Here is a 144179-nt window from a genome sequence, read left to right as displayed (position 1 = left end):
CCGTGTGCCTGGGCTCTTTGCAGGTTCCCAAGAGTTCAGTGACAGAAGGGGCCACACGTTCTCAGTGCCGCTGGCTGAAACTGTCATTACGCCTCAGATTTCAAGAGTGGAACCACAGAATCTGTGCCTGGGAAGAAGAATGGGGTCGGATACCTGTAGAGTCCAGCACAGACTTATTACGGGACTCGGAGTGGGGAAAAGCCTGACAGGTAAAACTGCTCACAATGATTAAAAGTGGGGAAGTGAGGACAGCTGTCTGGGAAGATAAAGAACGCCACTCAGAGATGGAAGTCGGGTTGCAGGGGGCAAGAGACGGTGAGCAGAGACGGTGAGCAGACAGGAAGACCAGACGAGCACCAGCGCTAGTAAGTGGAGCATGGGCCGATCAGCTGCTTCCAGCCGTGACCACGTCCGGACAGGAATTCTAGAGAACCAAGGAGCTGGGCTCAGCAGTGAGGTTTGGAAGAGGTAAGTTACGGAGACTCATAGCCCCAAAGAGCAGCCTCCAGATGATTCTATTTTTCAGATTTTTTTCAAAGCTCTCTTTTTCCTACCAAATCTTACTCACTTAGAAACCAGCAAGAAATGTGGTATCACATTTATTTACAAACCTAAAGGTAACAATTCCTACATACTTTCCCTTTCATGACATATTACATTCAACAGGATGAGCCTTAAAAAAAGAAAAAAAACTACAGGGTGCATCTTAGGGGGATGAAGATCTGTTTGTCAAGAAAACTATCGCTTTAAATTAATCGTTCTCAAACTTTAGCTAACGTCAGAATCACCTGGAGGGCTTGTTAAAGCACCGAGTGCTAGGCCATACCCCCAGTTTCTGATTCATTAGGTCTGGGGTGAGGCCAGAGAATTTACATCCCTAACAAGTTCATAGGTGATGTCAAGGCTGCAGGTCCAAAGACCATACTTTGAGAGCTATGGCCCCAGCTAACTGGGGATCTTTGACAGGGAGAGAAATAAAAACACAAAGCATCTCTACTGGCAAATGCATTCCCTCATCATTATTTGCCTTCCAATCTTTAAGTTGAAGTTCAGAAATGTCAACCCCCGCAAGCACATCACTTGGCTAACTAGTTACTCGCTTTGTAGAAATAGTCATAGAAACTCTAAGCGTCATCTGAAAATAGAATCATAGTGGTTCACTGAACTAGAACCACAGCGTGAGGTGGAGGTCACTTGAATGCTCTTAGGGGCTGGTGACATTAAGATCTATCCCCTGTGAGGACAGGTCTGTCAAGGGCAAGGAACACAGAACGCCCTCGCTTGGACGATACTTCCTGGTATGTTACCAAAACCTTGCTCTCTCAACCCCATGTTAGAGAATTCATCATTCAGGAAACAATCCCTCTCAGTACTATATAGAATCTCCTTCCTGAGGAGACAGACTCTAAGATTTGGGACATTCCAGATCCTTGCTCCCAATCGAAAAATAACGCAAGCCACGTATATAACTTTAAATTTTAAAAGTAAAACTAAGCAGATGAAGGTAATTTTAATAATATATTTAATCTAATACACAAATATCACCTCAACATGTAGGCCCTGTTAAAAAAAAAGAGATATTTTTACATTCTTTTCTTATACTATTTTAGAAGTCCAGGGTGTATATTATAGCACATCTCAATTTGGATTAACCGCATCTCAAATGTTCAATAGTCACATATGGCTAGTGGCTACCTCGTTGGACAGAGCAGTTCCAGATGATATTTTCTTGATGAATTGGATTTGCCTTTGATCTTAGTAGCACCAACTACTTTTAATAATTATTTTCCCTTGCACCATCAAGCTCCAACAGACTCCCAAGACTGTCCCCGCTCTGGCTGCCCCTGAGAGTGGCTCTCTGTCCAGAGAATAACTGGTACCATGTCCATTCCCCCACACTTCCATAGAGATGGCAGGTTTAGCTGGACATGTGGCTACCCAGAATAAACACTGCATTTTCCCTTGCAGCTAGGTGAAGCCGTGAAACTACTTTTTAGTCAATGAAATGTAAACATAAATTCATGCAGCACCTTCCAGGAACCTTCTTTTTTTTTTTAATATATATTTATTTATTTATTCAGTTGTGCTGAGTCTTAGTTGCAGCAGGTGGGCTCCTTAGTTGCAGCTTGCTGGCTCCTTAGTTGCGGCATGTGAACTCTTAGTTGTGGTGTGCATGTGGGATCTAGTTCCCTTACCAGGGATCAAACCCGGGCCTCCTGCATTGGGAGCATGGAGTCTTATCCACTGCGCCACCAGGGAAGTCCCCAGAAACCTTCTTGAAGAAAGAGCTGGCATCACCCTTTTCCCATCTCAACCTCCTTCTTCCTAGCGGCTGGAATGAAAACCAGATGTCTGGTATTACTGCCACGACCTCATACCATGAGGTAACCTTGGAAATGGAGGCTACACCATAGTCTAGGAGCCCATTTCCTGGGGATTTCGTAGAGCAGAGCCTATGTTCTGACTTTAAAGTGAGAGAGAAATGAACTTCTACCACGTTTAAGACAATATTGTTTATCCAGTTTTTACAGCTGAACTTAACTCGTCATACCTAACTCACGTGCCCACCCATTCATCCCTGGCTTGTAAACATGTCCCAGGTGGAGATCCCTGGGAAAGAGGAACTCACAGATGCAGTGTGCATTTTTAGCACAAAATAAAACTAATAAACTGAGTGCTTACTTTAACAGACCTTATGTTTTTATTCCTTTTAATGCTTACTACAATCCCCATGTATAAATAAGGAAATCTAAAAGATGTTAAGTGACTTGTCCAGGATCACACTGCTAGGAAATGGTGAAGCCAGGATCTGAATCCAGGTCTGGATGGCTTCATAAACCATGTTCTTTGCTAGATGTATCCTCATTGGTAGAGTCTGAGCCACAAAACAGGAGAGAGAATGGGACATAAGTCCAGTTTTTCAAAATAACAGAAGTACTAAATTCAAACTTGAATTCATACTCTTATCCCAGCAAGATTCAATCAGTAAAAATGTGAGTCAGCTGTTCTTAGCACTTTGTAAAGCACTTCAGGTGAAAGAGGAACATCCATTTAAGCCGATTTCCCCCAAAATTCAACTCCCTTTGGGGTTCTCGCACCTGTCCAGCTGTTCTTTTCGTCATCACTTTAGCACTCTAAGGATTAAAAAATGGTTCTACCTAGAGTAAAACGTCTGATTTACTGCATTTCTAACAAGTCCATGTTAAATAAACATTTTTAAGAATGGTGGGTTTGGGAATGCCTTTGGGTGGCAGGGAGTGGAAGGAGACTTTTGGAAAAACAACCTTGAGCCGGAAGTCAGAAGAATTTTCTTTTTATCAACCTCAACTCTTTTTCAGACGATGGAGAACGCAAAAGGCAAGGAGTGAAACTCCATAGAGAAGTTGGGGGAAGAATACGTGACTCTCAAATTCAAACCTGTTGTCAGCAAAAGCTGGAGAGAAACACCTAGCTTCAAGCAAGCCAGTGCCTCAGGTTCACCAAGCACCTCCTCCCTCCTCGAAGGGGACCAAATGAGAATCATCTGTGAAGGATGACAAGGCTGCTGTGCACAATAGAATGCTACATGCAACGAGAGCCTAAAACCTCCGAAGAAGATACCTCGTCCTCCATTACCCTCTAAACTGCCACCAGTCAGCCTGCTTCCCCGACACCTGGTGTGGGCCTGGCATCAGTGACAGCTGAGCAGAGGTCGGACGCATTATAAGCAACTCTCTGAATGCGCTTCCCCAAATCAAAAGAATATTCCTATCACAGCAAAGGAGGCCAAGATCCAGACATTCATAAAGAAGATCAAAGGTGGACTAAGGGGAAACGTATCTAGAAAGATCTAAGAAAAAGATGTGCTCTGAGGGGACTGATCCTCTGGCCTGAGGAGGGGAGCCTGCACTAGAAGAATCTCCTGCTCTCACTGAGGGAGCTAACACCGTTGTAGTAACAACTTCAGCCCCAAGGCTATGCTGGCCTCCTGGACCAGAACTGCAGCCAAGGCCAGGATGATGGAGGCAACAGAATCGCCACAAGAGACTTAGGGTGTCCGGTGGGGTGTGGTCCACGGGAGAAGTCTCCCTGCAGACACAGATGACAGGGTACACTTGTAATTTCATGCTGGATAAGCCTGGGTTCCTGAGAAACCAGGGAGAGTGAGCGCCTCCTTCTTGCCCCCTGCCTGCAGTTTTCCAGTACGTTGTGCCCCATGTGTTCAGAGGGATGATGTGTTAATGAAAAGCCTCGAGTGAGACTAGGATACCAGGAAAAAGGGCACATCGGTGATTGTAGTCGTGGTGGAAAGGTTACTCTACACCCTCCACCCTTCCTGCTTCCAGGGCTCTGGACTGGTGGGTTGCAGATGATACACAAACATGTCTGCTTTGGGTTGGGATACAGAGACACTTACGTATAAAAAGGGGAAAACATTTCATTAGTTACCATTCATTCCAGTTAAGAAGATGAAAACATCTTTCGTATTACCAAATGTTTGCCCTTCTGAAGTGATAGAAGCGGCCTCAACAGCTTCTAATGGGAGTGTCTTCAGCTGAGCATTGTGAAGATGTCTGGTGAGGAATCAGCGATAATTTGTTTCCAGGCTGGATTTCCCTCTTCGGATACAGACCACCTTAGGAGCTGCTCTCTTCTAATTGTAAGTGTGATGACTTTGAACGGTTGAGCATTTTAAGCCAAAGCTGTTATTCCCTTCTTCCCTCCTGAAAACACATAATTCTTAACTTGGAAACTGTTGTTTTGTATTTTTCTAAGTAACCTGAGACTTCTGTGGTTCAGTTCTGGGCTAAAAATGCAGGGCCCTTTGCAATAGTATTTCCACTTGTAACTGTTGTGTATATTTCAGCTGCTTAAAAAAATGTTTAAGACTGCTTCCCAATCATAACTAAATAATACGTTGTATTTAAAATGTGTGTATAAAATAATTCATCAGCTATTGTGTTTAGGGGACTATATTCATTGCATGCAAATTGTTAGTTAACTTTCTGAACTCCAAGTAGGTTAAAGTCAGAAAGCATGATTTTCTTCTTCTGCATGATTCACTTTCAATTTTTTTCTTTACTACCTAAATTTATAAGAAGCACATTTCTGGGAATTTGGCCTGAAGGCAGCTGGGCGGCATTCTGGCTCCTGCAATAGACTTATTTCTCCACGAGAAGCACTCCCTCTACAGCAGTCTCTGAGGACAAGAGAATATTGCTGTGTCAGCGCTCACCGCAATGTTTAAAACGTTTACAGTAAGTGGTGGCACAGGGATGCTTGCAGCTAATGTCTGAAATTATGCATAGCTCTGGAAGTTTATCAATTCTAAAAAGCAGCAAATCTGAAGAGGCACTGATAGAGCAAACAGCTAGCCGAAATAATAGATTTCTTTTTTCCTAACATTTATTGAATATTTACTTTGTGCTGGGCCAGGGTTCATCACACGAGAGCTTCACAAAAGCCCTATGATAATATTAATTTTAATTTACAGATAATATTATTTTTTAATTTATTTATTTATTTTATCTGTTTATTTTTGGCTGTGTTGGGTCTTCATTGCTGCACGTGGGCTTTCTCTAGTTGCAGCGAGCGAGGGCTACTCTTCATTGCGGTGCGTGGGCTTCTCATTGCGGTGGCTTCTCTTGTTGTGGAGCACGGGCTCTAGGCGCGCGGGCTTCAGTAGTTGTGGCTCTCAGGCTCAGTTGCTTCGTGGCATGTGGGATCTTCCTGGAGCAGCACTCAAACTCGTGTGCCCTGCACTGGCAGGCGGATTCTTAGCCACTGTGCCACCAGGGACGTCCGATAATATTATTTTTAATTTACATATTTTTAATTTAATATTATTTTTAATTTAATCTCTGTAAATTAAAAATAATATTGGGTTTAGAAGGTATTAATTACCCATGGTTTCACTGCTAGGAGTTGGAAGATGCCAGCCAACTTCCAGGCCTCTTTTATATGAGAGAGGAATAAATAAATACCTCTAGGGCAGTTTAAGGAATAAATATCTGTGTAAGGTGCCTTCTGTTATATGTAGCTGAAATCAATTATAGCTGTTACATTTACCCAATTACAAGGGATTTCTGATACTACTTGTGGTTCTTCAAGCCCGAATCCAAACACCCTAGCAGACATTCTAAACAGCTGTAATCATAATGTACTCTTCCCAGTGTGCATTAAAAAAAAAAAATCAATAGCTATCTGACAATACAAAAGCTATATCACAGGGAAAAAAAATCCCAGTGTTCCAAGGACTTTTATAGGTATAATGACTGTATTTTTACCTGACCCAAAAACTGACCCCTACGAAATGATAAACATGAATGTGCTTAGAGATTTTCAATAGGACCGTAGGGAAAAGTTATTTCATTCATTTATTCATTTAAAAGCCATTTATTAAGTTCAGGGAAGCTATACAGATAAAAAGGTGGGCCCTACCCTCTAGGAGGCCCGGGTCTACCGAGAGAGGCATACAAGGAAACGGCCCAGGTGGGCCAGTGTGGGAGTGCTGTAGCCCAGCGGAGCCCAAGGCATACAATCCAGTGTTGAGCGAGAGTGGGAGGCTTCCTGGGGGAGGTGACGCCCAAGTGAGTCCTAAAAGCTGAGAGGTATCCATGGGTAAATCTGGGTAGGGGTTGGCAGAGGGTGCAGGGAGAGAGGCCAGGGCATGCTGGGAGAACTTGAAGCAGCACACTGTGGTGGAAACACAGGGAGGAGACAAGGCCACTGCAGCATATGGGAGCCACATCACGAAGGCCTGGCACCACGATGTGCGGATCACCTGGAAAGCTCCGCAAAGTGTGGAAGTGTTTTAGATGGGGAATACCATGTGAATGGTTGTAGTTTAGAAAGATCTCTAAAATGCCGTTCCCTGGGTGAGCTCTCTGACCCTTCCTGCTCTAACACTATGCTTCAAATAACTGGTGTGATTTTTTTTTTTAAATCGCAATAACTTGTCTGAATCTAGACTGATAGGAACCTGCAAGTAACACGTGCCCTTATTTGGGAAGCTAACTTGGCTCACTGAACATGCGTGCCTGATTCTGTCCTCTTGGGACGTGCCTGGTGGACATTCTTAAGTTGGGAAAAGAGATGCAGGCGAATCCTTTGGGGGTACCGATTCAAGCAGGCGCGAGGACTGGAGCTGAGAAGAGATGAAGTCTCAGGACTGGGGATTAGGGCTCAGTGATAGCATGTTATCAGCTAGATGGCTGCAGGGACCGAGAACCCAGCAAGTGCTACACTCACCGCATCAGATTCCTAAGAGGGAACTCTCTTCATAGTTGAACATTATCTGCAGAGTTCAGGGGGTTTCCAGGGCATGGAAACGGGGTTGGACCCCCAGTGGCTCCTGGGCTAACAAACCCTAACCTGGGTGAGGGAAGGTGAGGGCACCTTCCCTCACCACTTCCACATGCATTGGCCAAAGGTGGTGGGTCCCTCCTCAGGAATCCCATGCCTCCTTTTACTGAGTAAAGAGCAGGAAGCCAGGTGCCAGGCAGGGACTGAACCTGCTTTGTTCACAACTGTATCCTCAGCACCTAGTATAGCACTCACTCAGCACATTGTAGGTTCTCAAGAAATACGTGTGAAATAAACAAATGTCAGTTAATTGTGCTTTTGCATATATAATAATAGCAAACCTATTGTTAACCATGTGTTCTAAGCATTTACGAGTATTTTATCTTTGAAACATTATAAGGGATATACTATTACCCCCTTTTTACAGATGAGAAAAATTAGGCATGGGGAGGTTAAGTGACTTGGCTAAGATCACACAGCTGTAAGTATAGAGTCTGTAGCAATAGAAAGAAAATAGTATTTGTTATATGAATTAGTATTTCTGGTTCCTTTGAGACCCCATTCATTTTTTCAGTTTGGGGCACTCGTAGGTGTGGGTTGTTGTTAAGGTAGCATTATTAACAGATAAACCTGCTCATCTTCTGGTTATGAATTGCAATTCAAACACTGGAAGAAGCGAAAAAGACTCAAGTGGGAGAAAACCTTAAAATCCTCCACCACAATCCCATGACTCTTAAAATAAGACCCAAATGCCCAGCCCTGACCTCTCTGATCAGGCCCCAAATCTGGTTTCCCTGGTCACTGAGGTCTCTGTCACGTGGGCCAGCTTTCCGCCCTCCTCACGGACGAAGCATCTGCTATTCTCACTGCCGCACATACTCTCCCCTAGGTTTTCTCCTGGCTGAGTAGCTTCTGGCATCCAGGTCACTCCTTGTTGAGGCCTTTCTGGAGCTCCCAGTCTAAAGAACTACCGCCAGCCCCCACCCCCCCTCCATCTGTCCAGTCATTCTCTCTCTATCCCATGAACCTTTATTTTCCCATGAGCTTTGTTTTCTTCATAACACTTATCACTAGCAGAAATAATCATTTGTTTGCTTGTGTCCTACTGTCATCTTACCACTTGAGACTAAAATCCATGAGATAGATGAGGGACACTGTCCACACAGCAGAGTGCAATTCGTACTTATCGAATGACAAGTGATTCCACAAATTACAAATCTTTGCCAAGCACTGACCAATACAAATCATATGAGAAAAGGAACCTCAGATTTCTGTGCGCTCATATCTATGCACCTGAATCATGTAGGATGAAATACCCAGGCCCTGAGGCTTCCACATCAAAGGCTCACTGACAATACCCAGTTGTCCCTAAAGACTCCTAAAGCACCCCCCTTGCAAATATAAGAGGTCAAATTGGGAACTTTGAGCGTGAGGCAGATGACTGTAAAATCAAACCAAGAGGTTTAGTAGCACCAAGGATGCTGGAAATCTGTGGGGCTGCTCCCAAGGTTCCTGGCGAAAAAAGAGTTGGTACCACCTCTAGGTATCAGCAGGGAGGGTTGTTGTTCCAGTTTTATATACTGAGTGTAGCATAAGATTTCACATGAAAGAAAAAAATTCCTTTGATTTAAAACAAAGCATAGTTTAGAACCATTTTTTTAAGTATAGTTGGTTTACAGTATTATATTAGTTTCAAGTACACAACATAGTGATTCAATATTTTTATAGATTATACTCCATTTAAAGTTATTACAAAATAATGGCTATACTTCCCTGTGCTGTTCAGTATATCCTTGTTGCTTATTATTGTGTACATAGTGTTTGTATCTCTTAATCCAGGGTTCCCCAACCCCTGGACCACAGACCAGCAGCGGTCCGTGGCCTGTTAGGAACTGGGCCGCACAGCAGGAGGTGAGTGGCGGGTGAGCGAGCGAAGCGTCATCTGTATTTACAGCCGCTCCCCATCGCTCACATTACTGCCTGAACTCCGCCTCCTGTCAGATCAGCGGCCGCATTAGATTCTCATAGGAGCACGAACCCTACTGTGAACTGCACATGTGAGGGATCTAGGTTGTACACTCCTTATAAGAATTCGGGCTTCCCTGGTGGCGCAGTGGTTGAGAGTCCACCTGCCGATGCAGGGGACACGGGTTCATGCCCCGGTCCGGGAGGATCCCACATGCTGCGGAGCGGCTGGGCCCGTGAGCCATGGCCACTGAGCCTGCGCGTCCGGAGCCTGTTGCTCCGCAACGGGAGAGGCCACAACAGTGAGAGGCCCGCGTACCGCAAAAAAAAAAAAAAAAAGAATCTAATGCCTGATGATCTGAGGTTGAGCTGAGGCAGTGATGCTAGCCCTGGGCAGTGGCTGCAAATACAGATTATCATTAGCAGAGAGATTTGACTGCACAGAGACCATAATAAATCAGTTGCTTGCAGACATATCAAAACCCTATCTGTGAGTGGCAAGTGACCATTAAGCCGTATCTTACGGAGCAGACTGGACATAAGCAACACACTTCAGGTGTCATTGTCTCCCATCACCCCCAGATGGGACCATCTAGTTGCAGGAAAACAAGCTCAGGGCTCCCACTGATTCTGCATGGCGGAGAGTTGTATAATTATTTCATTATATATTACAGTGTAATAATAATAGAAATAAAGTGCACAATAAACGTAATGCCCATGAATCATCCCAAAACCATCCCCCCTCAACCATCCGTGGAAAAATTTTCTTCCATGAAACCAGTCCCTGGTGCCAAAAAGATCGAGGACCACTGTCTTAATCCCATACCCCTATCTTGCCCCTCCCCACTTCCCTCTCCCCACTGGTAACCACTAGTTCTCTGTATCTGTGAATCGGTTTCTATTTCTTTTGGAAACTGTTTCTTTAGAGAATTTCTCTTCATTGGAGACAGAGTGAAAGTGCTAGAGGAAAAAAATATTCTTTTTTTTTACTGAAGTCTTTCTCAATATTCAGAATAAATATTTTAAATGTTGTACTTCAGAGGTAGGAATTTTAAAATTTCAAGGCCAAGCACCCCTCCTGCAGGCCCAGGGAGTTGAATGCATTCACCCCTCCGTCCACCCTTCACTCCTCCCCAGGTGGTGGCTAGTGCCCAGTGCCGGCTCCAGGCAAAGCACATTAGAAATACAGGGCCTGCAAACGTGCTACTGATGTGGGTAATTTTTCCTGCGGGAAGAGAAACCAGGAAAATAATTGCCCTAGAAATAACTCAGTCCATGGGCATCCCTCGCCCAAACCCCACCAGGTGCCCACTCCTCCTAGCAGCTAATGCTGCAAGCCAGCATCCCAGAAGGCTTTGGTAAAAAGTCTGCTCACAGCCATCAGAATGATTTGGAATGTTTAGCTGAAGATAAACTCCTTCCCCTCATTTGCACTTCGTGCCTTCAGGCTCCCAAGGTGCCACTTCCCCTGCTGCTGCGGGGAGAGTGGCAGGGATTCTGTAGTCACTCTCCCTGGCAGCACCGGCCTGGGAGCACAGAGCAGCCGCCCCTCACCTCTGCGTGGTGACTGCCACCTCACTACTGCTAGGCAAGAGATCATTGGTGGTGCTGAAACATGGCCAGGATTCAGAAGGATGCAGAGCAGGCATCTAAACACAGGGCTTTGGTGCCAGCATTTGAGCCCTGACAGTGGTGGGTTAGGGGCCAAGGTCACCACATAGCTCAGTGTGACCTCAGAGGTCAGGGCACCCTGCCTGTGTCCAGGCCCCCACTCACTCAGCTTCCATGCTTCGTGGATGCCACTCCTCCTACATACCAGCCTCTTGCTAGGGTAGCAGCAAGAAGGTGTTAGGTGACATTCAATCCTATATGGCATGCAGGTAGTGACTGCACATCACCCGCAAGTTGGATCGTGACAGTGGCAGCTATAATTAGGGAAGGGGATCAGCACAGCCTTCCGTGGGTACTGCCAGTACTGGCACCGGGGCTCTCTGCGTTGTGCCAGCCAGCTTATTGGTAGTGTAGAACTTGTTCCGTGCCAACTGGGAAAACGATCACTTTAACTTGAGCCAGGGAGAGAACAGCATCTGCTGTTTGAAGAACCACACCCTTGTGGTCTGACACTCAATTGATTAATTGAATCCGAAGACCTATGCGTCTGTGTCTTTTTTTGGAAGTTGCTCCACCACCCCACCCTCTGTCACTGTATTGTCATCGCGGAAGCCCAGCGACAGCCCTAGTCCTGAGACTGGGTGTGTGCCACTGGGGACGGGGAGGGAAGGTTTTAAGTGGGGTACCACTCTCAGAAGTAGGGGCAGGCATCCCATTTCACAAGGGGCATCAAGAGACCAGCTAGCCCAGGCCTGTGTTCACAAAGGTCCTCAAACTTAGAATTTTGAAATGACCTGCAAGAGAAATTATATATACAGTCAGTGAGATCCCCTGACAAGAGTGAAAGAAAATAATATTCAAGATGAAACTTTAAATTAGCATCCTCTTACTAGATGACACTGCATGGAGTGCAATAAGGTAATAATAATAATAATAATAATGACTGACATGTATAGAAAGCATACAAAGAGTCTAGGTATTTGTATAAAACTTACATTTAATCCTCACAAAAACCCGAAAAGGAGTTAATACTACGTCCCTTTTATAGACTAGAAACTGAGGTATAGGAAGACCAAATAACATGCCCAAAGTCACACAGCTGATGAGGTAACCTGGCTAATAAGTGCCAGGATTTGAACTCAGGCTATCTGAGCTCCAGGGTCCCTATGCTTCACTACTATACTATGATGTAATTGTTTTTATTTTTTTAATATTTATTTAATTTTATTTATTGCTGTGTTGGGTCTTCCCTGCTGCACGCGGGCTCTCTCTAGTTGCGGCAAGCGGGGGCCACTCCTGGTTGTGGTGGGCGGGCTTCTCATTGTGGTGGCTTCTCTTGTTGTGGAGCACAGGCTCTAGGCGCATGGGCTTCAGTAGTTGTGGTACGTGGGCTCAGTAGTTGTGGCTCGCGGGCTTAGTTGCTCCGCGGCATGTGGGATCCTCCCGGACCAGGGCTCGAACTCGTGTCCCCGGCATTGGCAGGCGGATTCCTAACCACTGCGCCACCAGGGAAGCCCAATGTAATTGTTTTTAAAAATAAATCCTTGGTAGTAGCACAATCACATTGCCATTCTGTGGGTTAAAAGCACCCACCTCTTAGCATGGAAACACTTGGCATTTCACCATTTTTTAATATCCCAAGAGTCTCTAAAAATGGAAGCACCCCAGACTCTCTAAAAGGCCTCAGGTCAGGCCAGCAACAGCCTGTCTTCTTCATGAGGATTGCTCGTACTTGAGAGAAAAGTGACACAAGTTCTGGATGAGGATGTTGAAGGCCCTGTGAGTGGGCCTTTCTCTATGCTACAGAATCGCATTTATGTGGTCATGTCAGTTCTTCAACTCAACGCTCTCAAATTAGGGATCAGGAGAGCTTCTCTGTACCTAATAACTGGTGATGCCAAGGCCCCTGAGAGCTCCAGTTCTGTTCCAGTCTCCCCGATGGAGTGGCAGCATCAGGGGGCCGTGCCAGGCACCCAGCCAAGGTGCTGGGAGGCATTGCCCAATGTGAGCTCTAACTGACCTACAAAATGAAAAGGTGGCAGTTGAATTGGGAAATCTCTCAGCAACAGAGTCCCGAGTCTGCTGGAGGGGACCACTGTGTACAATTAGTATTTGATGAATGGACATTAGGATTTATTCACTCAAACCCATTACTAGCCCTCCCTGGGAGGGCCCTGTGCTGGGCACTGTAGGAATGGAGATGAATGAGACACGAGAGCCTGGAACGGGGGCCATGAACACACAAACAAATCGCTACTACAGTGTGGTTCATGAAGCAGACCACGGCGTGTACTCATGCTGGGCAAACCCAGAAGAGGGCAGTTTTCATTCTGCAGAGGAAATCTGTGGAAGGCTCCATTACAGGAGCTGACATTCTCAGGCAGCCTCTAAGGATGACCAGGTGTTGACTTAGCCAAGCAGAGAAAGCTAAGTGAAGGACGAAGGGAGGCAGCGGGGACACAGGAGTAAAGGCAGGGCCCCTAAGTGCCATCCAACCCGTTATCACCTTCCTGCCTTTGAGCAAACTTCCTGTTAATTAGTCGATTTAATGAATATTTGCTGAGCTCCTGCAGTGGGACTCCTAATGCTTGAAAATTTGGGGGCACTACCTGGAATTCTTAATCAATGTTTGAAAAAGAACTAGGTGTTTCTGAACTAACTCTGATGCATGTTTATCTTCAGAAACTAAAGTCAGCAGGAACCATAGAACAAGTGCAGAATTGCACAAGTGCACATGCATACACACACACACACACACACACACACCACACACACAGCTTCTTGTGAGGATGGAGACTGTGGAGGGGTTTAGAGCATTTTCACCTTCACGCTTGATTCCCTTCTTACTCTGACTTCTTAGATTATATCTGATGGGTTGACATCCTTTCTCGGGGACTGTTAGTAACAGATCATACTCCCAGCAGGGCCTTGAGACATGCCTGTCCCCCATCAGGGTGGCTGTAATCAGAAACAGAGGTCTGCATGAACAAGCACAGTGAGGCTGTCATGCCTTCTGTAGGGATTTCTGGGGCTGAGCTGACTCTTAGTTCTCTATCCCTTTATTCCCTCAATTACTGTAGAAAAAAATCTGCTTCCAAGAAGAAGCCAACCGTGCCCTACCCCACACTAAGCTTCCAGGCCTGGCACAGGCTAGAGCTGCCAGAAAGAACTTTGAATGAAATTTAGAGTTTTAACTAACACCTTTGGCTGGATACTTTTATTCTTTTTTTATAGTTATTTTATTAAGTATAGTTGATTTATAATATTGTGTTAATTTCAGCTGTACAGCAAACTGATTCATTTATGTGTATATATACATTCTTTTTCATATTCTTTTCCATTATGGTTTATCACAGGATATTGAATATGGTTCCCTGTGCTATACAGTAGGACATTGTTGTTTATCCATTCCATATATAATAGTTTGCATCTGCTCATCCCAAACTCCCAATCCATCCCTCCCCCTTGGCAACCACAAGTCTGTTTTCTATGTCTGTGAGTCTGTTTCTGTTTCATAGGTAAGTTCACTTGTGTCATATTTTAGATTCCACATGTAAGTGATATCATATGGTATTTGTCTTTCTGACTCCCTTCACTTAATATGATAATCTCTAGGTCCATCCATGTTGCTGCGAATGGCACTATTTCATTCTTTTTTATGGCTGAGTAGTATTCCATTGTATATATGTACCACGTCTTCTTTATCCGTTCATCTGTCGATGGACATTTAAGTCTCCATGTCTTGGCTACTGCGAATAGTGCTGCTATGAACATAGGGGTACATGTATCTTTTTGAATTAGAGTTTTGTCTGGACATAATCCCAGGAGTGGGATTGCTGGATCATATGGCAACTCTATTTTTATGGAAACTTTTATTCTTGAAGTGTTATCACATTTGTGACAACAAGTAACTGGAAAACCTTTCATTATCTACAGATGACCAGAAAAGTCAGGGGACCTGCCGTACACATACCCAAGAGCAGAAGGGAACTAGCTCCACTGAACAGGTTCAAGCAAGTGGTGGGAAAGAATTAAGTTGGTTTCTCTCTGTACTCTCCAAAGTTCTGTTCTTAAAATGTGATGTTTACCTACTTTCACCAGGAATTCTCAATATTCTGCTAGCCCAGCAGGTTGAAAGTTGTCATCAACACAATGGCTGGCTGGGTTCAAATCCCATTTCTACACTTACAGGTTTGCATAAAATTAGGCAGGATCGGGCTTCCCTGGTGGCGCAGTGGTTAAGAATCTGCCTGCCAGTGCAGGGGACACTGGTTCAAGCCCTGGTTCAGGAAGATCCCACATGTAGTGGAGCAACTAAGCCCAGATGCCACAGCTACTGAGCCTGCGCTGTAGAGCCCGTGTGCCACAACTACTGAAGCCTGCACACCTAGAGCCCATGCTCTGCAACAAGAGAAGCCATCGCAATGAGAGGCCCATGCACCGCAACGAAGCGTAGCCCCCACTCTCTGCAACTAGAGAAAGCCCGTGCGCGGCAACAAGGACGCAACACAACCAAAAATAAATTAATTAAGAAAAAAAAATTAGGCAGGATGTTTATTCTCTCAATAGCCGCATAGAGCTTAGAACAGAGTCTGGTACATAGCAAATGTTCAGTCAATGAGGGCCAATGTCATCAACTTACTCATCAGAGACCTTGAAATTAATCAAAGTTTTGCTCATTAACCTCTAAAGAGAAAGAGGTTAGTAAACATTTGGAATCTTGCTCCAGCCAGAACAAGGCTGTTGCCACTAGGGGTGCGTCCCTTACAGGACAGCAACACCCTTGTTTCCAGATTTCTGCCTCTAGGACCCACCCAGTTCAGTCCCTGTTCATAGTCATTGCCAAGAAAGGCTTGTTGAGCAAGTGAGTGAAGGAATGCATGCATGCATGCATGCGTGCCTACTCTGCCTATGCTCTGGCCACCACGATCTGGTTGTTCTGGGGCCAGTTGAGTGGTTAGGATCTCTCGTCTTTCCTTACCTTGAATCTACTGGGGTCTTCAGAAGCTCTTCCCAGCATGAGTGCCTCACTCCAGCCTCTGATGACTGAAAGGCGATTGTCCTAAGCAGCTGCATATCAAGTTGTAGCGTGTATCAGAATCACTTGGAGTGCTTTGCTGGGCCCACCCCAGAATTTCTGCTTCAGTAGGTCTGGTTAGAAATTTGCATTTCTAACAGTTTAGTGGTTTCTAGGTTGACATTTGCATTTCTAACAACTTCTAAGTGATGCTGATGTGCTGGTCCTGGGACCACACCTTAAGAAACATTATTCTAAACCGTGGATTTGATGGCATCACCCACTGCTTTAAAAAATCTCAGAGAGTTCCCTTTAAAAGTCCACAAACTAAAGCTACTAAATAAGGTCCACACTCTCCAGGCTTGGGCCCTTCCAGCTTAACCCCAGTCCAACTTTCTGGCCTTGTTTCCTGCCACTCCCCTCATTCTCTAGCCTCACTGAGCTACACTCTATTTTGTGAACATTCCATGGCGCTCGCTGCCTTTGCACGGTTCCCTCTGCCTGGAATGCCTTTCTCAGTTTTGCTAACAAACTCCTGCTCATCCTTGAAGACCTGATTCAATTGTCAGCCTCTGTGTCACTTTCTGTGAGCTCCTGTGGATATATGGTGTGGCTTCAGCACACTGTACATGGCCCTACTATCGCCCTTGCACATTGTCTTTTAGGTGCCTGTTATGTTACTTGACTGCCCCTCCAGCCATGACCACGTGTTATTCCTATTTGATGCTCAAAGCCCAGCACAACACTTGCTAAAAGGAGCAGTTTAGTGCCTATGTGATAAATAAGTGAGTTCCAGGCTACAATTGCCCTAGCTGATATCTAGCCTGCTCCACAGATGTTTACTGTATTAATCAGCTATCTGTGTAATAATGCTGCATAACAGACACATACACACAGTCTCCAACAACAGCTGTTTTTCTCACACAGCTAGGGCAGCTCTGCTTCAGGCAGAGATTTGGCTGAGCTGGGCCACAGGCTGCAAGTTGGGTTCAGGCTTGCTGTACACATTTTCTCATTCTGGGACCCAGAGCCCTGCAAGACATGCTCTTCTCATGGTGGATCACATAAGCGCAAGAGGTCTAGAAAAAACATGCAAGCATGCTTACAGACTCTGCTCACATCACATCTGCTAATATTCTGTTGGCCAAAACAAGTCATAGGGCCAAAACCAACATTAACAGAGTGCCATGGTGCCACTCTGTCTGCCATGGTACCAAGAAAACCACATGGCAAAGTGTATGGAGGTATAATTCTATAAGAAGCCAATTGGGAACTGCGAAGGAAGTATTGGAAGAAGAACAATCCAACCTATCAAATATATTTTCCCATCTTAGGGGCCTCAATCATCTTTGTTTTTTCTGTTCAGATGACACAATAGAAACCCAGACACCCAGCGAATCTCCATTGCTAACCCTGGACATTAGCTGGGCTATCTCTGGACTTCAACGGCTGCATCCATAAAATGGACAGAGCCAAGCAAAGGCCCAGAAAACCTTGGCGGTATCCAGCCTTTTGATAAGAAATAGAAAAGTTGCCCCTCAGATATTTCCATATTTCTATTCCCTCTCTTAAGAAAAGCATTGCCACTGGTTACACTAGTTTTTCTTTTTCGTCTTTGTTTTTTTTTTTGATTTGTGTCTCTACTACATCATATTTACGATGTAGCTAGTTCCTTCAAAATCTCACTTGAACTTCGGCCGTGCTTGCAGTTGTTCAAGTATTGATACTTAGAAATTCATCTAAAATAATAGATTATCCTCAAAAATGTGCCATGTTGTGGTTTAAGGACTGTGCTCTGGGTGGTCTGGTGGTTTACAGACGGCTGTGTAGGCAAGCCCAGCTGGAAGGGTGCTTTAAGATGGCAGAGAACTAAGAGATCAAAAGCTTCAGACAAACGGGTGTTCTTCCCAGAGCCAGGTGGGAAGACACTCTCCTGTTACTGTACTATATATAGTGCTTGTGCTCTGAAAATAAGAATATTTTTTTTATAGAGCTCTGGAGATTTAATTTGGGACAGAGGTCATTGTGACCTGCTCTCTGCTGGTAAGTCAGGACAGACCTACTGACTTCCCAGGGTGGTAACTGGAGCCAGTCAACTGATTCTTGCCTCACTGCTTCAGCCTCGAACGTCTGTCAACCATAGGGCTGGTCCGGAAACCCCAGAAGGGCTGGACTGACCCGCTGCATTTTTTTTAGTTACCATATACAAAGTCATTATAGCCATTAGTGGAAACCGCCATTGTTAGAGAACTACCACACTAGCCTGCTTGTGTTGAAAGCACAATTTCCATTCTTCTTTTGCAAAATGTCATGGGTTTGAAATTTCTCCTTTTCGATCTAATTCTTCTTTTCATAATAGTACTTTCCTTGAGCTGAGGCCTCACTCACTATGATTTTACCTAATACTTAATCCAAAGGCTGACAAGCAGCCCTGCCTAAACCAGCAGAAGGGAACCAGTGGAAGGAGGCCGTAAGGCAGTTCCCATGGAGATGGGAGAAAAGACAGCAAGCCCCTACCCCACCCTCTACACACCCACACTCGTGTTCCTGAGAGCTTATTAGGGAGTGAATGTTTGTATCTCCCCTCCCAAAATTCCTGTGTTGAAATCCTGACCCACCCTCCATGTGATGGTATTAGGAAGTGGGGCCTTTGAGAGGTAATTAGGTCATGAAGGTGGAGTCCTCTGTGAATGAGATTAGTGCCCTGAGAAGAAGAGACCCGAGAATCTGCTCCTCCCTCTGCTCTTCACCATGTGAGGACATAAGAAGGTGGCCATCTGCAAACCAGGAAGAGGACCACCTTGCCAGCACCTTGATCTTGGACCTCCCAGCCTCCAGAGCTGTGAGAAATAAATGTCTGTTGTTTAAGCCACCCAGTCAGTGGTATAGCAGCCCAAACCGACTAAGACAGGGCTGCTCAGGGCTCTAGTGGGAGCAGCACTGGTGTGAGAACCAATGAGGAAGTACAGACAGTGGCCAACCTCCTTTCCCAACCAAAGCCCCAGGGCCCAGGCCAGCTCATCCCAGAGAGGCTCCGCCAGGCCTTTATGGAACCAAGCAAGGAGCAGCCTTGCTCCAGGCCAAGTCATAGGCCATGGGCCAGGCCCAGCTTCCATGAAGCAGTCGGATCAGGGAGAGGCCCTGCCCCAGTCTGTACCTCCTCCTACACTCTTTGCCAAGGACAGGCTTTCAGGGGGACATGTGGGCCAGGAGCCCATCACAGCTTTCACATGTGTGGCTCCCTGTAGGACTGAACAATTGGCAGCCTCTTGGCTCTGTTGATGAGAGCACTAAGAAGGTTTGCTTCCAGTCTCCCCAGGACAATGGTGACCCAAAGGCCTTCAACATTGCTAGCTCTTGCTGGGATCTAGACACACTGGGCTGGGGACTGTATGGGTGGTGAAGGCTGTGCTCTTGGCTGTGGCTATGCTGTGGGAAGGGCAGCACATGATACAGGACAAGGGTCAGTTCTCCTCGAAGCCCCCCACTGCCCTATCAAGTGTCATCTGTCCTCAAGACAACTCCTTCTTCAGGCAAAGAGGAGGGACTGACTGCTCATTCTCCTCTCCTAGATACTTTGGAACCCCTGGGCCCAATCACCTCAAGGCCAGAGAGAAGGCAGCACGTCAAGACCTGGGCACGGGGCTGAAACCAGTAGGGCTGCCCAAGGAGAAAATTTGCAAATGGCCAGGCCTGAGAAATAAGATGACTAAAAAAGGAATCCAAGGAGACAGGCCATCAACTTAGAGATTTACCTGGAGCAGACAGAGGCAGGCTCGCCCAAGTGGGTAGTGTGGATGGTTCAAGGCGAACCTTACAGAGCCCAGATTCCAGCCCTGACATCTCTGTGTGAAATTCTAGAACACTTCCATTGGCTCAGACCAAGGTCCTAAAAGAGCAGCTCCTCTGGAGAAGAATGAACCCATCAGTCAGTCTTGGGAAAATGGCATTCAATTTACAACACTGATGAAGCACCAGTACATGCTGGGACCTGCACCAGGCACTGGGGTACAGTGGGAATGAGATGACCTATTCCTGTCCTCACAGAGGACATAGCAGGAATTAGAGACAGTGCACTAGTGGTTACAGATGCACTGAGCATTGCACAGAAGTCCACTTAGCAAGAAAAAACGTTTTTCATCGCTTCTCTACTCAGTTCTTTAAAGAAGAGAATTGAAAATAGATATCAGATAGAAAACAAAATTATGGTTATGAAAGGGGATAGCACAGGGGCTGGAGACAAATTAGGAGTTTGGGATTAACATATACACACTATTATATATAAAATAGATAAGCAACAAGGACCTACTGTATAGCACAGGGAACTATATTCAATATCTTGTAATAACCTATAGTGGAAAAGAATCTGATAAAAGCAACTGAATCGCTTTGCTGTATACCTGAAACTAACACAACATTGTAAATTAACTATACTTCAATTTTTTTTAATGGTTAAAAAATTTAAATTTAAAAAAATAGATGTTAGGGCTGCCCTGGTGGTGCAGTGGTTGAGAGTCCGCCTGCCGATGCAGGGAACACGGGTTCGTGCCCCGGTCCGGGAAGATCCCACATGCCGCGGAGCGGCTTGGCCCGTGAGCCATGGCCGCTGAGCCTGCGCGTCCGGAGCCTGTGCTCCGCAACGGGAGGGGCCACGGCAGTGAGAGGCCCGCGTACCACAAAACAAAACAAAACAAAACAAAAAGCATATTTCTCCAATGTTCTATACTTGTCTGTTTAGTGTCTATTACATGCAAAGCTCTTTACTAAGTACCTTTTCACAGTAGGTTATATTTATTTTATGCTACTGACCCTATACTTTATCTGTGATTCTACCATATTGCTGAGAATTACGGTGAGAATAACTTACTAGCCCATAATTCCTATGGTAACCTCTGGAACTTCCTAATAGATGTGTTATGTCACCAATCCACCAGCTAGCTGGTAACCTTTAGTAATGTTAAGGTTTATATTTTAGCCAATGGTCCCACAGTTTTACCTCGAGAAACACCTGGGTGGATGCCGTATGCTCAAGTGATTTATTTACATCTGAATTATCATTTTGTTCTAGAACATTTTGTGCGTGCATCGTCATTTCACATGCACCATCTGGCTTGGCTCGGCAGCTACCGGAATTAAGTGTCCAGCATCCTGTCCGAGATGCCATTGCTGGAGTGCCTCAGAGACACTAGACAAAATCACGTGTGGAAAAAAATGCCACCAAAGGGAATGGAAGTCAAATTTAAGGTTAAAAAAATTAGTAATCATAATACAGAACCTTCCTAAAATCCAATACTGTCTTCATTTACTAATCTGGAATCAATGGATTTAATTCAGTAATAGGAAAGTCTCTTCAATGCTTAGAGCATATATTAATCAGACTTCTCTCAGGAGAATGGAGCTTCTGCCAGATGGTTCAATAGAGATAAGTTAATACAGGGAACCAGTTATAAAGGTATTGGAAAAATTGAGCAGCTAAACAAAGGACAATGAGATAACCCAGCAATTCACAACAGCAGGGAGTTGTTATACCATATTATCAAAACCCAGAAGCCAGAGCTACAAAGCAGAAACTGGAAACTCAAGACACCCCCTGATGAAATACCCTGGCTTCTCCTTTTCTTTTTTTCTACAGTCTCCCTCCTGGACTCTCCATCTGTGAAATGCAGACAGAAACCAATTGGCAAGGAAGCTTGGGGAAATGCAATCTACAAGGGCAGCCCTGCTGGGATTTAGAGCAGAGCAGAGGAAATAGATATGAGATCTCAGATCAAATAAGCAGTGAGTGGCCCAGGGCACCAGCAATGAGCTAGTATTTTGCCATGAAGAGGTTACTTCTCTGCTCATGAAAGACTGCCCAGCCTCAGTCTCTCCAGATATTCACATTTATTGCTCTTTCAACTCTAGCTTCCCCATGAATAGGTCCCCCACACCAGCCCCAGACCCACTTGTACTTCCCACTCTTAATCTCTGTTTGCACCTTGACCGATGTCACATTTCATCATCTTTGTCCATAGAGGTTGATCTAGACCCTGACCAGCTTTGAACTCCGTGTGCCTCTGCAAAGGCTGTGGACTTTGAGCCAATATCCGGACTCGTGACCTTTGTCCAATCCCATGGATCTGTCTGCACTTCCCAATTCCAGTTGTTCTTTCCCAAAATCAATGGAGCCATAAATAGAGGTCCAAGTATATTAAAATCATAATGGTAACTAATGTCATGAGTAAAAAATCATCTGTATCTATCAAATATTGGAGGAGCAAGGAAGGAATATGGGACAGGGTGAGCTAAATCTTCATCTGATGCAGGAGGTTAATATGTAACATTTAAAGGTGATAAATGGAGATGGAATTATATGAGCATATAAATTAGACAGCTGGAAGTAACCAACATAATTTAAAACACAAACAACTAAAAAAGAAATAGGATGGTCGACTTTGGGCAGTGGGACTGTAGAGGAAGGTGTAAAACAAGGGTTTTGCTTTTCATTATAAATACTTCTGTATTCTTTGATTTTTTTTTAACCATAATAGTTTCTGTACTCAGATTTTGCACTTGCTGGAATACTCTTCCCCCAGATATCCACATGGTTGGCTCCCTCAGTTCCTTCGGGCTTTCCCTGAGCACACTATTGAAAATAGTGACGTCCATCTCCCCATTCTGTGTTTTCTTTCCATACCACTTATCACCATTGAACATTCTATATAATTTTCTTATTCATTTTGCTTCTTTTCTGTCTGCCCCAATTACAATGTAATCTTCCTAAGAGCAGGGGCCTTGTTTTGTTCACTGATAAATACCATCACCTAGAACAGTGGCTGGTACTGTTGATTGACTATATGAACAAATAGTGTGTGTGTGTGTGTGTGTCTGCATGTGTGTGACTACATGAAAAAAAAGTTAATGACCAATAAGTCTTTTAGAAAAATCCTCACTTTTTTTTTTTTGCCTGTTTGTTTTTACTTTGTTATGTTTCACATTGAGATAGTTCTTGGAGGATTAACTATGCCTGAAATTTTCCAAGTGGGTTACTCTTTTGTACGCTTGTCCTTCAAAAGTTCCTCTGAGTTCAACCTAATGAAGCAACAGGGTGGTCCAAGAACAGGGAACTGACATCATTGGGAAAAGTAAAGGAGATTCGCTGGCAGAACACTTCCTTACCCATGAGGATGAAGATTCCCCAGGGTGCTACCCAAGAAAAGAACCTTTGAAATGAGGGCAAACTCCATTAAGAAAGAATATAACCAAAAGAACATGCTGTCTTAATGGGTGGTGGGTTTCGTTTGTTTTCTAAAATTTTTCAGTTATTTAAATCTAGGTCTTCCCTGGTGGCGCAGGGGTTAATAATCCACCTGCCAATGCAGGGAATGCGGGTTTGAACCCTGGTCCGGGAAGATCTCACATGCCGCAGAGCAACTAAGCCCACACGCCACAACTACTGAAGCCTAGAGCCTATTCTCCGCAGCAAGAGAAGCCACCGCAATGGGAAGTCCCCGTGTAGCAATGAAGACCCAACGCAGCCAAAAATAAATGAATAAAAATAAATTTTTTAAATAAATAAATAAATCTAAAAAGCTAAAGAATGAAAGGTTAGACAATCTTGTTAAAGTACAGGTCTTTTAGAGAGTCTAAAAACTATACATTTTGAGGACGTTAAATTCACTGCAACCAGTGTACTCTTACCCAGTTTCTTCTGAAAAGACAAGTAGTTCCTCACAAAGGAATCCACAGGTATTAACAGCACAAACACCCACTCTCTTCAGTCCCTCGAAGGACTTCACCTGCAAGTTTGCCGCTGAGTCCTCGCACTGATTCGACTGAATCACTGGCACAGTCGAGTAGATAAGATTCAGAATGCAGAGTTCGAGACCCCGGTCTGGGTTCAAGACCAAGCTCACCACTTACTGTGGTGTAACCGTGGAAAGATCTCCCTGCTCTGAGGACTGGCCGCAAGCTCCTCATCTCTGTGGCAGGTGTAATGGAACCTACTTCACAGGGTTGTAAGGGTTAGATGGGGTAAGGGGCGTAAAATGCTTGCTACAGTGCGTACAGCATAGTAAGTGTCAATAAGAAGCAGGTATTTTTATGATTGTTATCATTTTTGGGGTAGCTACAGTCATTTGTGAAGTTAGGACATGTCTCTCAAAAAACAAATAGGGCTTCCTTGGTGGCGCAGTGGTTGAGAGTCCGCCTGCCGATGCAGGGGACACGGGTTCGTGCGCCGGTCAGGGAAGATCCCACATGCCGCGGAGCGGCTGCGCGCGTGAGCCATGGCCGCTGAGCCTGCGCGTCCGGAGCCTGTGCTCCGCAACGGGAGAGGCCACGACAGTGAGAGGCCCGCGTACCACAAAAAAATAAAATAAAATAAAATGTTGGATTCTAAATTCGATTTCATACCCATCACCTTACCAATACATTCCTCACAATTGCCAGTCCTTATAACCCTTTAAATACACATGTTTAAGCTTTAATTATATGACTCTTCCAGAAGAGAAGATATACCCTTACCTTTGACACACACACAAAAATTTTGCCCTGTAGTGGTAGGCTTGTGTTTTGTTGGAAAAACATGTGTTACAGTCCCATATGCTTTGCTGCTAGTTCTCATGCTGTGCTCACTAAAATTTTATACTTTAGGATGATTAACACATCTCTATCTATTGACTAGTATTCTCTGGGTAGTGGTTAGATTTTAAAGTGACCAACATCTAGGTTTGGATTTCATCAGGCTGGCCGAACATTACTCAGAAGTTTGACGTGACCAGAAATTTCTAAAAGGAAAAGACTGCTACCTCTTGCTTTCTCTTTCCAGGGGAAATGTGAACAGTTCAGTTTACCAACCAAGTCACTGACTAGACAAAGGCCCAGGTGCCCTAGAATTAGAGTTTCCAGATAAAATAAGAATGCCCAATTAAATCTGAATTTCAGATAAACAATCTTCAGTACAAGTATGTCCCAAATATTACATCACTATCTGAAACTCAAATTTAATAGGCATCCTATATTTTTATTTGCCAAATCTGGCAACCTACCCAGAGCACAGAGATAACCACTGACCTCACACCCCTCCATCATGGAGTTAACTTCCCTACTAAATTTTGAGTTGCTTGAAGTGGGCCCTGCGTGCTTTGGTCCTTGTGCCTAGCACAGCGTAGTTGTTTAATGAGTGTGTCAGGAAGGAAGGAAGGTAGGAGGGAAGGGAGGGACGATGGATCTAGTCTTTGAGGACTGAGCAAGGGTCAGACTGTCAGATGGCAACACCAGTGCTGCTGCCCTGAGCCCAGCAGCTGCTTGACCCCAGCTTCTAATCATGTAACTTGTCCTGATTCCCAGCATCCCTATAGACAAGACAAATAAAGGCAGGTGATCTGAACTGTACAACCCACACACTTCAAGGGTGATAATAAACAGCACTGATACTGGTCCACAGTGCTAAACACTCAATAGGGAATAGAAGGGTCCAGATAGAACTGGAGAAGGGGCCAATGCTGCTTAGTTCCAGGTCATTGTTGCCAACCAAAAGTACCCATTCTCAGCATGGTCAGATCGTCCAGCTTTTCAAATGAAGCCGGAGATCCATACGTTTATGTGAAATCTCCCAGTTTTTAATTAAAGACAAATAATTCAAAAATTGTTTTATTAATATTTTATGGCCAAATAAAACACACTTGCAGGCTGAATTTGGCCCCCAGCCCTTGGTTCACATCTCTGGACTTTGTAACTCAAATTTTCTGCAGAGTTGCCAATAAGTTCATAAACTATTTTGATTGAAGTTGCTGCTGTACTAAATAAGTAACTTGAAGGCATCACACCACTTTTGTGACTATTTAGTTCAATTGGTTTTAAAATAGTGTTGAAGAGATTAAGGACAAAAGAGCAACCATCCTATTTTTATAATAACACATTTCACTCTCAGTCTTGACCAGTCCTTCCACCTACTCATGGCATTGGTTACATCAAGCCAAGAAAGGGGGAAAAAAATATATACACACACACACACACACACACAGCTGGTGCAACATAAATCCATCCTAATTCCTGGAGAGCCAACCCAGAGTATGATCTTTGATTATCCTGAAGTCACCTAAGTTGTTACCCTAAAGATCATAAAGTTTTAAAATATTTAAACAGCTCCAATGAACCATTTTCAGATCTAAAAAATTTTTTTCATATTGTCCTATGCTTTCATTATGGTTTTAATTCCTCTATTGCCTATTTTATAATTTTAAACATACTTTTTATAGTATCTTTCAGCTTGTCGATCTCAAATATAACACCAATTCTCTCGTTTGGTCTGTCGACTCTCCCTCATGGAGTATTTCTTCCTTGTGTGTTTGTGTTTTCTCCTGTGAGCACATTTTCAGCAGGGATTTTTTTGCGGGGGTGGAGAGATGCCTATGGAAATCCCATGTATCCTGTTACAGAAGTGTTGCTACAGGGAAATTTGGTATTTTCTTCTACAAATTACACTGAGTTACCTTTCCGTTGCGGAGCACAAGCTCTGGACGCGCAGGCTCAGCGGCCATGGCTCTCGGGTCCAGCCGCTCCGCGGCATGTGGGATCTTCCTGAACCAGGGCTGGAACCCGTGTCCCCTGCATCGGCAGGCGGACTCTCAACCACTGCGCCACCAGGGAAGCCCTGAGTTACCTTTTTAATGTTCTCTCTTGGATCGAAGGTTCTGGGACTACTTGGGTAAATATAAATTTGAACGCCACCTACACAACTCACATGCCTGGGTCTCTGATTTCTCAAAGGCATAGAAATGCTTTAGATCACTTCCCTAAGTGAGCAAACTGTTTCTAGTCCTATTTTACTAAAGGTGCAGCCCTGGAAGCGTTCTGTCTCTAAGGAGAGCTCTCAGATTTAGTTTCATCTCTTACGAAAGCCCAAGGCCACACCTCTGTCCTCAAATGAACATAAATATTAAGCCCCCAGTGACAAGTCCCTTTGGTCTATTTCCAGACTAATATCTTTCTGAGCCGTTGTAGCACCAGATCTCAAAGTCACACATCTGGCTTCACATTTCCTCATTGGTTTTGGCTCCCAGGGAATTCTCCTTCTTCATTTTGAGCTCGGGTATTGCATTTAAATTTTTTGTTTCAATATTTTGTCCTGCATTTACACATGCTTGGAATGAGGAAAGAAGATAATATGGGCTATCTCAGTAAGCCATATCCCCAGAACCCAGAAAATGTATTTTTATGAAGTTTTCTATTAAATGGAAAGCATACATTATCTTGGCAAAATTCTTATCAGAAAATGTTGTTTCCATTTCCCAAATAACTTTGGTTCATTTCCCCAGCTGAAATTTCTTTTTTGAAAGTAAGTAGTGGAGCCAAAATTGGCCATATGTTGTATATAAAATTTTATAAACTGCCTTCTTGATGTATTGTTTTTATCTTAAAACATTAGATAATTACCATTTCCTGTATCATTAAAAATTCATTCAAAAAACCCTGGTTTTTAGGACCTGTGAATTATTTCACTGCATATCATAATTTGTTTAACAATTACTCTATATTGAACTTGGACATATTTTCCAATGTTTTATATAAATGATACTATGATGATTATCATCATATTTAAATATTTGTTCACATGTTTGTATTATTTCCTTAAGATATATTCACAGAAATGTCTTTACTGGGGAGTTGCATTAACTCATTCAAGCCTGTGTACTACATGGGAAATGATTGTTTAAATTGTATCACTGCCAAGAACCGAACTGGCTAATGTGCCAGCAGGAAGAGAATGATTAGCAACTACCCTCCAGTAAACCGCAATTTCATAAGATTATTGTTTGTTTTACGAAAAGTTGTCTCTTGGTTGCAAGTCGTTAGGAACCAATGATAAAGAAAACCCTAGATGGGTTTCACAAGTGTGTTTAAATTTCACAAGCTTTGCCTATACCACCAGAAAGCCAAATGCAGTTTGCTGCTTTCATGCAATCTCCCAACTTGCTTTTCAAAGACAGCCCTTCATTTCCCGCTCCACGTATCCAAATGTCATCCGTCTATAAGGATCCAAATGGAATGCCATTTCCTTCAGGATCCCACCTTATCAGGAGAAAAAGATGCCTAATGTCACCCTCCTCTGCTCTCCCCCAGCACTTACTATATTCTCACAACATCAAACACTGTCCACTCTGTCTTACAGTCGTTGTGCCCATCTCCCATACTCAGCTATATATACCTTAAGAACAGGATCTGTTTTTCCCCGTTTTATTGAAAAAAAAAATTGACATATATCAGTGTATAAGTTTAAGGTATACAGCATGATAATATGATTTACATGTATTGTGAAATGATTGCCACAAAAGGTTTAGTTAATATCCATCATCCCATAGAGATACAATAAAAAGAAAGGAAAAAAAATTCTCCTTGTAATGAGAACCCTTAGGATCTACTCTTTTAACAACTTTCCTATATATCATACAGCAGTGTAAACTATAGTCATCATGTTGTACATGACATCACAAGGACTTATTTATCTTGTAACTGTAAGTTTGTACTTTTTGACCACCCTCCTCCAATCCCCCCTCTCCCCCACCCCACCTCTGATAATCACAAATCTGACCTCGTTTTCTATGAGTTTGGTAACTTTTGTTTAGTTTAGTTTTGTTTTGTTTAGATTTCACATGTAAGTGAGATCATACAGTATTTGTCTTTCTCTGTCTGACTTATTTCACTTAGTATAATGCCTTCAGGGTCCATCCATGTTGTTGCAAATGGTAGGATTTCCTTGTTTTTTATGGATAAATAATATTCCACTATTCCACTCACAACTTCTTTATCCACTCTACCAATCAATGGACACGAAATGTTTCCATGTCTTGGCTATTTTAAATAATGCTGCTATGAGCATGGGGGTGCAGTTGTCTTTTTGAGTTAGTGTTTTCGTTGAGGACAGAATCTTTTTTATAATTTATTTTATTGAAGTATAGTTGATTTACAATATTGTGTTAATTTCTACTGTACAGCAAAGTGATTCAGTTATATGTATATATATTTGGTGGGCCAAAATGTTCGTTCGGTTTTTTCCGTAAGATGGCTCTAGTAGCACTTAGTTGTCTCTGACTTCATTCAAAACAATTTTGTTAGATTGTATGTGACAGCTGTCATATCAGCGTGCATTTTAAAAAAGACATCAAAATTGGTGAATTTTTGTGTAGCCATTTTAATATTGACGATGGAATAAAAAAGCAACATTTTTGACATATTATGTTTTATTATTTCAAGAAAGGTAAAAACACAACTGAAACACACAAAAAGATTTGTGCAGTGTATGGAAAATGTTGCTGTGACTGATCAAACATGTCAAAAGTGGTTTGCCAAGCTTCGTGCTGGAGATTTCTCACAGGACGATGCTCTACTGTTGGGTAGACCAGTTGAGGTTGATAGCGATCAAATTAAAACAATAATTGAGAACAATCAATGTTATACCACTTGGGAGATAGCTGACATACTCAAAATATCCAAATCAAGCACTGAAAATCATTTGCACCAGCTTGGTTATGTGAATTGCTTTGATGTTTGGGTTCCACATAAGTTAAGTGATTAAAAACCTTCTTGACCATATTTCTGTTTGTGATTCTCAACTTAAATGTAACAAAAACTTTCCATTTTTAAAACAAATTTTGACAGGCGATGAAAAGGGGATACTGTACAACAATATTGAACAGAAGAGATCATGGGGCAAGTGAAATGAACCACCACCAACCACACCAAAGGCCGGTCTTCACCAAAGAAGTTGATGTTGTGTATATGGTGGGATTGGAAGGAAGTCCTCTATTATGAGCTCCTTCCGGAAAAGCAAACAATTAATTCCAACAAGTACTGCTCCCAATTAGAGCAACTGAAAGCGGCACTCGACGAAAAGCATCCAGAATTAGTCAACAGAAAACGCATAATCTTCCATCGGGATAACACAAGACCGCATGTTTCTTTGATGACCAGGCAAAACTGTTACAGCTTGGCTGGGAAGTTCTGATTCATCCGCCATATTCACCAGACACTGCACCTTCAGAATTCCGTTTATTTCAGTCTTTACAAAATTCTCCCAATAGAAAAAATGTCAAGTCTCTGGAAGACTGTAAAAGGTACCTAGATTTGTTCTTTGCTCAAAAAGATAAAAAGTTTTGGGAAGATGGAATTATGAAATTGCCTGAAAAATGGCAGAAGGTAGTGGAACAAAAGGGTGAATATGTTTTTCAATAAAGTTCTTGGTGAAAATGAAAAATGTGTCTTTTATTTTTACTTAAAAAACTGAAGGCACTTTTTGGCCCACCCAATACATTCTTTTTCATATTCTTTTCCATTATGTTTATCAGGATATTGAGTATAGTTCTCTGTGCTATACAGTAGGACCTTGTTGTTTATCCATCCTATATATAATAGTTTGCATTTGCTAATCCCAAACTCCCAATCCACCCCCCACCCTCCTCCTCCTTGGCAACTACAAGTCTGTTCTCTAAGTCTGTGAGTCTGTTTCTGTTTCATAGATATGTTCATTTGTGTCATATTTTAGATTCCACATATAAGTGATATCATATGGTATTTGGAGGACAGAATCTTTGATTAATCTTCACATCCCCCAAAGTACCTAGAACTCTAACTCTGTCTAAGGCATAGGAAAAAGTCAATAAATAATGCTTGTAGATTTTAATGCACAAATGGTAATAATCCTAACTATACACAATTTCATTAACAACTTAGCAACAATATATAGTTCTACTATTAAAGAGTGAAAAATTAGTTTTTACTCAACTATTTTGAGGAAGTTTTCCTCTCAGAATATAAATACCACCTTGATAAAAACTACCTAGTAATTGTTTTGGAGACATCAAAACTTAAATAAATCAGTATGATTCAAGCAAAAATAATGTAACATTCAAAAATTCAGTTAATATGATTTTTTGCATCTAACATTGTAACTAATTTTAGCTACATGATGGCTGAGAATAAGCCTAATTATAATACAAATAGCAAAGTTAAGTGATTTTTTTTCCTTTTTGAATACTTTTTTCTTTTGAAATTTTAGTAATCATCTTTAACTATTTGAGAAATGAACCTGACCACCAAATGACCATTTCGTACTTTTTTTTCCTGTTAACAATAAGCTTATAGTGGATGGATAAATAGATGGATGTATGGATAGATAGATAGATGATACGCAAATAGAGCAACATGTTAACAACTATCTTATTTAAATCAGAGCTTGATAAACTTTTTCTGTAAAGGGTCAGATAGTATTTAGGCTTTGCAATCCCCATTGCAACGACTCAACTCTGCTGTTATAATACAAAAGCAGCCAGAAACAACACATGAACTAATAGGCATAGCTGTGTTCTGATAAAACTTTATTTACAAAAACAGGCAAGCAACTGGATTTGACCCATGGACTGTAGTTTGCCAACCCCTGATCAAAATGATGCATATATGGATATTCACCATATAATTCTTTCAACTTTTCTGTATCTTTTAAAGATTTTATAATAAAATGTTGGGGGGAAAATATGTCTATGAATTATCCAAAGGTTTTAACTACTATGCAAATGTTTAAATATTGAAAGCTTATATATTGTCCCCATGTTTTTGTTTTTATATATGTTCTTTGATACAGCCTTCAGATGGTAAACAATTTAATATCAAATTTTCTGAAATATCCTTAGATTTGGGCATTAAAATCATCCTGAACAGGAATGATTGATCCAAAATGATTGGTCCTTGGTAATAATAAGAAGAAAAATTGCCTCCCTGCTTTTCTCCCCCCCAGTGACTTTCTGTGTAGCAATGACTTTCCACTTAATTGTGACCTTTCCTTTCCTGTCAGGGAAGGGGAGGTGGACGTTTTTGTGGCACTATTATTTTGTATACAGTGTACATGCCTTTTTCCAACCTTTTAAAGACGTTCTATTATTTAAAGTTGGCATTATCTAAAGTTGACAGCAGTGACTTTTCACATTATATTATTTCCCTTTGAATATTTCCATCTACATGGTACTTAATATAATCTGACATATTTTCATTTTCTTCACAATGTGGATTTTTTAAACTACTTTTCCTGGCAGTTGTGACACTGGTTAGTTAAAACATTAAATGGAGTCTAAATTTGAGGTGTTTATAGTATTAGCTCTGCTAGACAGAACAAGATGACAATCAGGCCATAAGACACCATTTAGGATCTGTGTAACCTTTTTTTAAAATTTTATTTATTTATTTTGGGCTGCGTTGGGTCTTTGTTGCTGTGGGTGGGTTTTTCTCTAGTTGCGGTGAGCGGGTGCTACTCTTTGTTGCGGTGCGTGGGCTTCTCATTGCAGTGGCTTCTCTTGTTACGGAGCACGGGCTCTAGGCATGCGGGCTTCAGTAGTTGTGGTGTGTGGGCTCAGTAGTTCTGGCGCATGGGCTTAGTTGTTCTGTAGCATGTGGGATCTTCCCAGACCAGGGCTCGAACCCGTGTCCCCTGCATTGGCAGGCGGATTCTTTTGTTTTAATTATTTATTTATTATTTATTTTTGGCTGTGTTGGGTCTTCGTTTCTATGCGAGGGCTTTCTCTAGTTGTGGCAAGCGGGGGCCACTCTTCATCGCGATGCGCGGGCCTCTCACTATCGCGGCCTCTTTTGTTGCAGAGCACAGGCTCCAGACGCACAGGCTCAGTAGTTGTGGCTCACGAGCCTAGTTGCTCCGCGGCATGTGGGATCTTCCCAGACCAGGGCTCGAACCCGTGTCCCCTGCATTGGCAGGCGGATTCTTAACCACTGTGCCACCAGGGAAGTTCCCTGTGTAGCCTTCTTGAATTGAAGCAGAAAAAATTCTGCGTCATAGTCACTGGCTTAATTCATAATCCAAACCAGCGTTAGGAGGCAATCATAGTGTCTTTTTCCCTGACAGAATTTTTCTTTAGGCCTATAAAGCAATTCTGGCCTTAGAGACAACCATTCTCCATAGAAGACAAAAAATGGGAGCAGGGAGGAAACAGTCTCTGTCATAGGATCATTTCAGCCACCACAATCCCAAGAGCTTCTGAGGAGCCCAGACCTCCTGGGTGCACACACTGCCTGCCTCCCAAAACTGAGGCTCCCCCCCCAGCCTTCTCGCCACTTGGCTCTTTTATGGAGACCCCTGGTGTAAGACCCAGTGGATTCCCCCAGAGGACCTGGCCCTCTCCTGTGCTGCAGTCACCTGCACTAAGCGCCCACAGTCACCCACCTTGTTCTAGAGAGTCACCATTTTAAATGAAGAAACTGACTCTGAGAGAAGTTAGATGCCTACCTACACCCTTCCCTCCTACTGGGATGAATCCCCAGTTCTGAACTCTTCTGTTTCTGTCCCATCACCACCATTTCCTGACAAGGCAGCTATCTTGCAAATGCCTCCTTTTTGAAATAGTGCAGAGTATAAACTCTGAAGTCAAGTATATCAGAGTTCAGCTCTCATAACTGCCACTTACTAGGTATGGATTTTGATCAGGTTACTTAACCCTGCTGTGCTGGGCTGAAAATGGCTCCTAAGATATGTCTGCATCCTGATACCTGGAACCTGTGAATGTTACCTTATATGGTCAAGTTTTTGCAGGTGTGATTAACTAAGGATCTTGAAATGAGGAGATTACCCTGACTATCCAAGTAGGCCCCAAATGCCATCACAAGTGTCCTTAAAGAGAAAGATAGAGGGAGAGTAGATGCCACACACAGACAAAAAAATGATGTGAAGGGGGCGGTGGAGATTGGAGTGATGTGGCCACAAGCCAAAGGATACAATGGCAGTTAGAAGCTGGAAGAGACAAGGAACAGATGCTCCCCTGGAGCTTCCAAAAGGAACCAGCCCTGCTAACATCTTGACTGCAGGCCTCTAGCCTCCAGAACTGTGAGAGAATAAATCTCTGTTGTTTCAAGCAACGTACTTTGTGGTAATTTGTTACAGCAGCCGTGAAAAACTAATATACCCGCTAAGCCTCAGTTTCTTCATCTATTAAACAGAAATAATATATACCTTGCTAGGCTGTTTTGATAACAAAAATTAACAAATGCAAAATACTACCTCAATCTCTGGCATACAGTAGGTATACAGTACATAGCAGCTATTGTTTCTATTATAATTATCTTCATTATTTTTTAATATGAGTAAAAGAGTATAGGCAGCTTATCCTAAACCCGACACTGCTGTTTTAAAAATTAGTCAAACCCAGGAATAAAGACACAGACCTACTAGAGAATGGACTTGAGGATATGGGGAGGGGGAAGGGTAAGCTGTGACAAAGCGAGAGAGTGGCATGGACATATATACACTACCAAACGTAAAATAGATAGCTAGTGAGAAGCAGCCGCATAGCACAGGGAGATCAGCTCGGTGCTTTGTGACCGCCTGGAGGGGTGGGATAGGGAGGGTGGGAGGGATGGAGACACAAGAGGGAAGAGATATGGGAACATATGTATATGTATAGCTGATTCACTTTGTTATAAAGCAGAAACTAACACACCATTGTAAAGCAATTATACTCCAATAAAGATGTAAAAAAAAAAATTAGTCAAACCAAATACTCAGTATATCATCTTTGTATGGGAAGAGCCGTATATTTATTTATAGTTTTTATCAAAATACTGCCTTTCATCCAAACGCTGTCTTCTATACTGTTGCTATATTATTATGAAGTACCAGATCTATTCATGCCAATAATTAAATAAGCCATGTTGCATTTTTCCAAGCATTTAATTGTGAATTTTACCATAAATTACATGTTTAAAATGGAAAATAAACAGTTCCAGCTGTTTTGAGGACAGCAAATCTAAATTCAAACTGCTGAATTCTGGAAGAACTACAGATCTTTTAAGTAAGCTATAATTTTTAAAAACCGATGTCAACTCTTTCTTATTCAAAACTTTAACATTCACTGATATGTAAGTAGGGGAAAGTGGGAGTTTTACATTATTAAAGACTGCTTCCCCGCAGACAGAATTGTAGTATGTAGGGAAGTAATCATTCATTTAACTAATGATTGTTAAGGAACTGTGCTAAGCATTGGAGGATAGAAAGGTGAAAAAGACAGAGCCTCTACCTTGGAGGGGCTCACAGGACAGTGAAGGACATAGAAATTTAAGCAGCTAGATTAAAGTTCAGAGTAATAGTGAAGCTAACATTTACCAGGTGTCTCCTATGTGCCAAACACTGTATAACTCTTTACATGAGTTATTTAATTCTCACAACAACTCTAGGCAGTGAGGTTTTAGCAAGATTAACTCCCTAAAGGTCATATGGCTAGTTTAAAAAGAGTCTAATTCCTGAGAACTCTGTCCTAACCACTACTACAGAGGCATAAACTACATACTATGAGAACACAGAAAAGAAGAAACTTACTGTGTCTGAAGGAAGTGAGGAGGCTTCATCCCAGAAATACATTTAAGCTGGATCAAAACTGAATGAGAGGGCTTCCCTGGTGGCGCAGTGGTTGCGAGTCCGCCTGCCGATGCAGGGGTCGCGGGTTCGTGCCCCGGTCCGGGAAGATCCCACATGCCGTGGAGCGGCTAGGCACGTGAGCCATGACCGCTGAGCCTGCGCGTCCGGAGCCTGTGCTCTGCAATGGGAGAGGCCGCAACAGTGGGAGGCTCGCGTACCGCAAAAAAAAAAAAAAAAAAAAAACTGAATGAGAGTTAGGAGGACCTTTTTAAGGTGAAGAAAAAGTCAAAAGGCACTCCAGAGGGAGAGAAGAACCTGTGCAAAAGTGAAGCATCAAAAAAGGGCTATTTTTTTATGATGGCTGGAGTGCCAATGAGGTTTGGTGGTCAGGAGTAGTATACTGTACACAAATAAGGACATCAAATGATTAAAGTCTTTGGGGAGAACCAGAATCAGATTTGCATTTTAGAAAGATGCCTGAGGATCCACGTGGAGGATGGAGTGTACAAAAAGAAGTCAAACCTGGAGGCAGAGCCTTCAAGTTCAAGGTGGTAATCAGAACACCACTCACTTACCAATTTCCATTGGAATAATGAAGCAAGTACCAAAGAAAATACTTTGTATTACTGTTGGAAATCAGAGAAGGATGCCATCCACATATCAGAAGGCATTGTGGCAGAAGAGATGCTTGATCTCACTGACTGGTAGACTCATCTAAAAATGTCTGAAACAGGGGCTTCCCCAGTGGCACAGTGGTTAAGAATCCGCCTGCCAGTGCATGGGACATGGGTTCGAGCCCTGGTATGGGAAGATCCCACATGCCGCAGAGCAACTAAGCCTGTGCGCCACAACTAATGAGCCTGTGCTCTAGAGCCCATGAGCCACAACTACTAAGCTGGCGTGCTGTATCTACTGAAGCCCACGCACCTAGAGCCCATGCTCCACAATAAGAGAAGCCACCACAATGAGAATCCCGCACACCGCAACGAAGAGTAGCCCCCCACTCACCGCAGCTAGAGAAAGCCGGTGCACAGCAATTAAGACCCAACACAGCCAAAAATAAATAAATGAATGAATTTATTGTTTTTAGATGTCTGAAACAAATTTGAAGCTCAGTGTGTGTGCACACACACTAAATTTAGACAAAATAGAATTCAATGGAAAGTATTTTTTTAAAACAGGAAAAGGGGTAATGTTAGATGTATAAAAGGGAAAATTCAACCAGGAATACAGTCATGAATGATTATGCACCAAATAAGATAGCATCAAAATAGATAAAACCAAAGCTGCTAGAAGCACAAGGAGAAGTCCAAAGTTGTAACCATAATAGGAGACTTTAACATACTCTCTCTTCTTAATAGATCTAATTAAAAGCGAACACAGTTAATGTATAAAAATATAATGGAAGCTTGAGTTAATAATATATATCATACTTTGTATCCCATAAGTTTTAAATTGTTTCACATCCTAGCCAACAAGAAAATCTCCATACATTCCAAAAACTAAAAAGTTGTACAGGCTACATTTCCTAACCACAATGCAATTAATAAAAGGGAAAACAAAAAAAAAGGAGACCATTGGGAATTATTAAACACTATATTAAATAGTTTGGGCCACAAAAGAATATTAAATTGCAATTACAGACTTTTTAGAAAAGTCTAAAGGACTAAAGTCTAGTGTTTTTAGAAAACACTACATATCTAAACTTGAGATATGTAGAGAAAAGTACTCAGAGGAAAACATGAAGCCTCAAGCATTTATATTAAACAAAAAAAAAAATCAAAATAACTTAAATATAGCTCAGTCAAGAAGCTGTAAAAAGCACCAAAAAATAAATTTAAGGAAAATATGAGGAAAGACAGAATGCAGCAGCTCACAGCATAATCAGTTCAAAGTATCAATTATTTTTAAGAAATGGTTCACTTTTACAGACTAAGAAAACTTAGCTCTGGCAATCATTATCAAGGTTAAGGAGAAAAAACACCAATGTACAACATAAGGAATGAGAAAGGAGGCACAAACCCAAATAAATTTATTTAATCTCTATTTTCTGAATACATATTATGTATATATATGACAAAATCTTTGATGAAAAGGTGATAAACCTAGTAGGATAATAACCAAAGGGGAAGACTTTTCAACATGTCTAAAAATATCCCCCCAAAAGATACCAGGTTATAGTCCCATGTGGTTTCACAGATTAGTTCTTACAAATCACAAAGAGGAATCCATAATTTATATGCTAAAGAATATAGAAAAAAAAAAGGAATGTTTCCCATTTCATTTTACCAGATGATATAACCTTGATATTTAAACCTGAAAAATATGCAAAAAAATAGTTATCTAACATATAGAGATTTAAAATCCTAAATAAAATACTGAAAATTATAATCCAGAAGTATATTTTTAGAATATCTTAATTTATAATTCAGTTAATGTAGTTCACCTGTTAACAAACTAAAAATGTAAAAGCTAGGGCTTCTCTGGTGGCACAGTGGTTGAGAGTCCGCCTGCCGATGCAGGGGACATGGGTTCGTGCCCCAGTCCGGGAAGATCCTACATGCCGCGGAGCGGCTGGGCCCGTGAGCCATGGCCACTGAGCCTGCGCGTCCGGAGCCTGTGCTCCGCAACGGGAGAGGCCACTACAGTGAGAGGCCCGCGTACGGCAAAAAATAAAAAAAATAAAAATGTAAAAGCTGTGTGATCATCTCAACACACACAAAAAAAGCATTTGACATCTAAATCTCAGCAAACTAGGAATAGAAGGAAATTTTCTCAACATAATAAAAAATATCTATGAAAAATCTGCAAATAATATCAAACTCAGTGGTGAAAGTCTAAATGTTTGCCACCTAAGATCAGGAACAAAATGAGAATATCCGCTCTCACCACTTCTAGTCACCATTGTTCTGGAGATTCTAGCCAGTGCAATAGCCAAGAAAAAGAAATGAAAAGCATCCAGATTGGAAAGGAAGAAGTAAAACTGTATTATTCAGAGATGGCATGTTTGTCTATGTAAAAATATGATGAAATCTGCAAAAAATAAAGCTGTTAGAAATAATAAATAAGCCTAGCAATATTGCAGACTTAAGATTAATACATAAAAAGCAATTGTATTTTTATACATACTAGCAATGAACAATTAAAACTGAAAGTTCAAAAATAATGAGAAAAAAAATTAACAAAGAACTAAATACATGGAGAGATTGGTCTATAGATTCAATGCAATCCCAATCAAAATCTCAGCAGTTTTTTAAGAACTTTACAAGCTAATTCTAAAATTCACATGGAAATGCAAAGGACCTAGAAAGGCAAAACAACTCTGAAAAAGAAAAAAGTTGAAGGACTAACACTAACTGACTTTACGTTTATTAAAGCACTACTTTATTATTGTGGTACAGTGTGGACAGCATGGTATTAGCTTAAAAAGAGATAAATTGATCTATGGAACAGAACAGAGAATCCAGGGAAAAATAAATACATGAACAACCTGTTTTTGCCAAAGTTACAAAGGGATGAAAAAAAATTCTTCAAAGAATTGTCTTTTCAACAAATGGTGCTGGAAAACTTGAATACCTATATGTAAAAAACAACGAAAACAACTGATCCATACCTTGTACCATATACAAAGATTAATTCAAAATGAATCATAGACCTAAATGTAAAACCTAAAAGTATAAATCTTTTAGAAGAAAACATAGGAGAATATCTTTGTGACCTTAGTTTGGGCAAAGATTTCTTAAATATGCCATAAAAGCACAATACACAAAAGAAAAAAATTAATAAATTGGACTTCATCAAAATTAAAAACTTTTATTCTTCAAAATACACTGTTAAGAAATGAAAAAGACAAGCCAAGACAGGGAGAAAATATTTGTAAAGCATGTACCTGATAAAAGATTTATATCCAGAATATAAAAAGAACTCTCAAAATTCAAGAGTACAAAAACAAAGAACCCAATTTTTTTTTAATGGGCAAAAATATTTAAACAGATATATCACCAAAAAAGATACATGGATGGCAAATAAACACATAAAAAGATGCTCAATATCACTAGTCATTATGGAAATGTAAATTAAAACCACTATATACCTGTTAGAATAACTAAAATTTTAAAGTCTGACTGTACCAAGTGTTGGCAAGGATGTGAAGGAACTGGAACTCTCATATAACGCTGAAGGAAATGTTAAGTGGCACCACCATTTTGGAAAATTGTTTGGCTGCTTCTTGAAAAAAAAAAAATTCAATTCTCAGTTTTTCCACCATGGATTGCTTTGTCTGTCCTTGAACTTCATCTAAATGGAATCACACAGTATTTACCATTTTGTGTAAATCTTCTTTCACTCATCACAATGCCTTTGAAATTTATCTGTATTATTGTATATATGAGTAGTCTTTTCCTTTTTATAGCTGAGCAGTACTCAGTTGTATGAATAAACCATAGTTTGTTTATCCAGCCTCTTACGGATGAGCACCTGAGCTGTTTCTAGCTTGGGGCTATTATGAGTAAAGCTATGAATGCTCTCATACAAGTCTTTCTGTGAACCACGCTTTCATTTCTCTTGGGTAAATACCTAGGAATTCAATAGCTGTCTCATAAAGTAGGCATATGTTTCCTTTCATAAGGTATGGCCAGAAATTTTCCCAAAGTGGTTGTACTATTTTAGATTCTCACCAGCATTGTATAAACGTTCTAGTTGTATAGACACGACTATGCACAGTCGTGAGCAACTTTCTGGGGTGCTAGAAACGTTCTATATCTTTACATGGGTTTGGGTTCCACACATGCATTTATTTGTCAAAAACTCAGCAAAGGAACAATTTTGTATACATTTCATTGTATGTAAACTTCATATCATAAGAAAAAGCTGTAAACAAGTATTGAATACTAATGATTTGAATAGCTAATGAATGCTTACTGAAATATTTAGGGTAAATTGTTCTGATGTCTGCAATTTACTTTGTGATGCATCAAAACAAAGGTAGATTGATGGGTGGACAGAGAATTCATTGCATTGATAGATATCTGATAAAGCAAGAGCATAAAATGTTAATGATACAATTTTATAGTGTGTATAAAGGTGGTCACTTAAAAGTCTTTTCAACTTCACTGTGTGTTTAAAATATTTCAAACCAAAATGCTAAAACTGAGCAAAAGATAAAACATAAATCTACTATAGGAACCAGCTATCCTACTCCACTCCTAGGTATCAACCCAAGAGAAATGAAAGTATGTGTCCACACAAAGACCCACACGCAAATATTCAAAGCAACTTTATTTGTAATGACAAAAATCTGGAAACAACGCAAATGTCCACTAAGGTAAATGGATAAACAAAAGGTGGTATATCCACACAATAGACTACTATTAAGCAGTAAAAAGGAATACACTATCAACATGTGCAACTCAACCCCTGCCGATAAAATTCCTACTGTATGATTTAATTTATGTAAAATTCTAGAGGATGGAAATAATCTATGGTGACAGAAAGCAGAACAGAATTGCCTGGGGATAGGGTGTGGGGAGGAGTGTGGAAAGGGGTGGGGATGGGGAGAGAGGGGAGGATCACACATGGGAATGAGGAAACTTCGGGTCTTGATTGTGATGATAGTTTCACAGTCGTGTGCATATGTCAAAACCTATCAGATTTTAAACTTTAAATAGGTGCAGTTTAGTATATTTCAATTGTACCTTTAAAAAGCTGTTTTTAAAATCCTAAAGAAAATATTGAAAATTTTAACCCAGCAGTATATTTTAGAATATTTTAATCATGTAAGCTTCATGCAATGAAGGCAAAGATTACATAATATTGAAAAAGTATTAATATGATAAATTATATTAATTAGTTAAAATTTAAATTTTCAGCTAACATTTTTAAAGCCTGATATTTTTCATTCTAAGAGAATTTCATAAATATTTCATAAAATGATTTTTAAAAAGTCTCTCAAGCTGATATCCAAAATGCTATTAATGATAAAATACTAGATGGGTTCCCATAAAGCCAAGAATGCCCACTATTACTACCTTCATTGTTTCTTCAATTAATCTGACATTTCTAGCTAGTAGAATTAAATAAGTAAAATGAATAAGAAATATAAATATTGAAAAGGAGGTGACAGAAATGTCATTATTTGTAGATGAACTGGTTTTCCAACAGAATTTACAAAAATAAATCAAATGAAAGACTAGTGGAAGAAATTCCAGTAAGTTGGTGGTTGGTTGTAAAACATACCAAAATAATGGTTTTTATATATTGTAATAACAACAATACAAAGTATTTCAAAATACATTTAAAATAAATATGCAAATCGAATGTAAAGAAAACTACAAGTCTTTACTGAGGGGCGTAAAGTAGTCTTGGAAAGCTGTAAGAGGTGTTTCTGGACTAGGAAGGCTCAGTGGTAAGATGTCAATTCTGTAGAAATTAATCCAAGGCAACACAATGAAAATAAAAATGCCAACAGGATTTTCCTCCAATTTGACATGATTCAAAATTTCATCTGCAAGAATAAGCATACAAGAAAAAAACACAGAACAATATAGAAAGAATATCAGTGCAGGGAAACCCGTCCAACAAGCTAACAAAATGTGCTAAGAAGCCACAATAACATAAATGTTAGGCTGAAATTTGGGCAATCATAGACAGGTCAGTGGAACAGAATATAAAATGCCAAAAAGACCCAAATATAGCAGTAACGTCTCAAATCAAATCAAATGGTATTCTAAGCACAAATCAAAAGAAGTCAAAATATAAAAACTGGCAAAAACCCCACACAACCTTAAATTTCTTTCTAACAAGAAAAAACAACACAAACAAAAAAGAAAAGGCAAATTGTGGGGAGAAAAATGTAATATATCATGACAGAGAAAGAGTTGCTCAAATATAAAAGAATCTCTAACAAACTAACGTTTCATTAGAAATACATGCAAAATCATAAACGGTGCATTTTTTATTGAAAGAGTTGATTTACAATGTTGTGTTAGTTTTAGGTGTACAGCGAAGTGATTCCATTATACATACATATATTCTTTTTTTAATTTTTATTTTATATTGGAGTATAGTTGATTTATAATGTTATGTTAGTTTCAGGTGTACAGTTAAGTGATTCAGTTATGCATATACATATATCCATTCTTTTTCAGATTCTTTTCCCATATAGGTTATTACAGAACATTGAGTAGAGTTCCCTGTGCTGTACAGCAGGTTCTTATTAGTTATCCTGATGACATCATTGACCCAGTGAATAAGCCTGGAACTGCCCACTTCTGATGCTCTTATTAAGTAAACAATAGATATTCTTATGGTTTAGGCTATTGTTAGTTAGGTTTTCCTTTATTAAAAGCCAAATGAAATCATAGCTCTTTCAATTATTTTATTTATGAATGTGTTTGTGATGACAAATATGTTTTTATTTTATGTAGAAGAACATTCTGGATAAGAAAAGAGAAGGAAAGAGGGAGAGAAGGAAGGGAGAAACAAACTCAGCTAACTTATGGATGAAATAATCCTGGAAGTGGAGTAAATTACAGGAAGGATAAAGAAGCAAATATACTTTTTTTCCAATATCTTACCTAGTCTCAACTTCCTCCAATCTATCTTTATCTGAGTCTTCCACTAGTACATAAAGATCATAAAGTAAGCCACTTCTTTGATAAATCTGTTACAGTGATTTCATAGCATCACACTCTAAAACTTTTAATGACTTCTCATAATCTACCAGGTAATGTTCATCTAGTTAGCATTCAAAGATTCTAAAATCCAGTCACACCAATCCATTGAATTTATCTCCTACTCTTTCCTAATCTAAATCTTCCCACTCAAATAAAAACAAATAAATAAGAACAAACCGTCCTTACTGTTCTCTTATTCTTTATTATATCTAAGCCTTGATCTCCCCATTCCAAGTTGCTGGATAATCTAATAGAGAAAGTAAGTAGGTATTTAAAATACTAGCAAAGCAGAGGGCAGAGAGAGATTCAACTAAAATGCATTTATCCAGAATTTTGCAACCAGAAAACTAAAATAAACTGTTTAATTTCATCATGCATGCATGTTTTGTGCTTACAGTTTTAGAATTGTTTTATTTTGAATTGCATATGGTATACACACATCATAAATTTTCTTCTAAAAGTTAAATCAGGCCCTGACCATTTAGAACACATCTTCTCTCCTCCCATCTAAATCTGGCTCCATCCCTTGAAACCAAGTCAAAATCTAACCTTCTCCAAGTAACCTTTCCAGACCACACAGTTGGCTCCTTTTTTTTGATGAATTTTTGCAGTATTTAGTTCCAAGTTTTCTCTTAAATATATATTTGTTTATACTGCAAACTGATCTAAGTTATAGCTTACCTCTCTTATTATACTCAGAGTTTCCTACTCACAAGTAAATCCTTAGAATACACTGTACTTTTTTTCAGTCTCCCACATCACAGCTAGAACAGCAAGAATGCAATGAACACTTGTTGAATGGGAAGAGTACAGACCCTTGACCTACCAGTTTATGTGACCGAGGTGCAGATGACTGTTTGAATATAAATTCTTTATGTTTCAAGAGTTATCAGCAATTTATTGGGTCAAAGATAAATCCTGGGTTAAACTAGAAAGTAGGATACTATAATCAGCATCAATAAATGAAGACCCAAATCCTCCTTTGAGAAGTTCTGCAGGACTCTATCAATTTTAACCATACGCTCCTTGCAAAGTCATTCCTAACAGGCAAGGGAAGATAACACAAGAACTCCTTCCTAACACGAGAACTTACTAGGTCAGACATTAACCATCACCACCCAGTCCCACTCCTCCTCTTTCACCCAGCATCACTGCTATCCCCATCGCCAAATCAAAAATGCATATGCTTTAAATCAGAATACAGAACGGCAACAAATAGCACTTATGCCAAAATTAATTGCCATCACGTGCCTACCTCCCTGCTGCCTATGACAGTCTGCTACCTGCCTCAGTGACAAAAATTGGCAGCCAGCATGCTTCTTCCTCCACTTCAGTGTCAGTGAGCTCTCCTGCTTCCTCCCTGTTTGGAAATCATGGCCAGCCGCCTCCAAAATGTCAAAGGGAAGGGAGTAGGAACCTTGGCACCCTACTTTTAAAAGGGTGCCAGTCCACGTTACCCCAAAGCAATTAAATCAGAACTATTTTAGGGTGATGGGATCACACACACACACAGATACACACACACACACACACACACACACACATACAGATACACACAGACACACTCACATGCACACTCTCCCTTACTCACTTTCTTAAATCTTCCCAGATAATTTAAGTGAGCAGTCAGGGTTACAACCAACTGACTAAGGACTTCCGGCTCTGCCTTAGATCACCTGACAGTGAGATCCAACTCCCTGTCACTTCATTGGTAGATCGTATTTTCTAGCCTCTGCTCTTTAAACTTCCGGCTCTGCCTTAGATCACCTGACAGTGAGATCCAACTCCCTGTCACTTCATTGGTAGATCGTATTTTCTAGCCTCTGCTCTTTAAATAATGAAAATAAAAGGTCCTTTGAAGAGTCATACTTCCCCAAATTTCATCATTCATCAGTAGCTGATCTAAGTACAGAGTAAAGAGGCTCTCAGACCAGGCTCCTAACTTGTCAACTATGAGTCTTGCATGTTTTATACAAGAATACGACTCTCCCTTCAAAGAACCAACACAAAAGATTTGCTTTTTAAGTTCATGCCAGAGAATGTACTTCTCTGATATCTAAATGCACCTTCTCTTATATCAGAAGCCTGGCTAAAAGTGATGCCATCCAGATGGCAACATAATCATTCCCAACTTCAGTCCTTCTCACAAAACACCATCAGCAACCATCCATAGACATGGCACCACTGTGAAAATCCCAGAAACGGGGGTTGAGGCTAAAGCATACTCCTGGACCACAGAGACTGAGAAGGACCCCTTTCGAAGTGTCAGGGGGCACTCTGACCATGTCACCCCTCCCCTAGGCCAGCATAGCACTGCACCAAGAGGACTCCCCTAGGACTACAATTTTTCCAGTGGGAAAAGAGAGCCCAAGGTGGATATCCAGCTCCCCCAGCACTGCAGGATTCTTCCCAGGAGGTTCACTCAGTTCTCATCTCGCAGGGACCACTGGGGGGATCTTCAGGGCTCAACCACTGGGGATCAGATAGAGATGGAGAAGGGGAGCAGGGCTTCCAGCAACCAGTCTCCAATCTTGGCAGACCGTGTTCCTGCTTGCAGCAGTGCCAGAGCAGTTCTGCCCATCTGCAGAGCCGAGCCAGTGGCTGATCCCAATCTAAAATAATTCTGATTTAATGGATGTGGGTCATCCATTAACATAATAAAAGCCATATATGACAAGCCCACAGCTAACATCATACTCAGTGGTGACAGATTGAAAGCTTCTCCTCTAAGATCAGGAACAAGACAAGGGTGCCCACTCACCAGTCTCACCACTCATGTTCAACATAGTACTGGAAGTCCTACTCAGAGTAATCAGGCAAGAAAAAGAAATAAAAGGAATCCAAATTAGAAAGGAAGGAGTGGGAATTCCCTGGCAGTCCAGTGGTTAGGACTCCACGTTTCCACTACAGGTGGCAGGGGTTCGATCCCTGGTGGGAGAACTAAGATCCCACATGTGGCTCAGCAGGGCCCAAAAATAAAATAAATAAATAAATAAATAAATAAAAGGGTGCCAGTCCATGATGTAAAGGGAAGACTATATTCTCTTCCAAATGTGGACCCTGCCTATTTCCTTTATTGTAGTCATTAGCTGATGTCGTTGGCAGTGAACATACCAAGTAAGCTTTTCCAGGATGAGCCTGTAGACTTGGAAATAAATCTTCCAAAACAAAAAGTCCAACTTCTAATCGTTTCTGTTTGTACCCACACATCCACCAACACACTTCATTTTTTCAAATATTTTTTTAACCAAGCAAGTCAAATTCATACTCCCTTCTGTCCCGTTACCAATAGCAAGTCATTTAGATTTCTACTTCTCCTTTTGGCCTATTTTCTTTCTCTTCTCAATTTACAAAAACAAAACAAAACAAAAACAACTTTTTTTGTCACCAGTCATTACTACATTGCCCACTTTCCCTTTTCTGTCCTCTGGCTCGTTTTTCCTGTCCTCTTCCCGAACAACAGAAATTTTAAAAAGTGAACTGTGGGTAATCTATAATTGAAGTTTTAAGGTCAGTATATTAAAACTGGATACCAATAGATCCAATAGATCATTTATTTCTCTATAAATCTGAATACAGATGTATTTAGTATTCATTATAAAGTGTTTTAAGGAGAAATGTAAAATTTTTTCTCAGGAAACTTATTTTGGAAGGCTGCATACTCGTTTTATGCCAATATCACATTATGATATGACAATAGATATGAACTACTTTAAACTCTTTTCTACTGGATTCATTGACATGAGTCTAACAGGAAATCCAGAGCTCCGACTTCAATCAATTCCAGTATCAAATGTCTGATTATCATGTGCTCTACTTCATGAGTAACTAGCTAGAGGGTAAGATGTCAGCTTGATGCAGCATGATATGCACAAACCAGACCACTGCATCTTCTACGTTTAACATAGTTAAAGAGTAACAAATATGTTTTTAAAGTCCATGGAAAAATACCACATGGCTAGGAGAATTGAAAAACTAAACGCTTCTAATTACAGGTTAAGTTACTCTCAAGGGTCTGGGCCTGATTTTTCCTTAGGATCTCTCTACCAGTTATCTATCTATCTATATCTATCTATATAGATAGATATAGATAGTTTTTTGTTTTGTTTTGTTTTGTTTTTGCGGTACGCTGGCCTCTCACTGTTGTGGCCTCTCCCATTGCGGAGCACAGGCTCCGGACGCGCAGGCTCAGCGGCCATGGCTCACGGGCCGAGCCGCTCCGCGGCATGTGGGATCTTCCTGGACCGGGGCACGAACCCGTGTCCCCTGCATCGGCAGGCGGACTCTCAACCACTGCGCCACCAGGGAAGCCCAGTATCTATATCATTTAAGCCATGATTGTCTAGTGTGAGGACAAAACCAAACAGATTCAAGCATATCCATGATTTTTATTATGCTCTTCCTCAGAATTAATCAAGATTTGAGTCCCAGTTCTACCACTCAAGAGCTACATGATATTTAGAATGCTTTTCAGTCTCAGTTTTCCTATTTCCTATAAAATAGAGATAATAACCTACTTCACAGGGCTGTTGTAGGAATTAAATGAGAGAATCTATATGAAATATCTATTTCAGTGCCTAGAATCTAGTGAATATCCTTCGAACCTCTCCCCATCTCTAAACATTCTTACTATTGCAAGCCAGTAGGGGTGTATATGGGAGCATCCCTTCCATTCCTTAACAGCAATGAGTTGAATGAGTATCTTTCTGTTTATAAGTGTTCTTGCAAAATATATTGTTTTGTGTGAAGGTAATTTTCATTTCTATAAATAGTATTATATATCTCATTCTAGTTTTATTCTATTTCCATTTTGGCTTCGGCTTGGAGGAGCTCTTTAATTCTTGTTATTGTGGTTTGGGAAAAGCATAAAATCTGTTAAATATTAGTCCTTCACAGCTCCTTTTCAAAGGCAAATTCAAAAGCAAGATTTTCTAAGTCAGGTATGCCCAAACTTGCTTGGAACAACTTTATCTGAAGAGATGAGATATACATGCAAGACAAAGACATGATTGTAAGGGTGCAGACTTTTTTAATCATAGGTCTTTTTTGGGTTTTTTTGTGGAGGTGGGAAGGTGGGGTGGATGCCCCAGGTGCACAGGGTTGATTTAATCATATTCTCCACTTCATGGCCCATTATCATCATTGGTCTGTGCACGGCCTCGCCCTTATTTTATTTATTTCCTTTCACCCCTATTCCTCATGCCTTTCTTCTTCATCCCTCATAGGCAACCATGCCAATGAGTTGAATAGATATCTTTTTGGCTGTTAAGTGTGCGTAAAGATAATTATAATTTACTTAAATAGTATTTTGCTATATATTTTATTTCTTTTTTCACTCTACACTATGCTTTTAAGTTCATCTATACTGCCATGTGTAAATCTGCTTAGCTATTTCTGATTATTGCCTTGTTCTGTGGTGTGGAACCACCACACCTAGCCCCTGTCCCAGTAATGGACACTCAAGGGAACATCCCACCACCTACCACTACAAATAATGCTGAAATTAAAATTCTTAAATGAGTTCCCACATTTACCTATGTGAAATTTCCTTGGCACACATATCTGGGAGCAGAGTTATATATTAATGTATATAATATATAATTTTATATATCATACTTGATAAAACTTTAATTTTATCAAGTACTGCTAGATTACACCTGTCTACTGGTACCAGCTGTCCCTGAGAGTTCCTGTAACTCCAAATTTGGCATGATATAGCTTTCTAAGAAATAGAAACTGATATCTCATCGTTTTAATTTGAATTTCTCTGATTATTGATGCATTTAAGCATTTCTTAATTTGCTTATTGGAGTTCCCTCCATTGTAAGTTAGGCAAATTCATGTTCATATCCTTTGCACATTTTCTTATTAGAATTGTTGTCCTAGTCTCCAGAGCATTATCTGTTATGGAAACTTGTCAAACGGTTCATGCCATGGAAACATAAGGGTCATTTTTAATTAAAATACCATGATCCCTCTAGTAAGCCAAATATGCACAAAATAATGCTTCCCAGCTTTAAATTGAGGAATTTGGGTTGCTAAAGGCAAAAAAGAGGACAAAATTAAAGAAACATCATTCAAAATTTCATTCCTCATAGTAAAAACAGCTATAAGTGATGGTATTAATACGATGATTGTACTAAGAGCCATATCAGTAAAATTGATACTTTCCTCTTAGAAAGCATTTAGCAAAATTTATTTATCAAATAACACTATTGAATTCTGAATATCTGGAATATAGCTGTGGAAGGCAATTACTATCACATACCCAGTTTAGAAGCCACTTCACTCTACAGTTGCTTAAAAGCACTGAAATTATGAGTCACCTCGTAACTCTATATATTTTATACAGGCAGTAGATACGCACATGATGGCTTTATGTATTTAACACTGAAACCTCATGCTACAGGGGGAGAGTTTATGATTGACAATTATTTTGTGAACCTGTGATGTGAAATGGAAAAGGTGTGGTGGATTTAGTAATGATGGAGTACCAGCTATATTAGAGCAAGGGATGTGCTGCTATGCAAATAAAAGAACCAGTGTCTAAACACAGATCCATAGCTCAGCGGGTAATCTACATATACCTCTGGGTCTTCACTCAGCATTGAAGAAAATAGTGAATTGTGTCAATGATTAAGGACAGCTAATAAATACTTTAAGTTTGCAATGAGAAGAAATATTTCATTTATTTATTTTTAACATCTTTATTGGAATATAATTGCTTTACAATGGTGTGTTAATTTCTGCTTTATAACAAAGTGAATCAACTATACATATACATATATCCCCATATCTCTTCCGTCTTGCGTCTCCCTCCCTCCCACCCTCCCTGCCCCAGCCCTCTAGGTGGTCACAAAGCACCGAGCTGTTTTCCCTGTGCTATGTGGCTGCTTCCCACTAGCTATCGATTTTACATTTGGTAGTGTATATATGTCAATGCCACTCTCTCACTTTGTCCCAGCTTACCCTTCCCCTTCCCCGTATCCTCAAGTCCACTCTCTAGTAAGTCTGCATCTTTATTCCCGTCCTGCCCCTAGGTTTCTCATGACCTTTTTTTTTTTTTTTTTTGGCTGCGTTGGGTCTTCGTTGGTTACTCTTCATTGTGGTGTGCGGGCGTCTCATTGCAGTGGCTTCTCTTGTTGCGAAGCACAGGCTCTAGGTGCACAGGCTTCAGTAGTTGTGGCACGAGGACTCAGTAGCTGTGGCTCGCGGGCTCTAGAGCACGGGCTCAGTAGTCAGTTCAAGTTATCCATGATCAAACCGGTCAGAGATTATTATTAATAATTTTAATATGCTTTATTTTTTAAATTAATTTATTGTATTTATTTATTTTTGGTTGCGCTGGGCCTTCATTGCTGCATGCTGGCTTTCTCTAGTTGGCGGCGAGCGGGGGCTACTCTTGCGGTGCGCGGGCTTCTCATTGCTGTGGGTTCTCTTGCTGTGGAGCGTGGGCTCTAAGCACGTGGGCTTCAGTAGTTGTGGCTAGCGGGTTCTAGAGCGCAGGCTCAGTAGTTGTGGTACACGGGCTTAGTTGCTCCATGGCATGTGGGATCTTCCCGGACCAGGGAGCAAACCCGTGTCTCCTCCATTGGCAGGCGGATTCTTAACCACTGCACCACCAGGGAAGTCCCTATGCTTTATTTTTTAATGCTAATAGATTTTAAGGCTAAATTTGGTGATTTGCATATGCTCTAAAAATCCATTAAATGGTCTGTGGACATCAAAAGTTAGAAAAACACAGTTTCATGGTAAGCTATGATGAGAGAGTGTTTTACCCTGTGCCTCTGGGTAGCACTGATTTACAACTAGCATCCAAGGTTTCAGACAGGAATCAAAAGGAGAGACTCTTTCTCTCCCTAGGTATGAGTCATGGAAATGGGTATTATTACTATACTGTACTGTCTATTTTTTTAAACAAGAAAACTGTAATTTGGGTAAGTAAAATGAGCAGAGTCATATAGATTGTACACACGAGAAGCAGACCTAACTCAGGTTTCCTCACCCCTAATTCAGACTCTGCTTTACACCATTCCTTCTCAGAATTGGAGCCTTTAGGGTGCATTTGGTATAGTACAATGCTTTCGTTATTTAAACCATCAACTTAAAGGAATACTCACCTGGAGCTCTAATTGGGTTGATGACTACTAACTAACCGAACTTCTGACATCACAACTAGGTGCTAGTTGTTCAGCTTTCATTACGAAACTTCCTGCTATCCTGCAAAATTTTCTTCTTCCTACTTCCTTGAAAGAGCATTCGATGCAGCTCAAAGCAGTGCATGTTTGAGTCCAGAGCTCTCTCTACTCTAATGGCACACTATTCCCCAGACTATGTGCAAAGCACCAATTTCTCTCCCTACCCCACAACTTGCCTCCCCTCCCCCACTTCACTTTCAGACCTGGACATAAGGAAGCAACTGAACGCTTTTTTTATATTTCTTTTTAAGCCTTAAACCAACATTGCACTTTGTAGTTGGGCTGAAGGTTCATATTCATGCTATTTGCCCGTCTCTAAAAATGAGTAAAGCCATTTCCACTAGATGGCTGTCTTTACCAAGAACTGTAAGAGCTATGCCAGCTTGTAGCAATTTGCAAATTTTAAAGCCTACCTTTTACAGAGAAGTATATATATATGCAGCCATTTAGTAGACTTACTAATACAAAGCTTTTATCTATGATTCCATTTTTTTTAGGCACCACTTTGAAAAAAGTCAATAAATGTTAAAAACGTAATGTGCTTTTAAAAAATAGAGAAATTATTTTTGTTTCTGGTTAAATTTTTTCTCCTTTTAATTGAACTCATAGTATTGTATAAATTTAAGCTGTACAACATGTTAATTTGTTGTATTTATATATTGTAATATGATTGGCATTGTAGCAATAATTAACACCTCTATCACATTACATAATTATCATTTCTTTTTCGTGGTTGGATCAATTAAGTTCTAGTCTCTTATCAAGTTTGTCGATTATAATACAATATTGTTGTCTATATTCACTAGACTATGCTAATGCACAAATTTCTAGGACTTATTTACTACTCATTGCAAGTTTGTAGCCTTAAACAACATCTGAAAATTTTCTTAAAGAAATAAGGAATTTTACCCAAAAGAAAGACTGAAAGACATATATAAAAATTATCTCTTTGTAATTGTTGTTCATATTCTCAGATCAAAAAGTACTTGTTGGGAGGGTGGGAGGGAGGGAGACGCAAGAGGGAAGAGATATGGGAACATATATATACGTATAACTGATTCACTTTGTTATAAAGCAGAAGCTAACACACCATTGTAAAGCAATTATACTCCAATAAAGATGTAAAAATAAATAAAAGTACTTGTTGATTATAAAAATTAAGTGTTTGATATTTGGGAGAAAAGATTGGCTACTGACATTTATAGTTGACATTAGTGTTGCATTTTTCCCCAGGTGATAAAGATACTTTTAAGTTAAAACATAATCCATTGAGTAGAATTTATCATATGCTGCAATTTCTACTCTGATCATCAATGAGATTGTTTCTTCCCCCTCACATGCTTTGTTATTTATTAGTATTTGATAATTTGTTATTTGATTAGTAGAAAAATTGAGCACCTTGAAAACTTCTTATTGAAGTATAACATAACTAAAGAAAAGTGCACAAATTGTAAGCGTACAGCTTGATAAATTTTCACAAAGTGAAATGAATATAAATGTTTTTGTGCGATTGTAGATTTTATCCTTTTAGATTCTATTTTCTATTTGTTTGGTTACACCCAAGTAATCAGCGCCTAGATCAAGACTTAGAGTACTAAGAGTACTACAGCCACCCAGAAGCCCATTATTCTCCCCCCTGGTTACTTGCCCAAGATGGTGACCATAACCCTGGCTTCTAATGCTGTTAGACTTTTGCCTGTTTTTGAAACTTATATGAATCTTCTCAGTTCTTTTGCTTTCCATTGTGTTTGTGGGTCTCATCCCTGTTGTTTTCACTGCTGTGGAATACAACTTTTTATTCATTCTATTATTAATGGACACATGTGTTTTCTAGTTTGGAACTATCATGAATAGTGCTTCTATGAAGTTCTGGAACCGAAATGCGTATGCATTTCTTGGGGTGGGGATATACCTAGAAGTGAGATTGCTGGGTCATGGGATTTGCATATGTTCAGCTTTGGTAGACATTGCCAGTTTTCTGAAATGGTTGTAACCATCTACACTCTCACCAGCAGGGTATAAGAGTTCCAGTGCTCTAGTTCTTCCCCAGCATTTGGTGGTGAGTCCTTTTATATTGTAGCCATTCTGATAAGTAAGCGTGATATCTCATTGTGGATTTAAATTGCATTTCCTACTGAAATTGTTTATATGCTTACAGGTTAAGAACATTATAATCTTTTGTTCATTTTTCTATAGTTTTTTATATCCTTTTTAAAATTAATGTGTAGGAGTTGTTTATATATCTGAGGTTTGTCAAATCGGTGGTCAGATATAAATATATTGTAACCATCTCTTCCCACTCTGGGGCTTGACTTTTTACTCTATAGTGGTATCTTTGATGAACAAAATCCAATTTATCATTTTTTTAAAGATTTATATATTTATTTATTTATTTATTTATCTTTGGCTGCTTTGGGTCTTTGTTGTGACGTGCGGGCTTCTCATTGTGGTGGCTTCCCTTGTTGCAGAGCACGGGCTCTAGGCACATGGGCTTCAGTAGTTGCAGCACGCAGTCTCAGTAGTTGTGGCTCGCGGGCTCTAGAGCACAGGCTTAGTAGTTGTGGCGCACAGGCTTTGTTGCTCAGCAGCATGTGGGATCTTCCCGGACCAGGGATTGAACCCGTGTCCCCTGCATTGGCAGGCGGATTCTTAACCACTGTGCCACCAGGGAAGTCCCTATCATTTTTTTTCTTTATGGTTAGCACACTCTTTGAGTCCTTTTTTTTTTTTTTTTTTTGCAGTACGCGGGCCTCTCACTGTTGTGGCCTCTCCCTTTGCGCGGAGCACAGACTCCGGATGCGCAGGCTCAGCTGCCATGGCTCACGGGCCCAGCCGCTCTGCGGCATGTGGGATCTTCCTGGACCGGGGCACGAACCCTTGTCCCCTGCATCGGCAGGCGGACTTTCAACCACTGCGCCACCAGGGAAGCCCGAGTCCTGTTTTTAAAACTCTTTGCCAGTTCCAAATGCATAAATATATTACTCTATGATTTCTTCTTGGAGATTTATTATTTAACCCTTTATATTTAGATATAATCCACCTGCAATTGCTTTTTGTGTATGGTGTGAGGCAAGGACAAAAACTCATTTTTTCATACAGATATCAAGTTGTCCCAGCACTATTTATTTAGATGACATCATTTCACTACTGTACTATAGTTTCATCTTTGTCACAAATGAGGTAAATATGTATATAAATATATATAAATATATATATATATACATATATAGGTTTGTTTCTGGACTTTCTATTCTCTTTCCTTTTTCTATTTTTCTCTCCTTGGGCCCATTATGTTCATTACTGTAACAATATAACAATATATATATTGTTATATATAACAATATAACAAGATATCTGGTAGTGTAAGTCCCTAAGCCTTGTTCTTCAAGGTTCTATTAACTGCTCTTGGTCTTTTGCGTTTCCAGATAAATCTTAGAATCAACTTGTCTATTTCTACAGGGAGAATAAAAACAACAGCTGGGATTGTTATTGGAATTGGATTAAGTCAGTTTGGCGGAAAATTGATGTCTGTGGTGGCTTTATAATGTGTAAATTTAGGTAAGCAAAACTACATGCCCCAGAATTCCCTTCCCTGATTGCTTTTTGGTTAGAGTGAGCATGGGAGATTTTTTTTTGCCTGAGATTTGGAGGACAGAAGTGAAGCAGCAGTCATGATTTTCATGTTCAGAATTCCAGAGCAGGCATCGTTAGAGCTCATGAACAGTGCCACTTATCTTTTGGCTCACTTTGCTGGTATAGGAACAGCAGTCAGGCCTATAATTGCTCCAGCTTCCTCTGAATCCTCTTACAGCTTCTCTGACTCCTTGCTAGTGGGCACCAGTAGCTCCTGCAGGACACCCACATCACCAAGATTGGAGGCAGTGAGAGCTGAGCTCACTCATGTGTTCTCATGTGTTCCAGCTTTTCTTTGCTCTACCCACTTTATATCCATCCTCCTTTCTCAGCTGCCTGCCATACAGATTTCAAGCTCCAGCATGAGACACAAAGACAACAGCTTTACAGAGACTCTTTGACCAACTCCCACACTGTGTAAGGTCAAATTCTTATCACAAATCTCATATATATATATTATACATATATATACAGGTATGTATATATATTATATGTATATATAATATGTGTGCATTTATTTATGTATCCTGTCTTAGTGATTCTGCTTTTCTGGTTGATCCCTGATTGATACAGCATTTTTACAGATTGGGTCTTCCAATTCATGAACATGATATAGACTTCTATTAATTTGATCATTTTAAATTTCTTTCAGTAATGATTTGTAGTTTTTTGATATGGTGGTCTTGCCCATATTTCATCATATTTATTGCCAGATATCTGATGTGTTTTTTTATGCAATTATAGATTTTATCTTTTAAAATTTTATTTGCTGTAGTTTGTGACTGGTATATAAAAACACAAACTGACTTTTACATTTTGATCATGCATCCTGCAACCTTGCTTAAATTCAGTTATTTGTTTTAATAGTTCATGAACTCTTTTGGATTTTCTACACACATAATCATATCATCGGAGATTAATGTGTTTCCTTCTTCCTTTTCTTGACTCTTTTGGACTGGCTCAGACCTCCAGTACAATGTTGAGTGATAAAAGGTAAGCTTGTCTCATTGCCCATATCAAGGGGGTGTTTTCAAATACTCACTCTTAAGGATTATGTTTTCTCTAGGTATTTTTGTAGATATTCTTTTTTTTCTTTTAATATTTGCTTATTTGGCTGTGCTGTGTCTTAGTTGCAGCACGCAGGATCTTCATTGCTGCATGTGGGATCTTTAGTTGTGGCATGTGGGATCTTGTTCCCTGTCCAGGGATCAAACCCAAGCTCCCTGTATTGGGAGCGTGGAGTTTTAACCACTGGACCACCAGGGAAGCCCCTTAGATATTCTTTATCAGATAAAATAAATTTCTTCTATTCTATTTGCTAAGAGTTTTTTTTTAACTTTTTATTTTATATTGGAGTATAGCTGATTAACAATGTTGTGATAGTTTCAGGTGCAGAGCAAAGAAACTATTTGCTAAGAGTTTTTAATCACGAATGATTATTGCATGATCAAATGCTTTTTCTGTATCTACTGACACCATCATGTGAGTTTCCTCTTTTTTCTGTTAATATGGTGACTTACACTGATTAATTTTCATTCAAAGCCAATTTGGTCATGATATATCATCCTTTTTATATATCGATGGGTTCAATGTGCTAGTATTTTGTTTAGGATATTTATATATCTGTTCTTGAAAGAGATTGGACTCTAATTTTCATTTCTTAAATGTCCTTTTCAAGCTTCAGTACCAAAAGTTATGCTAGCCTCTTAACATAAGTTAGAAGTGTTCCATCTTTTTCCCTTCTCTGGAGGGGATGTATAAAATTAATATTTCTTCCTTAAATATTTGGAAGAATCCCATAAGGCCATGTGGGCCTGAAGATTTCTTTATTGGAAACTTTTTAAATTACAGAATCAACCTATTTAGATACGAGACTATACAACATGGGTTGTATATATCAGTTATTATATTTTTAATGTCTGTAAGATCTGTAGGAGTTTCTTTTTATTCCTGATATTGGAATTTTGTGCTTTCTCTCTTTTTTCCTTGACTTATCTTGATAAGTCTGCCAAATTTATTAGTCTGTTCAAAGATGTAATTTTTTGTTCTGTTTGTTTTCTCTATTGTGCATTTGTTATATATTTAATTATTTCTGCTCTTATCTTTATTTACTTTCTACTTTTGTAGATTTATCGATATTTTGCTGCTGTTTTCTAATTTATCAAGGTAAATATTTAGATTCTTTATTTTCAGTCTTCCTTCTTTTCTGATTATGCATTTAAAGCTATATATTTCCCTATAAACACAGCATTAGTAGCAGCTATGGGTATTAATATGTTATATTTTCATTATCAGTCAATTCAAAATACTTTCTAGTTTCCATCATGATTTTTTGAGCCATGACTTATTTAAAATTATATTGCTTAATTTCTTTAAAGTTGAGGGTTTTCTAGTTACCAGTTTTTGATTTCTAACTGAATTCACTATGGTCAAAGAACACTTTCTGTATTATTGCAAACCTTTGAAATTTTTATGACACATGCTTTATGATCCAGCATATGGTCAATTTTGATAAATGTTCCACATGCATTTGAAATGAATGTGTATTATGTTGTTGTGTGTAGTGTTCTATGTAGGTCAGTTGTTTTGTTAATCATGTTGTTCAAATCTTTATACTTACTCATATTTTGTCTGCTTGTTCTAACAGGTGTTGAGAGATCCACGTTAAAGTGTTTCACTGTGACTGTGGATTTCCCTATTTCGTCTTTTAGTTCTGTCAAATTTTTGCTTCATGTACTTTGAAGCTGTCTTATTGAGTGTATATAAATCTAAAATTGTTACATCTTCCTGAAGGATTCATGTCTTTAAAATTATTAAATGTTTCTCTTTACTCCTAGTAATATTTCTTGCTGTAACATGTTCTTGTCTAATATTGATATAGCTACATCCGTTTTTATTTCATTAATTCTTTTAGATTCACATTTTCTGTGTTCTTATATCAAGGTATGTTTCTTGTAAGCAGCATATAATAGGATTCTGTTTTCTAACCAATATGACAATCTTTTCATTGAAATATTTAGTTCATTTACATTTAATGTAACTAAATGTACACTTAATGTAATGTAATGATTAATGCATAATATTATAATATGTTTACTATCTTATTACTTGTTTTACATCTCACCCAGATGGTTTTTATCTTTCATTTCTTATCTTCTTTTGGTTTAGTTAAATACTGCTACATTATTATTATTAAATAATGCTATATTTTCCATCTATTGTTTATTTATACTTTTTAAGCTATTCTTTTAGTGGTTAGCCTAAATACTATAATTTATTACCACATGTACTAATTTCCTAAGGCTGCCATAACTAAGTACTACAAGCTAGATGGCTTAAAACAACAGAAATGTATTCTGTCATAGTTCTGGAGGCTAGAAGTCCAAAACTCAAGGTGAGAAGCGTTGGTTCTTTCTGAGGGCTCTGAGAGAGAACTATTCCATGCCTCTCTTCTAGATTCTGGTGATAGCCAGCAATCTTTGGCATTCTTTGGTTTGTAGATGCATCGTTCCAATCTCTGCCTACATCTTCGTATGACATTCTTCCTATGTCTCTGTGTCGTCACGTGGCTGTTTTCTTATAAGAACACCATACTGGAGTATGACCTTATCTCTACTTCACTAATAATTCTCCAGTGACCCTATTTTCAAATAAGATCATTCTGAGTATCTGGGGTCAGCATTTCACATATTTTTTTGGAGGAACACAATTTAACCCACCACACAGTCTAAAATTAATTATTACTTTTATTACTTCCCTGACAATGCTAAGACTTTAGAACAGTTTAATTCCATTTACCATTTCCTGCCTGCTGTGTTATTGTTATCGTGGATTTAATTCCACATATTTTAAAATTACAAAGAACATTACTGTTGTTTTATACACTCAGAATCCATTCATGTTTATCTATATATTTATTCATATATTTAGCTTTTTCACTACCCTTCACTTTTTTTCCACATTTTCTTTTTCTATCTTGGAGCATTTGCTTTCTCTTTTTCTCCTAGTCTGCTGGGACTCCAGTTACGTATATGTTAGACCTGTTTGCTATGTCCTATCTGTCACTGGTGAAATTCTCTTTTTCTTAATCTAGTTCTTCCTTCTTTTTCTCTATTTTCTTAATCTAGTTCTTTCTTCTTTTTCCTCTATTTTCTCTATTTTCTTTATTTACCATGATTATATTAAAAATTTTATGGATATCTATAATTCTGAATCACCTGTCTGGTTTTTCCCTCATGTTTTTTGTTATTGTGTCCTATTTCTTGGCATGCCTAGTACTCTTTAGTTGACAGTCAGATATTGTGTTGAAAAGTTGTAGAAATTCTGGATGAGGAGGGAATCTCTAGAGAGGATTCACCATTTCATCTGCTAGGCAGGTAGAGTTAGGGCTGGTCACCTTAATCCAATCACAGACTGAGCTAAGTCAAGGTTATGCTGCAGTTTTACTAAAGCTTTTTCTACCTCTTCATCACTCCCACCCTAGAGCATAGCCTGCAAAGTTCCAACTAAAAGCCTGACTAGTTCCCCAGGGCCTTTCTCCCATGGCTTGTCTTGAACTCTAATCCTTGACTGGTAAGTAGCCTGGGACAGCCAGAAACCCCACTCTGCTTTTCAGAAACTTTCTGCCTCCTATATTATACAGCTTCAGAGTTCAGCAAAATGCTTTTAAAAAAAAAAAACCTGACCAGTTGAGTTCATTTTTCTACCCCTCCAGGCTCTAATTTGTGTTGCTTTAGACCCACAGGATTACCAGATGCTCTGATGGTTTTTCTGCCTTCCAGCAGCTGTCCTTTGCCCAAGACTTTTATTGCATGTTCAGCCACATTCCTTGAGCCCAGAATTGTGAAATACCCTTTGGAAAAACGTCTGCAGAATGTTAGTTCAGCTCTCCGTCGTTTTCTCCTCTCCAGAATCTTGACCTCTCAAGTTCTAAGTTGTTTATCAGCTTTCCAATACCCATAAAGAAATTTTATTTGTTTTTGTTGTTGTTTTATCCAACTTCTCTCTAGTTATTCTGAAAGGATGCATTTTTCTGACATAAGTTACTCTACCATGCTAAAAGTAGAAGTCCCAACCACAGAGTTTTAGAGCTTCCCCTTCAGTGAAGCTATTGATTTTGCTTAAGGAAGTTAGATTGCTGAATAAGAGAATTTCTCTCTCTTTTTTTTAATCAAGTATATTATGATCTCTAAATACTAACTGTATAGTAATTAGTGTGCCTTTTGACAAAATGTGAATTTAAATTAATTAAGAGAACTTGCCATTTGACTATTTTGTCAAGAAACAAATGAGAAAAATAAATATACACAATAAAAACAAACATGCAATTAATAAAGGACATTGAAAATAAATTTTGTTCAGGATTGAAGCAAAAAGAGAATGTGGTAAGGTTTTCATAGGAATAGAAATGCTCTTATTAAGTAAATATATGCTGCACTAACCTAATAAAGTAATTTGCAATTTTAAAAAATAGAAGCAAAATGTTAATTTTATTTCATTTATTTCATATTGGTATAGATAAACTAAAATATTTACAAAATAAAAATAGAATCCTTTCAAAAAGTGTTATACCTTAGTAAACTATTAGCAGAGCCTTCTTTTTTACCTCAGGTGTATAGAATTGAATTGATAATATTAATTTCATGGCAAGCTATCATTATCCATTCAAGTTAAGACCCATTAACATTTTTAAAAATGTAGCATTTATTGTCTTTTTTCTTTATTTCTGTCCCCAGTCTCCAATTCCATGTTCTTTCTACATCCCATCATAAGGTCTCTTTATTATGTATTATATAATGTATGTCCTTCCAATCTACCTTTCAATACATGTATTTGTCCTTGAAAATATGTGGTATTATTTTGTGTATTTCTTAATTTACATACATGAAACTATTCTATCAATTGCATTCTTTTTCAATTTTTGTACAATCTTGTTTATGAGGTCTTATTTATGTTGCTGTATGAAAATCCAGTTCATTTCTTCTGATCATTGCATCATATTCAATCATATGCTTATATATTTTCCTTATCCATTCCTTTATTAAGGACATGTAAGTTGTCTCCAACTCTTGACTACCATAAGCAACTGCAATGAACATCCTGTGCATGTCTACTTGTGCATCAGGTAAAAACTCTTGAGAGGAATTGCTACATCATAGCATGTACACATAAATTTTATTAAACATTGAGAGACTGCTCTCCAGAATGGCAGCACTATATCATTCAACCATAAATGGTTTCCCAGTTTCCCCACCCTCTCCTAATATTATCTAATGATCTAATGAGTATAAGGTAGTCTCTCATCTTAATTCACATTGGAAATATGTCAGTCTTTCCCCCAATTAATCAATAAAAGCAATTCTAATTAGAATTCCATAATTTTTGAGGTACTCAAATTTTTTCTAATATTTATGTAGAAAAATAAATTCCACAAATAGAAAAGTCAATTTTATAAAAGAAGAGCAAAGAGGAGGAAAGCTAACCTACAAGATATGAAAGTATATTACAGAGTTATAATAATAAAAACATATGCTTCTATTGCAGGAACAGGCAAATAGACCATTGAAACAGAATTGAAATTCAAAAACAGAACATGGATATATGGGAATTTTTTAAATAATAAGAACAGCAACAATAATAATGTGGAAGACAATATTGTCACAATTCTTCCTTTCTTTCTGGCCCCTGCCCTAATTTCACTATGGACAGATATCCTTACCCCACTGTTTTGGGGCTTGGCCATAGGACTTGCTTTGGTCAATGGAATGTGAATGAATGTGACATGAGCAGAGGCTTTACATGTGTTTCGTGGCTTGTCTTCTCTTGCATATCTGCCACCTGCCATGAAACACACACACACACACACACACACACACACACGATACACATATCACAGAAAGAGGTAATACAAGTAGCAATAGCCAATACTTACTGTAGACTTTTTATCCCAGGTACTATCCTAAGTACTTTAATTGTAATAACACAATTAATCTGCCCAGTCACCTCATGGGGTAAGTAATGTAATTATCATCATTTTACAGATGAGGCAACTGAAACATAGAACTTGCACAAGATTATAGAATGAAATAGGAATTCTAGGTAATACCATAATGCAGTGGGGAAAATGGATTATTTAATGGATGCTGTAAGGAAAATAGTTTATCCTACTAATTTTGATAATAATTTCACATCATTTTTGGGGGGTGTTTTTTGGCGGCATTGGGTCTTCGTTGCTGCGTGCAGGCTTTCTCTAGTTGCAACGAGTGGGGGCTACTCTTCATTGCGGTGCACAGACCTCTCATTGCGGTGGCTTCTCTTGTTGTGGAGCATGGGCTCTAGGCACGTGGGCTTCTCATTGTGGTGGCTTCTCTTGTTGCGGCACGCAGGCTCCAGGACGTGCGGGCTTCAGTAGTTGTGGCCTGCGGGCTCAGTAGCTGTGGCTTGTGGGCTCTAGAGCACAGGCTCAGTAGTTGTGGTGGACGGGTTTAGTTGCTCCGTGGCATGTGGGATCTTCCCGGACCAGAGCTCGAACCCATGTCTCCTGCATTGGCAGGCGGACTCTTAACCACTGTGCCACCAGGGAAACCCCCACGTCAATTTAAAAAGGTAAATTTGATATGGATCAAAGGCCTAAGTGTGAAATGCTAAGAGAATGAAGGCGTATATCTCTATGATCTTTAAGAATGGAAAAACTTGTTTAAAAAGACCCAAAAAGCACAAATCTTAAGGTAAAAATTAAAGGATCTGACTACGTTAAATTAAAGGATTTTTTTTTCAACAAAGAAAACCATAGAGAAAGTTAAACAGCCAGGGATTGCATTTGCAGAAGATATTTGTAATGTTGACAACAGGTTTTAATCAACTAGGCCAGTGGTCAGCAAGCCTTTCCTGTGAAAATCCAGATACTCAATATTTTAGGCTTTGGGAACCAGACTGTCTGTTGCAACTACTCAATTCTGCTGTTATAGCACAAAAGCAACCATGGACAAGACGTAAATGAGTGGGCATGACGGTGCCCCAGTAAAAACTGAATAAGTTCCATATGTTATCAACAGTGCAAGAGGGTTCTGATTTCTCCATATCATCCCCACATCTGACTTCCTATTTTTGTCATTCTGATGGATATAAAGTGATAAGTCTTCGTTGTTTTAAATTTTCTAGTAACCACATTTAAAAAGTTAAAAGGAACAAGGGGAATTAATCTTAATAATACATGTTATTTAACCTAATATATCCAAAATATTTTCATTTTAACACGTAATACTAATGAGATATATTTATGTATGTGTATTTTAGGCTCATGGCACAGAACTAGCTAGGGCAACCTTAGAAGAAACTCATTGGAAAGTCAGAACTTCTGTTCCCCTGGATCCCTGAATGACCATGTGGAAAAAAACCTTCCCTCCCCACAGCCCAATCACATAGACTTTATGGTGTAAGAAATAAATTTCTATTGTATTAAGCCACCGAAACTTTGGTAGTTTTGTATTACCTTAATTAATACAGAAATTAGAACCTTGAAGTTGAGTGCTGTAAAAGAAAATCTAAATCGTGTGGCATTGGCTTAATGGTGGATAGGCAGTGAGGAAAATATTATGATTTGGGGGGATAGTGTTGGAAATGGATATAGAGACCCATATATGCAATGGCAAAATATATGGTAAACTGTTATCAGAGATAACTTGAAAGACAGACCAGGTATTTACCAGGTCCATAGCTTAGGGGAAGACATTGGGAAAACAAAAAGTTAACTGTGTGTTATGGTTGTTACTGATTGTATTTAGCAAGATATTAGAAAACAAGATAATCTCAGGTAAGAATTAGCTAATTTCAAGCAGAAATGAAAGGGAATAAAGAGAATCCAGAATGTGGGGCCTAGGAGGGTCACAAAAGCTAAACAGAAGGAAATAGCATTGAGAAAACTCTTGTGCAATCAAGGACCATTAAGACTTAGCCAGGTAGCAAAGAATAAATTAAGAGGTTGGCCCTCCTTCTCAAGCCTTATGGACTTAATGTAGCTATCATTATAGTAAGAGAAAGAAGCGTGGCATCAAGGAAGCAAAAATTAAATTAGGATTGAGGATTGTGTCTGTGAGAGAATTTAACTGTGGTTACAGGCACCAGGAATTGACTAGATGCAAACTGATCAGAAACCTAATAAGTTTTTGAAGGAATTATCTGGCCAAAACCAAAAACAGAGTCTACTAAAGAAGCATTGACTCTTCTGGTCTTCCAAATTCAGGTCTTCAAATCTGCATGGCTGCAAGCAGACTGAGAAAACTCTGCAGTCCCCAAGAAGGGTTTACTCCTCAACTACCTCTTCAGCTGTGGCCAGGAAGGAAAATGGACAAGAAAGAATATCCAGGAGGGTTAACTCAAGGACCATGAGAAACAATGGACAAGGGAACTCCTCAACAGGAACAGGATCAGTATCTAATCAAAAATTACCCCACACCCGAGGGTAGGAAGTATTCACAATGCAAGTCCCAGAGGATTTCATAATTACTATGAACCCCTGACTGCTGTCTCCCATCTTTTCCTTTTCCAAATAAGAATTTTTAATTGTAGCTATTCTAGCCCCATCCCATTAATATATTGGGTGTGTGGGAGTAGGGATGAGAAGAGGTACAAATAACTTATCTCTTTAGTTCATAGGTGGCTTGACCACCTATGATGGAAAGAATTGCATATCACCAGGAAATTCTGGAACTTGAGTTGCATGCAGTGACTGAATGAGAGTTTGGGTAGTCTCTCTTAAGATGGGGTGTAAACTATGTGGGAAGAAGCATGAAGCAGATATCGGTTGCCAGAAGAGTGAACTATGGCAGAGACTGGCCACCCACTCAACAAACCTAATTCCTTTTTCTCCTGGACCCTCAACTACACCATATTTTCCAGCCTCCCTTTTGGTTGGGAACAACTGTGCGACTTTAGCCTGTGGAATGTGAGTAGAGTGATATATGCCATTTCCAGGCTTGGCCTGTAAAAATCTCCCATGCAGTCCTCTACTCTCTCTTTTTCTTTCCGCATATGTTGGTTGGCTATCAACATTTAGAACCACGGCGAAAGATGGCAGAGCCTCCACCAGTCTAGGCGTTGAATGATTCTGTGGGGCATGCCCCACCACCAGCTGGACTTCATATGTGTGAGAAAAGCCACTGAGATTTTCAAGCTTATCTATTACAGCAGTTAGCTTTATTTTAATTGATATATGAATCCACCTTAACCCATAAATACCTTTTTTAAAAAATTTTTTACCTAAAGGGAATACGTACAAAAATTGCTTATGGTAGTGAGAGTTGGAATTAACTTGGGTTTTCATCACTAAAAAAGATGGGGAGGTAAAATGAAGCATCTGGAAGCAATGTACTAGATGAACATACAGTAAGATATATAAATCTGAAGAACATAATATTGGGAAAAACAGCAAGGAGCACAACTATAGACGGCAATAGCACAGTATCATCAATGTAACTGATGGAAAACTGAAAAGAACTACAGCTTAGTACCACGGAAATAAATTTAAAACACATAAATACACAAAACAGTATTATATATTTTTCAATAATAGTTCATAATCAAGGAATATACACCAAACATATCAGGGTAGAAGAATGGATCTAGGGATCAGTTGAAAGGGAAAAAAATAAAATAAAAGAGATGGCTGCCAAAACAGATGGTGAGAACGTGCCACCATCTTAGTCAGCCTGGACCTACTGTAACACCATAGAAGGTGTGGCTTTAACAGCAAACTTTTATTTCTCACAGTTCTGGAGAACCTGCTGCTGTATCCTCACGTGGTAGAGAGAGAGATCATCTCTCTTATGTCTCTTCTAAGGGCACTAATCCCATCATGAGGACTCCACTCTCAAGAACTAATTACCTCCCAAAGGCCCCCACATCCAAAAATCCAACAGACTGGAGATTAGGGTTTCAACCTGCGAATTTAGGGGGGACACGAACATTCAGTCCATAGCAGCCATGAATTACAGAATATGATTAACTCAGTTTTCTATACCTATATGTGGCAGATGCTGCAATGTGCCACCCAGAAATGGGTGGACTCATTCCCCCAGCCACTGGAAGTACTTCAGGAAGACAGCCCTCTGTTCTCAGCCCTCTTTGGGGATTACTTTGCCTAAATAAAACTGGCCCAAGATCATACCTCCCTGGAAGGGTAGTTCCTATTCAATGACTGATCAACGTAGGAGGTGTAAGTGTCTGTTCCTCATGCCCAAATTTGGGACAATTTTAAGGGCCATCTGAGATCCAGAGTTTGTCATCAGGTTAGTTGATTGGACCTGTATCTCAGTTCAACTTCTCCCTCTACCCAATCCTGCTTCCTTCTCCTCCCTTCCACAAGTATTGATCCCAAGACCATTCCTTAATAAACATCCTGCACACTAGTCTCCATCTCAGAGTCAGCTTCCCAAAGAACGCAAGCTGTGACACGAACGTTAATGTGTGTGTGTGTGTGTGTGTGTGTTGACTTTTGTGAGCATATTTTTCCTTTTGCTGACTTCTATTTTTCAAACTTTCAACAACAAACATTTTGTGAAAAGAAAAAACAAGTAAATTTTTTTTAAAAAAATAAGAATGCATTTCTGTCAGCTTTAGTCATAACAAAACATGCCAAATTTTCTGTCGTGAACATAAAATAGCTGAAAGTACCATAGAAACTGAACAGCCAAAATACTTTCACTATTTATCTAGGGAAATTCAAAGGCTATGAAAGATGAAGAGTAAATAGGCATATAATCTGTTTCCATTAGGCAGCAAGTTAAACACCAAGGCAAAGCTTTTCCACTAAATCATTTTGCAGTTTCTGTCTCCTCCCCAAGCTCCTACAACATAACACTTGAGCAGAGGTCAGTTGGTAACCCTTTTCATTCCCTCACAAGTTGTACATTTAGTCCATTTGCCCACTTTGCCATGCTCTTGTGAGCTTTCAGTTCTTTGAGCACTTATATTTGACAAGCATTTCTCACAAGTATCAGTGGCCCTGTGTATTCATTTCCTACGGCTGCTGAACTGAGTACTGCAAACTGAGTGGCCTATAATAACAGAAATTTATTCCCTCAAAATTTGCAAGCTGAAAGTCTGAAATCAAGGTGCTGGCAGGGCCATGCTTTCTCTGAAACACTCTATGGAGGATACTTCTTGCCTCCTCTAGCTACTAGTGGTTGCCGGTAATCCTCAAATTACCTTTTTCCATATGTTTCTGTGTCTGTGTGTCTTTGTCTTTTCTCGTAAGGACTCCAGTGATTGTATTTAGAGCTCATCCTAATCCAATACGACCTCAACTTAATTACATTAGAAAAGACCCTATTTCCAAATAAGGTCACATTCTGAGGTTCAAACTGGACATGATTTTAGAGGGGACACTATCAACTCAGTACAGTCTGCCATCCGCCTCCCCCAAAAGTCGCATCCATCCCATGTGCAAAATACATTCACCCCATCCCAAAGTCCCCTGAAGTCTTAACCCGTTGCAGCATTAAATCTAATTCCAAAGTACTGTCAACTTAAAAAAAATTCCAAATCTTGTCATCTAAATCAGGTATGGGTTAAACTCTGGGTATGGTTCATCATGGGGCAAAATTCTTCTCTGTCCACAGACCTGTGAAATTAGAAAACAAACTGTCTGCTTCCAAAATACAATGATGGGACAGCCATGGGATAGACATTGCCATTCCTAAACTGGAAAAAAAAAAAAAAAAGGAGTAAAGAGATTATCTTTCTAAAACAGTTCACCACCCAGAAAGACAAATTCTATTAGGCTTCAAGGCTTAAGAGTCATCCTTTGTGGCTGGATGCTCCATCCTCTCAGCCCTCCTAGGTGGAAGCCCCACCCTCTCTGGCCTCTGCCTTCATGGCTCTGCCCTCAAGCATATTCATTTCATCCTGTCTCTGTCCCCTTCCATCCGGGCTGGCAGTGTTTCTGTCGGTGTAAAATTCTCCAAAACCTTGTCAATCTTCTGTGGATGTCAAGAGAAACCACACCGTCAGACACAAGTGTTCCTGGGTAAACTTGTCTATTGCTGGCTGCTGCTGAGATGGTGGATTGGAGCCATAAATGACACACACCTGATCTCTATAGCAAAGAGTTGTCCACTCATACCCTTGGCCCTGTTTCCAGAGTATGCTATCTGGGTAGGCTAAGAATTTTCCAATTCATCATTTGCAGGTTCCATTTTCCTTAACCGTTTATTTCTTAATTTATCTCTTCTCTTATTTTACTGTAAGTGACAAGGAGAAACCAGTCTGCACCTTCCACATGTTGCTTGGAAATCCATCCAAATTCATCTCTTATAAATTCTATTTTCACCCAACAGTAGAACATAATTCAGCCAAGTTTGCTGCTGCTTTGTAACAAGGATTACCTTTCCTATAGGGTTCATTAATACGTTCCTCATTTCTATCTGGCACCTCATCAGAAGCATTTTATCATTCATATTTCTGGTAACATTCTGTTAGTGATATTTGTATGCCCTCAGACTACAGAAGCTTTCTCTACAGATTTCTCTTCCTTCTAGACCCTCACCAGAATTATGTTTAACTTCTTTTTCTACCAACCATCTCTTCAAGGCAATCTAGGCTTTTTTCTATTATGCACTTAAAAATTCTTCCAGCCTCTACCCACTATCCAATTCCAAAGCCACTTCCATATTTTTAGGTATTTGTCACAGCAGCACCCCACTTTATAGCATCATAATCTGTTATTAGTTCCCTAGGACTATGATAACAAAGTACCGCAAACTGGGTGTCTTGTAATAATAGAAATTTATTCTCTCACAATTCTGGAGGCTAGCTGTCTGAAATTAAGGAATTAGCAGGGCTGTGCTGTCTCTGAAGGCTCTCTAGGGTAAGATCCTTGCCTTTTCTAGCTTCTGATGGTTACCTGCAATCCCTGGCATTCCTTGGCTTGTGTATGCATCAAACCAATCTCCGCCTCCATCCTCACATGGTCACTTTCTGAGATTCTGGGTGGATATGAATTTGGGGGGGGACACAATTCAACCTGGTATAGTCTTTTTCTGTACCTCCTTATTTCTGTTTTAACTCACTATCTCTAAGTCCAAGCTGTTCACTTCCCTTTTTTTAATTAACTTAGTTATTTATTTATTTTTGGCTGCGTTGGGTCTTTGCTGCTGCATGAGGGCTTTCTCTAGTTGCGGTGAGCGGGGGCTACTCTTCGTTGTGGTGCGTGGGCTTCTGGTTGCGGTGGCTTCTCTTGTTGTGGAGCACCGGCTCTAGGCGCACAGGCTTCAGTAGTTGTGGCATGTGGTCTCAGTAGTTGTGGCTTGCGGGCTCTAGAGCGGAGGCTCAGTAGTCATGGCACACGGGCTTAGTTGCTCTGTGGCATGTGGGATCTTCCCAGACCAGGGATCGAACCCGTGTTCCCTGCACTGGCAGGCAGATTCTTAACCACTGCGCCACCAGGGAAGTCCATCACTTCCCTTTTAATGAAGGGAAAAATAAAGATAGGTAAGGGAAAGTATCTTGTTTCCAATTAAGAAAATGACTGTCAGATTCAGTCCCACAGTTGCTTTAGTTATACATATAAACACCTCTGGAGTTATTTTTTGTGTGTTGTATTTGTTTTGAGTATTTTTTTTTCAAGCACCAGCTGGTTCTACATCACCTTTTTGGATTCTGTTAGCTTATCGTCTATTTAGAAGTTTTATATCTATGTTCATGATTGAAAGTGGTCTGTAATTTTCCTTTCTTGTCCTTACCTGCTTTGGTTTCAAGGTTATAACAGTGTCATAGAATGAGTTAGTGAGTATTTTGTCTTCCTCTAGTATCTGGAAAGAGTTTGAACAAGACTGGAATTATTCTGTGAAAGTTCGGTAGAATTTGCCTAAACAACTCTCTGGACTTGATGTTTACTTTGTGGGAAAATTTTAAATTATTGATTGGTTTGACATTAGAAAATCCATAAATAAGATTAACTACATGGACAGATAAAAGAAGAAAATATACCTCAATAGGTGTAGGAAAAAAATCATTTGATAAAATTCAACATCCAATTATGATAAAAACTTAACAAAAAAGGAAGCATTTTATAAAGATTCAACATCCATTCATGACAACAATCATTAGCAAAGTGCAAACAGAAGGAAACCTCTTTCACCTGAAAAAAGTGTAACTACCAAAACACTATGGAAAACATCTTAAAAAACATCATTCTTTTTTTTTTAATCGAAGTATAGTTGATTTACAATATTAGTTTCGGGTGTACAGCAGTGATTCAGATATCTATAACTCTTTTCCATTATAGGTTATTACAAGATATTGAATATAGTTCCTTGTACTACAGTAAATCCTTTTTGTTTATCTGTTTTATATATAGTAGTTTGTATCTGCTAATCACAAACTCCTTACTTGTCACCCCCTCTCCTTTCCCTTTTGGTAACCATAATTTTGTTTTCTATGTCTGTGAGTCTGTTTCTGTTTTGTAAATAAGTTCATTTTTATTATTTTTTAGATTCAATATATATAAGTGATATCATATAATATTTGTCTTTGTCTGGCTTACTTCACTTAGTATGATAATCTCTAGGTCCATCCATGTTGCTGCAAATGGCAAAATTTCAGTCTTTTTATGGCTAAGTAATATTCCATTTTGTGTGTGTGTGTGTGTGTGTGTATGTGTGTGTGTGTGTATATATATATATATATATATATATATATGCCACATTCTCTTTATCCATTCATCTGTAGAGGGATACGTAGGTTGCTTCCATGTCTTGGCTGTTGTAAATAGTGCTGCTATGAATATTGAGGTGCATGTATCTTTTCAAATTAGAGTTTTCATCTTTTCCAGATATATGCCCAGAAGTGGGACTGCAGGATCATATTGTAACTCTATTTTCATTTTTTGAGGAACCTCCGTACTATTTTCCATAGTAGCTCCACCAATTTCTATTCCCACCAACAGTGTGGGAGGGTTCCCTTTTCTCCACATCCTCTCCAACATTTATTATTTATAGACCTTTTTTTTTTTTTTTTTTTTTTGCGGTATGCGGGCCTCTCGCTGTTGTGGCCTCTCCCGTTGAGGAGCACAGGCTCTGGACGCGCAGGCTCAGCGGCCATGGCTCACGGGCCCAGCCACTCTGCGGCATGTGGGATCTTCCCGGATCGGGGCACGAACCCGTGTCCCCTGCATCGGCAGGCGGACTCTCAACCACCGCGCCACCAGGGAAGCCCTTATAGACTTTTTGATGATGGCCATTCTGACCAGTGTGAGATGACACCTCATTGTAGTTTTGATTTGCATTTTTCTAATAATTAGCAAAGTTGAGCATCTTTTCATGTGCCTGTTGGCCATCTGTATGTCTTCTTTGGAGAAATGTCTATTTAGTTCTGCCCATTTTTTGATTGGGTTGTTTTTTTGATATTGAATTGTCTGAGCTGTTTGTATATTTTGGAAATTAAGCCCTTTTCAGTCGTATCATTCACAATTATTTTCTCCCAGTCTGTAGGTTGTCTTTTCATTTTGTTTATTGTTTCCTTTGCTATGCAAAAGCTTATAACTTTGATTAGATTCCATTTGTTTATTTTTGCTTTTATTTCCTTTGCCTTGGGAGACTAAGAAAATATTGCTACGGTTTATGTCAGAGAATGTCTTGCCTATGCTCTCTTCTAGGTGAAAAAAATTTTTTTTTTTTTTTAGTGGTGGCTTTTTTATTATTATTTTTTGGCTGCATCAGGTCTTAGTTGCAGCACGTGGGTTCTTTGTTGAGGTGTGCAGGATCTTTTGTTGCAGCACGCAGGCTTCTCTCTAGTTGTGGCGTGTGGGTTTTCTCTCTCTAGTTGCAGCACGCGGACTCCAGGGCGTGTGGGCTCTGTAGTTGTGGTGCACAGGGTCCAGAGCGCATGGGTTCTGTAGTTTGCGGCACACAGGCTCTTTCGTTGAGGCGCGAGAACTCAGTACTTGTGGTGCGTGGGCTTAGTTGCCCAACGGCATGTGGGATCTTAGTTCCCCAACCAGGAATCAAACCAGCGTCCCCTGCATTGGAAGGCGGATTCTTACCACTGGGCTACCAGGGAAATCCCCCAAACATCATTCTTAACAGTAAAAGGTTAGATGTCCTTTTAAAAATCAGAACAAGGCAAGCATATCCAATATTAATACTTTTACTCAATATTACATTAGCGGTCTTAGCCAACCCAGTAAGGCCTAAGGCCTAGGATGGGAAAAGGAGAAACTTTTTCCAACATTCACATTCACAGATGATTAGACTGTCTAGAGTGACTTCCCTTGCAGTCCAGTGGTTAAGACTTCACCTTCCAGGGCTTCCCTGGTGGCGCAGTGGTTAAGAATCCACCTGCCAATGCAGGCGACACTGGTTCGAGCCCTGATCCGAGAAGATCCCACATGCCGTGGAGCAACTAAGACCGTGTGCCACGACTACTGAGCCTGCACTCTAGAGCCCGCAAGCACAACTACTGAAGCCCAGGCGCCTGAAGCCCATGCTCCACAAGGAGAAGGCTGCACACTGCAATGAAGAGTAGCTCCCGCTCTCTGCAACTAGAGAAAGCCCGGGCGAAACAACAAAGACCCAACTCAGCCAAAAATAAATACATAAATAAATTAATTAATTAAAAAAAAAAGACTTCACCTTCCAATGCAGGGGGTGTGGGTTCGATCCCAGGTTGGGGAGCTAAGATCCCACATGCCTTCTGGCCAAAAAATCCCCAAAACATAAAACAGAAGCAATATTGTAACAAGTTCAATAAAAGACTTTAAAAATGGTCCACACCAAAAAAATCTTTATTTAAAGAAACCCAGCTGATCACTACCTTAAGCGTGAGAATTATGTGCTTTTCTTGTTTTCATAGCAAAAAAATAAATAAATCGCAACTCATTGAACTTTGTCACCAGTATATCCACACCTCAGCCAAAGCAGCATAATATGGAGTTACAAGTGGTCACTCATTTAGTCCTAAACTAATAACTATGGACACACTAATTAATCTAAGCCATGCCTCTCAATTATTAATTTAGAATTGGAACAAACTTTCATTGCTTTCCTAATTTTCTTCAAATGACCTTGGGGCAGCTCATCCAAACTTCCCATCAAGCAACTCATTCATTTCCGAGAAGTGGCCCACAAGAAACAGCAAATTAGCAGTTGCGGGGGAAGGGAAGAGACAGTGGGGATGGGGGAGGGGGTGTACAAACAAACAAGCGAAACAGAAAAGAAACCCCCAGGAAAAAGGGATTGTGGAAGCTGAAAAAATGGAAATTTTCCACAGAAGAAGCCCAAAATAATATGCAAGATCGGGGAAAAACTTTCAAGAGTTCTTTTCAGTGTAATAATGAAATTCAGATCACGAAATCCATTCTTTAAAAAAGACGATAAGCAGAGTCGCTCGACTTCAGCAAAACCCACCACAAAGCTGGCGGTGGGACGAAGCCCCCCCTCCTCCCAAAGCCGGAGGCTCTCGCCTCACATTTCCCACAAACCCCTCCGCACCGCCCAGCTCGCCGAAACCTGCCCGGCCGTCTACGACCAGTGCGCACGCGCAGCGCGACGTCACGTGCGCTCCCAGGGCTCTGAGGAGCTGGCAGGAGGGGCCTTGCCAGCTTCCGCCTCCGCGTCGCTTCGGAGGTCGAACGGCGGGTTCGCGGTGCCTCTGCCGCCGCCGCGGGGCAGCCGGGGTCGCGAGGCCGAGCGAGGGGCGCGCGGCGGCGCGGCCATGGGACTGCGCCGAGCCCGGTGACAGCAGGGATCCGAGCGGCCCGGGCCCTGAGCGCGTCTCCTCCGGGGGGCCTCGCCCTCCTGCTCGCGGGGCCGGGGCTCCTGCTGCCGTTGCTGGCGCTGCTGCTGGCGGCGGCGGCGGCCAGGATCATGTCGGGCCGCCGCTGCGCTGGCGGGGGCGCGGCCTGCGCGGGCGCGGCGGCCGAGGCCGTGGAACCGGCCGCCCGGGAGCTGTTCGAGGCGTGCCGCAACGGGGACGTGGAGCGAGTCAAGAGGCTGGTGACGCCAGAGAAGGTGAACAGCCGCGACACGGCGGGGAGGAAGTCCACCCCGCTCCACTTCGCCGCAGGTAACCGGGGCCAGCGCCGCCTCGCCTCGCCCCCAGACTCCACCTGCGCACCCCGGCTCGCAGGCCCGAAACCAGACACAGTGCACCTCTGCCCCCGCCCTCCCCCCCTGGGGCTCCGGTCCTGGTCATCTCGATGTCGTGGAGTGGGGACTAGGGGGCGAGTGTGCCGCACTCACTGGAAGCTGTGGGTTTTTTTGTTCGTTTGTTTGTTTGGGCTTTTTTGCTTTGTTTTGTGTCGACAATACCTGTACCAACTTCCGGTCTTACTACCCTAAAAGGCCTCTACATACTAGAAAGAGTTGGGACGTAGTAGACCTTGTGATTTAAAGGCCAGTTATCTCCAAAATCTATCGTTCTTGCACGTTCCACTATAACTCTTAAAAAGCCTTTGGGTTACGTTCTTAATGCTTTTGTAAAATGCAGGGATGTGATTTAGGGGCAGCAGCTTAATTGATCATTGACACATTAGCGTTAATAGGTTTACCTCGGTAGCCGTCATTAGCAAGTTTCTGGAGACTAGAACTGGAAAGAGTCAAGTTTGGGAGAATTGATATCTGACTTAGGTTGTGTGCGGGCGGGTAATCTTTGCCAGACACGTACAAGTTGGGGTGGAAAGTAGTAGAATGCGAGGAAAGATGGTGCAGGTACTCTAGCTTGGATCTACAATTTAAATTGGGACTAATCTCGCCTCATTCTGAGATTTAGATCGTTTGAATTACGTTTTTTTAAAATTTACATCTTATTTCTATAAAGCATTTATACTTTTCACTTTGAGGAAGGATCGTGATTACCTGTATCCTCAAGTGAGCCATGCACAGTTGAAAGTGGGAATAGAGTCTCATACTTCCGATAATGCTGGTTTTTCACTTGGTGCGTTACATGATTGTTTAAAATAATTTTTTGAAAAAGCAGAAGGGTATGTTTTAAAGCACTCTGTTTTTTTTGGAGTAGGAATGATGAGCAGAGGAGCATAAGAAAGATTTCCTTGTTCACAGGCATTGCTTTTACACTTTCTACCAATGGGAGATTTGTTTGTTTTAACCTGTACCTGTTTGAAAATGTAAATACTACTGGGAGGTATGCTTTCTCCATCAATTACAAATTTGTTGGGTTCCCATTGAGCCTTTTAAGGGAGAAGGTTTGGGGGACCGTCGGTGGGAGAACTATAAACAGCCTGTGGGCAGCAGAAAGGGGGGAAGGATGAAGAATACCGAAGTCTGATCTTCTGTTTGGCCATTTTGCCTAAAATTTTGGTGATCAGTGCTGCCTGTCCTCAGCTAATTTGGATTGTCCTGGTTGTCCGTGTAGTAAGCATTTAAATAACTGATTTGGCAAACCGTCATAAACAACGATATGTAATCCAAGGGGTAGTGTTACTTATATTCTGTTCACTTGATCTGTGGGATAAAAATAACCAAAGAAGATCTTAGTTGCTACCTTTCAAGAATTTGTTGTATTAGTAAGTTCATATCTGAAAATAGTAATATTTAGAGGCTTAAGATTATGGATTAGCTTCTTATTGACCTTATTCCTCCCAACCATCCCACCCTGAGTTCTGTCCCAACATTGCAAAGTACTTTTTACATAGATTTCATGTGGTTTGTTTAGACTGAAATGGAAAACTTATTTTAGGAACCAACTTACCTCTCACAGTTTATCCAAATTCTCAGGTACAGGTTATAAGCTTAAGAAGTCAAGGTATAAAAGAAACTAATAAAATAAAAATTACTAATAGTCTACATTAAATCAGAGCTTTAAAGCCCTGCATTTAAACTCAGGTATATTAGAAACTTTTTTTAATTAGCTCAGTAAATTCAATCTAAATTATTATTAGATTAATGAGAGAGAACCTGTTTTCTTAATTTTTTTTTTTAATTTTTAAATAAGTGCATCCAGCTGCATTTTTCTTAATATGTGGAGAATATATTTTATAAACTCTTTGGAGGTGGTGAGTTATTCGTGATGTTAATATGCATGTAAGCAGGTTATTGGAAGCTCAGTGTAGGTGGGACTATGTAACTGCCTGACCAAGCAGTTTCTTGTGTTTGTACATTATAGGGTAAGCTATGGGAGGGAAAATTTTTTTTTAAGCCGATCAAAGCTTGAAGGTTTTATTGGGGGGTAGGGTAGACATGATTTTGTCTTTTGTTTGGATTTCCAAGGAACAGGAACGAAAAATAAAGTGAATCACGATAGAACAGATTAGAAAAAATTTGGTCTGTCTTTTCATCTAAAATATTTAGTTCGATTAAAGGAATAATCAATTGCCAGTCCTAAAGGAGTTAAGTTCTTCTATCAAATGAAAAGAGTAATCAATGTAAATAGGAACTTTTCTCCTATTATTGGTCTAGATTACATTTCTTAGATAAGCATGCTTTAAGAAGTCACTTCTTAACGAGAAAAATTGTTCCCTCTTCAGTCGCTCTGCCACCAGCCCCCTACCTACACCCCCCCCCACACACACACACACAGGATATGAATGAAACTTGTAGAGGCAGGTTGGTGGTAGGAAGGCTACAGCTCTAATTTTGCTAAAAGCAATCGCATCTGAAATTCTTGACAGTATAATCCCCTAGAAAACAGCAGATCTCAGTAAAGGAGATTGCTTCTCTGAGCTCATTTCTGAAAAGTGAAGAGGGACAGAATCTTTGGGAGAAAGTCATCCTGTTGTCCATCATAGCCAAAGAAAGAAATACACAGTATTCTCAAGAATCTTAGAACTTGGGGGACTGGGCTGTGAGGAATAGAATTCCCTGGCTTGAGAATCTTAAACATTCTTTGGAGTGTGCAGAGAGGTATCATTCAGTAGGAAAATATGTAAAATAATTTATTAGGTTCAGGGAATTCAGGTACAGAGATGGTGGAAAGGAGGTGACACATATGTATGTAGCTAGAGAATGACAGGTTTAAAAAGAACTTGCATTGTTAGAGTTCTAGTTAAACAAGGTAACATTTGTTTTGTATTTGTAGCATGTTGTTACTGTTCTGTATTTGTAGTATGCTACTCAGCCATATACATTGAACTAGTCAGACTTAACTTTATTATATTCAATTAAGTGAATTGCATATAAGAGGGGTTTTTTTGTTTGTTTGTTTTTTTCCCCTGGAAGAGGGAAATGGAACTAGGGCATCTGGAACTTATTATACAAGCAACTGATATGAAAACTAGAGTTACTTATTCTAGAGATAAAAGAAGGCTAAGGTTAAACAATGTTTCTATCTACACATATGTGTAAGATAGTCAAGTAGAAAAGTGAGAGGATATGACTCCTCTGGCCTTGGCAGTCAAAACTAGGGGCTAGTAGGTGAAAGGTTACAAGGAGTCAGACTGCCTCTAACAGTCTGTTCAACTGTGGGATTGGCTGGAAGTCTCCAAACAGTGGTTGGATTGGCATCTTTCAGAGATGCTGTAGAAAGGATTTCTGTATAGGGTAGGCAATTGGACCAGTAAGTCAGATTCTGACTGGTATAAGAAAGTGGAATGATTCCTCCAATTGAAGATTTTAACAACTCAGCTACCAAAGATATAATAGCTCTTGTGATTGCCACTGATATCCTTTCCCAAAATGGTGCTATTGAAGACCTCCAGTAATGTTTCAAAAGCATTTCCTTCTTTTGGCTGTAGGTCACTGTCATAATTATGGGAGATGCACAAAATGTGCCCACATTTCTTACCTAGGGCTAGAATTATAGACTTCTGTTTCCAGGATTGGTTTTTGCTATGGGGAATAATTAAGTTCTGCATCAGTAGAAAACCCCAGTATCAAATAAAAACCAGTCTATTTAATAATTCAGAATTTTTTTTGACTTATCAGATCTCCCAGTATATTATCAAGACTTGAGTTATACCTGTTTCCTCAGCTCTTGATGGATTTAGAGGTAGGCAGTTGACTTCAGTAACAACCAGTCTGGAGTACTTGTTACAGTATTTCCGCATTCAGGTTGTCAGAATTTCATCACCCCAGAGGCCATGGCATCCTTTTCCAAGTTTCTTCCACTCTGACCAGATTATTTGTCCCAAGTTGAGCTAGGCAAAACCTTGTCCCTTGTGTTCCTCATTCTCAAGAAATATACGTGGGAAGTACTTTTTCTAGATCTTAGTAAACTAAAGTTAATAGTAAATGAGAAGCATAAAATGATATCCCTTAAAAAAAATCTGACACGAGTCCTGGCTGTGTAAGTCAAGCTGAAGGCTGCTTGATTATACATTCCCATCTCCTAGGCCACAGGAGCCTTCTCTGTTTCATGGCATTGGTTGACATTTTCTGTTTCTGAATGTTTCCTTCTGACAAAGCCCTACATGACACCAGCCTACCTTTAGGTTGGCAAGACATCACTGTCATTTCATATTGGACCAGCTGCATCATCAATGGCCCATTCCACCTTTGGACTGTAAAAAGGGGGAGGTGGTGGCTCTCAATGAAATTTCCTAAGAGTCTAAGTTGGTTTCTCTATAGTGACTTCCAGTGCTTCACAGCTTTCTGGAAGCCATGCAGATGAAAGCATGTTTCCAGTAGAGCAGCAAAATATGATACTGTTAACAATAGTCATGGTTGGCAAGACAGTTCCTGGGACTGCTGAAACTGATGGCATCTAGATTGTAACGAAACTTGACAAAAGAGAAATTGTATAGACTACTTTTCTTAGTCATCACAAATCATTAACTTCATATTTTCTGTGGAGGTCGTTTGCTTACTGTTCCAGCAAAGTATTAGCTATGCACCAAACAAATGTTTGTCAAGTCCTCCTATATACCAGATACTAGCCTTGTCCAGTAAACAGAAATGAACAGGGGACAATGCCTGCCATTGAGTAACACAGTTTATTGATCGGCAGATTTACTTTCCAAATAAGCCTGTTTTGTTTCATTGTCAGTGCTTTATAGTGGATTCAAACTCAGTGTATGATTTCATCAGGATTTTCATGTTTGAAGATGAGTGCTATTCCATAGTTATAAAATAAACCACAGTGTATCCTGAGCAGCCATGACTGCTAACTGTAGGCTTCTGATTCCTTTATAAAGAGATCCTTAGGATATGAAGATTGGCATTGACTCTGAGGATATGCCTATTCATGTTTTACCTGGCCAGTGAGAGCATGAACAGAATATACCTTGCAAAACTATTTTTTCTTCAAGAAATGAGTACTTAACAGAAGTGCTTTGAACTATTCTTGACACTGTAAGAATGGGGATTTTATCAGGAATTAACCCTCAGAGTTTGGGAAGCCATTTAAAGCTAAGGTTTCACCAAACTTCCAAAAGTAGATTTTAAAATTTGAACTAGCTACCTGCTGACCCCCTCTAAATAATTCCTTTCATGTCAAGAAGTGGCTTCAAACATTGAAAATCTCAGACTCTTATCTACTGTCTCAGGATAGCAGCATGACCTCTGCACACATATATAGTCCTTACACTGTGACTTGGAAAACATGCTGGTCTGTCAGTCAGTCTCCAGATGGATGTCAGACCTCTTAATGGCTAGGAAATCATGTTGATACAGTTATTGAAGTAGAAGTCATCTGTGTCTTGGACTGTTGGTAACTATGTAGATAAAATCACCGTAACCCTTTCTCCCCCTGTCTCCTCCCTAGCTAAAACTTCAATTTCAGTGTTTAGTCAGACACATCAGTATCGATTCTCTCTCTTCGGCTCTGGTTTGAAGCAACCATCTTCTCTTCTCAATGGTATTTTAACAAAAGGCTACACTTGACCTTTCTTCAGCTTGATCACTGATCCTTTGGAACAGATATCTTCCTAATTGACTCTGTCTGTTGTAACAACTAGATGTTCTACTACACCTATTTCTATGCCCACCTCACACTCCTTTTTTGGGAAGTTACTCTGTGAGTCACCATTTTGACTACTCCACATGTGTCGATCACCACCGAAGAAATAGTGATCCTTCTCAAAGTGCTTGGGCACATCAAGTAACTTTCCAAAGAAAGAGGTACCTTTACTAATTTTTCTTTATTTTGATTCCTTTTCTCTTACTCTCCAACCTAAGTCTTTTTTAAAAGCTTTTCTTCCAGGTGGGTGCTGCGTGGCTGGGATAGCAGAGCCATTGACTGGGGCAGCTGTGGGTGGCTCACTTGGGAGGACAGTGTGATCAACAGTACCCAGGCTGTGGTAAGGAAGATTCAGGTCAGAGCATAGTGGCAGCAGATTTGGCCTTTCCCTCCTTGAAATTTTCCCTCGTGGCTTCTGCTTTGCCATTCTTTCTTTCTTTCTTTCTTTTTTTTTAAAGAAACTGCTTTTTTATTTATTTTTGGCTGTGTTGGGTCTTCGTTTCTGTGCGAGGGCTTTCTCTAGTTGCGGCAAGCGGGGGGCCACTCTTCATCGCGATGCGCGGGCCTTTCACTGTCGCGGCCTCTCTTGTTGCGGGGCACAGGCTCCAGACGCGCAGGCTCAGTAGTTGCGGCTCATGGGCCTAGTTGCTCTGCGGCATGTGGGATCTTCCCGCACCAGGGCTCAAACCTATGTCCCCTGCATTGGCAGGCAGATTCTCAACCACTGCGCCACCAGGGAAGCCCGCCATTCTTTCTTAGTTTTATTTCTCAGTCTCCTTTTCTCATACCGTGATATATTAATTCAGCAAATATCAACAAATTGTTATGTGCCATGCAGTGTGAAGGACACTGGGGAAGTAATGATGAACTAAGATAGACATTGATCCCCTTTTATGGAACTTGAGAGTCCAGGAGATAAGTACTAAACAGTAATTACAAGTTTTAATAAGTGCCAGAAGATACTGCTGTGAACAACAAAGACAAAAACTCCTGTGTTTTTTTTCTGAAGTTTGCATTCTAGTGAAGGAGAGGGGAAAACCAACTGAATTGAATGTGTGGGTGTGCTGAATGGTCTGCTGTAAATAGAATGCTCAGGAATGGCCTTCTTAAGGTGGAGACATTTAAACAGGTTAGACAGTGAGTAGAAATGAGGGATGCAAAGAGCAAGGGAGGAGTCCAAGCAGACAGGCAGCATGTACCACTGAAGTAAGGTTGGCATACTTGATGAACTGAAAGAAAGCTGGATCACAGCTCAGAAAGGGAAGAGTGGTATGAAATGAAGTTTGAGAAGGCGGTAATGGCCAGTTCATGCAGCAGACCTTGTAGGCCATGGGAGCGTGATTGAATTTTATTCTAAGCAGCAGTGGGAAGCCAGTGAATTATTTTAAACAGGGGTATGGTATGATGATTGTCTTTAAAAGATCTCTGGGGACAGAGTAGAAATGAGAGGCCCAATTAAGGAGACTTTTGCAGTAGTTCAGGCTGGAGACAGTGGGTTGGGGCAGTGTCGGTGGAATGAAGAGAAGTTAGGGAACATGTTGAGTCTGAGATGCCTTTGAAATACCCAGGTGGAGATATGTCCAGTAAACAGCCTGGAATTCAGGTGAAAAGTCTAGACTGGAGATTTAAATTTGCAGGTTGTGTATCTATGTGGTGCTTAAAGCCATAGGAGAAGATGAGATCATCTAAGAGGGGAAAAGAGGGTAGAAAACTGAGTCTTGAGGAATCCTGGCATTAAAAATGGGGTGGAATAAGCAAGAAGCCCCCAGGGAAGTAGGACATGTCCAAAACCTGAATTCCTCATCTTTTGCCATGAACCTGTTTTGGCTGTAGCCTTCCCCATCTGAGTTGATGCCAACTCCACCACTCCATTTCTTAGTCCAAAAACCTTGGAGTCATCCATGACTCCTCTCTCGGCCCCAACCTCTCTTAACCTCCTCACTCTTACCCTCACCCCACGTCCAATATGTGAGCAAACTGTGCAGGCTCTACCTTCAGAGTACCCAGAATCTGTTACTTAATATTCTGACAAGTTCCACCACATTATGGTCCAAACCACCATAATCTCTCATCTACTTCTATCCTAAACCCCCTTAAATCTAGTCTCAACACAACAGCCAGAGGGTACTTTTCAAATATAAGTCATATCATGTAATTTACCAGCTCAAAACCCTGCAGTGACGCTCCCTTTTTCCTCAGAGTAAAAAAGCCAAAGTTCTTACAGTGATCCTCAAGCCTCTCTAGGTGGTCCTCGTTACTTCTAACCTCATCTCCTGCTATGCTACCCCTTTCTTACTTGGCTCCATTTACTCTGACCTTCTAACAGTTGGTCAGTAGGGCTAACACTCTCTTTCAGGTCTTTCACCAAATGTCACCATCTCAGTAAGGCCTATGATGACCTCCCTGTTCCATTTTATGACCCACTCCATACACACATCCTGATTACTTCTTATTCTACTCTTTCTCTAATTACCTTTTTTAAAAAATATTTATTTATTTATGTATTTGGCTATGCCAGATCTTCATTGCAGCACACGGTATCTTTGGTTGCAGCATGCGGGCTCTTAGTTGCAGCATGCATGTGGGATCTAGTTCCCTGACCAGGGGTCGAACCTGGGCCCCCTGCATTGAGAGCGTACGTCTTAACCACTGGACCACCAGGGAAGTCTCCCTCTAATTACCTTCTAACGTACTCATTTTGTGCATTTGTTGTTCATCTGCTCCACCTCCGTAGAAGTTCCTCAAAGGCAGAGATTTGGGCTGTTTTGTACACTAGTATGTCCCAGGCACCCAGAAAAGTGTCCATTACATGGTTGACATTGCCTGATCATTTGTTAAATGAACAGATGAAACAAGGAAAACCCAGGAGTGTGTGATGTCATGGAAACTTGAAGAGATGTTTCACAAGGAAGGAAGTAGTCAGTTGTCGAATGTTGCTGAGAGGTCAGTCAGATGAGGACAGACATGTGTGTTTTGGGTTTGGCAACATGGAGATTGTAAGTGGCCTTGATGAAAGCAGTTGTAAGGAAGAGGCCAGACTGGATTTGGGAGAAGAGTAAATGAGAGAACTGGTGACAATCCTTAGAGGTTTGAATATGCAGGGGAGCAGAGAAATGGAAAAGTAAATTCAGGGAGAATGTTTTTAATAAGATGGAAGATATAGAACATGTTTACATACTTCCGGGAATGATATGGTGGAGAGGGAGAGACTGATGTGGGTGGGCAGACCTTGAGAAGGTGAGCAAGGGCTACAGTGTAGAAGGGATTGATCCTTGATAGAAAATACACTTCTTTCAACAAAACAGAAAACTAGTAGTGCTCTCTAGTCAACTTCATTCATTTTCTTGCATGGCTTCAAACACCATCTTTATGGTCAGGACTTCAAAATGTCAGTTGCTAGCTCATACTAATTTCCTTAGATCAAAATCCACAGAACCTTCTACTTACTGGGCATTTGTTCCGCAAGCTAAGCATTTCCAAAAACAAATAATCTTATCTCACAAAATATCCTGTTTTACTTTGTGTCTCAGATATCTGATAGTCATCTCTTTTCCCAAAATTAAAGAAGTTGTCAGATACTGTCAGTTTTCTCTTCTGTCTTTAGTTACTCCTGGCAACATTGTGTGCAGTAGCAAAAGATTAGACACAACCTAACTATTCATGAGAAAGGAACTTGTTAAATTTTGGTACTTGCAGTCAATAAAATGTGTGCTGATAGGAGTTGATTTCTAGCATGTTATTAGTTTTTTGTTTTTTTTTTTAAGGAAGATGCAAAACAGGGGTTTAAAATATACAATATATTAGTAAGTATTTGCTTGTCCTTCAAGTGACCATTGATGTGTTATGTAGCAGTATTTTTCATACTGTTTCTACAGGATGCCTCTGGAATAGGGGGGTAATTTCCTTTGGGTCTTTGTGAAGGAGAAGGCAGCAGATTCAACCTGAATAGTATTGTTTTAAATTGAATTCAGCTAATTTGCAACTTATGAGTGCCAGCTATGTACCAGGCATTGGGTATTTTTGCAGTGAACGAGACACATATTGGAATTTTATATAGGATTTCATTAGAAAATGCTAACTCAAAAAAGCTTGTGCGCCCCCATGTTCACTGCAGCATTATTTTTCTTTTTTTTAAATTGAAGTATAGTTAATTTATAATGTGTTAGTTTCTGGTTACTGCAAAGTGATTCAGTTTTATATATGTGTGTGTGTATATATGTATATATATTCTCTTTCATATTCTTTTCCATTATAGTTTATTACAACATATTGAATAAAGTTCTCTGTGCTATACAGTAGAACCTTGTTATTTAAGTTTTATATGTAGTAGTTTGTATCTGCTAATCACAAACTCCTAATTTGTCACACACACACACACACACACACACACACACACACACACACACACACACACTCCGTTTCCCCTTTGGTAACCATAAGCTTGTTTTCTATGTCTGTGAGTTTATTTCTGTTTTATAAATAAGTTCATTTGTATCATATTTTAGATTCCACCTATAAGCGATATCATATGATATTTGTCTTATCCATTCATCTGTCCATGGACATTTAGGTTGCTTCCATGTCTTGGCTATTGTAAATAGAGCCACTGCAGCATTATTTACAATAGCCAAGACATAGGAAAAAACTTAAGTGTCTATCAAGGATGAATGGATAAAGAAACTGAGGTGTATATACACAATGGAATATAATTCAGCTGTAAAAAAAAATGAAATCTTCCATTTGCAACAACATGAATGGACTTTGAGGGCATTATGTTATGTGAAATTAAGTCCTGGGGATGAAATGTACAGCATGATGACTGTAGTTAATAATACTGTATTATATATTTGAAAGTTGCTAAGAGAGTAGATCTTAAAAGTTCTCATCACAAGAAAAAATTTTTAACTATGCATAGTGATAAATGTTAACTAGACTATTGTGGTGTCCATTTTGCACTATATACAAGTATCAAATCATTATGTTGTGCACTTGAAACTAATATAACCTTATATGTCAATTATATCTCAGTTTTTTTAAGGCAAAAAAAACTGCATTAAATCTATTGCCTGAAAGCAGCTTGAAAAACACTAGTCTATAGGACAAAATCCATGCACCACCTTAGTGTGGCTTGTAAGGTTCTTCCTCATCTGGCTTCTGCCTACTTGGGCATTCTGTGTCCTGGCTACTATGAATGATTAGCTCTTTCACACTTCAATGCCTGTGTACATCTTATTTCTTCTGCTTCAACTGCAGTGCTCTTTCCTTGCTTAGCTTTTTCCCACTCCCTGTCTCTTTTCTCCTCACCTCACTTCTCTCCTCTCATTTTCCTAATGATCCCTTCATTTTTCTGTAAGCCTTCAGCTGACATGTCATCACTGGACTCTCCTTTGGGATAGTCCTTCCTGTTCTCTGCTTTCCCCCAATTAGGTATTCTCTTCTTTGAGTTCTAGTAGCATTTTCTATATACCTCTTTTATGACAGTTATAGTATATTGAGATTACTGTTTCTCCACATCCTAAATTGTAAACTCTTTGAGAGTAGGGAGAATCAAAGATCAAGAATAGGGAGTATCAAAGACACCCACCTCTGTGACATAGAGCTTAGAATGTTTAGACAAAACAAAACAAAACAAGACAGTTAATCTCTTCAGTCATGTAACTCTTCCCTCAGTTGCAGCCAGGCCAGCCTCAGACATACACCTTGGAAACATTGTATGTTGTTGCTTTCTCATTCAACTCCACTCTGGTCTTCTTAGAAGGACTATATTCAGGCTTGGTGGTTTTAAGAATATTCTGATAAAATTTCAGATGAATGTAAAGGTCTTTTGTCTCTCTCCCAATACACAGGTATGTCTCCCCAACTACTTTAACATATGCCTGAAATCCTTTTCTTTTTACTATCAAGTGTAAAAAGATTTCAGGTGCTGTTACGTAGGAATGGTAAAAGATTGAAACTCATTGGTACTAAATCTATTAACCAGTATAAATGAGTTGTCTTTTTTGGTTTTTTTCCTTACGGGGGCAATTGCAGCAGAACTGTGGGACATGGGTTTCTAAAGAAGGCCTCCTACCTAGGCAGAAGTTGCTTGTGTTGTGCAGGTGGCAAAGTAAGGGCTCCTTTGAAGACACCTCATATCACACTTCTGCCTAGTATCACCTCTCTCTATCTTCACTACATAGACAAATACAAACATTTTTGTTGCTGTCTCATAGTCCCCCAGTTCAATAGAAACATTTCATGAGATACATGTGGGAAAGGGATTCTAGCAAGAGTTGGTTAGTATATACTTTGAATACCTGAAAATGTCTGCACACAAAATATGCAGAACTCATCATTTGCGATTAGGAATGCTATTGTAGAGTGGGAAATGTTTGAACTTTGGGCTTTCAGTCACTAATTTCATAACCTTCCTCTGAAGTTAGTAGTAGTATTACCTAATGTATTGGAGAGACCCTTTGACTTTCTAATTAAGATTAGTTAATGATATATTTCATCAATGAATTCTTGAATCTGTTACTGTTTTGCATCCAAAAACATTTTAGCATGGCTTGTACTTATTGATTCTAATTTGATATGTTTTCTTTGGAGAATTTAAATGTGGATCATTTGTTTTCTTCTAGGTTTTGGACGGAAAGATGTAGTTGAATATTTGCTTCAGAATGGTGCAAATGTCCAAGCACGTGATGATGGGGGGCTTATTCCTCTTCATAACGCATGCTCTTTTGGTCATGCTGAAGTAGTCAATCTCCTCTTGCGACATGGTGCAGACCCAAATGCTCGTGATAATTGGAATTATACTCCTCTCCATGAAGCTGCAATTAAAGGAAAGATTGATGTTTGCATTGGTAAGACTGTTTACATTCCAGAATTTTTCTGAAATAGTTTGTAACTATTCTCGATCTTAATTGAATTCATTTGTTAATGTGATCAAATTCTGCCAGGCTGAATTTAAGTATTTAAGAACATTTCGTGATTAATCCAACCACTGTTTACTAAGTGTCTTTTTGTATGTGGTACTGAGCTTAAGTATTTTAGAAAATAGAGTAGTACAGAATTTCTCTTCTCTAGAAATATGGATTCTCTTGGGAATAACACACAAAGAACCAGATGAAGGCGTGGTGGAAGTGAACAGAGTGTTAGAGGATAATGAGTGCAGTGACTGGGCTGGAGTTGAGTCACTCCTTCCTGAGTCTTCCCAGGAAGTACTGGGGAGAAAGGTCAAAAAGGTAGGTAGTGACTTCTTTATAAGGAGCTTCAGATTCCAGGGTAAGGAGCTTGATATTGTTACGTAAATAGTTTGGAATCGTTGATAACTTTTAAGGAGGGGACAGTGTGGTGAGAGCAGTATATTTTAGAAAGAGTGATGTGGTAGAGGGCTGAGTAGAAAGGATGGCATTAGGGAGACTAGCTAGGAAGCTATAGAATAATGCAGATGAGAAATGATGAAGGCATGAACTAGGGTGGTTGTAGGAGAGTAGAAATGGCAGGATAAGTCAAGAAGCATTAGAAGGAAAAACTGTCAGTCATTTAGGATACTTTAATGAATGAAATAGGATTTGCTTAACAGTTTGGTCACTGACAGAAAATTATACGCGAGAAGGCTGCTTATTTGAGAATTGTCATTAACCCGGTATTGACTTTTCTGAGCTTAACAGAGTCAGATTTTGGACTGCTACCTTACCTCTATTTCCTGATGCAAAACAGGGACACTTGAAATCCTTGAGACAGATAGAAAACCAGTTCTGTGCACTAGGAAAAGTCTAGGGGCTCTATGCTAGACTTAAATTGTTCTTTCTCTCTCTCCCAGCCCTCCACCAACCCAAATCACCTTATACTGAAGTCATGAGCTTAGTTTAAATTAGGTTAGATAATGTATAAAGATAAGAAAAGGATTACCTAGTAACCTCTGTCCAGTTCTCCTTTCCTGTGTGTTATCTTTTTTTGGTTGTTTTTGTCCTTTGTGTTATCTGCCCTCTGCTCAGAATCCTTTTCTGGTACCTGAGTTTCAGGCATATAAATAATTAGCTTTAATAATGTAGGGTTTTCCAAATATAGATCTGCACTGTCCAGTATGGTAGTTGAAGACTTGTAATGTGGCTAGTTCAAATTGAGATGTACTGTAAGGGGAAAATACATACCAGATTTCAAAGATTAGTACAAAGAAAAGGAATGCAAAATATCTCAATTTTATATTGCTTACAATATAAATGTAAATATTGAAATGACAATATTTGGGGTATATTGGATTAAATAAAATATGTTAAAATTAACCTGTTTCTTTTTATTTTTATAATCTGGCTGCTAGAAAATTTTAAATTACATATGTGGCTCACATTTTATTTCTATTGGACATCACTGTTAGAGATAGGAGTACAGTGGAATGAACATTAACCCTATAAAGGAACAGGAGCTGAGCTTCCCTTTTTGCATGTATTTGCCTGTCTTTCCCCAGCTCCTTATTTATACATTGTGGTGGAATATCTTTATATAACCAAATAACAATATGTACAGAGTATAGCACAAGTCTTTTTATGCTTTTTGGGTTGTAATGTAGCAGTTTTGATTGGGGGTTTGTTAACTCTACAGAGTGCTTTTTTCTTTTTCTTTCTTTCTTTTTTTTTTTTTTTAATCCTGCAGATCCCTATTCCTGGGCTATTCACAGCTTTAGAAATTTCATTTTTGCTATTATAGAGTAATCTTTCTAGACAGTGTTCATTTGGTGTGAGAAAACAAGCTTTCAAGTAAACTTGCCTTTTAGTTCTTTATCTGTCCTTACTCACTTGTTTAGCAAAGGAAAATCTGACATTGAGCTTAGGGGAGATAAATTAAATGTGTCTAATACATTAAATAATGGAATATTTTATATATTCTTATCTTTAAAATATAACATTTACCATACTATCAGGATATAAAAAGTCTTTAAATTACTTTGAGACTTCTCACTGTTGTGGCCTCTCCCGTTGTGGAGCACAGGCTCCGGGTGCGCAGGCTCAGCGGCCATGGCTCATGGGCCCAGCCGCTCCGCGGCATGTGGGATCTTCCCAGACCGGGGCACGAACCCATGTCCCCTGCATCGGCAGGCGGACTGTCAACCACTGCGCCACCAGGGAAGCCCCTGGACCAGAATTTTTGAGAAAATGATTTATTAAAATCAAATTGTCACAATTACCATTTTGAAAGGTGTGTTGCTGTTTTGCAGTGCTCTTACAGCATGGAGCTGAGCCAACCATTCGAAATACAGATGGAAGGACAGCATTGGATTTAGCAGACCCGTCTGCCAAAGCAGTGCTGACTGGTAAGTCTACATACTCTCTTTGGGTATTCTGGGAAGAATATAAAGAATGAACTTGCTAGGTAGACAGTCAGTTAATGACCTCAGTGAGATTTTTTTAATAGTATCAGTTCAGTTGCTATTCATTTTTTTTTTTTTTTTTTGCGGTACGTGGGCCTCTCACTGTTGTGGCCTCTCCTGTTGCGGAGCACAGGCTCAGCGGCCATGGCTCACGGGCCTAGCCGCTCTGCCGCTCTTCCCGGACCGGGGCACGAACCCGTGTCCCCTGCATCGGCAGGCAGACTCTCAACCACTGCGCCACCAGGGAAGCCCTCAGTTGCTATTCTTTTTTGCATCTGAACAGTTGACATTTGATTCTTGTCCAAGGAAGGTAAAGTTTCCTGTGTTTTTTTTTTGAATTAGCTTTTAAATTTGTGATTCCTGCCTTATTGGGGGCAGGGGTGGTAGATAATTGTGTGTTAGTAATCATTCTCTTGCTTTTCTAAACAGGATTCTGGGCACATCAATTTCAGTACCATGAAGAGTAAGAATTACTGTGTTCTACTAGAACATATTCATGTGCTTGGAACATATTAAGATATATAAGGCTGTGTTCCCTAGGTTTAGGTTTATTTCAGACTGTCAGGCTTTTTTGAGTGGTAGTATCTACTTCACATATTTTCTCCCTTACCAGAGTATTTCCTCTGAAGCAACTCTCTGCCATATTATTTTTTGTATTCTTATCTACTGTGTGATCACCATTAGAATTATGTCTAATAGTCAAGAGTTTGAGGGGCTCTGCTGTGAGCTTTTGTGCTTGGGCTTTGTGATATTTCTTCTGGTATTACTGAGCAAATTTAGACTAGCCCCCTAAAAGAGCTCTAGAAAAGTGAGCTATTGTAACCAACAATTCAGTGTTCATTTCCTCCTTCCCTATTCCATGCTATTCGCTACTTTTACCTTTGTTAAAAATCTTGGGGCTCAAAAGAAGCCTTGCACAGCAATCAATATACAATTCATATTGTGGACACCAGTTAGGATTTCGTTGAAGCAAATAAATAAACACTTTATTATGTTAATTTAAATTGTATCGATTTTAAAGTTTTTGCTTATATTCATTTGTAAATATAAAGGCTATAGGCATAAGAAGTTTATTTAGTCCTGTTTTTGTGTGTATATATATATATTTTTTTAAATTTATTTATTCATTTTTGGCTGTGTTGGGTCTTCATTGCTGCGCGTGGGCTTTTCTTTGGTTACAGCTAGCAGTGGCTACTCTTCGTTGCTGTACGTGGGCTTCTCATTGCGGTGGCTTCTCTTGTAGCGGAGCATGGGCTCTAAGCGTGCAGGCTTCAGTAGTTGTGGCTCACAGGCTCTAGAGAGCAAGCTCAGTAGTTGTGACGCACAGGCTTAGTTGCTCCGTGGCATGTGGGATCTCCCCGGACCAGGGCTCGAACCCATGTCCCCTGCATTGGCAGGCAGATTCTTAAGCACTGCGCTACCAGGGAAGCCCTATTTGTATATATTTAAAGCAGCATTGTAATAAAACAATTTTAGTGTAGAAAAATCTTCTGGATTCATAAAAATGTTAATGATTATGTTCCATTGGTGATGCTATAGAGTATCTTTTGTAATTTCTGTGATATTGTTATATTTTTATATTGGATTTTGTTTTGTTCTGATTTTGAATGAAGTCGTGAATGCATTTTGTCTGTTAAACAAATAACATTGGTTTTATGAAATTTGAGGAGTAAAAAAGAAATGGAAAAGGTTACCCATAACCTACCCCCTAAGACAAACTTTGTTAAAATTTTGATTTATTTCCTTCTCGGCTTTCCTCTTTCTGTGCATATTGTTTTCATATAGTTGCGGTAATGTTTCATTATATAACATTGAATCTTTTTTTCACTTTCATAACAGGTATTCTGTCTTCATATATATATTTTTAAACTGCACAGTATTCTGTTGATTAACTATTTTCCATTCATTGGACATTTATTTCCAATTTTTTCTACTTTAAATATAGTTCACTGAGCATCTTTATGCATAAAACTGACATTACTTCTGTAATTAATTTTGTTTTAATTTCTGCTTTTTTTTTTTCCCCCTAATTCACAGGTGAATATAAGAAAGATGAACTCTTGGAGAGTGCCAGGTGTGTACTAGTGTTATAAATATGTATCATAAATATTTCACCATTTAATTTTTAATTTTATTTTTTTTTACAATAAACAAACTCTCTAAAAGAGAATGCATTTTTTTTAATGGTCACATACATGTCTCCAGATAGGATCTGATAAAGAATAAAAATTGCTAATACATTTTTTTGTATGCTAGGAGTGGCAATGAGGAAAAAATGATGGCTCTGCTTACACCATTAAATGTCAACTGCCATGCAAGTGATGGCAGAAAGGTACTTCCTTTTGCAACTAAGTTTGTGTGCATTTCCTGGTAACATGAAATTGTGTTTATCTCTTAACTTAAAACATTTGACAAAAATGCTGATATTTTCTTTTAAGCAATAATTTGGATTAATTCTTAACCTTAGTAAAACTTTTTTAATAATGAACATTTAGGTAGCTTCCTATTTGCAATAGTGAACTTGTAAACTATTATACTATGCCTTCAGTATATATGTTGGATTTTGTAAAACCAGATTATTACTATTATTTAGACTGAAGTTATAAAGGTTTTTCTGGATTTCTGGTTTTATATTTGGATTTTTACCTTTTCATGCATATTTCTTAGCTATTGAATTTTATTAATTTGTCTGTTTAACATTTCAGTCAACTCCATTGCATTTGGCAGCGGGTTACAACAGAGTAAAGATTGTACAGCTGTTGTTGCAACATGGAGCTGATGTTCATGCTAAAGATAAAGGGTAAATAAGCATTTAAACAAAAATGAGGATTTCTTAAATGTTACTGTACTTGTGATAATCTCTGTAATCTTGTAAAAATCATATTTTTTACTAAACAGCATAAAACATTTATTGAGCTTTTATAATATGCAGATTGCTCTGAGAGCACAGGGAATTATAAAACCTTAAGGCCACCACCCATAGGTCTTACACTGTACTCTAGGAGGCATGAAAAGATACCTAACAGTATAAGTTCTCTACTAAGTGTGAGGTGATAAATAGAAAGGGATAGCACTTATAGGAGTTCCTAGGAGGGAATGCTTAGTGCTGGCTGTAGTGGTTGAGAAATCCTTCAGGAGGAGATGATACTTGACCTGGACTTAATTCAAGAAAGCAGAGAGTTTAGGAAACATCACTCCGTGCAAGAGAACTGATGTGAGAGAACGTGCTAAAACAGATACTGCAGCATATCTTAAGAAACAATGACTAGACCAACGTGGCTGAAGCCTATGATTAATATAGGGGAGAAGTAAAGGTTAGGGTTGGAGAAGTAGGTAAGAACCAGCTTTTAAAGAACTTGGTATTCTAGCCTAAGGAATTCAAGCTTGATTCTGTGAGCCACAATAGCTGTTGAAGGATCTTAAGCAAGGGGAATGCTTCTTCTAAAAGAGGAGTTTTATGCAAAGAGGAGTTTTAGGAAACACAATCTGGCAGCAATGTGTAGGGTAGATTGAAGAAGGAGACTAGAGGCAAAAAGAGCAGTTAGGAGAGTGAGCATTGTAGGGGTTCAGGCGTAGTAAGATCTGCAATAGTAGTGGCAGAGGAAATGGAAATAAAAAGAAGGCACAGATGCAAGAGATATTACAGTGTAAGAATGGTTAAGGTTTGTCGAATACCTGGATGTGATGAGGGAGAATAGTAGAGATTATTCCATTTCATATTCTGAAGCTGAATGAGTGAGATCCAATGATACACATACTGAAATCCAGTAGAGAAAATTAATTATCCTGGAGGGGAGAAACCTTGCGTTCACTTTTAGAAGGCTTGGTTTTATGAGATGATGATGGAAACTTGGGTGGAGGTAGCTGGTAGATAGTTGGGAATGAAATTGGTGCTCAGGTAAGTAAGAAATCATAATCAAAATGGTGAGGAAAGCCATGAGCCTCTACAGAGAGGACTGATAGAACTAAAGACTAAGCCATGGGTAGCCATCACTCAGCAGTGGCCATCCCTCAGCAGCGGCCATCATGATGATGTCTGTGGTGATTAGTGAGTGATTCCCAAGGAGGAGCAACTTATAGATATAATTCAGGATTTTAAGGTTCTGCTGTACCTTCCTGTATAGAAAGTTCTTCCTCCATTGCCGTCATGAAGGAGTTGGGTTTTATATTATGGAATATAACAGTTTACCTTACAGAATCTTTAAAAAAAAAAGTTTCAAAGAAGAGCCAGTGTTTGAGCTCTGAGTTTGTAAAAGATGTGTAGAAATCAGAAGGAAGGGAAATCTATCCCATTACACCCAGGGGATACTATGGAGTTCCGGGAACTTTAAATGGTTTAGCATACTGTTATGGAAGGATAAGTAAGGCTAGAGAGTCAGATCATTGTATGCCAGGCTAAACAGTTGGAGCCACCATTTGAAAGCAAGGAAGTAGCAGTGAAGGACGTGAAAATGAGGACTAACCATATCAGATTTACCTTTTAGGAAAACTGGCTATAGCTTGGAGTATAAATTGAAGTGGGGCCCATTTCAGTAGTACAGGGAGAAATAAACAAGGCCCAAACTAAGGGGATGGCAGTAACAGTGGGGGCAGGGGTGGGGGGGTTGATTTGAAAGAGACTTGGGCATTAGAATTGTTAGGACTTAGGGTTCAAATACATATTATCAAGTTTTATACACTTTTGTTAGAAGGTCACATAAGCTATTTGCTAGTTAAATTTGTGTAAATTTAATTAAAATTAAATTAAAGCCTAGGGAATCTTTAATAACACAGGGTTTTCCCCCTTCTCGTATTGTAGTGACCTGGTGCCCCTGCACAATGCCTGTTCCTATGGTCATTATGAAGTAACTGAACTTCTGGTCAAGGTTAGTTCTTGTATACTTTTCTTATAAAATATTACTTGAAATACATAGTATATATGTCTTCTTTGTGTTTTTAGTGCTTGGTAGATATAGAAAGAGTATTTATAATCATTACAAAAATGTGGATGATCGATAGATCAGCATCTGACTGCTTTGAGATTTTTGAGATACAGTAAGAGTTTTTATATAAAGTACCTGTCCCATTTTGTGAATATCAGAATAAAGTTTTGAAGTTTCAAAACTCTTGAAAATATCAGAAGTAATTTTTAGTGGACCATATGTTATTAAAACCACCAGTTAGATTTTCAAGACCTGCCCAGTTGTACTTTGGGTTGGAACAGGCTTACTTGGTAAGCTTCACTTCTTCCGTTATGCTGGGCAGCTCTTGTTTAACAAGCAGGTTCCAGGGACTGGCAAGAAACTTCTTGTTTTGCTCCCTGTTGGATGAGAATAGAAGCTATATATTCTCCTTGAGAGTGGATTCAAGGATGTTACCCACACCCATTTCTTTTTGTCCCCCAGTCTCTACATATGTATTTGACATTCTTTACACTTCTCTCACTCCGCTTCCATTCTGCCCTTGAAACTCTTCCTCATTCTGTCAGCAGCTGTCATGAGAAGGGAAAGAGAGCATTTGTTTCCAATGCCTCTCTGCTTCCTTTTGGGCATGTGCTACCACCGAATATATTTTCCCACAGAAATAACTTTACTATAATGATTAGATACTCTGAGTAGCCCATAAGCCTTTTAAAATGTATAAGGTGACTATAATATTACACATTTAACAGTAATGCTTTTGCTTATCGTAAAACTGAATCTTGAATTTAACAGAATATTTGGAATGTTAATTGTGGATGAGAGTGAAATATGAGATAGATTGCATTGGGACTTACAGGCAACTGAATGGTGTTTTCCTAAGACCTAGTGTTCACTAAATAAGAGTGGGAGGAGGTCATATATAGAGAGGACGCTAAGTGAGATGAGGGTGCAGTTGCCAGAGCAGTCAAGCTCAGGAGAGTCAGGAGTTATCTAATAGTTATAAAACACTGTGTTCGTTGAGAATTAGTTTCCCATCATTGAAAGTATTAAAAGAGTAAGTAGCTGGTTTGCCTTCTGCAGAAATGCTATGGAAGGGATTTTGTGTTTGATGAGAGGTTGAGCTAGAATGACCTCTGTGGTTTATCCATATCCAATACTTGGAAACGTCTAAAATTAAAAAGACTAACAATACCAAATATTAGCAAGGATGTGGAGCCCTAGAACTCAAAACGTTGCTGATGGCAATACAAAAATAATACAACCACTTTAGAAAACTGTTCGGCAGTTCTACTAAAAGTAAACATACATCTTCCACCGGACCCAACAATTCCACCCCTAGGCATTTATCCAAGAGAAATCACAGCATGTATCCAACATTCATAGTTGTTGTGAATGTTCATAACAACTTATTCATAATAGTCAAAAACTAGAAACAGTCCAAATGCCCATCAACAGGATGATGGATAAGTGAATTGTGGTATATCTATACAGTGGAATGCTACTCAGCAATAAAAACAAACTTTTTTTTTTTTTTACTTTTATTTATTTTTGGCTGTGTTGGGTCTTCGTTACTGCGCGGGGCTTTCTCCAGTTGTGGCCAGCGGGGGCTACTCTTCATCGTGGTGTGCGGGCTGCTCATTGCGGAGTCTTGTCTTGTTATGGAGCACAGGCTCTAGGTGCGTGGGCTTCAGTAGTTGTGGCACATGGGCTCAGTAGTTGTGGCTCATGGGCTCTAGAGCACAGGCTCAGTAGTTGTGGCACACAGGCTCAGTTGCTCCGCAGCATGTGGGATCTTCCCGGACCAGGGCTCGAACCCGTGTCCCCTGCATTGGCAGGCGGATTCTTAACCACTGCACCACCAGGGAAGCCCCAGCAGGCGGATTCTTAACTGCTGCACCACCAGGGAAGTCCCCAATAAAAACAAACTTGATACAACAAAATGAATGAATCTCAGAAACATTGTGTGAAAGAAGCTAGACACAAAAGTACATGCTGTGCTATTCTACTTCTATGAAATTCAGGAACAGGTAATTCTAATATATAGTGCTAACAGTCAGAATGGGGGCAGGAATTGTCTATAAAAGGAGCATGAGGGAACATTCTGGGGTGATGAAAGCATCCTCTATCTTGAATTGGGTGATGGTCTCACAGGTATATACATTTGTCAAAACTCATCAAACTGTATACTTAAGAACTGTGCATTTTACCATATGTACGTTGTATCTCAGGAAAGGAAAAAATAGTTCTTGGAAAAGATGCAGGTTAAATGTAAAGCTTCATTTTTAACTATTTTTAACAATAAAATTCAGTAGGCACTTGTGGGTAGGCCTGGCAACCACTGACTATTTTTCTGCGGGGAAAAAAATTACTCTTTCTGAAGTAATTGGTTTGAAAAGTGACCTTTGGGAACATAACCTTTTTAAGCTTGCATGCTGTTAAATTACACACCACTGATAATTCTAAATTCTCTTAAAAACTGAGCGCTAAGTATATGCTTTACCCACCCTACCCCACCCCCAGCATGGTGCCTGCGTAAATGCAATGGACTTGTGGCAGTTCACTCCTCTTCATGAGGCAGCTTCCAAGAACAGAGTTGAAGTGTGTTCTCTTCTCCTAAGTTACGGCGCAGATCCAACACTGCTGAATTGTCACAATAAAAGTGCTATAGACTTGGCTCCAACGCCACAGTTAAAAGAAAGATTAGCATGTAAGTATAAAATGATGAATGTTCATTCAGCTAAGCTGTTATATCAGTAAACTAACAGTTTTTCTTTCTTGTTTGTTTTTTGGAAATTTTTGAATAATAAGGTATTTTCCTTAGCCATGGGTATCTATTATTGTCCACACTAACATATTTAATCATTTGAATGTTTTCTACTCATTTTGCTCTTAAGATGCTATGAAAAGAAAGTATATTTGTATTTGCTTTTTTCAAGTCAAGTTAAATGCTTTTTGTGTGTGTTACTCTTATGGATGGTATGCTTTTGGAAAGAAAGAATTTGAGTTTTATTCCTATCTTTGATGTGACTTTCTTATTAGCTGCTGTGAAGTTTTAAAGTGTTATTTGTAGGATTGCTGTCTTGTAAACATAGTCCCCAGATCTTACCATCTAATATTCTTTGGTATCTGGGCAATTCTGTGCCTTTCTGTCTATAACTGAAATAGATGTAGTGGTGAGAAATAGCCACGTATTTCAGATATAGTATTACTATACATAAATAGGAAACTTGTGTTAAGCTTGTATTATTCTGGAATAGTAAAATATAATGGGTGGTTTCACAAGTCTGATGAATAATAGCGAGGAATCTTGAGAAAATGCCCTCTTTCATTTGTTGATCAGTAGGTGGCTCTTAGAAATATCCCACTAGTCTAGTCCCCAATTCTCTGATGTGTGAGCAGAACCATCTGCTGCTGCTGTAATGTTAATATGGGGACTATGATCACCTTTTCTTTTATTTCTTCACTGAGAAAAGTTCTGTGCTTTGGAAAATTCTCAGAACTCTCTGGTCTGGGAATATATAGCAATAATCCTTATATCAGACCAAAATAGACCTTGAATAGGCCATGTTGTATACACATGGGAATGAATTGGGTCATAACTGAGGGGAGCTGGCATACCACTGTCTCCCTTTCCAAGGGTTATATTTGGAGACTATCTTTAGAGCTTCATTCTGGCTACTTGGTAGATAATTTTGAAAATAAGTTCAAGAAAAATACCACGTCTGGCAAGCCCCATAAATTTGATAATTCTCATGCAGATTTAAATGCTTTTTCTTATCTAGATGAATTTAAAGGTCACTCGTTGCTTCAAGCTGCACGGGAAGCTGATGTTACACGAATCAAAAAACATCTCTCTCTGGAAATGGTGAATTTTAAGCATCCTCAAACACATGAAACAGCATTGGTAATGTTTCAGATTTAAGTTTTTAAAATGAAATAACCAAAAACATGCTAAGTTAATCATAATGTCTTCTTTTGGTGATGGCGGATGACTAACATAATGTCCTACTTTTAATAATAGTATTGTTTTAAAAATATGTGCTTTTTAATAATTAATGCCTGTAGGTATATAAAGAAAAAATTTCAAACAATAACAGAGAAATAGACAACCACATCTGCTCAGAATGCAGTACTGTTGTTCATTTGCACATCCTTCCAGACAAAAATTTTATTCACATACTGGCATGTATTATATGTGACTTTTCTATTATCATAAATCGTATATATCATTTGCTTTTTTTAATTATAAAGAGCATAAATGTTTATGATTGAAAATTTGGAACCCACTGAAAAAGAAAATAATCTTGCCATCAAGATAAAAGCCACTTGATTTTCCTTTTGGTATTGTTATTTTTTCAGAATTAGATCTAAAGTCTGTATATATCCCCTTTATACTGTGTGAGTAAAGTATCTGTGTGAGTAGAGGCAGCTTCCCTGATGGAGGTAATGTCAGCTCTGTGGTACTGTAACAGAGTAGATGAGAATTGGGCAGTCTATGGAAAAGCAGTAAGAAAAGAATGGAAGCTGGTAGAGGTAAGTGGTGGAAGATAGGAAAGGGAATGTTGTGATCAAAGGCTACCTTAGAAGTAGAAATTTAAAGGAACAAAGTTGTATGAGTTGCAGAATGTGCTTTCGGTGAGGGAAGATGACACTAAGTAAATTAATGTCTTTAGGGGAAGATTTAACTTGTAATAGCCTTACTTACCTAATATCTTTTATGGTTAATTTTCTTCCTTATGCCATGATATAAACTCTGAAGTTTTATGTAGAAACCTATCTATAAAACATTGTAGAACTTTTTGCTACTTTAAAAAAAAAATCCATGTTAAAAAAAAATAGCAAAGTTGCAGACTAATAAGAAATACCACTGCAAAATTTAAATCATAACAGTATCAAGATGGTACAGGGACACTTGGAAAAACTGACTTGGAAAATCTTCCAGTCTGAAAAGTTAATTCTACATGTTATTTTCCTCTGAGTATTCTACCATTAAACGACTCATTTTTTTTATTAACCTTAAAATACAGGGAATTAACTGTTGGTAGATAGTTGTGTTGCAGAGGCATTGTCTTCCAGGTTTCCAGAGATTACGGGCCCTGTCTGTAACAGGATGGGGCAGAAGAGTAAGGGTGCAGTTTGAAATGGATGAACTCAAGAATTCTTGGTTATAAACTATTTTCCATTCTTCGTGCCGTCCTGATAGATGTCCTGGGATGATTATTCAAAACATACCAAAAGAGCTGTGTTCACCAATTAGAAATGATTTTATTGAGGGCAAAGGAATGATTTTGGTGACAGCAACAACATCAAAGAATGAATCTGAAGCAAAGTCATGAAGATCAGATAAGCTTTATAATTAGCAATAGGTTAAAATCAGACACATTTCATATGTACTATGTTTAGATGTGTGCGCAAGTTAGCTTGACAGTTACCCAGAACTTTTATTCCATGAAATCTCAGGTTTCAGTTTTAACTTAACTTTCATGCATTGATTTAGTCGTTCACTCATTCTGACATTTATTGAACACCTGTTGTGTATGGGTATAATCCTGGATGGTGGAGAGATGAAGATCTGGGACATGACCATGAGATACTTACTGGGTTTATAACTGGCAAATCCCTATCTCCTATCTCCTTTTCTCCTTGATACATCATAGACATAGATCCTGCAGCCTCCAACTCAGAGTATATAATTTTCTACCACTGATTTAACCAAACAAGTAATTCAAAGTCCTTATCCTGCTGGAGCAACTCATTGAGGAAGATATAAATACCACCCAGTTTGTTGGCTATTCAATCAATGTTTTTCTAAGCAGAATCCAGAGCTGACAAGTTCTGTGTTATTTCTTCATGTAAAGAAATCCCAACCTTTGGGGTGTTTTATTAACCTTTAAAAAATAACATAAACACCATGCTCTTTGGGAACAGTTTTGAAAGGACTGTTGGTCACAATTTAAGTTTTTCATTACAGCAGTAGTAGCTTTTTCAGAGATATAGGACAACTGTGAAGCTTAATCAAAATATTTAATAACGTATCACTTGCTAAATAGGGGTTTCAGGCCCTGTCAGAATTTGGTAATCATTGCACATTCTATCCAAAGGAAAGTCTTTGAAGAGCAAAGTTAAGTCAAAAATGAAACAAAGACATGAAATAACTTCTTAATTGTTCTTGACTGGAAACACGAAAGTTCTTAAAAATCAGTTATGTATAGTCCTTGATTAATGCTGCAATTTAAATTATCTAGCATTGTGCTGCTGCATCTCCATATCCCAAAAGAAAGCAAATATGTGAACTGTTGCTAAGAAAAGGAGCAAACATCAATGAAAAGACTAAAGAGTAAGTTTGCTTTTAATAATTAAAAATTATTGACACTTTTATTTTTGGAAAATACATTCATTGTCCGGCTGACTTTTTCTCTTTAAGATTCTTGACTCCTCTACACGTTGCATCTGAGAAAGCTCATAACGATGTTGTCGAAGTAGTGGTGAAACATGAAGCAAAGGTATACTTCATTTTTGGTAATCTTTGGTAATCCAGTGAGTTGTTTTCTATTTAGCAGGTGAAATGCCTGACTTCCCAAGCTATTTACTCTTTCATAGGTATTTTTCCCTCAGATTAGTTCTACAGATACTTTTTCTATATGTTTCTGCTAGAAAGTCTGTGGATTTACTCAAGAAACATTATTCCTATATATCCTTCCTTCTCCCTTCCTTTTAACCACACCCCACTGGTCAAGTTATCCTTCTTTTTCTAACAATACACTCTTAAGAATATCCCCAGCCAGGCATATTTATTATGACCTATCATCTTTTCTGGGATTCTCTTCTGTTATCTTCTGTTGCTTGGTTACCATGATAACTCCTGTTATTTACCCCAACCACAGTCTCTCTTACCCTCTGTTATTTCATAACTAAGCCAGAGATCATGGAACAGAAGGAAATAAATTAAGTAACTTGAATAAAAACATAGCTCCTCATATTGCGAAGTTCTGTAGTTGGCATTTGTACACAAAGCATTTTTTTAAAATCAATCACAAAAGTCCTTCATTCCAGAGCATTCAGTAGAGAAATGTATTCTAAAATGTGGCATGTAAGATGGTTTTAGGGAATATCCCAAATGAACATTTTTATAAGAGTTATAATTTTTATTAGGAGAATATTGGTTTCCTATTTGTAGAAACAGTATACTTAAGTTTAAAAGTAAAAAGTGATTTAAAAGGTGATTTCACTATGTTGGACACCTGAAGCTTATATAATATATGTCAACTATACCTCAAAAAAAAGTCAAGTGGATTTAAAGAAAACAAAGCATTTTATTCATGGAATAATCAGGTTTTCATCAAGGCTAAAAGTCATTATTTCTTACCCAGGAACTTAAAAAAAATTACTCAGTAAGCAATACACATAGCATCTCAGATTGGAAGAGATAACAGTCGCCTAATTCAACAGTTTTCAGTTTATAGCCATCGATTGTTGCTTTCTTCAAACAAAATCTGTGGTAGAAATTCATTATATAATAGAATTGAGCTGCTGTGATGAAGGGAGAAGAAAGAAATAGAGATCCCTTTACCCCTTGGGGACCCCTGAGGCTCTTCTCTATATGAACTTTGCAGAATGATTTTCTAATCTGTCCTTCCTTGGGTTTCCACTCAAGGAACCACTTAGAATTCTACAGTTTCTTTTTATGTTGACTCTCAGTGTCCTAATTTCTCTTTTATTTGGGGGAATTCTTGATAATGTATAATCTCAATCTTTCCTATTGTAAAGTATTGAAAAAATAAAGTTTATTTCTGCTTGACTGCTTGGCATATCTCATTTGTCTATCTGTCCTATAACTTTTCGTTGATTGCACTTTTTTTTACATGTGGTGCGTTACTTGAGGAATATCTGGTTGCATATTAAATTTGAGTTGTGAAGCTCAGTGAAACAATCTTGTCTAGGGTGACCAACCATCCAGGTTTGTCCCAAGACTAAGGGATTTAACACAGGACTTTTAGTGCTAAAACTGGAAAAGTCCCAGGCAAACCAGGACGAGTTCGTCACCCAAACCCTAACACAGAGTGGCACCCAAATAAAGTTTTCAAGTGGATATATAGTTCACATTGCAGTGAGTTTTGGTACATGAATAAACAGATTAATTGCTCTGGGCATTTTAAGTTGATTTTTCTGATTCTGTAAGCATGGAGACTAGCTCTTTATAGGATACTTTTAGATTCATTGCGAAAGTCTTACTATGTAATCCTGTTGCAGGTCTTCTCCGATTCCATGAATATGAATTGGACAGTGTCTCAAAACACTAGTGGTCACATGATTGATTACTGAGGAATTTGATTTCTCAGTTAGGTTTCGAAGAATTATTTTCCTGGGCGGGGGGGTGGGGATGAGATAGGAGGGGTCTTACAGGTGATTTTTTTTTTTTAATAATGAAAAATTTCAAAAATACAACCAAGCTGAAAGAATTTTAGAGTATAACTATATACTTACCACCTAAATTCTACCGCTAGCATTTCACTGTATTATTTTCTTACATATCCATCAATTTCTCTCTCTATCCATCAATGTCTTATTTTTTGACACACTTCAGAGTAATTCACAAGTTACTACACACTTCTCCCTAAATTCTTTTAATAGGCATCAGCTAGAGGTCAATATTTGTTTATAGTCTCTGTTTGGATGTGAAATTTACATGCAATGAAATGTACAAATCTTAAATGTACATTTACTGAATTTTGCCTAATGCATACACCTGTGTAACCAAAAGTCTTGAAGATAGAGAACATTATCTCATGGCAGAGGCAGTGTCCCATCCAAGGCAGTCTCCATGCCTAGAGGCAACAATCATTTTGATTTTTTCTAACATAGATTAGATTTGCCTGTTCTGGGCCTTCATGGGATCGTACAATATATACTCTTTTATGTAAGACTTTTTCCACTTAGGATAATGTTTTGGAGATTGAACCATGTATCAATAGCTTGTTCTTTTTATTGCTGAGAAGTATTCCATTGTGTGAATATACCATAGTGTCCTTATCCATACAGATTATATTTTACACGATAAATAAGATAGAAGATTAAGACAATAGAAATAAGTATTTTAATGCTAATTTAGTCTCTGGCTTTGTTACCGACTGTTATCTTGGGGTTAGTCTCTCGACGTTTCTGCACCTCAGAGATCCATAAAAGTACATGCATTAGACTTTCTTAGGCAGTGTCTCACTCTAAATGTGGTGAATCTATTGAGTACTTCAATGCTAAACAACTGTTATTCAATATTTTTAGTCAAAAATTGGACCTTCATGAATTGGTGAATTTATACTCTAGATTTGAGCAAAAATACTTTCTTTGGCACTGGATAATGGGCTTCATAAGAGATTAATTGAGATTTTTTAATTAGTAACAAGTGCTGGATACATGAGTAGATTATTTTAAATTTTGTACCGCAGGCTAATTTCACCTTTTTCTGATTGTTAAGGTTAATGCTCTGGATAATCTCGGTCAGACTTCTCTGCACAGAGCTGCGCATTGTGGTCATCTACAAACCTGTCGCCTGCTCCTCAGCTATGGGTGTGATCCTAACATTATATCCCTTCAGGGCTTTACTGCCTTACAGATGGGAAATGAAAACGTGCAGCAACTTCTTCAAGGTATTGAATACTTCCATGAAATTATTATTGTTTAAATTAACCTTGAAGTTTTTTTCACATATCATGTAGGAGTTGGTAGTGAAAAGAAAAATTTTCAGAATTGTTGGCTGTTATTTCTTCTTAATCAACTCATTGTACTCAATGCCCAAATGTTGCAATTCTTTTATGAGTTTGTTCCAGTAGCATTTGCTGCCCAGCTTCTGTGAGTATATAGCTGTCTCTTAAGTTTTTATCTAGAAAGTTTTTAAAATTGAGACATGACAGTTGCTATTTCTTTTTAAAGAAAGGAAAACTGAAAAGGGTAGATGAAGTCTCTTAGAAGAGCAACCATAGTGATAAATAGTATTCTAAAGACTGGCCCTGCCTCTTCACTCTTTTTTAGATCCTTCATATAAAGCATATAGAATTTGTACAAGGTAACCAACTATTTGACTTACATGTAACTGTTGAATGGACTGATACTTATTACATTTTAAAATCAAATCAATTTAGATCAGATATCTACACATTTGGCATAGGTTAAACATTTCAGCCTAGAAATCTGGTCCCATAAATTTTAGTGTCTTTGCGTATATCTCTGTATTTTACTAGAATTTAATGGAGTGTCTTTGACACCTCAAAGCTCAAATGAGAAGAAATGTAACAGATCAAGCCTTTTGTACCTTTTGTAGTCACCTTTGATGATCCTTGCTGGAAACTACATTTTGAGAAAAACACTGCTTGAATAGATGAAGGCAGATCAATAAGATCTCCTGTGAACTTCTAAAATTGTGAACTAACTACAAGACTGCTCTCAAAATTACCTTTACTTCCCCGTATACCATGCATTTGTTTCAGTGTCAGTTTTGGGGGTAATAACATTAGTCCTATTTAGTTACCTAGTGATGGACATTTACAGTCTTCCTAGTTTTATACTAAGTGCTATTACTTACCTTTCCAACCAGTTTCTTAGAGTCAATTATCAAAGTGGAATTTCCAAGTCAAGGTTAACATAATTGTTAAATCATTTCTAGAAAAACTGTTATGTACCATTTTACATTCCTACCAGTAGTATGTGACAGGACCCGTTTTCCTTGTCAGCCCCAGGTATTATGATTCTTAATCATTTCCTTGGGTGAATGTGTGTCTATGTGCGTGTATGTAAATTACAGAAGTAATAGACTCTTTTTAAAATGCAAATTATAGAAATATTGACAGTGTAACTCCCCATTTGCTCTTTGCCCACTAATGGATGAAAAAAAAAAGCCCAGTATTTCATTATTTTAATTTGCATTTCTTAGATTTATGTTGCAGTACTTTTTCCATTTTGTTCTTTGCCTATGATTTTGTTTAATGCTGTGTTACTGCCTGACAGATATTTTTCCAAATTAGTTTTGTTTCTGCCTTTGATATACTGCTTTAAGATGCTTTTCTGCTCCAAGACAAAAAATATTCACCTATATTTTCTTTTAGTATTTTTAAGGTTTAATTTTTTTATACTTAGCATCTTTAATCCATCTGAAGTTTATTTGCTCTGAGAACAAGGTACATGTTTTCTTCCTTTCCTATGAGATTTTAAATGAGCTATAAATCATAGAGTTTCAGACCTGAACATAACTTCAGATGTTTCTAGTCCAACTTCTCTCTTTTTAGAACTGGAAAAATCAGAGGCCCAGAAAGTTCAAGTGACTTGCTCCAATTCAGGTAGCTAGTCGATGGCAGAACCATGGTTAGATATCTAGCTGTTGCTCTCCTCTAATTTTTTTTTTTTTTTTTTTTTTTTGCGGTACGCGGGCCTCTCACTGTTGTGGCCTCTCCTGTTGTGGAGCACAGGCTCCGGACGCGCAGGCTCAGCGGCCATGGCTCACAGGCCCAGCCACTCTGTGGCATGTGAGATCTTCCCGGACCGGGGCACGAACCCGTGTCCCCTGCATCGGCAGGCGGACTCTCGACCACTGCACCACCAGGAAAGCCCTGCTCTCCTAATTTAATACTTTACCCCCAGTCAACTGACTTGGTTATAGAGCAAGCCATCTTTCATTACATTATGTTCCTTTATATTGCTTAAATCTCATTTTATAATTATTATTCACATCTACATACATTTGACATATGTAATGTTTCAAAAGTTTTTACTGCTTTTCGCCTACTACCATGGAGATTCCCTACATAATTATCACCAAACTATAAAAAGAACTTTACTCTCAGATAAGATGCCTTCCTTAAAACTTGGTCCCACCTTCCAAATGGGAGTTAATCACTCTTTACTTCTCTTTCTTTTTAGAGGGTATCCCATTAGGTAATTCAGAGGCAGACAGACAATTGCTGGAGGCTGCAAAGGCTGGAGATGTAGAAACTGTAAAAGTAAGACATAATCTTATAGTTTTGTTAACTTTGTGTTTTTATTTTGACAGTGTTTAATGAATATACTGTAAGAATGAAAAATCTAGTTATTTATATGTGCATTGTTTTAAAAGGTAAATAATGCTAATCTAGTTCTGCTCTGCAAATGAGGATCATTGGGTAATGAAAGAAACTTTTTAGTTTCACATGCATCTCAATAAATACATCATAGTCACAAATTTAAATTTGACTATTTTAAATTAAATAGTCACAGATTTAAATTTGTGACTGTGTTTATGGGAATGCATTTTGTTTAAAGAACCTATTCATTTGTCCCTTTCAAAGAATAAGGTATATGAAATTATTGTCCATTATTATTTACATATGACACATAAAACAGGAAAGGAAGAAAACTAAATGTATCCCTCTGTCTATATGTTTTTTCTGGTTTCTTCATTTCTTTGCCCTCTCTACCTCTGTGAGGACCCAGTGTTTAAATATAGTAATAATATACTGTCACCACCTTTCAGAGACACTGTCTCCTAATAATCTTCAATTTATCTGGACTGAAATATTTTTTTTCTTTCTCAGAAGAGCCAACTTGAGCCCGTCTATGGCCCCCATCTCCTATAACAGTCTTCCCTAGAATAACCTTTTCTCAAATTTTGCTTTTACTGTAGAATCACATGTAACGTCTCAATGCCTATACCAGATATTTCTGTTACCTACAGAAACTGTATATCCAGCTAACTAACTCAGAACATTAAAATTTTGGAAGAGCAAGACTGCTTTTCAGGTCATCTAATATAAATTAAAATTAACTCGGCATGTTTCATGATTAAATAATTCCTTTTTCTTTTTTTTAACAATCTTTTATTTTATTTTTGGCTGCATTGGGTCTTCATTGCTGTGCGCAGACTTTCTCTAGTTGCAGCGAGCGGGGGCTACTCTTTGTTGCGGTGCGCGGGCTTCTCATTGCGTGTTGGCTTCTCTTGTTGCAGAGCACGGGCTCTAGGCGCTCGGGCTTCAGTAGTTGTGGCACGCAGGCTCAGTAGTTGTGGCTCGCGGGCTCTAGAGCGCAGGCTCGGTAGTTGTGGCACACGGGCTTAGTTGCTCCGCGGCATGTGGGATCTTCCCAGACCAGGGATCGAACCCGTGTCCCCTGCATTGGCAGGCAAATTCTTAATCACTGCACCACCAGGGAAGCCCAGATAATTCTTTAGTAATGCAATAATGTTAATTTTAATTTCCAAAGCTGGGCGGGGGGAGAAGCCCGGTTGTGCCCTCCCTCCCCACCAACACCTCCCCCACAGACTTTCAAAACAGTGCTAGGTCCTATTTGAGGGGGCATTGATAGGTAATAAGAAATTTTATAAAAAGCTAAAATTATTGATTTGATTCATGGCAGAAGTCTCTATTTCAACCAATTTCACTATATTTCTATATGGTGTTGCTAATCCTGAACAGACCCACCCCACAAAGTCAGTTTTACATTTCCTGAGAACAAAATGTGAACGTTGGCCTCATCAGAACTTGAGCTCTGAGGACATTTATTCACTGTCCTTTTAAATAAAGAGATTTCTGGAAGTTGATTTAAAAGTCCATGTGATCTTTTCCTATTGCTTTATGGGTGTAGGTAGTACAGTCATCTCCAAATAATTTAAGGGTTTTTTTTTAATAATTTCATTTTTTGAAAGAAAAATGCTATTATGCAATTTTATTGTTTGACTTGTTTCATAGTTACGTTCTCATGCCCTTAATTAGAAGGTTAACATGATATTGAATGGGGGATTTTGTTTCTCTTACTGACTAATGACTTGTGGAAAAACAAATCACTTGAGTTAAGGGTAGTGAGCTGAGTTTTTTCCTGGAGGAGTGATAAGTTGGGCAGGTGGAGTTAGAGTCAACTAGCTGATTTTTTTGTGTGTGGGGTGGAGGTGGTGATAAAAAATTGTAATTCTCATCTACTTACATATGTTAAAGAGCATAAAACTACATTCAGTCCATCTAATATTAAAGACCAGGCTTTGTTCTCATAGAGATAGAAGAAGCCTAGAGGAAGAAATAGATGAAGAGAGGATGAGATTGGGGGCAGGAATTGGACTTAGAGAATAACAGAATGCCATTGAATTGAGGAAGACCTTTCTCTATCCCTGTGATAGTCATTAGGCTGTCTTCCCTTATCTCTGCTTTTAAAGTCACTTAGAGGAGGGACTTCCCTGCTGGCGCAGTGGTTAAGAATCCACCTGCCAATGCAGGGGACACAAGTTCAAGCCCTGGTCCAGGAAGATCCCACATGCCGCGGAGCAGTGAAGCCTGCGTACCACAACTACTGAAGCCCACGTGCCGAGACCCCATGCTCTGCAGCAAGAGAATCCACCGCAATAAGAAGTCCGTGCACCGCAATGAAGAGTAGCCCCTGCTCACCACAACTAGAGAAGGCCCATGTGCAGCAATGAAAACCCAACACAGCCAAATAAATAAATTTAATTAATTAATTAATTAAAAAAATAATAAAGTCACTTAGAGGAAATTTATCTCCAACAACCTTTCTGTTCCTTGTATATCTCTAGACAGGGGGCTTGGTATGAATCACTGGGCCATTTACCCAATGAACACTTAATTATGTGCTTGGTTGTGTTTACTGGTGAGCTATCAGGCTACATACTTTTTGGACAGCTTACTATTAGAAAACTTGTCTGAGTGGACAAAATTAAACTTGAGAGCTAGGAAGTTAGAGTGGCCAGTGGTAACTACCAAACCTAGCAGCACTTGACACGTGTTAAAAATACTCATTCCTAGAGCCTGGCTTCAGACCCATGAAACACTGTTTCTCAGTGTTTCTTGGGACATCTTGTTTGGGAAGCACTGAAGAGCTTTATCAGACCTGTTACTAAACCTGTTGAGATAAATCCACTGATAGCTGGCTCCTTTGGTTTATTAGGCTTAAAGTTATCCCTGCTTTTAGGGTAGGGTAGTTTTAAAAAGGGGGGGAGGGAAGGGTTTTTACTAATATTCTTTACTAAAATACTCTTGACTTTTTTTGAACACCATGATTTATTATCTATGTTGCTTTCCTTCCCCAAATGTTCATACTTTTCATGCAAAATACTGTTGAGTATTTTAAGTGTTACTCTGACAGCCTTTCTCAGCTAGGCGTCCTCATCTGAACCAACAAAACACAAAAAAATTCTTTGAGTGACTTTTTTTTAATTCTCCCAAGGATGGTACCTAACCAATATCATTCTATTAGTTAATTCATTCCATATAGTACAGTATAATTCTCTAAGTGTAATTCCTCAACTGCCAGCATCAGCATCACCTGCGAGCTTGTTAGAAATGCAACTTCTCAGGCCCCATCTCAGACATACTGGATTAGGAAATCTGGAGGTTGCACCCACTGCACATGAAAATTTAAGAACAACTGTTCTAGAACAGTACTTCTCAAACGTTAATGTGCTTACAGATCACCTAGAGATCGTGTCAGAGTGCAGATTCTGATTCAGTAGGTGGGAGTCTGAGAATCTGAGTTTTTAACAAGTTCCCAGGAGATGCCATCATGCTTCTATGATCCAGTGTATCTCTACATACATTTTTCACAAAATGAAAGCTATGATTGCTTTCAGGTACTTGCATTACCTTTATGTATATAGCAGTAATGGTAATAATAAAATTTACCTACTAGCTTTAGCAAAGGTAGATGATTTTAGATAAGAGGACCAGAGGGATTCTCAATAAATGACAAGATGAAATAAGAATAAATAGCAAAGAGTTTCTGAAAATACTGATATGATGAAACAAGAAAATAAATCAGACATTTGAAATTTCTACTAAATGAATGAAAACAAGTCAGAATATGTAGCATCATGTGTATGAGAATACTGATAAGGTGAGACAAGAAAATAAATCAGACATTTGAAATTTCTACTAAATGAATGAAAAGAAGTCGGAATATGTAACATTATGTGTATACTGTGTTGTGTCCTATAGAAATTGTGTACTGTTCAGAGTGTCAACTGCAGAGACATTGAAGGGCGTCAGTCTACGCCACTCCATTTTGCAGCTGGCTATAATCGGGTGTCTGTGGTGGAATATCTGCTGCAACACGGAGCTGATGTGCACGCTAAAGATAAAGGGCAAGTACCAACAATTGCCATGGCCTCTCTGTTCCTTTATCTGACCTTTTTAGGAAAATCTGAAAACATTTTTATGATAGATGGTAGTTCTTTTATTTTCAGAGAAGTCTGCTTCCTAACTGGCTTAAATAAAGCTTAATTTCAGTTGAGATTTTATGATGAGTAGCATTTATATAAAGACTTAGTTGCATAATGCCTTTTATAATGGCCAAGGAGACTACAAAAATAGTGTGATGCTGATTTTCAATGTGGTAAATTTTTCAGTTTGCATTGAGGATACTTGAATTCTTCCAGTTTATCTTAAAATTATTTTTCTTTAAAAATATGTAATTCTTGGGACAAAGTGAGAGAGTGGCATGGACATATATACACTACCAAATGTAAAACTGATAGCTAGTGGGAAGCAGCCGCATAGCACAGGGAGATCAGCTCCGTGCTTTGTGACCACCTAGAAGGGTGGGATAGGGAGGGTGGGAGGGAAGGAGACGCAAGAGGGAAGAGATATGGGGATATATATATATGTATAACTGATTCACTTCGTTATAAAGCAGAAACTAACACACCATTGTAAAGCAATTATACTCCAATAAAGATGTAAAATAAAAAAGACAAGGAAAAAAAAGTATATATATATAATTCTTGGGAATTCCCTGGCAGTTGAGTGGTTAGGACTCAGTGCTCTCACTGCCGTGGCCCCAGGTTTGACCCCTGGTCAGGGAACTAAAATCCCATAAGCTGCGCTGCATGGCTATAGAATAGAATAGAATATTCTTAATTCTAGATGTTGCAAAATAGATGTTTGTTGTGTTCTCTGCAATTTTAAATATTTTTAAAATGTCCTCTCTGCCCACCCCCCCGCCCCAAAGTAATTCCATTTCTGCTTTCAATAAATTTAGGTTCTATAAATTTAAATCAGTAAAATTTCTTATGCAGGTCAAGAAATTTATCAGCTGTATGTAATTATTTAAATTAAATATATCTTTGTGTTGTGTTGCTTATTTAACTTTTCAGAGGCCTTGTACCTTTGCACAATGCATGTTCTTATGGACATTATGAAGTTGCAGAACTTCTTGTTAAGCATGGAGCAGTAGTTAATGTAGCAGACTTATGGAAATTTACACCTTTACATGAAGCTGCAGCAAAAGGAAAATATGAAATTTGCAAACTTCTGCTCCAGGTATATTTAAGTACTTATGGACAGGGTATATTATGTGGAATATGTTTATGATATTTCTAATAATTCTAATGTAAACTTAAACTAGTTAGGGGGTATGAAGCAAAAATCTAATTCTGTGCCTAGATTTCAGAATAAATGTCATGAACAGTATAAGCCAGGTTTATCTAGTACTAATGAAATTGATAGTACTTGTTTATCTATACTGGTACCAGTGTAGATATTTTACAGTAAAAACAAGAGTATAGTTAAATTTATACAAACATTGAAATATGTTTGTGAAAACTAAAAATAGCATATGTGAAAGGTAATTTTTAGTGAAATACTACCTTGTTTTGAATGTAGTTTAAAATTTTGACTATATTATTGCATTGTTAAAGTCCAGTAATATTTAAGTGCCTCTGTATTTTTTATTGTAATTTTTTATTTATTAAATTAAGCATTATTAACAGTCATGTTAACCTTTAAGGTATAGTCTCTGCATAAAATAGTTTTCTTTAGCTCAGTGCTTTGTGACCACCTAGAGGGGTGGGATAGGGAGGGTGGGAGGGAGATGCAAGAGGGAGGAGATATGGCGGTATATGTACAGCTGATTTACTTTGTTATAAAGCAGAAACTAACACACCATTGTAAAGCAATTATACTCCAATAAAGATGTTTAAAAAAAAAAGTTTTCTTTGGTATCGTTACATTGAATATTTTCTCATTGACCAAGGGCAAACTTAAGGTAATTCCTCCTTTTCTGTTTTTCACATGCCCAGCATGGTGCAGACCCTACAAAGAAAAATAGAGATGGAAATACTCCCTTGGATCTTGTTAAAGATGGAGATACAGATATTCAAGATCTACTTAGGGGAGATGCAGCTTTGTTGGATGCTGCCAAGAAGGGTTGTTTAGCCAGAGTAAAGAAGTTGTCTTCACCAGATAATGTGAATTGCCGTGATACCCAAGGCCGACATTCGACCCCTTTACATTTAGCAGGTAAGTGAATGAAGTGTCACAGATTGAGGCTGGTGACATCTAAGATTGGTTTTACCTGAGTAAAATATTTCCTGTAAGTAAATTTGAAAGATTCAAATCAAGTATCTTCTAATACAGCAATTATACTCTAGTGTATTTGTACAGGGCCATGTTCACTTTAGCGCTAGCATGTTTACATTCATTAAGAACAATCGAAAGAGGCTCTGCCAGTCACCATGTGCTTTGGAACCTTTATTCCAGGTCATCATATTGTTTGAATCATCTTTGGTGAGTGTGTTTTGGCTACAGAAACTTTAAAAGTAGGCCTGCTGAGCTGGCCGTCCTCATGGAACGCTAAATCTTTCCATTCTTCTGATGATAGCTGTTAAGCATAAGCAGGAAAAAATCTTTAAAGACTTCCAGAAGTTACATAAACTTCTTGTTACTTGTCATATTAGTTTGTAAGGCCTGCCTTAACAAATTACCACAGACTAGGTGGCTTAAACAACAGAAATGTTTTTTCTCAGTTCTGGAAATGTTGGCAGGATTGGTTTCTTCTGAGGCCTCGCTCCTTGGCTTGCAGATGGCCACCTTCTCTCTGGGGCTTCACATGGCCTTTTCTCTGTGTATGTGCATCACTGGTGTCTCTATGTCCTAATCTCCTCCTCTTAAAAGGACAACAGTCGCATTAAATTAGGGTTGACCCTAACGGCCTTGTTTTAACTTAATTATCTCTTAAAAGGCCTTATCTCCAAATACAGTCACATTCTACAGTACTAGTGGTTAGGGCTTCAACACAGGATATTTGGGGAATACAGTTGAGTACAAAACATTTGTTCGAAGTTTTCACTCATAAAATTGGCGCTGTGTATCTTTGTCTTCACTGCATGTAATGCAGCATTGTGATTTCAGCACAGCTTTTTGAGCTGCATTGAAGATGCTAGGGGCACTTCCCTGGCGGTCCAGTGGTTAAGACTCCATGCTTCCACTGCAGGAGGCACGGGTTCAATCCCTGGTCAGGAAAGTAAGACCCTGCATGCCACTTGGCCAAAAAAAAATTTTTAAATAAAAACAATAGGGCTTCCCTGGTGGCGCAGTGGTTGAGAGTCCGCCTGCCGATGCAGGGGACACGGGTTCGTGCCCTGGTCAGGGAATATCCCACATGCCGCGGAGCAGCTGGGCCTGTGAGCCATGGCCGCTGAGCCTGCGCATCCGGAGCCTGTGCTCCACAACGGGAGAGGCCACAACAGTGAGAGGCCCGTGTACCGCAAAAATAAATATAAAAATAAAAAATAAATAAAAACAGTAGTTACAAATGCATATTCCTTTAAAAAAAAAAGATGCTAGGGAATGGGCCATTAAAATCACTGAGCTACAACTAATACTTTAGTGGAGTTGCATCATAGGCACATTTGACTCATACAAGTTTTATCTAAATACACGTGGTTTGAAAAGAGAAAAAGAATGTAGGTGTTTCTGCCACTTTGTGTAATGTAGGAGGTGTAAGTTTACTCTTCTCTCAGTTCCTTTCAGTCTCACAGTGTGAGCAACTATGTTCCTAGGTTTTTGTTGTTTTGGGGGGGGTTTTTGTTGTGTTTTTTGGCCACGCCTTGTGCAGCATGTAGGATCTTAGTTCCCCAACCAGGTGTGTTGAACCCGGGCCCCTTGCAACCACTGTACTGCCAGGGAAGTCCCTTAAGAGATAATTTTAGTGTATGTGGTTTTTACCTTTAAATTATGACCCCATGTAAGTTGGAACCCCACTGGCAAAGGAAAAGAATTACTCCATCTATGTGTCTTTTAGAGCATTAAAAGTGCACTAAAAGTGATAAGCCACAAATGCTAACAAAGCGAGGTAAAGCTTTTCTTCTTCCACTGGCAATCAGGAGTTTCTAGTCCATGGAAGACAAAATGTGGCCTGACCTCTGATTTGAATTGTGCTGTGCTGTGCATAATTGCGTATTTCAGCTTTGTATCTTTATGGTAGCTTACCTAGAACATTTAATATTACTATTTAAGTCTGTGTTCTTTGTAAGTGGCAAATACATTGTATACACAAAATGTTTCTTACTTAGGTGGTATTATACCTTGAGATCTGGAAGGACTTTTGGATTTGGTGTAGTATTTAGCTTATGGTAGTTTTGTAGTTTCGTTTTTCTTCACTTGATCTTACTAAATTTTGTTTGTTTGTTTTGCTTTAGCTCTTTCAGCAAAAGGCTGAAAACTACAGTAAAAATGAATGAGTTAAATACTTTGAACTATTTTAAAGTTTCAAGTGATACCTGATTTTATGCTGACAAAATTAAGTTCCAGATTTGCTTTCAAACTATTGATTATGTGTCAAATAAAATATACATACTTTACCGTGAGCATGCATTTACTAAGATAGCTGACAGTTCTCAAAATGACAGCTGGGAGGTTACGGTACATTTATAAAATACTAAGTTTTATTACTTCATGGCTTTAGCAGCAGTGGATTCTGCTGCTTGTAGAGATATGCACCCTTACGTTCTCTCTAGCAAAAAGCATGTCCTTGTGGCCTTATGGGGAAATGGGGCCCTGAGACCCACACTGGTGTGTTGTCTTCTGCTCTGCTAGCCACTTGTGTTCCTAACTTGGCTTTTATATGATTGGATGTCTTTTGCTTGCAGCCTTGAGACCATGTACCTGAGTTCAGGAAGTTGTGTATACAATAACTATGAAGGCAGGGACTTTGGTAAGAAGGTTTTAAAAGGAAAGATTTAAGTATAACAGTCAATAGAACTTTAGAGTCTCCAAAACAAATGGGTATCATTACTGAAAGCTTCCAACTTGAGGCCGGTGGGCAGTTTTTTTTTCATAAGATAAATCTTTAATAGACTCCATTGGAGAATTTCAGATTTCTATAAAAATCTCTTATTTTAAAAATCCTATCCTTTGTATATATACATATATGTAGCTATTTTTTATATTAACAAGTAATTTTACTTTTTTTCTAAATTAGCTGGTTATAATAACTTAGAAGTTGCAGAGTATCTGCTACAACATGGAGCTGATGTGAATGCTCAAGACAAAGGAGGACTTATTCCTTTACACAATGCAGCATCTTATGGGGTAAGTTCTTTCATGTTACCTTTAAAAATGTCTGAAATTTTTAAAGTGAAAATCAGTATTACAATTCAAAAGGAATTCGTTTTACAGAGAAGTAAATATGAGAACTAAAGAGGTTAAATAACTTCCAGGTTTCAATTCCGAACCTGCTGTAGCTTGCCATGTGACGTGCAGCACGTTTTGTCTTCTGTTGTATTGCCTTCCTTAGCACATGCATCTTATTTTCAGTGAGATGTTGGTGATTTTGTTTATTTGTTGGTGCCCAGAAACTTCATTGGGATTCATACGAATCTGTAGAGATGAGATGCGTTGTTCCTGACTTATAATAGCCTTGAATGTTAACAATCAGTATTGACCACCTTCAGTTGATTAATTAAGGAAAGCTGCTGGTTTATAAATTGATGTTTAGCAGTTATAACACTTAAATAAATTAGAAACTGTTAAAGTCCTATTAATTTAGTTCCTGTGTAGAATTCTTAATGATTTTCTAGATATTTTCTCAAGTTAGGTAAATGTCTACTACTGTAATTTTTAATCAGCTACCCATAAATTATGATGATGGGGGGAAAACACAGTTTTTCATTCTAGAGTAAGTTTGAAACTGGAAAAATAGGTATATAGGTGGTTTCTTTTTAAGAACTAAAGTACAATAAAATAATATTTCCGACTGTAACAGGAGTATTTTCTTTTACAGCATGTAGATGTAGCAGCTTTACTAATAAAGTATAATGCGTGTGTCAATGCTACGGACAAATGGGCTTTCACACCTTTGCACGAAGCAGCCCAAAAGGGACGAACACAGCTTTGTGCTTTATTGTTGGCCCATGGAGCTGATCCAACTCTTAAAAATCAGGAAGGACAAACACCTTTAGATTTAGTTTCAGTAAGTGATGGGCTCTTTGAAAAATCTCAGTGCTTTCCTGACTTTTTAAAATTCACTTGGTATATATAAAATGTCTTTATGGTGAATGTGGCAAAATCTGGCTTTTAGCCCAATTTAAATTTTAGACCTCTTTGGTATTAAAACATAATGAGTAAATAATAGAATTATCAGTTACTGTAAGCTGAGTACTTTTAGAAATGGGAAAAAGAAGTATAAGGTATAGCTGCTTACATTAGTTAGGAAACAAGCAGGCAAGGCCCTCAGTGGATGCTGTTACAGTGCATAGGGCACAAGATGCTACAGGCCCATGGGTCTTTACGAACTTCCCCAGCTGGGAACATCGCCTTCAGGGTGCAGCCGCAAAGCCTGCCTTTATAGAGATTTTCTTCCCTCCCAGCACTGCCTCATCGCAAAGATTTTATTGCTTACCCCACCAAAACTGTTCATGAAACAAGTTTGTTCCTCCAGTTCTCCATGGGAAGTCTTTTTTTCTTTCCTCTCCCAAGGAAACTCCTGTAGGTGTCTCCATTGTGGCCTCCAACCTCTGCTTTGGCCACTGTGATGCAAGTGCTTCTCTTGCCTCTGCCACTGAAGACATTGACCCAGAGCAGTGGAGGGAAACGGGGAAGAAATTCTTCTTGAGGTGGAGAGGAAGGGGAGTCTCTTCTGCTCACTGCTTTCTACTGAGATTCCACTGTTGCAAGTTACATTGAGAAGCTGATTTAGTTCAGCTGCATTGGGGGTTGAATTGAATTTTCTCAGCAGGCTGACAACCCAACCATATTTGCAACATTATTTCTTAAGAGAAATATCCTTCCAGTTCCAAACTACCTTAGAAGTGACCTTTTCTAATTCAGTCTGCACATGTTAGTCCACGAGATATAATTAAGTGACATTGAAACAGGGTGCACTAAACATGCATGGGTTTTAGAATCAAACAGACCTGCCTTAGAATTCCAGCTCTACCATTTACAGTTGTACAGTGTTGCAAGTTGCCTAACCTCAAAGCCTCAGTTACCTAATCTCCAAATGCAGGTAAAATATATCTGGTTAATATGAGAATTAAATGAGGTGATATATTTAAAGTCCTCGGCGTGGTATCAAGTACATAAAAAGCACCCCAAAAATTGTGCTAATGTTACTTTTAAGTGTTAGATACCAACTATGAGTGTCATGGGAGTCCTCAGATTCAGGGGAAGAAAAGGGTGAGGATTGAAAAGGCAGTATAAATGAAAAGCCATGAAAACAAGTACTGTTTACTTTTGCTGAATGTTAATTACTTAGTGTCTTAATTGAGCATTGTTAAAGAATAGTTATTTGTTACTTATTAAACAAATTAATATACCAGTAAAGTTGGGATTTTTTTTTCCATTCTAGCAGATTTGATTAAAATGATTATCTTTTTTCCTACCCTTCCAAATGTTCAGTTTTGAGGAACAAATATATTACTGGATATTTAAAAAAAAAAAAAACACACCTCATTCTGTTTGCTAAAGTTCTATGTAGATTGAATTACGTCTTCAGAATGCCTTTAAAAGATTTTAAATCTTTTTAAATTTTATATTTCTAAAATTCAGTGCTTTTCAATCATGGTATCTTAGGATTTTTTTCTTGCTTTGCCACATTTAACAGTTTTATTTTGTATGTCTCAGAAGATGTGTTCTGTATTCATGTTTTATGTTCAATAGCTGAATATCACTTATTTAGCTGAATATTACTTATTTGGTTCACTTTGTAAAATAATTTTTATATAATAAGCAATTCTAGTGCAAATCTGCTGGGTTTTTTTCATATTTTTTAATGCGTTCTGTTGGGTATAGTATAGAATTTTAAAACTTGCTTATTGCAGATTTCATCTCTCTGACATATACCCTAGGCAGATGATGTCAGTGCTCTCCTGACAGCAGCCATGCCCCCTTCTGCTCTGCCTTCATGTTATAAATCTCAAGTGCTCAATGGCGTGAGAAGCCCAGGAGCCACTGCAGATGCTCTGTCTTCAGGTCCATCCAGCCCATCAAGCCTTTCTGCAGCCAGCAGCCTTGACAACTTATCCGGCAGTTTTTCTGAACTGTCTTCAGTAGTTAGTTCAAGTGGAACAGAGGGTGCTTCCAGTTTGGAGAAAAAGGAAGGTGAGACATTCAGCCAAAATAACTGGTATTGTAGCCACATATTGTCATTTGGATTACTAAAAAGCCATTTTTTTAACCTTAGATACAACTGTTAGTATCAGATTAACATAGCCTAAAAGTTTTAGCCTTTTATTGTTTTCTTTACATTAGTATTAGAATTCCTAATGAAACTTTCTCCCTCTGCGATGAGACTTGATGAGTGTTCTGCTGCTAACCTACTCTTTAGATGTAAACATACTTTTTGAAAGGTATAGAAGTCCTTTTGGTTGAGTACTTATGCCTTTATTTATCTCTTCCAGTGTACTATTACAGAATTATGAAATACTTTTAACCCCACATCAAAATACCTAATTTTGAATATCATTTTTTAAAAAGAAAAGAAATGGAATTCCCTGGCGGTCCAGTGGGTAGGACTCAGCGCTCTCACTGCTGTGGGCCTAGGTTCAGTCCCTGGTTGGGTAACTAAGATCCCACAAGCCATGTGGCACAGCCAAAAAAAAAAGAAAAGAAAAAAAGACACATACCTACAGTCTCTTTACCTTTTACCTGTCAAAATTGATCTCACCCTATGCAACACTGGAACTTATTTTCATAAACTTTTTTTGTAAAATAGCTTATTACCTCTTCAAAGATAGGGAGACTTTGCTTTTTTAATTGAGATATAATTGACATATAACATTTTATTAGTTTAAGCTGTATGGAAACATATTTGAAAGATACAATTAAAAATAAAATTTCTTAAAAAGAAAAGATAAAAGATATCTTTGTAACATGAGAGTTCCCCATTGGTTAACTCTTCTCTTCTAATAATGTTGAAATTTTATAGCTTTCTCCTTGCAATTTTTGATGTTAAGTTTAATATTATATCCCAAACGGCTGTTAATATTTTGCTTCATCTTTACATTCTTCATGCATGTAATAATGTCACAAAACTTTGCTGTTATAATGTTGATACACGTTATTCTGATATGAAATTTTGTGTACTGTGATTTTTTTTATTTTCTAGTTCCAGGAGTAGATTTTAGCATAACTCAGTTTGTAAGGAATCTTGGACTTGAACACCTAATGGATATATTTGAGAGAGAACAGGTAAGTACATGAGTTGTTTTGCTTGGTTTGGTATTTGGGGGAACCTCAAGGGAAAAATAGAACATACTTGAAATGCCCTGAACCATTCAGCCTGTTGAGGGGTGAAAAGGATGTTTTTTTAAGAGACTGGAAATCAGTCAGTCTTCTAATTTGGCTTGTTCTTGGAATATGCATTTAGTTTATTAGCACATAAAAATTGTTTCTTATGTAGTAGCAGTAAAATAGCTTTCTTGAGTAAGTTTAGCATATTCATTTCTTAAAAGTAAGTTATCCTTGAGCTCAGTTTGTTCAATTCTGTTGTGTCAGTCACTACCCACTCTAAGCCTGACACTTTGCTAGCCACTATGGGGAGACACATAGACACACAAACTATATATCTGGGCGTTTCTAGAACAGTCCTAATTTAAAGTGTTCTGTCAGAATACATTCACTGATTTTTTGAGTCCAGAAAATATAATTATTATAGACTTGCACCTCTAAGGAACTTTCGATCTAGTTAGGGAGCTATACCAAGAACATATAAAGAGTCAAGTTTTTGGCATAGAAATTATAAGAAAAAAAGGGTTACTACAAGCTGGACTGTTCAGGGAAAGCTTCATGGAAGATTTGTAAAAAAAAATACAGGATTTTAAAGAATGTCTTCAGTTTCACAAAATGGGAATAATATATTTGAGGTAAAAGGCTTAGTTTGAACAATGATGCTCAAGTTATCAGTTAGCATAGTCCAGAGTCTGTAGGAACATTACATTAAGACATTGTGTAAATAGGTTGGATGCAGAGTGATGGTAAAATAGTGTGCCTAAATGTGGCTAATTTGAAAATGCATTTTTGTTTTACAGTTTAGTTCTGCTCAGGTTCTTATATTAAATGAAAATAATGATATTTTTGGTAGTTCATGACTCAACTTTCTGTTTAATTATCTGCATCTTTTCAGTTTCAGTTTAACAGCTGGTGTGCTTTCATTTCTAATCTGTTTAGAATAATTTGAAATAAATGGATAAATCTAATACATTGTGAGAACACCAATATATGAATGTCTTCCAAACAAGTCTTCTAAACAGTTTCATTCTCTTTTGTAAGATCACTTTGGATGTATTAGTTGAGATGGGGCACAAGGAGCTGAAGGAGATTGGAATCAATGCTTATGGACATAGACACAAACTAATTAAAGGAGTTGAGAGACTTATCTCTGGGCAACAAGGTATTTCATTTTAAGTCATTGCTATCATCAGTTTAACAACTTGCACAAAGGCAGCCCTCAACTTAGTAAATGATAATTTTAAAATCTGTAACAGAGAGTCCACTTAATAAGAAGCATACTGAGTAGGATTCCAGAAACCTGGGATCGAATCTTAAATCTGCCACTGTTAAGCTTCCTGAGCTGCTACCTTTAACTCTGTGAACCTAAGTGAAGTGTCTGGGCCATTGAGAAATGTGGGTGTTGCTTTATCTCTGAAGTTTTTTCCGTTATTTCCATTCACTTATTTCTGAAGTTATTGTAGCTCAAAAATTGTATGGTTCTAAAAGATCTGAAACTTGGATATCTAATATCTTATGGTAATATAATAGGTAATGACTAGGTGTTCAGGCCTGCCCATAAAATAATGTTGTGAATCTCTTTTGTTGTAGTTAAATTCTAAACACTTGCAGTAAAAATATTGGGGAACAAAAGAAAAACAAAAAAAAAATATTGGGGAATAGTAATGTTGCAACTAAAGAAACTTAGCAAAACAAAGTTGAAAAATATTTTATTTCTCTTGAATGTTGATATGTTAGGAAAATGCAAATTGCATTTGTTCAGTAGATATTCACACTTCCTGTATATCAGGTCTTGAGTATAAAAGATGAATTATTTTAGGTGTCAGAACCACATTTTAAGTTCATTGTTAAACTGAGGGAGTGATGTACCCCAGGGTCAGAAACATCCTGTAATTGAAGACCTGGCTGTACAACTGTGGTTAAAGACAAACCCCCATTAGCAAAACTGAGAGCATTTTTAGGGAAGGATGTATGCTAGCCAGGATAGGTCCATCTCTTGAAGAAGAAAAAAGAGAGCTTTGAAAATCAGGTGATTCAAGCTAAAGAATGTTTTAGACTGGAATTCTGGAATAGAATTGATTAAAGGTAGATGCACTTTACTTGCCTGATAGGAACTGGGGCAGAACATGTAAAATGCGAGATAGTCTTGGATATTTCTAGTATAGAAGACAAAATTTTATGAGATAAAGAAGAGGGAAGATTCATGTCTCCCTGGAATGTTAGTATGAAGAGGAGCTAGAACCCTCAGTTGTGGACTGGCATCATGACTCTACTAGAAAACACTGGATCTGGTAAGATAGCAGTTAAGACTGTTGAAAGGCTCAGGAAACGATGGAAACAGGTACACCGCCTTCAAGTGTCAGGTACGTACCTCCGTGCTGCCTCTGGTCATTCTGATAACATCCAGCTACAATTTAGTAGGAACATTCATTCCTACATGGAGGAGAAACATCATGACACAGAATGACTGTCTGATCTAGCACATCAGGGTCACTTTCCTACATAAAGTTACCACCTTCCTCATTTTCATTTGAAGCCAAGATTCTATACCTATATTATACCCAATTTGCAAAATGGAACCAGTGGCAAGCTTCTGACACTCTCTCATCTCGCTGACTTAACAGCCTTAGCTATCATTCAGTGCATCAAGTCAGTAGATTACTTTTTCTGGGACTTACCTGGTGGTGCAGTGGTTAATAATCCGCCTGCCAATGCAGGGGACACAGGTTCGAGCCCTGGTCCGGGAAGATCCCACATGCCGCAGAGCAGCTAAACCCTTGCACCACAACTGCTGAGCCTGTACTCTAGAGCCCGTGACCCACAGCTACTGAGCCCGTGCGCAGCAACTGCTGAAGCCCACGCGTCTAGAGTCCATGCTCCACAACAAGAGAAGCTACCACAGTGAGAAGCCCACGCACCGCAACAAAGAGCAACCCCCGCTCGCTGCAACTAGCAAAAGCCTACGCGCAGCAACAAAGACCCAATGCAGCCAAAAATAAATAAATAAATAAATTTATTTTTTAAAAAAATAGATTACTTGTTCTCATCTTTCAGCACTGATAAATGTCTTCTTGAGGCCATTAGAAGATGGCTTAGTCAAGTGTTTGTCACAGACTTTATTCTATTAAGTATTTTTTCTATAAAATACCTTCTCTGTATAGTCTCCATACTTCCTGTAGACATTGTAATTCAGCCATATCTATACATCTTTATTAGAGTTTGGCATGTTGGTGGTAGTACTGTTACTCAGACCAGAACAGTGCTCTTAGTCTCCAGAGGCAAACCGTCATGCATTAACCCAGCAGTAAAGCATCTGAGCCCTAACTCAGAAAACAGTGGAGCTCTGGAGATCTTGTAGAGATTAAAGGAGAGTTGTGTTACAGTTGTAACAAAGAAATTAGAAAATTCTGTTTTAAGATTCCATTTAAAAAGCTTTTGTGAGAGTAAAGATACAAAAATATATATGATTATCTTGACTGTTGACATTCAGAAAATATGACAAATTCATTGCTGAATTAAAGAATCTATCATGGGTTAGAATAAGCATTCCATCATTAGTAGACTTTATGACTTCTCATTCCTGGATGATTTAAAATTACCTAAGGCCACGCAAGTTTCTTCCTCAGTTTTACAAAAAATAAAGGGACCAAATGCTGAAAGGGCTGCCTAGTTAATAAAGGAAATAATTTGAAGAAGAAAACATGTGACAAACAGGAAATAAAGAATAGAAAGATTTTGTGAACTATTCTCACAAAACCCTTATGACTTGTAAGATTAAAAAAAACAGTCATCTAAATGCAGTGTGATATTCTGGTTTGGATCCTGGTAAAGTAAAAGGACATTAGTGGGGAAAACTGGTGAAATCCGAATAAAATCTGAACTTTACTTAATTTTTGACAGGTGTACTATGCTTGTGTAAAATGGTAACATTAAGGAAACATTAATGTTCCTGATGGTAATATTAGGAAGTGGAGTGAGAGCACACAGGAACTCTGAGTGCTCTCAGCCTTCCTGTAAATCTAAATTATCCTAAAATAAAAAGTTTTTTAAAATCGGTAGTAAGCATCAGATAAATTAGGTGGTTGTTTTGGGTTGATGTTTATTGGGGGGTTTTTTGGCAAATATTTTTTTACCTTTAAATTTCATTTGATAGGTCTTAACCCATACTTAACTCTGAACACCTCTGGAAGTGGAACAATTCTCATAGATCTGTCTCCTGATGATAAAGAGTTTCAGTCTGTGGAGGAAGAGGTATGTTCATATACCTTAAATAAATGTTGGTTCAGTAGGCTAAATTTCCCAGAAGTTTCCAGATCTACTTGAACATGTATGTAGCAGGGTTTTTTAATGTCCCTAACTCTTTACCACCTGGAAAACTTCTGAAATCAGCATTTAAAGTACACTATCTCAGTAAACCTTAATTCTAATAACTTGGTTTAGCACTACAATTAATACACAGAATTCTGTTGAAGAAGAGGTTGCTAATACTTTGTTCCTTCATGAAGGCAATTGCAAAGCCCAGTATCTTAGACAAGACCCAGAACATGTGAATGCTACTTATCTAGGAAATTTTTTTCTAGCTTTCTTTCCATAAAACTCTTGGATCCACCAAAATCTTAGAATACTGCCTTGCACTTTGAAGAACATCATACCCTAAATGTGTGAGCTGAGCACAGAGATACAAAGTTGAGTGAGACTTAGTTCTAAAGCTCAGGAAACTCCAACTCTCAATGAAATACAAATTGTGCTTTATTAGAGCAAAACAAATGGGAACAAATAAATCATTGGGGTTTTTTTTGGTATGTGAAGTGGTTGGCTTTGTATGTTTAGCTCACCTATGCATCTGCTTGTTTCTTTTTCTTCCTGTAGTTTGCATTGTATAATTTTCACCTATATGTATTTTTAGATTGATTGTATTAGCTATCTGCTATCCCTCAAAAATAGTACGTGTGAACTTACAGAATTCATTCCTTAAACAACAAAAATGTTAAAAACCCATTTTGTATTCTCAAAAATAGAATCATATGAGTCAAGAACCATGTTCCCTAAATCAAAAAAAAACACAAAAGCTAATGCACGTATATTTGGAATATTTTTCCATCAGATGCAGAGTACAGTCCGAGAGCACAGAGATGGAGGTCATGCAGGTGGAATCTTCAACAGATACAATATTCTCAAGGTAATAAGTTAGTGGAAATAAAGTTTGCTGAGACCATAGTTTTCAAAGCCTGAAGCCGTGATTAACTTTCACAAGAATGTAATCTGTCCAGCCCAATAAGTCTTTCACAGGGCATATGGGGATATTTTGGGAAAGAATATGTCCTTGGAAGGTTAAGATCCCCAAATCTCTGTACTAAACACTAGTTCAGCCTCTGTTGAACATATTTAAGTTTAGGGATTATGCTTTATCTTGGGGTAAAGGTAAATCCTGCAGGTTTAGGACTTTAAATATGTAAACTACTATTAAGGTACTCTGTTGTAACAAAGTTGAATTTTTTTGTGACTCATGGAAGGACTCCCATCTTTATAATTACACCATGGTTTGTTTGTCCTAACTGTGACTACTCCAGGTTTCTGTGAGTCCCCACATACACCAATTTTTGGTAATTTTAGTAGTACTCCTTGTATACCTTCCATATTTCCAAAAATAGTCTTTAAAAAAAATGTTTTAAAGAGAGTCCTGACTGTTATTGATATCAGTTACTCTTCTCAGGACCTTTTTCAGCTTTGCTAGTTTGTATTGTTGTTGTTGAAGCTATATAGCAACCAAACTGCATACTCTACTTGAGATGCATAGTGATTTTCTATTAACTACATTGGTATATTCTTAATCATTATAAGAGTTAGAGTTATAATTAAAATGTGGCAAGTATCTTTCTAATACCTAAATTTTAAACTCAAAGGTGAACAGTATCAAATCTTTCAGCTGTGTTGTAGTACTGTTTCACAATAATATACTATTATGAGTATACTAATAGATGTCATATTTTAGAATTAGTGAATACTAAAATTATTCATTGAGATTGCTCTGTTCATACTATTTAGAAATAAGATGATATAAAACAAGAACACATTATTCAGGTGAAACGGTTATTCTTCTGGGAGCTGTATTTTATTAGTTCATATCATAGTATGACCTGAGTGACATCTTGAGATTTCTATTCATGGATATATATATAGTAATTTTTAATAAGACAAATAATTACTCCTACTACAGGCAAATTTCAGTCAAGTCCCTTTTGTGTGCAAGCAGTAACGGAATGTGTAGAGGTTTGTTAAGGGTGCAGGCAGGGAAGAGAATATGTGTTTGATTTCCAAAGTTACTGAATTTGGGAGGTATGCTGTTTTCTTCCTCTATAAAGGTATTTTAATGTAATATCTAATAAAAGTTTTTTCATTGATAAAACTTTGTTCCCTTTTATTTTTAAACATTAATGAGCTCTGTTTATGCCAGTTGTGTGCCTTGATTATGTCTGTGATGGTATTTTGAGTTAATTTGAACCAAGACTAAAACCACCAGCTCCCAGATGTGTTCTAGGACCAGCAGGGGGCTGTAGCACCCTTAAATACAGCTAAGAAACAGCACTAGGATTGTAAATTTTGACAGTACTCCTAATGAAACCAGTATCCATCTTTAACTCTTCTCCAGACAAATTTTAGGAATTGGAGGGGTAGGGAGGGATAGAGGGAGTACTAGGTAGGTGTATGTGTTTGTGTGTGTGTGTGTGTGTGTGTGTGTGTGTTTGGTGTGGCTATTTCAATTTTTTTTTTAACATCTTTATTGGAGTATAATTGCTTTACAATGGTGTGTTAGTTTTTGCTTTATAACAAAGTGAATCAGCTATACATATACGAATATCCCCATATCCCCTCCCTCTTGCATCTCCCTCCCACCCTCCCTCTCCCACCCCTCTAGGTGGTCACAAAGCACCGAGCTGATCTCCCTGTGCTATGCAGCTGCTTCCCACTAGCTATCTATTTTGCATTTGGTAGTGTATATATGTCCATGCCACTCTCTAACTTCGTCCCAGCTTACCCTTCCCCCTCCCCGTGTCCTCAGTCCATTCTCTACGTCTGCATCTTTATTCCTGTCCTGCCCCTAGGTTCTTCATAACCTTTTTTTTTTTAATTCCATATCTATGTGTTAGCATACGGTATTTGTTTTTCTCTTTCTGACTTGCTTCACTCTGTATGACAGACTCCAGGTCCATCCACCTCACTACAAATAACTCAATTGCGTTTCTTTTTATGGCCGAGTAATATTCCATTGTATATATGTGCCACATCTTCTTTATCCATTCCTCTGTCAATGGACTTAGGTTGCTTCCACGTCCTCACTATTGTAAATAGAGCTGCAGTGAACATTGTGGTACATGACTCTTTTTGAATTATGGTTTTCTCAGGGTATGTGCCCAGTAGTGGGATTGCTGGGTCATATGGTAGTTCTATTTTTAGTTTTTTAAGGGACCTCCATACTGTTCTCCATAGTGGCTGTACCAATTCACATTCCCACCAGCAGTGCAAGAGGGTTCCCTTTTCTCCACACCCTCTCCAGCATTTATTGTTTGTAGATTTTTTGATGATGGCCATTCTGACTTGTGTATTTCAAATATTTTTAATTAAAAACAGATAAAGATGGTACTTTGAGCCAGATAAAGCAGGGGGGAAAGGATAGTATTTTCTTTCTTATACTTCCATACAGAACTCAGCATGTCTGATTTGGAGGTGTTTTAGTAATAATTCTAAAGTAATGAGAATGGAAGTATTTTAATCAATTAACAGTACTCTTGACCTTTACATATAGCTTTTTTCCCCTTTGTAGTTTTTTGATTTCCAAAATGTACCTATATTTCCATTTTTATGGTTGGGTTAAAGTTTTTTAGTTGACTAAAAATAACACATAATTTATATTTCAGAGAAAAGTTTTGCCTTTCTTCTGGCCCTATGTGGCCCATTTTTGGATAAGATTAATTATTATGATGTAGAGATTTTATTTTTCTGGTTTCTTTTTAAAGATTCAGAAAGTTTGTAACAAGAAACTATGGGAAAGATACACTCACAGGAGGAAAGAAGTTTCTGAAGAAAACCACAACCATGCAAATGAAAGAATGCTATTTCATGGTAAGATTCCTCTCCCCCAACCCTACCACCATCCTCCGCATTTTTTGTCAGGTTTGAAATAATAATCTGTATATTCCTCATGTCATTTTTAAAAAATAAATAGTATTTCTGTAAATCTTTAAATTTATATTTTTTTGTGATTTTTTTTTGGCTGTGTTGGATCTACGTTGCTGTGCATGGGCTTTTCTCCAGTTGCGGCGAGCAGGGTCTACTCTTGGTTGCAGTGTGCGGGCTTCTCATTGCAGTGGCTTCTCTTGTTGAGAAGCACGGGCTCTAGGCATGTGAGCTTCAGTAGTTGTGGCGCATGGGCTCAGTAGTTGTGGCTCACAGGCTCTAGAGCACAGCCTCAGTAGTTGTGGTGCACGGGCTTTGTTGCTCTGTGGCATGTGGGATCTTCCAGACCAGGGATCCAACCCGTGTCCCCTGCATTTGCAGGCGGATTCTTAACCACTGGGCCACCAGGGAAGTCCCTGTATTTTTAACGTCTTTTTTGAGTTTTTATGTTTTACAGTGGGTCGTGTATAAATAGGATTACCATAACAGAAAAAGTGTAGAAATGAGAATGTTGACTATTCATATTTTCCCTTTTATTTTAATATAGTTGATTTTGTGTGATGATTACTCTGAAAAATGGTGTTTTACTTTTAACTGGTTGGGTGAATTAAAGTTAAAATAAGATCTGAAAATTGCCTCAGAAGAATATATGCATCCTGTTCTGACTGATTCTAAGTGTCAAGGCTACATGTAACTTCAGCGAAAAGAGCCACTGTCATTGAACCTATGGAGTTTTCTGAGAACTTTTGTTGAATTGCGAGCACCATTACTTGTCATTCTTGAAATTTCCTGTTTATGTTGCAAGTTGGTAGGTGTTGATGATTGGTGTTTCGTGTTTATAGCAAAGATTAATATAGATATTACTGTAGTGTTTATCAAGTCTTCAGGCACATTATCCATGATCGGTCCAGTCTGTTCCTTCAGTTGGCTTTGATTGCAGAAAATTTTTAGAGACTGGTAAAGTGCTATAAAACACAACATTTAAATTTCACAGTCCCCTGGAAGAATGGCTATAGCAGACTGAATTGGTATATAATATCTAAATGGTACTTCTCATTCCAATACCCTAAAAATCATCATGATAATTTCTTGGCACAGAGCATATTTATTTATGTATTGACTTGATGGTTGTAATGAATAATTTTTTCTGTTTTATAATAGAAATGGTTTTGGGTTTTCCAAATTCAAATAAGTTATTGTATTCTTCAGTATTTCTGTAAAGTGGAATTCAGTGTATTTTCCTGTCCCTTTATGAACAGGGACACTGATCTTGATGGATCAGTTAGTTGTGTTATACTGGCTTTTCCCAACCCCCAGCCTCACTCCACTCCCTGGCCTGGTACCCATGCTTAGTACCTCCTCTCCTTTGGCTAAGCTCCTTCTTGGCACACGTGCAAGGAAGGAGGAGAAAGAAGTCAATATGTAGGCAAAGAAGGAACACACCACATTTACAGTTGAAATCTGGTACTAGCAAGTGATAAAAGGCAGAGAAGTGGAAGGATAGGAGAGAAGAGGTGTAAAGAAGAAAACGAACATGAAAAGATCACTTTGGCCACTTTTGATATCTAGAAAAAGTACACAGATGTGGGCATCATTGCATGACCTAACTGCATTCAGCCTTGCCGTAAGAGGTGAATTATGAGACTCTTGGTCTGGATACGTATGAATTTGGGGCCTGGAATTTGATAACTCTAGCATTGATATTTCAGGTGATCTGTTTGTTTTTCTAGTTGAATCTGTATGTGTCCTTACTTTGGCATCTGAACCGCCACCCTATTAGAAACATTCATTCATATTAGCAATTATTCTAAAATAACTATTTATTCTAGGGTGGTGAGCTAGCTGACAGTTAACTTGTTAACCCTTGTGTTTTGAATTTGCTTTATTGTGGTGGTGGTGTATATATGTTTAAGAATTTAACTTCTAAGAGGCTTTAGCTTTTGTTCTTTTTCTTCTAAGATAATTTTAAAATGTTATGTATTTGTATGTATTTTAGGGTCTCCCTTTGTGAATGCAATTATTCATAAAGGCTTTGACGAAAGGCATGCCTACATAGGTGGCATGTTTGGAGCTGGGATCTATTTTGCTGAAAACTCTTCCAAAAGCAATCAGTATGTATATGGAATCGGAGGAGGTACTGGGTGTCCAGTACACAAAGACAGATCTTGTTACATTTGCCACAGGTAAGAGATCACTTGTTCTCGTTTATTTTGATAAGAATCAGATAAGAACTGGTTTCAAATTTGAGAAATTTGGGGGGCACAACATTATCTCGGACAACTTTAGGAATCCCTAGTCATATTTCAGGTTGCTTTTGGTCCTCTCACCAGTTCTAGTAATGGTTAATATTTATTAAATGATCTGTATGGGCCAAGCACAGTTCTACACACTTGACCTATTCAACTCATTCAATCATTAGAGCATATGGTGCTTTTAGAATATGGAATAGAAGATATCACTGGGCATGAAAGAGATTTTATTGTGGACTATTTAAAAATCTAGTATTCAAAGGCTAAAATGGCATTACTTGTTACACCTAATCATTTCATGGCAATGTGTGAGGGAGTCTCTCTTCCAGTGTGATAGTGATCTTAATCCTCAATCTGTGATGTTACTACTCAAAAAGTTACAATAAAATACATCAGCCCCTTTAGAAAGCACATTATCAAAGAACTACTTTGTACTTCTTTCCTACTTTCAGTTACCCTGGTCTAACTCAGTTGTTAAAATCATTCAAATGACTTGGGTCTAATTGATAAAATCCTTATAGATAAATAAATTATCTTTCACCATTTGAAAAATCAAGTAAGATTAATTACTGAGGTTTATTCTATAGTTAGGACACTGCTTATAAAGACCTAGAACAGTAACTATCAAACATGAGCAAGCTCAGAATCACCTAGACAGCTAGTAAAAACAAAGATTCCGGTGCCATGCGTCCTGAGTTGTTGATTTAGTAGGTGGAGCCTTAGAACTTGAATTTCTGCCAGTTTCTACCAAGTTCCTAGCTGATGCTGAAGCTTCTGATCACTGATGTAGAAACCCTGGAGCAGTAGTTCTCAGCTTTGGCAGCACATTGGAGTTACCTAAGGGGCTTTAAAAACTAACGCCTGTGTCCCACCCTCAAGAGATTCTCACTTAATTGGTCTGGGGTCTGGTCTGTGCATGGGATTTTTAAAACCTTCCCAGCTGACATTGAAAGGTTACCAAGGGTAAAGGACTGTAGTCCTGAAGGGAAACAAAGACTGTTTATGTTTTGTTCTTGTTGTTTGCCCCCTAAATTTAGACTCACATAGGTATCTACAGTCAGTCCTCTTGGGTATGACCTCCCACCCATTTCTATTTTAGATCATAAGTTGGAATGGTTAGGAGGCTTGTAATTTCTTGAGATTCTGTAAATTGAACATTGCTACTTTTACTTGTCATATATTATCTGGAGGCTAAATAGTTCTGATTATTAGTATTAGTAGTAAGCATTGTTCGAGTACCTCTTCTCAGCTGTCTTTGGAGTAGAATGCTTGTATGTCTGGAAATAAGTTTATTTATTAACTTAAGATTTCTGTATGCTGGATTATCATGGGACTGATTGTGACTATAATAGAAAATCTATTAGAAACGCTAAGAAGGGCTTCCCTGGTGGCACAGTGGTTAAGAATCCGCCTGCCAATGCAGAGGACACGGGTTTGAGCCCTGGTCCGGGAAGATCCCACATGCCACGGAGCATCTAAGCCCATGCACCACAACTACTGAGCCTGCTTTCTAGAGCCCACAAGCCACAACTACCGAAGCCCATGCACCTAGAGCCTGTGCTCCACAACAAGAGAAGCCACCTTAACGAGAGGCCTGCGCACCGCAACGAAGAGTAACCCCCGCTCTCTGCAACTAAAAAGAAAGCCCATGTGCAGCAATGAAGACCCAAAGCAGCCATAAATATATATATAGAAAGAAAGAAAGAAAGAAACGCTAAGAAGGTTTCCATAGGGCATATTTAGAATAAAAAGTACATAGCCCGTCTTCTTTGGAGACAGAATCATCAATTAGTCCACCAAATCTCCTCTTCTCCTATATAGAAAAAAGGAAATTAGAGAAACAATGAAGTAATAAAAAGTTCATTGGATCTAAGGAAGGCCAATCATATGCCTGTGGGGAGTGGGAAAGTAATACTTAAAACTTCTGGTGAGGGAAGACCTATTTGAAGATGTGACATTTCAGCTGAAACTTGAAAAATGAATATTAGCCAGTAGAAGAGTGGTAGAATACATATCATTCTAGATGATAGAGGAGACAGTATGTCTGATGGCCATAGGGCAAGAAAGTTTGGCCTGTGGGAAGAAAAACTAATGCTCCTGGGCATAATGAACACAGAGTAAAATTCAAGAATTTAGAGCCACTAAAAGGAATTTGGATTTTCTTCTAGGCACAGTGAGTAGCCTCTAAAAGGTTTTAAGCAGAAAAGCGATGCGATCTGATTTATGGTTTTTGTTGTTTGTTGGTTTTTTTTCCCTAAATCACTGATTGCTTGGATGGAAAATAATTTAGACAAGAATTAGAGGGCTTCCCTGGTGGCGCAGTGGTTGAGAGTCCGCCTGCCGATGCAGGGGACGCGGGTTCGTTCCCCGGTCCGGGAAGATCCCACGTGCCACGGAGCGGCTGGGCCCGTGAGCCGTGGCTGCTGGGCCTGCGCATCCAGAGCCTGTGCTCCGCAACGGGAGAGGCCACAACAGTGAGAGGCCCGCGAACCGCAAAAAAAAAAAGAATTACAGTAGAAACAGAAAGACTAGTTCAAAGGCCATTGTTACAGTCCAGGTGAAAATTCAAAGGCCATTGTTACAGTCCAGGTGAAAATTCAAAGGCCATTGTTACAGTCCAGGTGAAAATTCAAAGGCCATTGTTACAGTCCAGGTGAAAATTTTGGTGATTTGGACTCAATAGTGACAGTAGAGTTAAGAGAAGAGAATGGATTTCAATACATTTTGAAAGTGGAATCCACGGGACTTACCTGGGTAAATGTTCAACTTTGTAAGGCACTTCATGGAAGCCCCTTAAAACCTCCTCCTCCTTCCCACTTGGGCTATGATTTGTGCTTTTGCTGGGATACAAACAGGATGGCAGAGTCTATATCACTTTAAGATTATTGCAATCGCTATAAGATATTTTATAGTTAAAATAAGGATTAATTAAAGTGACAAATTCTTTCATTAGTGAGAGTAGTAGAAGACATTCTTACAAAGTTCTTTAAAGGGTAAAATGATAGAAACAATCATAAGTGTTCATGTATAAGTGCATTAAAAAGCTATGTAGTGTACATAAATAAAATTGTCACGTACGACTTGTCTTCAGGGAGATCTTTTCCTTTTCACATGTTATAGGCAGCTGCTCTTTTGCCGGGTAACGTTGGGAAAGTCTTTCCTGCAGTTCAGTGCAATGAAAATGGCACATTCTCCTCCAGGACATCACTCAGTCACTGGTCGACCCAGTGTAAATGGACTAGCATTAGCTGAATATGTAATTTACAGAGGAGAACAGGTAATTCAGTTTTATTTGCTCATCTTCAAAAATGCTTTAGAGCCATACTTTAACCTCTTACTAATCTTTTAAATTGACAAGGCATATTGCCTTAAGAGCTGGATTTCTTTTTAACTCATATTTGGAAATTATTTCAGACTTAAAGAAAAATTGCAAAAATAATAAAGAGAATTCCCTTATAACCTTTACCCAGATCTTCCAAATGTTAACATTTTAGCATTCTCTCTTTCTCCTTTATCATGCTCTCCCTACTGTATGTGTGTATACTTTTTTTTTTTCTGAGCTGCTTGGAAGTAGGTAATAGGCATCTTTCTTTACCCTTAAATTCTTCAGTGTGTATTTCCTAAAAACAAGGACATTCCCTTAAAATTGTCAAAATCAGGAAAATATCATTAATGTAATATATCTAACCTACAGACCTTATTCAGATTTTGTCAACCATACTTTTTTTTTTTAGCTTCTGTAAAATATAATTAGCATCCTATATTTAATAGATAACCTCTCTGTAGCAAAGAAATGTATCATTCCCTCTTGCTCTTAGTGACATAGATCCAGTCAAAAGCATCTCTAGAGCGTTGTGTACTGGGGATACGTATCAGGATCACCTCAGTTATTAAAAACAAACGCATGCTTAATACTCATCCTAGACCTGCTGATTGAGAGTCTAAGGGATTGGAGTCAAGGTAAGGCTGTTTTGGGAAAATGCCCTTTGATGATTCTGATCCACAGCACTAATTTAGAACCTCTTCCCTAGGAATCCTTATAATAAGTCTCCTTTCAAAAAATTTGTTTACCAATATTTGAATTAATCTTTCTCTTCTAGGCTTATCCTGAATATTTAATTACTTACCAGATTGTAAGGCCTGAAGGTATGGTTGATGGATAAATAGTTGTTTTAGGAAACTAGCAACACTGAACCTAAAATCATCTAAGCAGCTGGTGGCCTCGTAAGTTTTACTCCTTTGCTGAGAAAAATCATCTTGTCCACAAGCCTGTGGCAAAAGGTTAAAAATGTGAAAGGATTTTAACATTCTGACTTGATAAAGCTTTAATAATGTACAGTGTTTTCTAAATATTTCCTGTTTTTCAGCACTTTAACAGATGCCATTCCAGGTTAAACTGGGTTTGTCTGTACTAAATTATAAAGAGTTAACTTGAATCTTTTATACGTTATACATTGATTCTAACAGAAACTGTAATTCCCCTCAACAGAACTCATTTTACTAATATAGTACTGTGTTCTTTAAAACACAGTATTTACACTGAATACAGTTTCATTTGTAAAACTGTAAATAAGAGCTTTTGTACTAGCCCCATATTTATTTACATTGCTTTGTAATATAAATCTACTGTTTTAGAACTGCAGCGGTTTACAGATTTTTTTCATATGTACTGCTCATCTGTACTTCATCTTGCATCATCATGATTGAATGATCTTTTACCTTTGATTCCAGAGGCTATGTTGAGTCGTTAGCAGAGACCTTGTCACTTGGGAAGGATTGATTCATCAGATTTAATTTGCTGATGGAAGCATTTATGTCTCATTAGAAGTCTTTCCCATTTAAGAGCTTGTTTCATAAATACTCTGGGAGTTTAATTTGTGATAACTTTGTATGTATAACACACATTCCAAAGAGCTCTAACTATGATGGTCCTGATTATTAAAGACACTTCTTTACTAGCCTCAAACTGGGTTTCACATTGGAAAATTTTCTCATGTCATTTTGTGAAAATTAGAGCAAGAGCTTCTATTTTTTAGAGAGGCTAAATCCTGCCACTGAACAATTATAGTGTTCTTTTCATGGAATGTAAATAGGAAGTTGAATTTTCAGATGTGGGAAGGGTAATCCTGAAATTTTTCCAGCCTGTTCTAATTAGCTTAAATCTAAAGGGAAAAAAATAGCAGATGGGAGTGGGTAGTTTTTTCTCTGAAGTTATTTTTCTCCTGTTCTTTTTCTTTGGCCTTACTGTTTTACTTATAGCCAGTCTGTACACCATAGGTAAGCTCAACCCAAAACCATGAAATGTAGGTGTCCCAGTTCTCTCCTGGCCTCCTGAATAGGCAGGTGCAGTGAAATGGGTGCTTCCGCTCCTGGGTTGCCTCATCATGACGTGGTACACCCACTTGGAAATAACGCTTTGTTTATGCACCACCTGGTGACCAGGCTCGTTGGGCAGCTGTGGAGGGGAATGCTATCCCATAAAATGCCATTCCTATTTTTTAACATAAAACTATCTTTTCCATGAAATATGCTAAAGCATCTTGGTACAGAGACATGAGTTACAGCTTGGCAGTCTGTTTGTTGACTGTAGTTCTCTCAGAAGTCAAGGCAAGATTGTTACCTATTAAATCTTTGTTAATGAGGCTGTTCCCCTTCACTCTCTGTACCAGTTCACATTTGTTTTACATTTTGTTCGGTCTCTAAATTAACTGGGCTTTTGCAGTAACTTGTACATAAAGTGCTAGAAAATCATGTTTCTTGTCTTGAGTAAGAGTTAATCACAGTAAATGTATTGCATATCTGGAGTTGTGTTTCTATGATGTAAATTGTGATCATTTAAGAGGTCAATTCCTGACCATGAAGTGCTTTATACAGCTCTCTAATAATGGCAGATATCCTAACGTCATTCTTGGAACACAAATGGAGTATGCCAAATTTTATGTAATTTTTCAGGTTCTGGAAGCTAGGTTTTATAATTAGAAGATAATGAGATGAGTTAATGGAGTTTATATTTACATACCTTATCTCAACATTTAGCCCATATTGCTCACCCTATGAGTGACTCTGGAATTGCTTATCATGTAAAATCATCATGGTCTATGAGTTTACGATATTGCAGCCTGTGTTGTTTCATCTAATCCATTGCTTAATTAGTGTGTTGCTTTTCTATGAATGATTATATTGTGGTTAATATGTTAGCATGGCAATATTTCAGATAGCTTTTTGTTAGGAGCTTGGGGGGTGGTTGGGGGTGACTGGGGATTTCTTTGAAGTTTTTGCATGGAATACCTTACTTTATTGATGATGGAATTGCTTTTTCTTTTGTCTTGTGATTTTTTTTTAAGAGATTTAAATTTTTGTGTGAGTAGTACTATTATATCCATCTTGAGTGTCTTACTTGTATCACATTCCATACCCTCATTTAATTCTTAATAAACTGTTCACTTGTTTTTCTGGGTAGCATGGTAATTACTGGAATAGCATAAATGTGTTGTTGAATGGTCTTTGAGAAAATGGATTAAGATTACAATAAACCACAATTTCAGGAAAATAATGTAGTTCTGAGTCTAATAGTGATAAAGACTGCAGTTTAAAATCTGAAATACTGAATGTCGTGACCATACCTGCTCAGATGCTTTAAGATGAAAGTAGCTGTCAGACACTTTTAGACATTTAGTCTGTCCTACACAAGTTTTGGCAAACCTTAAAGCTGTTTCCTGGGAAATCTTTTTTTTTTTTGGCCACACCACACAGTTTGCAGGGTTTTAGTTCCCCGACCAGGGATCAAACCCGGGCCCTCGGCAATGAGAGCTTGGAGTCCTGACCGCTGGACCGCCAGGGAATTCCCCTGGGAAATCTATCTTAACTTATAAAGAGGAATAAGAATATATTTTTATATTCCGTGTCATAGAAAATTTCTTTATAACTTTACAAATCTTAAAGTTAGTAGTATTTAGTATTCTTAAAAGAAAGTATAGTAAGATAAATGTATTTTAGGTTTCAATATGCTAAGTGTCTGTGTGTGTGATCAGGTCCCTGCTTACTATAATAGGAGAATGATGGTGCAAATAATCCATAAGTCATTTGGCTTTGAAATACTTTTCAGCAGCTTTATCTTACTGCTTGATTTGGTATAATATTAAAGTGTTCGCTTGCTAGTTCCTAAGCATGCATGCCATTGTATGATGTGATCCAGTTGTTTGCAGGGTGATGAGGAGAGAAAACTTGCAAATAAATTTCCCTAAGCTTTTGTGATTAGTATTCCTGACTGGCCCTTTACCTACTGTCCTGTCCTATCAGAGGACTAGAGTAACAGAGGAAGCAAGTGGTCATATACATTCTTCACCAGGAGAACTGCCAGATTTGTGTAGAGTTAGACTGTAATGTGGCCTTTTTGCTATCTGCTGAATCTCTATCCGCCTCCTCCTTTTCATGCTTACTAGCTGAGGAAGACTGACATAAAATACTTAATGATACCTTCTTAGAAGGTTCTTGCTCTCCATATACAAGCCACCATTGTCAGAAGTGTCTTCTCCACTTTGTTATTCACCCACAGTTGTCATCATCATCACAAAAATCTGCACAAAGCCCCTCAGATGGTCTGCCAATACACTGTGGAGCGGTGCTACGCAAAAGTGGCCTGCAGGTGGGGCTGGTCTGCAACCTATTTGTTACCAGCCCGTGGAGAGATGAAAACAAAAATTGAGAGGAAACTTTTATAGCAGTTTGACGTTGATGCAATGTTTTAAATTTCTTTTTTCTTCTTTTTTTAAGGCCGTGCCGTGCAGCATGTGGGATCTTAGTTCCCCAACCAGGGATCAAACCCATGCCCCCTGCATTGGGAGCATGGAGTTTTAACCACCGGCCTGGCAGGGAAGTCCTCTTAAATTTCTTTAACTAAAATATTGGTCTGCAACAAATTGGAAATTAAGAGGAAAACAGAAACAGTAGTCCCTCACAGATAATTTGAAAGGTAGAAGAAAGATATCTGTTTTTTTTACCACTAGACCCATCACTTAGCACAGGCTGACACATAGTAATTCCTCAGTAAATTTTTGTTGAGTGAATAGTGATTAAGTGATTGGGCTCTAGATGGATCTGGATTTGAATTTTACCTTATCCCACACCAGTTTTACAGCCTTGAACATATTACATAACCTTTATAAGCCTTACAATACTTATCTCATAGGTTTGTTGAGGGAACTAAATGATCTTCTGTATGTGCCACTAAGTGCTGTACTTGGCAAAAACTGGTTATTGTAATTATATTATTATTTCCCTGAATCCCCAGGACCAGTGGTTGAGTTTTCTCACTTGTCATGGAGATATAGAACATAGAATTTTAAAACAGCAAAATTTATTTGCCACTGGACTGCTCCCTTTGTTCCAATGAAACCTTAAGAAGCTCAAATATGAGGTATGTATGTCCCTAGGAGGCTGAGGATCTCAGTTTGAAAAAGACTGACAAAAGCACATAGACATTATGGCAACCTGGTTGGGGAAGGAAGACATACCCATAACCCAAGCCTGCATCATATTCCTACAGTACAGAAGAAACAAACTCCACTCAAATGAACTCATGATCAAAAGTCCAAAACAATCCACTGTGAGCATAAGTCAGTAGACACAACCTTAGAGCTTTAGCACCCTCACAAACTTAATGTAGGATGGTAACTATGGAATAAGAATATTTAAAATGATTGGCTGGGGGAGGAAAGCATAAAAACCATTAGAAAAGATGACACTGGAAAAGGCAAAGTAGATTTGAAAAGCTAACTCTTTTGGGGAACTAAAAAAATGTATAGTTAATGAAATTAAGAGCCCCGTGGACAGATTAAACCACAGAGTGGGCATATATGAGGAGAGAATTGGTGAACTAGAAGATAAATCAGGAAGATACCCTGGTTATAGCAGAGGAAGGGATGGGAAATAGGAAAAGGCTAAGAAACATGGAGAATAGAATGAGAAGATCCAACATAAAGAATAGGGGAAGGAAGATATTTGGAGATTTTTCCAGAATTTTAAAGGAGGTATGGATCCTCAAGTTAAGAAAGTGTAACAAATATCTAGGAGAGTGAATAAAAACAAGTCTGTTTCTAGACATATAGTACAACTACAAAAGAAAAGAGAAAAATCTAAAAGGGACTAAGAAGAAAAGTTACCTGCAAAGGAATAACTACGCTGGTAGCAGGCTTTTCAATGGCAGCAATATAGGCCAGAAGACAATAAAATAAGTTGTAAGTGTTGAAAAGAATTGATGTTAAAAAAAAAAAGAAAAAAGGATGTTAGCCTTGAAATCTATACAGAGACAAATTAGCATTCAAATGAGAGGGTGAAAAACACATTTTCAGATTTTCCTGAAAGAACTCATAGGATTTATTCCAGAAAGAAGGCAGTTGAATCCAAAAGGAAGGAGTGGACTGCAAGAAGCGTGGTGAACAAAGGAATTGGTAAACGTGTTGGTAAACAGACTGAAATTATACTCGTGTAAAAAAAAGAGTAAGTACTAACTCATAAGGAATCATCTTCAAGATACAATAAATGAAAAAAGAGGTTGATGACTATGTATGATTTGGTACTCTATTTGTATAAAACAGGAAAAAGTACAATATACATTTGCTTCTTTATGTGTAAAACACCTCCGGGATACACACAAACTATTGGGAGGACACCTAGGTGCCAGGGTACAGAGGTGTTGAAGAGACTTTTCACTGTATAGTCTTTTATTCCTTTTGAATTTTATAGCAGGACTATTTTTTTATATTTATTTATTTATTTTTGGCTGCATTGAGTCTTCGTTGCTGTGCGCAGGCTTTCTCTAGTTGCGGCGAGCAGGGGCTACTCTTTGTTGTGGTGCACAGGCTTCTCATTGTGGTGGCTTCTCTTGTTGCGGAGCACGGGCTCTAGGTGCGCAGGCTTCAGTAGTTGTGGCGCACGGGCTCAGTTGTTGTGGCTCACGGGCTCTAGAGCAGAGGCTCATTAGTTGCGGTGCATGGGCTTAGTTGCTCCATGGCATGTGGGATCTTCTCGGACCAGGGCTCGAACCGTGTCCCCTGCATTGGCAGTTGGATTCTTAACCACTGAACCACCAGGGAAGTCCCTAGCAGGACTATTTTATCTATTTAAACAAAACTATAATAAAATAAGCATTGTCTATAAAAATACCGTAGGAGTAATAAATAGATAATGAGATTTTAAAAACAAGGTGGAATTTAAAGTACTACTTGACAATAATGTGGGAGATAGGAGAAACTTTAAAAGTGTTGATGAGCTTCAGAGTTTAAGTATGCATATTAAAATTTTAAGAATAATCACTAAAGGAGTAGAAATAGAACTGTAAAGATGAAAAAAGGTAAAAGAACACTCCAGCAAAAGTGGGGATCAGAGGTGACTCATGTACTTTTTTTCTCCCAAAAGGTATGAAAGAATCCTAAACAAGTCGGAAATTATCTGTAAAGGGGTAAGAACAGGCTGGACATTCCTGGAATGGTGGGGGCGGGGGCGTCAACGAGAGGACCAGACGTCAAGAATAGCATTAAGGCGCCAGTAAATAAGTGTAGTAATATTGGTGCAGGGATGGATTCATCTGACCAACTGAACAGAGTATAAATGGGATTTTTATATACACCAGAGGTAGCACTACAGATCATGTGGGAAGAAGGAGCTGTTCAATAAATTGTCAGGAAACAACTGGTTATGCATATGGGAAAAATTTGTATATCTGGATGCATACACAAAAATCACTTCCAGATGGATTTTATATGGGACTTAATATGAAAATCAAAAAAAAATTTTTTTTTTGAAAATCAAAATATTTTAAATGTTAAGAAAATACAGAAGAAGACTTTCTGATTTGGGGATAAGAAAGAGCTTTTAACTGAGCTTCAAAGAACACTTAACCCTAAAAGAAAAGATTGGTAAATTTGTATTAAAATTAAGAACATCTGTTCATCAAACGACCTTTGTAAAGAAAGTAAAGAGGCAGGTCACAAAGTGGGAGAAAATATTTGCAACACATTTAAAGGGCAAAGGATTCATATCCAGGATATATTAAACTAAGGGGGGAAATGAGTAAAAAAATAAACAGGCATTTCTCAAAATGGGAGACCCCAGTGACCACTAAGCATTCCAAAAAATGCTCAGCCGTATTGGTAATCAGGGAAATTCAAATTAGGTAACATGGTAATACCATTTTACACCTGCTGGAATTGACAAAAGTAAAAAACTTGAGACAATGCAAACTATTAGAGGATGTGGATCTCTTACACATTGCTGTGGGTCTAAGTGCTTTGGAAAACAATTTGACATTACCAGTAAAATGAAAGAGCCTAATTCTGGGTATATAAAGAGGAAGCAATAAAAGCAATGAAAATAATGTCACGTAGAAACAAAATAGGACTGGCACAAATAGGATACTATATGCTATTCTTGGATAGAAAAGTTCAATATTATAATGATTTTGGTTCTCCTTAAGTAAGTATATAAATTTGCCATGACCTAGTAACATACTGGATTGACATATACACACTACTATACATAAAATAGATAACTAATAAGAACCTACTGTACAGCACAGGGAACTCTACTCAGTACTCTGTAATGACCTATATGGCAATAGAATCTAAAAAAGAGTGGATATATGTATATGTATAACTGATTAACTTTGCTGTACAGCAGAAACTAACACAACTTTGTAAATCAACCATACTCCAATAAAAATTAATTTAAACAAAAAATACCAACCCTTTTGAGGGAAGAGGTGGGAACCTATGCAAACTGATTCTAAAGCTACTGTGGAAAAATAGATATACAAGGATTCTTATAAAAAGTTTCTGAGAAAAAAGTACTGAAGGGCTACTAGCCATATCACATATTAAAATTTTTTTTTAACTATTAAACAGTAATACTGGCACATAAGCTAATTACTGGAATGGAATAGGGAGTCCAGAAATGGTCTCAAATCTACGGTAGGAAAGGTAGGATATTATGAAACTGTGGGGAAGATAATGGTCTTGCAACAACTGAGGAGCCATCAGGACAAAATAAAGTTGGACCCTTGTTTCATGCATCAGAATACTTCAGTTGAGTCAAGTATGTAATGATAGAAAGTGAAACTACAAAATTACAAGAAGAAAAACAGAACAATGTTACCAATATTGGTATAGCAAAGACCTTTCTGATTATAACAAAACCCAGAAGCTTTGAACAGAGATTGATAAATCCAACTTCACACAAATTTTGTCTGCAAAGTTAAAAATGGCAAACTGTAAGGAATATTTGCAGCATGTAAACGAAGAATTTAATTTTTTTAACATTAAAAGCTCTTCAGAATCAGGAATCAAAACACCAACAACCCAATAGAAAATGAGCAGTATACAGAGAAGGAAATTTTTTAAAACGGCATTTAAAGAGGAGAAATGCAGCTTAACTATGTACCGTGGTGCCATTTTCCGCTTCTCCTCCTAAAAGAAAAGATGGAGTGATATTCAGAATATTTAACAGCCAGACACTGACCAGGCAGAAGAGACTGAAGACCGCCTCTTCTGCCTGCTGTTAACCCTTTAGTTGAGGGATGGTGGGAGATTGTGGGGGAAGTAGGGCCTCTGGGCTGTCTCGGAGGCTCTAGATAGCAGGGAGGAGCACTCAGGACTGGGGGCAGCAGGTAGTTACCAGCGGGCGCAGAAGCATGCCGATATTTAACAGCCAGTACAGTCCCACTGGTGGAGGAAAATACCTCTCTTGCTTCATCGAGAAACAGCCTCTAGAAGGAAAACCGAGCAGTACTTGTCCAAATTTTAAATGGGGATACCCTCTGAGGAAGAGGACCTGTGGTAAGGAAATACATTACAGCATTATTTGGAAAGACAGAGTTATAAGCAGCACATCTCTCCATCAATAGGGGACTGGTTAAATAAATTACAGCGCATTTATACACCAGAAAGTCTGGAACCATGAAGAGAATGAGCCAGTCCTACATGTACTGATCGAGATAGATTATTGAGTGGAAAAAACAAAAGCAAGGTTCAGAACTGTGTATAGAGTCAGTTACCATTGTAAAATATAGAGAGGAAATACCAACACACAGGCATAACTTGTGCTGAGGAAGAGATCCAGGTGGCAGGAGACATAGGGGTGGAATGAAAGCCAACTTTCTATTCTGTATCTGTTATACTTAGAATTTTATACTTTGTGCACTCATTTAAAAATATTTGTCTAAAGATGAGATTTGAGTTAGGTAATATCTAAGAGGTTTTTTTAAGCTGTAAGTCTGGAAAAGTGTGACCAAAACTGAACTGAGAAATCCCCCAAGGGGGGTTGGGGGGGGTGGGATGATTTGGGAGATTGGGATTGACATATATACACTACGATGTATAAATACATAACTAATGAGAACCTACTGTATAGCACAGGGAACTCTACTCAGTGCTCTGTGGTGACCTAAATGGGAAGGAAATCCAAAAGAGAGGGGATATATGTATATGTATAGCTGATTCACTTTGCTGTACAGCAAAAACACAACATTGTAAAGCAACTATACTCCAATAAAAATTAATTTTTAAAAAAAAGAAAGAAATCCCCCAAAGCTGCTGTGCCTTCAGTCTTCCTCTTTGTAGTGAAAGACCTCTCCGTCCGTCCAGTTGTTCAAGACAAAAACCTTGAAAGTCAGCGTCCTCTTTCCCTCACAGCCTACATCAGCTCACCTGGCCTTCCTGCTTTCACCCTTGTCCACTACCGAGCCCTTCCGAACCCCACGCCCAGGTCCCTTAGTCTACTTTCAATTCAGGGGCCAGAGTGATCCTTTTGAAGCATAAGTCAACTATGTCACAAAACCCTGTAGTGACTCCCCATTTCACTTAGAGTAAAAAGCTTAAAATACCCAGGTTGACCCTACTCGATCTGCCACTGCACCCCTGTGATGCCATTTCTCACTCGACCCCTGGCCACTCCAGCCTTCTTAGCATGGGCATGCCCGCACCCTCAGGGCCTTTGCAGGGGCTGTTTCTGCAGCTAGAATGCTCTTCCCCAGCATTCTCTGTAATTCGTTCCTCACCTTCTTTCCTGGTTGTTCAGGTATCACCTCAGGACGTTTCTCCAGAACTACCTTATTTTATTTTATTATTTTTTTTTGCGGTACGCGGGCCTCTCACTGTTGTGGCCTCTCCCGTTGTGGAGCACAAGCTCCGGACGTGCAGGCTCAGCGGCCATGGCTCACGGGCCTAGCCGCTCCGCGGCATGTGGGATCCTCCCGGACCGGGGCACGAACCCGTGTCCCCCGCATTTGCAGGCGGACCGGGGCACGAACCCGTGTCCCCCGCATTTGCAGGCGGACTCTCGACCACTGCGCCACCAGGGAAGCCCCAAAACTACCTTATCTTAAATGCCACTGCATACTCCCCATCTCCCTTAACTCACTCCCAGT

General features: G+C 38.9%; 1 protein-coding gene, 1 long non-coding RNA gene and 1 pseudogene across 3 annotated transcripts; all 3 read left to right on the top strand.

The window, feature by feature from the left end:
• Window positions 1-376: 376 nt before the first annotated feature.
• LOC115858022 (developmental pluripotency-associated protein 4-like) lies at window positions 377-12879 on the top strand (annotated as a pseudogene).
• Window positions 12880-54795: 41916 nt separating this feature from the next.
• LOC132593630 (uncharacterized) lies at window positions 54796-60091 on the top strand. The gene is made up of 4 exons (XR_009559356.1): window positions 54796-55188; window positions 55736-55764; window positions 56899-56937; window positions 59508-60091. It is a non-coding gene; the product is annotated as an uncharacterized lncRNA (long non-coding RNA).
• Window positions 60092-73401: 13310 nt separating this feature from the next.
• TNKS2 (tankyrase 2) lies at window positions 73402-136209 on the top strand. 2 transcript variants are annotated; one of them, XM_030865072.3, is made up of 27 exons: window positions 73402-73830; window positions 86238-86462; window positions 88817-88912; window positions 91007-91043; window positions 91226-91301; window positions 91675-91769; window positions 93768-93834; window positions 96391-96577; window positions 97653-97774; window positions 100116-100207; window positions 100295-100373; window positions 103343-103514; window positions 105778-105857; window positions 109827-109972; window positions 110984-111149; window positions 111908-112127; window positions 115090-115199; window positions 115891-116079; window positions 117956-118208; window positions 119215-119297; window positions 120378-120498; window positions 123490-123587; window positions 124441-124515; window positions 127352-127457; window positions 129508-129694; window positions 132881-133037; window positions 133861-136209. In XM_030865072.3, the coding sequence occupies exons 1-27, from the start codon at window positions 73632-73634 to the stop codon at window positions 133921-133923; spliced, it is 3501 nt and encodes a 1166-aa protein (XP_030720932.1). In that variant the 5' UTR covers window positions 73402-73631; the 3' UTR covers window positions 133924-136209. The 2 variants fall into 2 exon arrangements, with proteins under 2 accessions (XP_030720932.1, XP_069899949.1); XM_070043848.1 differs by lacking the exons at window positions 100116-100207; window positions 100295-100373 and having other exon boundaries at window positions 73606-73830.
• The last annotated feature ends 7970 nt before the right edge of the window (window positions 136210-144179 follow it).

The sequence above is a fragment of the Globicephala melas genome, chromosome 16, assembly GCF_963455315.2.
Source record: "Globicephala melas chromosome 16, mGloMel1.2, whole genome shotgun sequence".
Classification (NCBI taxonomy): domain Eukaryota; kingdom Metazoa; phylum Chordata; class Mammalia; order Artiodactyla; family Delphinidae; genus Globicephala; species Globicephala melas.
The sequence above is the reverse complement of the archived record's forward strand: the minus strand, read 5'-3'. Positions and strand labels throughout refer to the sequence as shown.

What these genes read in the sequence shown, in the direction of transcription:
- TNKS2 (XM_030865072.3), top strand. Translation starts at nt 73,632, where the DNA reads ATGTCGGGCCGCCGCTGCGCTGGCGGGGGCGCGGCCTGCGCGGGCGCG. An exon ending in CACCTTTAGATTTAGTTTCA is followed by an intron (nt 116,080 to 117,955) that starts GTAAGTGATGGG and finishes CATATACCCTAG; the next exon opens with GCAGATGATGTCAGTGCTCT. An exon ending in ACTTATCTCTGGGCAACAAG is followed by an intron (nt 120,499 to 123,489) that starts GTATTTCATTTT and finishes TTCATTTGATAG; the next exon opens with GTCTTAACCCATACTTAACT.